General features: G+C 46.3%; 4 protein-coding genes across 14 annotated transcripts; 3 read left to right on the top strand and 1 right to left on the bottom strand.

Annotated features, from left to right (window-relative positions):
• NMB (neuromedin B) lies at window positions 7035-12869 on the top strand. Of its 3 annotated transcripts, XM_021097907.1 has the most exons (4): window positions 7035-8933; window positions 9353-9613; window positions 10222-10394; window positions 12599-12869. In XM_021097907.1, exons 1-4 carry the CDS (start codon window positions 8894-8896, stop codon window positions 12689-12691), a joined length of 567 nt encoding a protein of 188 aa, XP_020953566.1. In that variant the 5' UTR covers window positions 7035-8893; the 3' UTR covers window positions 12692-12869. The 3 variants fall into 3 exon arrangements, with proteins under 3 accessions (XP_020953566.1, XP_020953565.1, NP_001116617.1); XM_021097906.1 differs by having other exon boundaries at window positions 7035-9613; NM_001123145.1 differs by lacking the exon at window positions 7035-8933 and having other exon boundaries at window positions 9456-9613; window positions 12594-12829.
• WDR73 (WD repeat domain 73) lies at window positions 13686-30365 on the top strand. Its single transcript, XM_021098905.1, has 8 exons — window positions 13686-13794; window positions 14561-14628; window positions 15114-15202; window positions 17154-17242; window positions 17847-17911; window positions 26019-26183; window positions 26499-26858; window positions 28332-30365. Exons 1-8 carry the CDS (start codon window positions 13754-13756, stop codon window positions 28565-28567), a joined length of 1113 nt encoding a protein of 370 aa, XP_020954564.1. The 5' UTR covers window positions 13686-13753; the 3' UTR covers window positions 28568-30365.
• Window positions 37057-84225, bottom strand: ZSCAN2 (zinc finger and SCAN domain containing 2). Of its 8 annotated transcripts, XR_002345787.1 has the most exons (10): window positions 84071-84225; window positions 81547-82060; window positions 61848-63479; window positions 61318-61477; window positions 48023-48521; window positions 47189-47273; window positions 44116-44239; window positions 42567-43206; window positions 41161-41374; window positions 37057-39449 (listed from the first exon to the last, which is right to left on the bottom strand). XR_002345787.1 is itself a non-coding variant. In XM_021098907.1 (3 exons), the coding sequence occupies exons 2-3, from the start codon at window positions 81950-81952 to the stop codon at window positions 62038-62040; spliced, it is 1848 nt and encodes a 615-aa protein (XP_020954566.1). In that variant the 5' UTR covers window positions 81953-82060; window positions 84071-84225; the 3' UTR covers window positions 60712-62037. The 8 variants fall into 8 exon arrangements, 1 of the variants encoding a protein (XP_020954566.1); XR_002345788.1 differs by lacking the exon at window positions 44116-44239; XR_002345785.1 differs by having other exon boundaries at window positions 43070-43206; window positions 61318-63479.
• ZNF774 (zinc finger protein 774) lies at window positions 111887-121015 on the top strand. Of its 2 annotated transcripts, none has more exons than XM_021098908.1 (4): window positions 111887-112050; window positions 113748-113870; window positions 118193-118299; window positions 119272-121015. In XM_021098908.1, exons 2-4 carry the CDS (start codon window positions 113767-113769, stop codon window positions 120513-120515), a joined length of 1455 nt encoding a protein of 484 aa, XP_020954567.1. In that variant the 5' UTR covers window positions 111887-112050; window positions 113748-113766; the 3' UTR covers window positions 120516-121015. The 2 variants fall into 2 exon arrangements, with proteins under 2 accessions (XP_020954567.1, XP_020954568.1); XM_021098909.1 differs by lacking the exon at window positions 111887-112050 and adding an exon at window positions 112057-112202.

A 134520-nucleotide genomic window follows, 5' to 3' on the forward strand; every position in this document is an offset into this window, starting at 1 on the left:
ACTTGTATCCTAAGCTCTCCAGATTTCTCCTCCTTATATTATATACACTTATTGAAAGGAAAACATTATTTTCCTCCCTTGCGTATTTTCACACCCAGTTTTGTTGAAATGGCTGTTTTTCTTCCTTTGCTAGATGCTCTAGTTTGAAAGAACAGCTAAACTCTCTGAAAAGTAGTCAGATCATTTAAAAATATTTGACTCACTGTAGTAGCCAAAAATAACAAGATTATTTGTGGAAAGTGATACTATGTTCTTAGTTTTTATATTGTCTGCTTTAGTGCTATAACTTGAAACTAGAAGGTTTTATTAGTAAATACAATGTATTTTAACAGCTCTTTGGAAATGTAGGAAATGCCAGAGATGTTTAACTTGGTATTTTAATGGAATTATAAGCTCTTTGAGATTTGGCAGGGCAGGTGGGAAGCTAGGAGGGGCTCAACCTGGTGAGTGAAGAGAATCCAAGAGGATGCAAATTGATAAAACTTGAGATGAGAACATGATAATGGAATTATCTTTTGGATGTTACTCATCCACACTCGTTAGTATCTGCAAGTTATTTCCAAACGGCCTGTCCTTAGTTCTAGCCCCAAGTCTCGCTGTTCCCACTGGTCACTTCCATTTAATTGTCCTATCTTTAAGCTTCAGCTCATAGCAATCCCTGCAAACTTCCCCTCCAAATTTCAACTTTTCTTTGAACGAGTATTCACCTAGTTTTTCATTTCCTCACCCTATTTAGTCACTTAAAAGCCAACATCTACCCTGTCGTTCCATTTTCATTGCCGTCCCCTGAATCCAGAAACATACTCAGGGACCCCCTGTTGCTTGGGAGACTTTATGTCCCAGTTTCCCCTGTAATGGGCCAGTCTCTGCCTATTTTATTTTATTTTGCTTTTTAGCACCTGCAGCACATGTAGGTTCCCAGGTGGTATCAAAGCTGCAGCTGCCAGCCTATGCCAGAGCCACAGCCACGCCTAATCCAAGCCACGTCTGCCACCTACACCACAGCTCATGGCAACGCCTGATCCCCAACTTACTGAGCAAGGCCAGGGATGGAACCCACAACCTCATGGCTACTAGTTGGGAGCCACAACGGGAACTCTAATCTCTGCCTATTTTAGATCATTTCCACCTGTTCATTTTAGTACCCCTTTTATTTTTAAATAAAAGTCTCCTTTTGGGTCATAAATTGTATTTGCCCTACATATTACCTATGTGTGAAGTTCCAACTTATTCAGCTAACATGAAGCAGCCTGGAGCTATATACTCTGTTTTCACTTATAGTATCTCATGCTCTTTGCTTGTCACTTGCTTCTTCCTCTGTCACTCAGGGTGTACAGCCTTATGCTATTTGTGTATGTTTGTGGATTGGACTCCAGTTTCTCCATCAGATTGTAAGTTCCTCCAGTGCAGGAGCCCCGTTTTTATAGACACTGTACTCTGTTTTTCCAGTAGCTTCTAGCAGCATATACTAAAAGTTCAGTGTAATCGTACATTGGAACAAGAGGTAGTAACTAGGGTAGAAGCATAATTGTTGTGCTGTTATTCTGGGGCAGAGCATATGAATCATTAAAGTGATTTGTTCTTGCCTGTTATTAAGTACATTGTATCTGGGTCTTGCCAGATTTGAATCTAAAAACTTTATCTCCCTATGGTTCCACTTAAAACAGCATGTTCCCTTTCTAGAATTTTTGATGTTAATCTTATTTTCTTCTTTTGTGTGTGTATCCTTGGTCTTTTCCCATATTCTGTTTCTCAATGGGAAAAGTATTGGCATTTGTCACTTAGGGAGTCTTAGGCTTCTTAAAAAGCCTAGGCTTGAAATAAAGGCTCTGTTATCCTTGAGTACATTTCTTGGTCATTTGCATAAGTGTGTTAGCAAGTCTTCATAACCCTCTCAGGTGTGGGAGTTATCCCAAATTGTGAGGTCACCTTTCTTAAGACTTTTTTTTTAAGGGCTGCGCCTGTGGCATATGGACGTTCCGAGGGTAGGGGTCGAATAAGAGCTGCAGCTGCCAGCCTACGCCACAGCCAAGATCCGAACTGTGTCTGTGACCTAAACCATAGCTCATGGCGATGCCCAATCCTTTAACCCACTGAGTGGGGCCAGGGATCAAACCTGCATCCTCATGGATACTAGTCAGGCTCATCGCCGCTGAGCCACAAGGGTCACTCCTCTTATGATGTTTATCACTCTGTTGAACTTGAGAAATTCCAGCTGGCCAAATGGGTTGTCCACCTTCCTCACAATGCTCCTCGGTTGGGAAGACCTATTTAGGCTGTTTTCTAGCCAGGTATATCTTTGTCACTATTCTCCCTTGCTAAAACCGTAAGTAATACCAGAGAGGTTTTAGAAATAAAACAACAAATATGACCTTTCACACAAAATTGTGGTGAATTTAGATGTAGAAAGAATTCTGTGTAACCAGGAAGTGTTAAGACTAGAGTATGCAGGGATTATCAAAAAATAGCAAGGACATTGCCTTCTAAGTCACGTCGCATTCTAGGCCCTCAGGATTTTTCCAGCCTTAGCTCTCAGCAGACCCCATGTTCTTTTTTTTTTTTTTTTTTTTTTTTTTTTTGGCTTTTTGCCTTTTCTTGGGCTGCTCTTGCAGCATGTGGAGGTTCCCAGGCTAGGGGTTGAATTGGAGCTGTAGCCGCTGGCCTACACCAGAGCCACAGCAACGCGGGATCCGAGCCGCGTCTGCAACTTACACCACAGCTCACGGCAATGCCGGATCCTTAACCCACTGAACAAGGCCAGGGATCGAACCTGCAACCTCATGGTTCCTAGTTGGACTCGTTAACCACTGCGCCATGACGGGAACTCCCAGATCCCATATTCATTTACCCCTGACCTTGGTCCTACTCTACAGATGTCCAGTCTTTGCTTATGCTGGTCACTCTGCCTAGAGTACCTGCTCATTTCTGTATTTGCTAAAAGCTTTCTCATTCAGGAGACATTTATTGAGCATCCACTCTGTGCCAGATTTTGGGCTAGGCCCTGGGGACCCAAAGATGAGTGAGGCAAGGTCCCTCCTCTGCCAGGAACTCACTGCCTTAACAGGGACAACGTGTAAATAAATCTTTCCACATAGGATCATAAGTGTTAGAGATCCACAGGGAGCTCAAAAGAAAAACATTTTTTATTCCCAACTAAGCTCTCAAGTATATAGTGCTTCCTTCTCGGTGCTGCCTTCTCAGGACTTTGCTTATCGCCCTCAGAGTAGTCATGTGTGTTCTTCTTGCCTCCTGGCTCCTTGAAGGCATTAAGACAAGGCCAGCCTCTTAATTCATCCTTGTATATCCCCTAGTCCCTATCACAGTGCTTTGTACATTTTAGATTTATTTATACCTGGCTTTGTTCCAAAAAGGATTTGGAGTGGCTCATAAAGATAAATCTTGGGAGAAGAAAAGGATAAAATCAGAGGTGAGGTTAGTACCTACAAGACATATCAAAAGGAGTTCCCTTTGCGGCTCAGGGGTTAAGAACCCAACTGGTATCCAGAGGAACATGGGTTCAATCCCTGTCCTTGCCCAGTGCATTAACAATCTGGCCTTGCTGTGAGCTGTGGTGTAGGTCACAGACACGGCTCAGATCTGGCATTGTTGTGGCTGTGGTGTAGGCTGGCAGCTCTGATTGGACCCCTAGCCTGGAAACTTCCATATGCCATGGGTGTGGCCCTAAAAAGACAAAAAAAAAAAAAAAAAAAAAAGGCACTTCAAAAGATTCTACTATCTGCTAGAGGAAATCCATAGTGTTGGTTCTTAACTCCTTAGGGGCTGATGTGAAGAGGAAAATAATCATTTCTATGCTTCATGTAATGGGCATAAAATGGAAATTTTTAAAAGCTTGTAATGATACCTGAAGATCAAGCAATTTTGGAGTTTCCTGGTGGCCTAGTGGTTAAGGATCTGGTATTGTCACTTCTATGGCTTGGGTCACTGCTGTGGCATGGATTCGATCCCTGGCCTGGTAATTTCCGTGTGCTATGGACGTGGCCAAAAAGAGAAATTTCTCTTCAGCGACCTCACTGCAAGGGCTCTGTGTAATGTTATGCAGTAATCCCTATTTAATTAACCTAATGATTTTCATTGGGCTATTTCAGAGAATGTTCCTTTAGTATAGATATAGTTTGGTACTTCTTCAGAGAGCCACCTCTCAAAAGATCGGCCACCCATCTAAGCAGCCAGGAGCCTTCAATTAGTTTTCCTGTAGAATTGTGTTCCTTCATCTTTAAAAACTCACAGTCTTTTTTTTTTTTTTTTTTTTTTTTTTTTGTCTTTTGTTGTTGTTGCTATTTCTTGGGCCGCTCCCGCGGCATATGGAGGTTCCCAGGCCAGGGGTCGAATCAGAGCTGTAGCCACCGGCCTACCCCAGAGCCACAGCAACACGGGATCCGAGCCGCGTCTGCAACCTACACCACAGCTCACGGCAATGCCGGATCGTTAACCCACTGAGCAAGGGCAGGGACCGAACCCGCAACCTCATGGTTCCTAGTCGGATTCGTTAACCACTGCGCCACGACGGGAACTCGAGGTATGAAATTTTTGTTTCTTAAAAAAGACTGTGGAGTTCCCGTCGTGGCGCAGTGGTTAACGAATCCGACTAGGAACCATGAGGTTGCGGGTTCGGTCCCTGCCCTTGCTCAGTGGGTTAACGATCCGGCGTTGCCGTGAGCTGTGGTGTAGGTTGCAGACGCGGCTCGGATCCCGCGTTGCTGTGGCTCTGGCATAGGCCGGTGGCTACAGCTCTGATTCGACCCCTGGCCTGGAAACCTCCATATGCCGCGGGAGCGGCCCAAGAAATAGCAACAACAACAACAACAAAAGACAAAAAGACAAAAAAAAAAAAAAAAAAAAAAAAAGAATCATTTCTGTAGAACACTTACTTTAATTGGCTGGTTTATTTAGGTTGGTAAGCTGGATCCCAGCTTTAATTCATGGAATCAATCTAGTTAAAATAATTGGTACTCGGGACTTAGGTTTGGCAAGTAAATCAACTAGTATGAAGCTTTGATCAGGGTGTCAGCCTGACAATTTACTTAAGCAAGAAAAGAGAGAATACTGTATAGAATACATTTCTTGGAATTGGTCAAATTTGGGGTAGATTATGCTAGCATTTTAGTTTATCAACAAGTCACGATGTAATAGGCATTTTGCCAAGGCATTTTGTTGACTATTGTGTCAATACTACAGCCTTAGCTGCTATCCAGAGAATAGCCTGTAATGGGCTTCAGGTTTAAAATAGGCTTTGCTTTTTCCCAGGATCCAGATAACAATATTATATACTTAGAATTTTCCATGTGCTCTGCTAAGTGCTTTTGACTTTATAACAGATTTTTATTTTTTCTCCTTTAGTTCTCAGAATCCATTTTACAAAAGAGAGAAACCAGAAGCTAAGAGATTTGCCCAGGATCTTCTGGCCTGTGGCTGGCAGAGCCAGAACTTGAAGTCTCTGTTGCAATGCTGGGTGTCAAAACCCAGTTCTTCTACCTTTATAAAATCTGAGACTCTTTTATTTAGAATCACCCCCACAATTGCAAGGCCTTTGGGGATTCTTCTCTAGAAGTCCTAGGTTCTTCCCTGGATTTCCTCAGATTTGTAAATCTCCCTAGAAATAGTGAGGTTCTTGGGCAGATTTCAAGCATTTTAACCGCTTTGGAATTTAAAGAGTATTTATTTCAGCACCTGAAATGACCCCTGAAATACATGACTGTTACACCCAAATAATCTTGAGTCCTAGGCCTGGGCCTTCGTTAGGTTTTCCTAACTTCCCCGAGCATCTGAGCCATTTAGCTGAGTGGCAGCTGCTCGGCTTGCTCTGCCACTATTGGGCTCATCTTCACTTTCTCATTAGGTGTATCTTCTCTTTTTTCCAATGTTGCCTTAAAAAATTTTTTTTTTATTTTGGCCTTTTCAGTTTCTGAAATAGTTCCTTATCAGTGGCCAATGTTCTGATATTCTAGCTAATTCCTGTGTGTTCCCTCTGACTTTGGGAAATTGTGTCAAATATCCCTGATACTCCTTTTTTCTTCTCTTAGAGATTCTGCTCTTCTGAGTCTACAGCCCCTTCCCCATTCTGAAACTAAAGAACAGGACCTGAGCTAGCCCAGGATGTTTTTCTTTCTGCAGCTCACTCAGATGGAGGCCTGTGCCCAGAGCTTTGCTGGAAGAGTGATTTTACACCATCCTATTCTGGGCAACTCTGTGTTTGTCATCCTGCCTTTTCCTCAGGCTCATTTATGTCTAATTTAAGTTTACGTTTTTTTGCTTTCTCCTTTGTTCTCTGTCCCTTTCATGTGTTTGAAGTCCATATTCTGGTTTTCTCCATTTGTTTAGTTTCTCTGCAGCTAACTTGCTTTTACTTGAGTCAATTCATCTATTACATGGGCTTAAGACCAGTCTTTACTGCATCAGAATAGTGTGTTGGTGATTAAAGGAGTATGCATGAAAGTGCTTTTGGAAAACAATAACAAAGATTGAGTTGTGAAAAGGTGTTTTTGTAATCCCAGTTTAATGAACTATGGCAAATAATAATATATATGTCTTTTATTTCAAGTCGTCTTTGACTGAAAACATGGTGCCGTTGGAGTTACCATCGTGGCTCAGCGGAAACAAATCTGACTAGCATCCATGAGGATGCAGGTTCGATCTCTGGCCTCACTCAGTGGGTTAAAGATCCAGCATTGCTGTGGCTGTGGTGTAGGCTCACAGCTACAGCTCCGATTTGACCCCTAGCCTGGGAACCTCCATATGCTGCAGGTGCAGCCCTAAAAAGACAAAAGATAACAACAACCAAAAAAAACATGGTGGGAGTTCCCGTCATGGAGCAGTGGTTAAACGAATCTGACTAGGAACCATGAGGTTGCGGGTTCGATCCCTGATCTTGTTCAGTGGGTTGAGGATCTGACGTTGCCGTGAGCTATGGTGTAGGTTGCAGACGCGGCTCAGATCCCACGTTGCTGTGGCTCTGGCATAGGCCAGTGGCTATGGCTCCAATTAGACCCCTAGCCTGGGAACCTCCATATGCCTTGGAAGAGGTCCTAGAAAAGGCAAAAAAAAAAAAAAAAAAAAAAAAAATGCCTTTTAAATGTCTTGTTGATGTTGGTTGTAACAGGATTTGCCATGTATCTTTCACCCCTTAATCATCTTTTGGGTTGTCCTTTGAATCTCTACATTTTCTCTAAATGTCCTTGAATGTTAAGGAAGCCTCAAAGGGTCAAGAGTGAGCTCTGAGGAGCTCCCCTGTGCACCTCCATATGATTCACTGTCTGTCTTCCCAGTGGGAAAGTGGACTTGGGGAACAGGCAGTCTGCAGTTGAGGTCCTCATTCTAAACTCAGAGCCCAGCACTCCCTGGGGGTTCCGACTTGGAAGTGTAATCTTGGGCGCACTGCCCTCCGTGCTGTGCCTAATGCTTCACATTCCTGGGACAGTGATTTCTAACTGGCTGTGGAGCTGCTGCCCTGCTTTTTTCTCCAGGGTCCTTGGAGGCTCCTTTTTTCCTGTGCTAGGCTGACAGATAAAATGATCGCTGGGGCATCTGGGGTCATTTCCACTGCTGTGGTTGGAGCTGTGAACCCAGGCTGTGTCAGAGAAGACTTGCTTAAGTATAAATGAACCTGTCAGAGCTGAACCCAAGGTCCCAGGGTCATCTGCAGAGGAGAGGTGGAACTCCTCCATCAGTGCCTGCTCCCTCTCCCCCTTGAGAAATCTAAACCAACTTGACATTGAAATGGGGTGGTAAATCGGGAGTGGGTGTGGTTTAGGGGAAGCAGCATCTGTCCCTGGTGACATGGGAGGCCTGAGAGAGTGGTCTGAACAGACCTGAAGTCTGATTTCACTGTGACGTCTGGACAAGTGACTCAACCTCTGAGCCTGTTTCCAGCTATAAAATGAGGAGAGATAAACCTACCAAATAAGGTTCCTTCAGGCGTTTAAGTGAGGCAGCACTCAATCCCATCTCCTAATTTCTGTGACAGAGGACGCAAGAAGATAGGATGGGTGTGTGCTTGATGCAGGAGAGGGAGGAGATCGAAAAGAGAAGGTGATAAGAGCTATATCTGTACACCATGGCTAAGCAGTGACAAGAATACAGAGAGGTGTAAATGCCAAGGTGGGAGATGAGAAGAAGGAGATTGGGAAAAAAGCCTGGGCTGGAAATGAAGTATGCTTGTCCTGAGCTTCTGGGAGCTCAGCATGACAACCAGCTTCTCCAACACGCTTCCCCTTTTAAGATGGTGATCCACAGAGCTAGCAGGCCTTATTGAGCTGGATATGCAAGAGTAATAATAGTAATACCATTATCGAGCCAGACTGGGGAGTAGGTTCTGTCCCTGCCACACCAAAGTGTTTCTGAGAAGAGTCGAGAGCCCAGGAGTTGGTCCATATCCTTCCTCCACCATTCACTCCTTTTGTACTGTCTCTCCAATGAGATGGTAAACTCTTGTCTCCCCTAGCATAGTGCCCTGAACTTTGGTGTTTAGTAACCATTCAAGCAAAAGCAAGTGCATTATTCTGGAACATCAAGTGCATCTTCTCCTATTCATTAAGTGTTGCCACTGACCTAAAAGTTCTTTCCAAGACAAGTCTGGAGAGCTCCCTGGGAGGAGGAGGGTGCTGAATGTGAGAGAGTCCTATAGGTCTGTTGCTTCCTGCCACAAAATAATTGGGCTACAAAATGTCAATTTATTAAAAAATAGGACACTGTGGCTATTCCCATTTTACAATTGAAGAAGGTGAGGGTCAAAGAGGTCACAGATCTTTGTATACGGACTCCTGGCTTAGTGCTCTTCACTCCCCTGACCCAGAAATCTGCCTCCTGGCCAACTGATGGGCCGAGTTCCCCCGAGCAGGGCTTGGGTCGGGAGGACCCCCGCCATCCATCATTCTGCATGCGCATCCCGAGCACCTGCAGTGATTTGCAGAGACCTGGTGAGTGCTGGCTGTGAGAGAGCAGAGACCGGGTGAACACGGTCAGATTCCCCGGGAGGGAAAGCTGACAGGCATTTTATGGAGCTCCTTTGGTGCCTGGCACTTTGCTGGGCACCGTAACGCCTGTTACATGGGAGGAGGCGTCCTTACCCCTATTTCTACCCTGAGAGAGAGAAAGTAACCATTTTACTGAAAAGCCAAGAACCACTGGGAGTGGCGAGGAAGGGCGGGGCCAGCTCCTCAGTTTAAGGTGGTGGGCTTGGGTCGGAACGCCCGAGGCAGCAGTGCCCACATGGGGGCAGCGGTGCGGACCGGCGGGCGGTGGAGGGGCCCCAGACCTGCACCCCTGCCCAAGGGCTTCGGGGAGGGCGGGGAAGGGGCGGCATCCGGCGCTCCAGGGGCGGGTTCCTTCGGAGCAGGCTCCGCCTCCAGGAGCGCGGGTTTAAAAGGAGGGAAGGCGCGCACCAAGGACTGGAGCTGCGGCCAAGTGCACCTGAGCAGAGGTTGCGGCCGGGGCCCAGCCATGACCCTGCGGGCTAGGGGCGCTCGGCTGCTGGGCGGCCTCCTGTTCTTCACTCTGCTCGCTGCCGGCGCCGCCCCGCTCAGCTGGGATCTCCCGGAGCCTCGCAGCCGAGCCGGCAAGATCCGAGTGCACCCGCGAGGCAATCTCTGGGCCACCGGTAAGTCTTCGGGGACCAGGCAAGCGCATCCCATCCTGCCCTGACCCTATTTAAAAATCTCTGGCCTCTCCTCAGCTAGGGACACTAGTGCCCAGGCTAATGGGGACCCTGGAACTCATCTAGTCTAACAAGTGGGGAACTTGAGACTCAGACAGGTCAGTGACTTGGCTAAGATCACTCACTCATCCAGTTTAAAGCAGAGCTGGGGCTGGATCCTAGATCTGCCTGCCAGCCTGTGCCCCTTCTCTTAGACAAGTTTCCACTGAATCCTCTAGCCTCTGGTGGGTCCCCTCTGCATCTTCACCTCCCAGACCGCTCTTGTTCTCCACTTCTGCCGTCTCCCTGTCCCTCTTCTATGCAGGCAGCACAATTGGCAGAGTTTCTTCCGGCCCTGGGCCATTCCACCCTCCTTCCAGCTGTGCCATCTCCTCCACACCCCCTCCACCTGTTGCCACCACCCAGGGTCTCTGGCTTCTTGGTATCGTGGAGCAGGAAGGTTGTGTATCTTCCTGCCATGAGAACTGAAAGGTGGGAGAGATGGGGAACTTTCCCACTGCAGAAGGATCCTTGTTTTGTGACTTCCTTGTGTCTCGGTACCTACTTTCTAGGTCACTTCATGGGCAAGAAGAGTCTGGAGCCCCCCAATCCATCCCTACTGGGGACAACGCACCACATCTCTCTGAGGGACCAGAGACTGCAGCTGAGTCATGATCTGCTCAGGATCCTCCTGCAAAAGAAAGCTCTGGGCTTGAGCCTCAGCGGCCCAGCATCTCACACCCCGGTGAGCCAGCCACCCCACCCCACCCCACCCCCCGCGCGCCCCGCCCCACCTCAGGCCCAGGAGAGGCTCAGCCACTCATATCCAGCATTGGGCTTAGGGTTTGAGTGCCCAGCCTGGGTGTGATAGGCCCAGGAAAGTCAGGGATCCCAGGCTCTCCTTGTGATCCAGAGCTCAAAGGGAGAGGATTCCCAAGAAAGGAAGCTGACCTTCCCAGCAAACCCCACGGAACAAAAAGTAGGGGAAGATGTTTCCTCACCCATTGCCCAGTCTAAAGTCACAGCCTGGGATCATCCAGCTTCTTTGCAGCAGGATCCGCACCTCCCCCACAATCTACGCAGACTTGCCTCACCCCACCTGTCTATCTTTGCTGTGCCCTGTATGTGCTTGTATGGACCCTGAGGCCCAGAGAAGGGATGAAGAGAATTAGACAGCAGCCAAGATAGAGTCTAGACCTTCCCAGTCTCTCATCTGCCTCAGTGACCAATGGCAGGTCACTCAACCCTAGCACTCTTGACCTTCTGGGCTGGACAGTTCTTTGTTGCAGGGGTTGTCCTGTGCCTTGCAGGAGGTTCAGCAGCATCCTTGGTCTCTATGCATTAGAGTATCCTCTTTCTCCCTCCCCAGTTATGACAATGAAAAATGCCTCCAGGGGAGTTCCCGCTGTGGCGCAGCAGACAAGAATCTGACTAGGAACCATGAGGCTGTGGGTTCGATTCCTGGCCTCGCTCAGTGGGTTAAGGATCCAGCATTGCCATGAGCTGTGGTGTAGGTCGCAGATGCAACTCAGATCTGGTGTTGCTGTAGCTGTGGCATAGGCTGGCAGCTGTAGCTCCAATTCGACCCTTAGCCTGGGAACCTCAATGTACCGTGGGTGTGGCCTTAAAAAGAAAAAAAGAAAAGAAAAATGCCTCCGGACATTGCCAGAGGTTTTCTGGTGAAGGGACAGGGAAGGGAGGCAAAAATCACCCTTGGTTGTAAACCACTGACCTATGGGGCTCAAGGCCCCAAAGTTGGAGCCAAGCCAGCCTTAGTATCCATCCAAGTTCCTCTATTCTCTACTCCTGGTTCTCTCCCCATCCGTTTGCCGTGTGAAGAAGCCTGTGGTGTGGTAGAATGTGGGCTCTGGTGAAAGCATGCAGGCTCGTAATCTAGCTACTTAGTAGCTGTCTAACCTTAGAAATATTTAGCCTTTCAAAACCTCATCATCCTCATCCATAAAATGGAAACAACAGTGCCCATATCCCTTTAAATGAGACCGTTTATGTCACATGCTCAGCATGATGCCTAAGACATAGAAAGCGCTTTAGTAAGCAGGAGATATTACCAGTCTGTGAGCTCCCTGGCAGCACCTGTGACCGACTTAACTTTGTGTTCCCTACTGTGTGCCTAGCATACAGTATGTACATTTTGAAAGAAAGGAGGGGCATTCCCTAGAGAAGGTCCATCCCCAGCCCCGGTCAACCACCTGATGACCAGAACCATCAGCTCCTGGAGACCTCAGATGTAAGGGCCAGGAGCTTGGACTGGCCAAGTCTGAAGGAAGATCATGTTCCCTCTGGGACCACTGGTTTTGAAGGCCTGAAACAAGAAGTCTAACTGGAGAATCTCAGAGGAAGCAGTGCCTAGCCCTCAGGGATGAGACTTTAGCAGCAAGGTCCAGGGCAGAGCTGGAAGCAGGGGAGTCAAAACACTGAGACTGGCCCAGGGCCAGGCATGGTACTTGGACCTGACTTCTATGATCTTTGACTATCACGATCACTTGTGAGGTTGAGGGTTTTTGTTTGTTTGTTTGTCTTTTTCCCTTTTCTAGGGCCGCTCCCACGGCATAAGGAGGTTCCCAGGCTAGGGGTCTAATCGGAGCTGTAGCCACCGGCCTACGCCAGAGCCACAGCAGCAACTCGGGATCCAAGGTGCATCTTCGACCTACACCACAGCTCATGGCAACGCTGGATCCTTAACTCACTGAGCGAGGCCAGGGATAGAACCCGAGACCTCATGGTTCCTAGTCGGATTCGTTCACCACTGTGCCACAATGGGAACTCTGAAGTTGAGGTTCTTATACTCAGAAAACCACTTCCCTGACCCTTCCAAGAGCCTACCTCCGCCTACCTCCGTGGATGCCTAGATTTAGGAATGGCAGGATGCCCCTAACATTTTCCCCCTCTGCCCAGGTCAATTACTCTGTATGTTCCCCTTCAGTACAGGAGGCTGCTGGTGCAAACGCTGGAGAAGTGATGCCACGAATCAGGAAGACTCCACAACATGGCTTAGGCTGTGCACCCCAGAGAAGGCTCTGAATGGGACCCTGGTGGTCCCATCTGGATGTAAATCATGGGCTTAAATATCTGTAACTCCATTACTGTGATTTCTGGTTGAGTTGCCAGGAATATCACCAATGCAGATGCAAATGACGTCCCTGCTGTATGTCTTGCTTCCCTGTTGAAGTTGTGAATAAAATCCTGCTCTTTACATAGACTGTCTAGTCCTCTCCTTCTAGCCATGTTTGAGGGATCAGTAGGGGAGGGGGACTGGAGGACCCGGTGTTCCGTGGGATGGGGCTGACCCCAAAGAGCCCAGAACACCAAATGACACTAGCCTAACACTGACTCTGGACTCCTCCTCATTCACTCATTCAGCAGATACTCAAGGCCCGCTATAAGCTAGGACCTGTGCCAGGAGCTTTTCTGTTCTTGCGTCTGCCACCTACTGGCAGAGGTTAAGAGGCTTCTGTTTCCCTCCTGTGAAAGGAAGTTGCCTACACTACAGGATAGGGCTTTGCTTACCCCTTCTGATTTCACTCTCATGCTACGCTTTGACGGGAGTGCCCAGCGCACACTCAGGAGATCTGAGTTGGGATCCAGACTCCAATGTCCCCTTACTCTCTTCTCTGGCATTGTGGGGTTGCCAGTTAGTGATAAAAATACAGGACATCCAGTTATCGTCGAACTTCGTATATAATATCCTAAATATTGCAGGAGAATACTTAAAATATTATTCATTGTTTACCTAAAATTCGCATTTAACTGGGCGTCCTGTATTTTATCTGGCTTTTTCCAACGATCTGCACAACCCGGTCATAAAACGGGCGGGTATATGGTCCCTCAGACCCCGCCTGGAACTGACATCTTGGAAATCCCTGGCTTTATGTCACTTTTCTGGGAGATTTTACACGGAGAATCGCGGACCTAGCCTGGCAAGCGCACCCCCGCAAGCGCGCAGCAGCGCTAAGACATGTCTAGGGTCCCCTGGCATGAGACCCGCCCCCGATCAGAGCAAGCCGCGCCCACTTCTCGCGAGATGGCTGCCCCTGCCCAGGAAGGTTCAGAAGCGGAAGTGCGGTACCGGAAGCAACAGTTGCCATGGATCCCGCGGAGGACTGGCTGGTGGAATCTTTACGCTTGTAAGTCGTGTGGGCCTGGGGACGTGGAATCCGTGCCTGAAGCTGGCCTAGGGGCGGATGGGCGCGGGGTGGGGCGCGAAGAGAATCTTGGTGTGGGGCGGGACGGATGCGCATGGGCCTGGGCTCCCCCATCTGGGAAATGGCACCTTCTGGTGTGTGCAAATTTTGTGAAGTACTCGTAGGAGCAGTGCTTGTGAAGGATAATAACATAAGTGATTGTTTATTTTGCTCCAGACTCTGCGTTCAATCTTAAAAATTATCTCATTGGAGTTACCGTTGTGGCGCGGCGGAAACGAACCCGACTAGTATCCATGAGGATGCGGGTTCAATCCCAGGCCCGGCTCAGTGGGTTAAGGATCTGGCGTTGCCTTGACCTGTGGTGCAGGTCGAAGACAGGGCTCGGATTCCGCGTTGCTGTGGCTGTGGTGAAGGCCAGCAGCTGTAGCTCCGATTGGACCCCTAGCCTGGGAACTTCCATATGCAGCCTTTAAAAAAAGGAAAAAAAATTATCTCATTGATTCCTCATATCAACCCTGGGAAGCCTGGGTACTTTGGGAGTTGCATTTTACAGATGAGGACAAAGCCAGGGAAATTTGACTGGTCTGTTCCCATTCACACAGAGGGTAAAAAGTGTAACAAGACTCCATCCAGTTCTGCCTGATTCCAGAGCCAGGTCCCCAACCACCAAACCATGCTGCCATCTCGGAGTTCTTTAACAGTTGTAAAAGTGCCATGCATCGCGTGACCTTGTGTCCCTATCATGCAGGTACCAGGATTTCCATGAATTCGACCTCTCGGGAGCCACTCGAGTCCTTGAATGGATTGGTGACAAAGGTGATATGTCCTGCATGACCCTGAAAGAAAGAATCCCATTCCTCAAGTCTGAACTCAGGGGCTCAGCCCAGAAGGATCCAATCACTCTTCTGGGAGCTTGAGAGCCTCTCGGTCACTTGTAGCAATTTCATGCCCCATCAGCATTTAATATTCCTCCTTTCGTTGTTGTTGTTATGGTATCGCTTTACTTTTTTAATTAAAAAAGGCAATATAAGATTATTTTTTAAATTCTCTGCAAACTGCCCACAATCCCACTGCAAATGTTCTTACAGAACATTTTCCTCTTCCCTCCTTCAGATATATTTTGTTAATATTCCTCTTATTAATATAAGATCTAGATCTCGTCCATCCCCCAATACAAGGCTTCATACCAATAGCAAAGGAGTTTATGTTTTCTTTGGAGAATTTGGCAAAGAGTCTAGACCCAGTCATGGACCAGAATATTTCCAACAGTTTGTCACAGCTACTTCTGCTTCTTTTTCCAGGAATCTTGGTTGCTGGCTATGAAAGCCTGAAAAAAAATGAGATTCTTCATCTGATATTACCTCTCAGACTTTCTGTAAAAGAAAACCAGGTAACTTGAAATATATATGGGCCATACCCATGGCATATGGAAGTTCCCAGGCTAGGTGTCGAATGGGAGCTGTAGCTACCGGACCACATCATAGCCACAGCAACACAAGATCCTTAACTCACTGAGCAAGGCTCAGGATCGAACCCACAACCTCATGGTTCCTAGTCGGATTAATTTCCATTGCACCACGATGGGAATTCCTACTTCTACTTATTTATTAAACTTTTACAAAGCTCCTATTGTCTACTAAATATTGTCCTGGATACTAGCGAGAGACTAGAAGTACTGGACCTGCCCCTGTAATCCAATACAGGGAGGGAAATATGGATAGAAATAAGTGCTCCTGTGATTTGCAGAGGGCTACTAGAGCAAGAAGTCAATTATACTTTATCAAAAATAGACTTAGGGTGGAGTTCCCGTCGTGGTGCAGTGGTTAACGAATCAGACTAGGAACCATGAGGTTGCGGGTTCAATCCCTGGCCTTGCCCAGTGGGTTGGGGATCTGGTGTTGCCGTGAGCTGTGGGTAGGTTGCGGACTCGGCTTGGATCCTCTGTTGCTGTGGCTCTGGCATAGACCAGCAGCTATAGCTCCAATTAGACCCCTAGCCTGGGAACATCCATTTGCCGCAGGAGCAGCCCTAGAAAAGGCAAAAGACAAAAAAAAAAAAAAAAAAAAAAAAAATAGACTTAGGGAGCCATTAGGGTACAGAGAATGGTTGAAACCTTAGGATGGTTAAGATCACCTAGGATGAACGTGTAGTGTGTAAGGAGTAAGGAGAAGATGGCTAAAGACAGAACCTCAGAAAATACATTTAAGGAATGGGTAGAGAAGATGAACCTACAGGCAATACTAAGAAGGAACAGTCTTTTTTCTAAAAGTTTTTATTATAGTTGATTTACAATGTTCTTTCAGTTTCTGCTGTACAGTACTGTGCCCCAATTATACATATATATACACATTTTTTTCTCCTATTATTAAGAAGGAATAGTCTTTGAAGTAGGAGGAGTCTCAGAAAAGGCCAGAGTTTCAGAAGCCAAGAGAAAAGAATGTCAGGAAGAGAAGAGGGGAGTTCCCGTTGTGGTGCAGTGGAAATGAATCCGACTAGGAACCAAGAGGTTGTGGGTTCGATCCCTGGCCTCACTCAGTGGGTTAAGGATCTGGCATTGCTGTGGCTGTAGTGTAGCCCACAGCTGTAGCTCCGATTCGACTCCTAGCCTAGGAACTTCCATATGCCGAAAATGTGGCCCTAAAAAGCAAAAAAAAGAAGAGTTGGTGGTTCCTGTTGTGTTGCAGCAGAAATAAATCCAACTAGGATCCATGAGGATGCAGGTTTGATCCCTGGCCTTGCCCAGTGGGTTGGGGATCTGGCGTGAGCTGTGGTGTAGGTCGTAGTCGCGGCTCAGATCCCACGTGGCTGTGGCTGTGGCTGTGGTGTAGGCCAGCAGCTGTAGCTCCGATTAGACCCCTAGCCTGGGAACCTCCGTGTGCCGCAGGTGCGGCCCTAAGAAGACAAAAGACAAAAAAAAAAAAGGAGGAAGAAGAGTTGCCTAATGTTGCCTGTAATGGCGTAATGTTGCTATAAAGTCCCTCAGACTCCTCAGCTAGGTCAGTCTGGCCTTTGTTGCCTTGGGTAAATTTCCTTCCTAGTGCTCTTATCTCCCTCAACCCCATCACTCAAACTTGACCCAGGAGTTCACTCAAATTGGGCCTAGTGAAAGGTTAGGAGAGAGGTTTTGGATGTGCAGGACAGAAGGAAGCTGTCTACGTAGGTGGCCGAGACCAACATTTACAAACAGCACCCTGAGGCCCTGCCCAGAGAAGCATCTTTGCCATCTGAGCGGCTCCCATGGCTTCCTGCAGGGCTGGGGTGTCACTCCTTACTTAGAGCTCATCCAAAACATTCTTCTCGAGAGCAGCCCCTATCTGATTGGCCACCCCTTTGTATTTTAGGGTTTATTCCCTGAAAGAGATTTCAAGGTACGCCATGGAGGATTTTCAGACAGGTCTGTCTTTGATCTGAAGCACGTGCCAGACACCAGGTATGGTCAGCTCTGTGACCCAGACCTTCCACTCAGGATGGAGTGGCTAGAAATATCACAGCTATCCTTCCTCTTTATCACCACTCCTCCCCCAGCCCCCTCAGCCCGCGGCCACATGGGAGCACCCGCACACACGGAGATCTGGAAGGCAAAGACCCCATCGCTCAGTGGCTTCACGGCCCTCACGAACCTTTTTGTTATTGTAACCTACGGGTTGCTGAAGTTGTCCAGGGAATAGACACAGAGTAGAAGGGATGCTTTTAGTTTCTCAAAGAGCCGATGGCGGGTAGTTGGGATTAACAGCTCAGCTGGCAGAGGCTGAGAGCCTCTGGTCAGGGTTATGTGTTCAGGGTTTCTGCTGGGTCCTCTAGGTCACACCATGCCCCGTGGAAGCCAGGGCTCAGTCCCATGACCCTCTGTGAGCTGTGGGCCTGTCCCTAAAGGGGAGTGAGCTACTCCTCATCTGTTAAACAAGGGTGACTGGTCTTGATGATTCTTCCATTCAAGAAGCTCTCCTAATATGGGGAGATTCAGAATCCCAAGCTGAGTAGGCTGGAGAGGTTGAGGGGAATGTGGGTTGAGATTTCTTCTCCATCCTGACTAGGTTGCTGGTGACCAGTGGCCTTCCTGGTTGTTACCTGCAGGTGTGGCAAGTCGCTGAGGACAGTGGTGAGTGACTTTGACTTGGTGGGGGTTGGGGTTGTAGGAAAGCCTGTTACTCCCATACCCCCCAGTCCCAATCCAAGCCAGTTAAGATGTAGACTCAGAGCCAGGTGGGAATTAAAATGCAGTATCTACTTTTTTTTCAGGGCCACACCTGCAGCATATGGAGGTTCCCAGGCTGGGGGTCAGTCGGAGCTGCAGCTGCCGGCCTGCACCACAGCCACAGCAATGTGGGATCCAAGCCGCATCTGTGACCTACACCACAGTTCATGGCAACGCCAGATCCTTAACCCACTGAGCAAGGCCAGGGATCGAACCCGTGTCCTCGTGGATACTAGTCAGGTTGTTACTGCTGAACCGCAATGGGAACTCCTCACTATAAATCAGTTTTAGAACATTTTTATGACCCAGTAAGATCCCTCATGCCAGTTACTATTAATTCTCATGCCCACACCCTGCCCTAATCTATTTCTGTTGTATAATAGATTTGCCTTTTCTGGATATTTCGTGTCTTTGAAGTCATACAGTATGTGGTCTCTTGTATCTGGCTGCTTTCACTGAGCATAAAACTTATGAGGTCCCCATGTCATATAGTGTCGTAACATGTATTAGCGGTGTATTCCTTTTTGTGGCTGAGCGGTATTCATTCCATCGTGTGGATGTACCACATTTGTCTATCTGTTCACCAGGTGATGGATCTCATTTTGGTTGTTATGAATAATGCAGCTAAGAATACACGTGGACATAGGGTTTTATTTTGCTTGGATAGGCATTAGGAGTGAAATTGCTGGATCATCTGGTAAATTTAGGTTTGTTTATCTCGTTTTTAATTTTTATGGCTGCACCCATGGCGTATGGAAGTTCCCAAGCCAGGAATTGAATCCAGGCTATGCCACAGCTGTGGCAATGCCACATCCTTTAACCCACTGCACCAGGCTGGGGACCAAACCCACACCTCTGCAGCGACCCGAGCCACTGCAGTTGGATTCTTAACCTGTGAACCACAACGGGAACTCCATGTGTTTGATTTTTTTTTTTTTTAAATCCAAACTATTTTCCAGAATAGCTTCATCTTTTACATTCCTGCCAGTAATGTCTGAGAGTTCTTATTTCTCCATGTCCTCACCAACATTTGTTATTGTTTGTCTTTTTTATTAAAGCCGTCCTAATGGATGAAATTGTATATTACGTGGCTTTCATTTGCAGTTCCTTAATGAATAATAATGTCGAGCATCTTTGCTATTCCTATACCTTTGGTGAAATGCCTATTCAAATATCATGAGGGTTTTTGGTTGTTTTGTTTTTTTTCCCCTGTAGCAAGCTGAGATAACATGCTGTCACAAGCCCCTTGATAATGTAATTTCACTGCACTTTTTTTTTTTTTTTTTTTTGGTCTTTTTAGGGCCACTCCTGCAGCATATGAAGTTTCCAGGCTAGGGGTCGAATTGGAGCTGTAGCCACTGGCCTATACCACAGCTCACAGCAACGCCAGATCCTTAACCCACTGAGCAAGGCCAGGGATGGAACCTGCATCCTCACATAAGCTAGTCAGATTCGTTTCCCCTGAGCCATGACAGGAACTCCTCACTGTACATTTTCATGATACTTGTTCAGATTAAACAACAATCTGTAAGATGCAACAGTAATATTGAATGAATATTATATTCCAGTCACTGTACTAATGACTTTCTGTGTGTGATCTTGTTAAATTCTGAGGACAAACTGTCCAAGAGAGGCTAACCTGTTCAAAGTCACAAAGATGGTAACAGAACCAATACCGAAATCCGATCCTACCTCAGAGTCTGCTTATGACCATGCCTGGTGGTAACTATATAGTTGTTGGATAATAATAATTGCTCTTAGGAGTTCCCATCGTGACTCAGTGATTAACGAACCCGACTAGTATCCACGAGGACGTGAGTTCGATCCCCGGCCTTGCTCAGTGGGTTAAGAATCTGGTGTTGCTGTGGCTCTGCTATAGGCTGGCAGCTGCAGCTCCAATTCACCCCCTAGCCTGGGAACCTCCATATGCTGTGGGTGCAGCCCCAAAAACAAAATAATAATAATAATAATTGATCTCAGTATTGTATGTAGAGGCTCTGAAAAAAAAGGTGTTTTAGGGCATTTACTGACTGGCACATAGTCTCTGGCACCATTTTGCTTAGAGCTGGTTCCCGGAGATAAGCTCTACTTATGAAAGGACATATAATAGTTATTATTGCTATTATTATTACTAATATTTGTAGCAGTTGCTAGCATTTCAATCAACAAATATTCATTGAATGCTTCTGATATTTCAAGCATTGGGCAAGTGTTACAAATACATAAGTGTTCCTTGCTTTTGGTGCTTATATTTTATCAAATATTTTGCCTATTTATTTTTTGGCCATGCCCGCAGCATGTAGGAAGTTCCTGGGCCAGGGATTGAACCTGTGCCCTGTGCCACAGCATTGACCCAAGGCACAGTAGTGACAGCACCAGGTCCTTAGCCCTCTAGGCCACCAGGGAACTCTCTGCCCATTTTTTGATTGGCTATTTTGTCTTTAGAGTGATAAGTGTTCTTTATACATTCTGAATACAAGTTATTTGTTGGGTATGGGTTTTGCTAATATTTTCTCCTAGTCTCTTATTTTCTTTTCATTTTCTATATAGTGGCCTTTGAAGCAGAAAAGTTTTAAATTTTGTTAAGATGTTTTATTATTTCTTTTAGGAATTGTGCTTTTTGTGTCATATCTAAGAAGTCTACCTAATCCATAGATTTTCTCCTGTGTTTTTTTTTTTCTAAAAGTTATATTGTTTCAGCTCCAGCATTTAAGTGTATGGTCTCTTCAGAGGCAGCCTTTGTGTATGGTATGAGGGAAGGGCCTAAGGGCATCTTTTTTTTTTTTTTTTTTTTTGCTTTTTTAGGGCCGCACCTGCAGCATATGTAAGTTCCCAGGCTAGGGGTTGAATCAGAGCTGTAGCTGCTGACCTGTGCCACAGCTCATGGCAATGCCGGATCCTTAACCCATTGAGCAAAGCCAGGGATTGAACCCGCATCCTCATGGATGCCAGCTGGATTCATTTCTGTTGCATCACAACAGGAATTCCCCTAAGTTCATCTTTTTACAGATGATTATCTGGTTGCCCCAGCACCATTTTTCAAAAGGCCTAACCTTTCTTCACTAATCTGCCGTGGTGTCTTCATGAGAAATCAGTTGACCATGAATATAAGGATTTATTTCTGGACTCTGGGTTCTGTTCCCATGATCTCTGTGTCTGTCTTTAGGCAGGTAACTTATAATTGTTTTTTATCTTCCTCTAATAATAGGCTGTGTGGGGCAGCAATGGTTTAAAGATGAAGGGGCGCCCTGGAGCTGCCTTTTGTCCTGACAGTGCCTGGGGAACCAGCTGCCATACAGAACCTGTAGCCCCGGGTCTAGCAGAGCTGGTCCCAAGGAGACTTGCTCTGACACTCATGCGAATGTAGGAAATCAAATGGTTATCTTCTACATTATTAGCATAGAATGTTCCAGGGTCTGGGAAAGGCCGACCAGCTGTTTTTCTTAGGTGCCTAAAAGCATGGCCTTATCTTGGTGAATTTTCCAAGGTTCAAGTTTGACCCCCAGCTTTGGTGTTATAGAAAGCTGATTTTTGTCAGCACACCCAGAACAAATCTAATCTGCTTACAGGGGCAGGTGCTCACCAGATTCGCAGGACCGCCGTATAAACCAGAGTGCAGTTTTATTAGTTTATAATGAAAAAAATAAGTATTCCTAAAAGTGGAGTATTCCAGATGCTTATTCTTTCCCTGTAGAAGACCTAACAGAAGCAAAGGCTGCAGATAAACCTAACCACAGCAAGAAGAATCAGGTCAGAGGGTTCCCAGTTGTGTTTCCATTCTCTTGGGCAGTGAGCATGACTGGTGGAGGTGTGGCTCCTGAGCTTAGATGCCGTCCAGGGCCCTGGGGCAGGGTCTCTGGCCTCTCCTTTCAGCTCTGGGGCTGAGAAAGATCTCAGCTGAGTGTCACCTGAGGCTTCCTCTTTGAAGTTAGGCCTTCAGTCTGGAGTGGCTCTGCCCTGACAGTGTTTCCATTGCCTTTGGGGCTGAACAGCCCCCTCTTATTTGCTCAGTGCAGTGGGTCTGGAGCCTTATGACTCCTTTTTTTTTTTTTTTTTTTGTCTTTTTGTCTTTTCTAGGGCCGCTTCCCACAGCATATGGAGCTTCCCAGCCTAGGGGTCTAATCGGTGCTGTAGATGCTGGCCTACACCAGAGCCACAGCAACGTGGGATCCGAGCCGCATCTGCAACCTATACCACAGTTCATTGCAACGCCGGATCCTTAACCCACTGAGCGAGGCCACGGATCAAACCCACAACCTCATGGTTTCTAGTCAGATTCACTAACCACTGCGCCACGACGGGAACCCCAGGAGCCTTCTGACTCCTTAAAGGGTGTGCCTACCCCTGCTCTAACCCTGCTCTCGGTTTAATCTTCAAATAACCTTCTTTTACTGACCAGTTCTTGAAGTGCCTTCTAGTATCTTTTGCTCTGATTTCGTAGTATTACTCTTCAGTTGCAGGCTGGTTTGGTAAAGGTGTGTGGAGTCCCGAGAGGGGACATTTTACCACTGACAAGAGGGAGGAGGAAGAACCTGCATTTCTTGCCTGTTGTATCAATGGAGCAACTCCAGTCAGGAGCTCTGAAGTCTTTGGTTTCTACTGCATCTTTTTTCTTTTTTCTTTTTTTTTTTTTTTGGTCTTTTATCCTTTTAGGGCCACACCTGCAGCACATGGAGGTTCCCAGGCTAGGGGTCAAATGGGAGCTGTAGCCACCGGCCTATGCTAGAGTCACAGCAACGCAGGATTCAAGCTGCATCTGCAACCTACACCACAGCACACAGCAACGCCGGACCCTTAACCCAGTGAGCAAGGCCAGCGATCGAACCTTCAACCTCGTGGTTCCTATTTGGATTCATTAACCACTGAGCCATGACGGGAACTCCTGAAATAGGCCTTCTCTGGGACTCCTCCTTCCCCCTGTCAGAGGACTAATCGCATCTGAGAATCCCCCCTGTCTCAGGGTCCTCAGGGTCTTTGGAAGGGGAGGAGGGAGCCCCTGAGTGGGGCCCAGGAGAGTCAGGCAAGCTCTGACGGGTGGCTCCAATCCCAGCCTCATTGGCGCCCCCTGGGGACAGGCTGGTCCTGAGGCTCAGTTGTTGGGTCACCTCTGACCTCCGCAGCTCCTGGGGTAAAGCAGTTAAAAGTTCAGCAAGTCTGGAGTAAGTGCCCGTGAGAGCCTGTGGCTTTGGCAGCAGTACTCCAGGGGCCTCGGCAGCCGTCCTCTCTGCCTCCTTGTATGCAGTCTGTGTCCAGGGAACCAGCTGCCACAGGCTTGCTTGATAAGCCATGTTCGTCTTCCTTCCCTCATCCATCCCTTCCTCAGTCTGACATTTATCTCTCCATTAGAATTTAAAAATACATAGATTTGGAGTTCCCATCATGGCTCTGTGGAAATGAATCTGACTAGCATCCATGAGGATGCAGATTCGATCCCTGGCCTCGATCAGTGGGTTAAGGATCTCATGTTGCTGTGAGCTGTGGTGTAGGTCACAGACATGGCTTGGATCCCTCGTTTGTGGCTGTGGTGTAAGCTGACAGATGTAACTCTGATTTGACCCTTAGCCTGGGAACCTCCATATGCCCTGGGTGCAGCCCTGAAAAAGCAAAAAAAAAAAAAAAGAAAGAAAGAAAAACAAAAGAAAAATAGTGACTGGGAGGAACAGATCAATAGAAAGCAAGAATGTCATTTTTAAAAAAATATTTAGATTTCCATCTTCTTCCTTTTTTTTTTTTTTTTTTTGCCACATCTGAGGCATGCAGAAGTTCTTGGGTCAGGGATAGAACCCGCACCATAGCAGTGACTGGAGCTGCTGCAGTGACAATGCTGGATCCTTAACCCACTGAGCCACAAAGGAACTCCTCCTCCCCATTTTCTCTAGAGAGTATAGAAACCAAATAGGGACCCCCCTCTTGGAGCAAGAAAATACAAAGTGGAAAATATGCTTCTCCTTTAAGTTGTTTGTTCAGTAAACTACTTGAACTATGTTATAAATGTAGAATGCAGAGATGAGAACCTGCCTTCTCTCCAAGCAGGCTGAGAGAGAAAAAGCTAAAACCTCATTTAACTTAGTCAACTACATGCCAGTAAATTTTATTTTTAAAAAATAAAATAGGAGTTCCCCTCGTGGCTCAGCAGTAACAAACCTGACTAGTAACCATGAGAATGTGGGTTCGATCCCTGGCTTCATTCAGCAGGTTAAGGATCGCGTATTGCCATGAGCTGTGGTGTAGGCCGGTGGCTACAGCTCCAGATTTGACCCATAGTCTAGGAAGCTCTGTATGCCATGGATGTGGCCTAAAAAGACCAAAAGCGAAAGAGAGACATAATGGCTGATGCAAGACAGTGCTGATTTGTTAAATAAAATAAAATAATAATAAAATTTAAAAGTGAAGTTAATATATAATTGCAAAAATAAAATATAATTTGCTTTAACTTGAGGTCAAGTACATATAATCAGTATAAAAAAAGACATGGATTTCTTGCCCAAGTTATGTTTTTTTTTAAATTTTATAGCATTTTTTATTACTCAATTACATTTATAGTTGTACAATGATCATCACAACCCAATTTTACAGCATTTCCATCCCAAACCCTCAGCACATCCCCCTACCCCCTAACCTGTCTCATTTGGAAACTAAAAGTTTTTCAAAGTCTGTGAGTCAGTATCTGTTCTGCAAAGAAGTTCATTGTGTCCTTTATTTATTTATTTATTTACTTACTTACTTATTTATTTATTTATCTTTTTGCCTTTTCTAGGGCCTCTTGTGAGGCATGTGGAGGTTCCCAGGATAGGGGTCTAATCAGAGCTGTAGCCGTCAGCCTATGCCAGAGCCACGGCAACACGGAATCCGAGCTGCATCTGCAACCTACACCACAGCTCATGGCAACGCCAGATCCTTAACCCACTGAGCGAGGCCAGGGATGGAACCTGCAACTTCATGGTTCCTAGTCGGATTCATTAACCACTGAGCCATGAACGGGAACTCCATTGTGTCCTTTTTTTAGATTACACATGTAAGTGATAGCATTTGATGCTGGTCTCACTGTCTGACTGACTTCACTTAACATGATAATTTCTAGGTCCATTCATGTTGCTGCAAATGCAGTTACCTCTTTCCTTTTAATGGCTGAGTAATATTCCACTGTGTATATGTACCACTTCTTTTTGTGTGTGTGTGTGTTTGTCTTTTTAGGGCTGCACCTGTGGCATATGGAGGTTCCCTGGCTAGTGGTCTAATCGAAGCTACAGCTGCTGGCCTACACCACAGCTCACAGCAATGCCAGATTCTTAACCCACTGAGCGAGGCCAGGGATCAAACCTGCAACCTCATGGTTCCTAATCAAATTTGTTTCCACTGCACCACGACGGGAACTCCAGTACCACATCTTGATCCATTCCTCTGTTGGTGGACATTTAGGTTGTTTCCATGTCTTGGCTATTGTATATAGTGCTGCAGTGAACGCTGGAGTACACGTGTCTTTTCGAGTCATGGTTTTCTCTGGATAGATGCCCGGGAGTGGGCCAATTTATATTTGAAGACAAAGACATCTGTGTCGTAATCCTTACATGTTAGGCTTCAGCAAGTCGCTTGAGGTCATGGAACATGTTTTTGAGGAAATGATATTTGTTCATGAATAGATTCGTTCCTGTTATTTTCACTTAAGGCATAAACAACATCATCAGTGTGTTCTTTCCTTTTTCTCTGCCTTTGTTTGTTCTCCATGAAACTATAAAAAGCCAGGACTGCTTTCGGCTTTTTTGAAATGGCTGCAGTGATTCATTTTCTCCCATGTGCACGACAGTTCATCATAAGACAAATTATAAAGAAATTAGAGCACGTCTGACAGTTCCGCAAATGTGAACAGAATGCAGAGTGTTTGTGTCTCCACATCCTCTCCTGCCCGCTGTCAGCTCCTTTTCTCCCCTGGCCTTCTGGCCGGCCTCCCCCAGGTAAGGTTGCAAACCAGCATCAACATTCTAGACTTCAGCCTCTTCCACTTGCCCCCCAGATGTCATTAAAGCTGTCAGCACCATCGATGCACATGAGAAGGAGGGACATCCCTGGCCCAGGCTGGCCATCTTCTCGTCTCCGGCGCCTGGGGTCCTCCACGGGGCGAGGCTTAGCAGCCTGAAGGTGGTGGACCTGGAGTCGCACAAGAGCACATACACCTCAGGTACCATGGCCCCTTGGTGGCTCGTCCAGCCAGTGTCCACCTCCCAGCCCCACTCAGCCATGCTGGAAACAAAACCCCACCCTGTGTGCCAGAGGCTGGGGAAGCAGGATGAGGGAGGGCCAGGCCTGGACTCCAGGGCCCCTGTTCTGGCTTGGGGGTGGCAGGTCCTGGGACCAGCACACAGCCAGCTGAGTGGTTCATTTTGCCTGGGGCTAGGGGGGAGCTTCTCGGACGAAGGGACTTGTGACCCGCCAGCCCGACCAAATCACCAGCCCCATGTGACTGCAGCAGTTTCTCTTTTGCCCCATTGTCCAGGTATTAGCGAGGATGAGCTGCTGAGTAGCCTGCAGGTCCTGGATGCAAACACCTTTGCCTTCTGCTGCACCTCAGGCCGCCTGGGCCTTGTTGACACCCGCCAGAAGTGGGCCCCATCAGAGAACCTCAGGCCCAGCCCTGGGTCCGCTGGAGGGAGGTGGTATGCAGAAGTCGGCGGCCGGGGCCCTGGGCCTCGCATCGCCAGCCTTGGCTCGGACGGGCAGCTCTGTCTTCTTGACCTGCGGGATCTCAGCCAGCCTGTGAGCTCAGTCCAGTGCCCAGTGTCCACACCCAGCCCTGACCCAGAGCTGCTGCGAGTGACTTGGGCTCCAGGCCTAGACAACTGCTTGGCTATCTCAGGTACTGCTGAGCAGGATCTCGTGTCTGTCTTTGGATCTGTCTCTCCCAGGGTACTCTAGGGTGCTCAGGAAGGGGCCTGTAGCCCCACAATAAATCTGGCCTAAGAGGTTAAAGTAGCTTGGAAATGCTCCAGTGTAGCTCTCCAGGTCCTTCAGTGCTGGCTCTTCCCCATCCGGCTACCAAACTTCCATACCTTGGCGGCAGGCCTTTCTGTCCCAGCAGAAATTCAATTCTGAGGTTGGTCAAGAGGCCTAGAACAGCCATGGGGTGCAGCAGGCAGGGGTGATAGGACCTCAGGGGTGCGTCTCAGTCCACTCGCTTTCAAAAGTAGAGCAAGCCAGCTAAGTCAGCAGGCTTCTGGGTCTGGCCTGGCAGCATCTAGCTGAATGAGGGTATTGAATGAAGTATCAAAAAGCCAACGGAAGGATCCTCTGAGAGGGGGAGAGGTTTTTTTATTTTTTATTATTATTATTGGCCACCCCAAGGCATATGGAGTTCCCAGGCCAGGGATCAGACCCAAGCCGCAGTTGCAACCTACACCACAGCTGTGGCAATGCACTGTGCTGGGCCCGGAATCGAACCTGCATCACAGCGCTCCCAAGATACTGTTGATCCTGTTGGGCCACAGTGGGAACTCCTAGAGGGGGAGAGGTAGAAAGAATAGTTGAGAGAGCAGGAAAGATCATTAGTAATAGCAGGATCCAGATGAGAAGAACCAAGCTTGGCTATTCCTCCTTAAAGGTTCCTGCTTCCCCATCAAATAGGAGACACGGCCATCTGTTGAGAGGGACATCTGTTGAGAGGGACTCAGTACAGAGGGATTAGAAATTTGGGGGCAAGTGGAAAGGGTTTGAGATGTCCCTTAAGGGAGTTCTCATTGTGGCTCGGCGGTTTAAGAACCCAACTAGTATCCGTGAGGATGCAGGTTCCACCCCTGGCCTCACCCAGTGGGTTAAGGATCCAGCATTGCCATGAGCTGTGGTGTAAGTTGGCAGCTCTGATCTGGTGTTGCTGTGGCTTTGGTGGAGGCTGGCAGCTGCAGCTCTGATTCGACCCCAGCCCAGGAACCTCCATATGCCAGAAGTGTGGCCCTTAAGAAAAGGAAAAAAAGTCTCTTAAAGCTCAGTTTCTTGGGGAAAATAACAGTACCTGCTTCATGCAGCTGTGAGGACTAAAAGAGTGAATGCAGGATTAGCCTCGGGCCTGGCACATAGCAGATGGCTGACAGGTGCTCACCGTCCCCTGCCCCATAGTGTCATCAGCTGCCGACACTGAGGCTGGATGTTACATGCTCTGTCGTTGGCCTTTAAATATCTCATTACTATTTGATTTTTTTATCCTGTAGCCAGTTTGGGTTCCATAGAGCAAATTATGAAAATTACTCCAGGGATTCAGTGTCAGTGCTCCCTTTTCTTCTTTTTCCTCAGGTTTTTTTGTTTTGTTTTTAATGATTTTTATTTTTTCCTTCCTCAGGTTTTGATGGGACGGTCCAGGTCTATGATGTCACGTCTTGGAATGGAGTGGGGGGCCAAGTGGAACCTCTCTTCACTCACAGAGGTCACATCTTCCTAGATGACAGTGGCGTAGACACTGCTCCACTGGTCACCACCCATACCTGGCACCCCTGCAAACCAAGGACTTTGCTGTCGGCAGCAAGTGATGCCTCACTGCACGTGTGGGACTGGGTGGACCTCCGTGCTTCGCACTGACACGAGCATCTTTCCACCCGGGCCCTGGGAAGAGGAGGTGCTGCTGGATAGCAAGGATTCAAGTGACCACAGGGCCCTGTTCCAGCTGAGTGGCCATGGGCAAGTTAACCAGCCTCCTGGCCCCACTTTCTTTCTTTGTAAAATGAGATTGGTCATCAACTGTCTGGCAGGGTTGTTGGGAAAGTTAGAAGTAACATATTTAAAAATAATGGGTAGGGTGCATGGCACAATACATGTTTGGTGGCTACTGTTAGATCTGGGAGCCCCGTTTCCCTCAAGTTTTACCCCTGTCTGTATTCACAATATCATACAATCTAAAGAGTTAGTGAATGTAAACAGGTCCTGTGATTTTTTTTTTTTTTTTTTTTTTTTTTTTTTTTTGTCTTTTTGCCTTTTCTAGGGCCTCTCCTGTGGCATATGGAGGTTCCCAGAATAGGGGTCAACTCGGAGCTGTAGCCGCCGGCCTAAGCCAGAGCCACAGCAACGAGGGATCCGAGCCACGTCTGCGACCCACACCACAGCTCACGGCAACGCCGGATCGTTAACCTACTGAGCAAGGGCAGGGACCGAACCCGCAACCTCATGGTTCCTAGTCGGATTTGTTAACCACTGAGCCATGACGGGAACTCCTGTGAATTTTTTAAAGAACTAAAAATGGGCAAATGAACATGAAAAGTCAACCCCAGTGGCAGTAAAGGAAATAGTTAAGATTATGCCATTTTTGCCTACTAAATGTCAAATTTTAAAACATCTTTGGAGTTCTCTGGTGGTGCATCAGGTTAAGATCTGACATTGTCACTACTGTGGTGCAGGTTTGATCCCTGGCCTGGGAACTTCTGCATGCCACAGGCATGGCCGAAAAGAGAAAAATAAATAAATAAAACATTTTTGCTCTCAACAGCTGATAGAGGTTACAAGGTACACAGTTCAGAAGGCACAAAGGAACAGCATGGTTCTTTATCCCAGTTGTGTGATGAACTGTTGTGTAGTTGAAGCATAATTTATATATCCAGGCTCCTGTTAAATGGCAATTAAAATTTTCTAATCTTTTTCAGTAATATGTACAACTTTTGTATCCATGACATTTCTAAAAATAAAATTCTGGGAGTTCCCCTTGTGGCTCAGTGGTAATGAACTCAACTAGTATCGTGAGGATGCAGATCCAATCCCTGGCCTCACTCAGTGGGTTAAGGATCTAACATTGCTGCAAGGTGCAGCATGGGTAGAGAAGCAGATTGGATCCCATGTGGCTGTGGCTGTGGCTGTGGCACAGGCCAGGAGCTGTGTCTCTAATTTGACCCCTCCTTTGGGAACTTCCATATGCCGCAGGTGGGGCCCTAAAAAAAAAACTATATATATATATTTAAATAAATATATTGGAGTTCCTGTCATGACTCAGTGGTTAGTGAACCCAGCTAGCATCCATGAGGACACAGGTTCAATCCCTGGCCTCACTTGGTGGGTTAAGGATCTGGCGTTGCCATGAGCTGTGGTGTAGGTCGCAGATACAGCTCGGATCTGGTGTTGCTGTGGCTGTGGCACAGGCTGGTGGCTACAGTTCCGATTCGACCCCCTATATGTATAGTATGTGTGTGTGTAGATATAGATATATAAAATTGCTGAGGCAGAGGATGTGTGCATTTTTAGTGTTTATAAATACTGTCCAAATGCCCTCTGTGGAGATTGTGCCACATTATGACAGCAATAGTAATGATCTGTTTCTCTTACCTTAACAGCAGTCCCTTTAGTGGCTTTTTTACTTGTGCCAGTCTGATAAATAAAAAAATCATTATTTGTACTTTTAGTCTGCATTTCTCTTATGTGCGAAGTTGAGACTCTTCATATATTTAAAAGTTTGGGGCGGCTGTTTTTAAAGGTGCTAACAGCCAAGGTGGGGACATGGGCATCCTCACCAGTAACACCTGCGGCGCTGGGCCTTCAGGCAGAGACTGGCCTCCCTACCCCGGGCTCTCACTGGAACCCGACTCTCCCCAGGGTGGTACTTTCCCATCCCTGGGCCTGTAGCAAACATGAAAGTGAATCTGCATCCTGCTGCATAGAATTTCTTTCTTTTCCTTTTTTTTTTTTTTTTTTTTTTTTTGGCATCTTAGGGCTGCATTTGCGGCATGTGGATGTTCCCAGGCTAGGGGTCGAATTGGAGCTGTAGCCGCCAGCCTAGGTCACAGCCACAGCAACACAGGATCTGAGTTGTGTCTGCAACCTTCACCACAGCTCACAGCAACGCCAGATCCTTAACCCACTGAGCAAGGCCAGGGATCCAATCCACATCCTCACGGTTCCTAGTCAGATTCACTAACCACTGCGCCATGACAGGAACTCCCGGGAGGGATGTCATTATGTGGTGTCTGAAGGAGGAGGCAAGGGAAGGAAAGCCCTAAAGAAGGTGCTGGCTGGGTGTGACCAGAGCCCAGGAATGGGCCTCCTGGTGGGAAGTGAGCACAGTAATCCTGTCTGGCTGGGGCTGGGCTGTGGGCAGGGGCTGCCTAGCAGGTGCCGAGACAGTAGAGGAAACGGCTGCAGACTGCAGAAGTACAGAGGAAGAAACCCCAGACTTCTCTCCTTCAGATATCCTGCCTGTACCATGGACCAAACCTGTCAGGAGCTTGTCACTAAGAGAGCCTGGGAAACGCAGTGAGCAGGGGGCAGACCTGGGATGGATCTGGGGACACACAGGCAAATGACAGCCGAACTTCTATAAATTAAGCAAGAAAAAGGAAAAGAAATGATTAAAGAAAACAGAACAAGGCTGTCACAACAGATCTGGAAAACAAATATTAAAAGACTGTGCACAGGAGTTCCCTTGTGGTGCAGTGGGTTATGGATTTGTCACTGCAGTGGCTTGGGTTGCTGCTGTGGGGGTTCCACCCCTGGCCTGGGAACTTCCAAATGCTGCAGGTGAAACCGAAAAAAAAAGAAGAAAAACAATAGTGAGCACAATGATGTTGATTTGAAAATCTTAAGATAGTTAATTTTCTTGAAAATATACATTAATGATTGAACCTGCATTTTCATGGATAGTTGGGTTCTTAACCCACTGAACCATAATGGGTACTCCTCAAAATGCTTTTTTCAGAATTGACACCTTCTACAGGAAGGAAATCCTGGGGTTCTTTCAGCAATCCCAGGAAGATGTCCCAGAGAAACTCTAAAGAAGCCCAAAGAGAACCAGGTATTCACGTTGACATCTGCGCAGGAGCCGCTCTGGTTCAGCTGTGGGCAGGGAAAGTGGAAGCAGAGAACATTCAGGAACTGTTTCGGCCTCAATTCAAAATTCAAGAGAAAGATGAAGCAGCTATTTGGAGAGGAGGAAAGAAGAGGAAGCAAGAAACCCAGCAAATAGCAACATAGAGAACGGGAGTAATTTTTTTTTTTTTTTTCGGCTGCACCTGCGGCACATGGAAGTTCCTGAGCCAGGGGTTGAACCTGCTTCACAGCAACAACCCGAGCTGCTGCAGTGACGATACTGAAACCTTAACCCTCTGTGCCAAAGTGGGAACTCCCAAGAACATGAGTAACTCAATTTGGGGCAGCTCTTGCACGTGCGTGCTCAGAAGGGTGTGTTCCAGAACAGGACGTGTCCAGGTGAGAAAGGAGTCACTGGGCCAGAGGAGGAGACGTGTCTGGGGGGTGAAGGACCACCTTAAAGGCCGTGTCCTCAGGAGCTCAGCCCCTGTCCCTTCTCTGGAGCTGCCGGTCACTCTTCAATTCCTCTGAAAGGGTGAGTCAGCCACCCCCACCTGGCCACAGGTGGTTGCCCCAGGGAGAGACACGTGACCCAGGTGAACCCACACAACTCCATTTGGGACTCGAACCTGGTATCTTTTAATTAAAAGACACACCTGGTCTTGGGACTTCACAAAGCTCAGGGTGGAATTATTCAGAGCTACACACTCCACAGACAGAATGTGGTCTGTCACAAAAGGTGACAGTGGCCCTGAAACATGGGGTGGTTAGTTTTTAGGGGCTGGGTAATTTCACAGGCTAATAAGTGAGAGGATTATTCCACCACTTAGGGGGAAGGGGCAGGATTTCCAGGAATTGGGCTACCGCCAACTTTCCCCTTTTATGGTCCGCCTCGGAACTGTCACACGCTGGTGGCGTGTCACTTAGCTAATGCGTTACAATGAGCGTATAATGAGGCTCAGGGTCCTCTGGAAGCCAAATCTTCTGCCGTCTTGGGCCTAGTTGGTTCTAACCGGTTTCTGTCATGTCCTTAACAACCACCACCTGCTTCCTTCCCTCCTGTTTCACAGGGACCTGGATCCCTTCCCTGGGATGAGCCCGTCGGAACTGCTCTCAGAGAATTTGAACCACAGGCCAGCAAGGAGAAAGGAGTCAGCGCCAAGGTCAGCTCCATGGAGGTAGGGCTGGGTGTCTGGAGAGCAGAATAAGGGTCTGTGGAAGGAGTCATGCCACAGAGATGGGCACGAGTGGAAAAAAAGCAGAGGTGAGAAAGAAACTGGGTGGCCAGAGGGCACAGCACAGGCGGAATGAGGAATGAAACAAGAACAGGCCCTCCCATGTGTCTTTGTGGTTTGTGTGCTGCTCTGGATTCATTTCAGGGTAACCAGTCAGTGAGTGGCTTAGATCTTCTCTGCCTAGTGGTACCCTTAGACCTGGGCAAAATGGATGCCAAGAAGTAAACGAGACTCAAAAGGACAAATACATGATTCCACCTAAAATAAGCCAATTCAGAGAGACAGAAAACAAAATGGTGCTCGCCAGGGTTGGGGGAGGTGGGAGTGGGAAGTTACAGTTTAATGGGTACAGAGTTTAACTGGGATGATAAAAAAAAGTTCTGGGAGTTCCTGTTGAAGCTCAGTGGTAACAAATCCAACTGGTATCCATGAGGATGTGGATTCAATCCCTGGCCTCACTCAGTGGGTTAAGGATCCGGTGTTGCCATGAACTGTGGTGTAGATCACAGACACAGCTCAGATCTGGCATTGCTGTGGCTGTGGCGTAGGCCAGTAGCTGTACTCTGATTCAACCCCTAGCCTGGGAACCTCCATATGCCTCAGATGTGGCCCTAAAAAGAAAAAAAAAAAAAAAAAAAGCCCTGGAATTGGGCAGTGGTGATAGTTGCACAGAGTGTAAATGTACTTAATGTCCCTGAATTATAACACTTAAAAGTGGTTAAAATGGTAAATTTTTTTCTTTGGCAGCGCCTGAGACATGCTGATGTTCCCAGGCCAGGGATTGAACCCATGCTACAGCTGTAACCAGAACCACAGCAGTGACAGTCTGGATCCTCAACCTACTGAACCACAAGGGAACTCCCTAAAATGGTAACTTTTATGTAATGTGTATTTTATCACAACTCTTTTTAAAGCGGATGCCAGGACTCTGTGCTTAGAGGACCTTGCCCCACTCCAATCCTCCTCCTGCTGTGTGAGGAGAGGTAAAGGGAGCAGGTCATGCTCTCCGAGGGTGGAGGAAAGGTACCCAAGCAGGTAAGTGGCTCTACTCTGGGCTGGGTCGGCTGCGAGGCCTGGGCCGTGCTCACCAGGCAGGGGCCTTTGCAAGTCATATCCGACCTGTTATACTCTTTGCAGACATCAGTCTCACACAAGCATCACACAGTCTCACACAAGACATCAGTCTCCAGCCTGGGGTTTAGAGTCTAGTGATAAATTTGATTAAAATGTCTCTCCCTTTGACCATTCCGCTCACAGGACTCACTTAGGATACATTTATTTAATGGAATGATATATTAGCATCAGCTTTGGCTAAGCAGGATTGGTGCCCTGAAACCCAGCTGAGGTGTTTCTTGCTATTTGTAAAAGAATGAGGACCAATATTTTTGCTTGAGTGTCTCTGATAAAAATTTTGCAGTGCATAATGTGTGTCATCCATCTACTGAAACTTTCATAATAACATAAGTGAATTTCATGCCTTCCCACTTATAAATTTCATTATTATTTTTTTCTTGAGGGATTTCCAAGTAAACGGCTTCCAAAAGCCACTCTGCTTGTCTGGTTCAGACACTCTGGAGCCATAATTGTGAGTCTGAATTGAGTTAAAAGAGCCTCCAGAGTTAGTTCATGCTTAGGTCATGCTGAGTACAGTGGTAGACAAAAAGGTAAATCAAAATACTTTTCAGGGGTTCCCGTTCAACAGGACTGGTGGCTTAGGAGTGCTGGGGTGCGGGTGTGATTCTCAGCCCGGCACAGTGGGTTAAGGATCCAGCATTGCCACCACTGTGGCTTAGATTGCAGCTATGGTTTAGATCTGAAAACTGGCCTGGAAATTCCATATGCCAAAAACTAAAAATAAATAAATAAATAAATAAATAAATCACTTCTGAGCAAGAGAATGGATGACTCCAATTTCAAATCCAAAGTTAGAACACTGTAGGAGTTCCCGTTGCGGTGCAGCAGAAACGAATCTGACTAGGAACCATGAGGTTGCAGGTTTGGTCCCTGGCCTTGATCAGTGGGTTAAGGATCTGGCACTGCCATGAGCTGTGACATAGGTCGCAGCCACGGCTTGGATCCTATGTTGCTGTGGCTGTGGTGGAGGCTGGCAGCTGCAGCTCTGATTTGACCCCTAGCCTGGGAACTTTCATATGCCCCGAGTGTGGCCCTACAAAAAAAAAAAAAATTGAGGACACTGTAAATATTATCGTATTACATTTGGTTCACAGGGAAATATATCAATGTGACTTCTCTCCACATTTGACTCACTGTTGTGAGTGTTCCATGTAGGGGTACTGACAGCAAACCATCTAGCATGTCACATCTAAGGACAGTAAAATCCACAGGAAATATTTTCTTTTTTTTTTTTTTTGCTATTTCTTGGGCCGCTCCCATGGCATATGGAGGTTCCCAGGCTAGGGATCGAATCGGAGCTGTAGCCGCCGGCCTACGCCAGAGCTACAGCAACTCAGGATCTGAGCCGCGTCTGCAACCTACATCACAGCTCACAACACCGGATCGTTAACGCACTGAGCAAGGGCAGGGACCGAACTCGCCACCTCATGGTTCCTAGTCGGATTCGTTAACCACTGCACCACGACGGGAACTCCTACAGGAAATATTTTCAATCTCTAGCTCAATTTTCCATTACTTTGGTAAAATCCATAGGAAATATCTTTGATCTCCAACTCAATTTCCCATTACTTTGCTAAGAGGAAAAATACATGTGAGATGAAGTCATATGGATATTATATTTGAATCTTCTGGGTCCATTCCAAAGAAGGTATGGTGGCAAATACTCTAAAAGGGAAGCTGGTTATTTCTCAAGTCTTTTTATGATGCAGCGCCACATTACAGTGTGATGAATTTCCATTTAAGCCTTTCTCATTGAAAAGAGTGAAATGATTGAAAACAGTCCATATTGGATTTATTTCCTGGCTGTACAAAGAATGCTAAACTCAAATTTCTGGGCTGTCTCTTTGAAAACCATTCCTAAAAATGGGCTCTTTGAAAAGTCTCCTCAATGGCAGCAGACTGACATCCTTTGACGGGATTCTCTTTTGGGAAAGGAGCTAATGGGCAGAGCCACCTCTCTGTGGACAAGGGAGGCGACCAGGCCAGATAATAAGCAGGCTGTCTTTCTGTCAGTGTTTATCAAGGCTTCCCCACGTGCAAGAAGACACTGCTCTGTGTGCTGGAGATGCACGGACAGGAGGCTTGCTATGATGGCTCGACGGCAGTTCTTAAAAGAAAATGCAAAGTATGTCTTCAATAATGGCCACCACATGTAAAGTCCACAACCCAGTGAAATGACTCCTTTTGACAGACGCTTATTTTGATGAGTTCTTTTATGTTTTTGTTTTGTTTTGTCTTTTTGCCATTTCTTGGGCCGCTCCCGCGGCATATGGAGGTTCCAAGGCTAGGGGTCAAATCGGAGCTGGAGCCGCCAGCCTAAGCCAGAGCCATGGCAATGCGGGATCTGAGCCACATCTGCAACCTATACCACAATGCCAGATCCTTAACCACTGAGCAAGGCCAGGGACTGAACCCGCAACCTCATGGTTCTAGTCAGATTCGTTAACCACTGAGCCACCACGGGAACTCCTCTTTTATGTTTTGTTTTTTTTTTTAAACTCACTACTTCATATTTTATATATCTACTTAGATAAAACTGTACTATGTGCAGACAGTGCTTTGTTTTATAATTGATGGGTTTCTGGAAAATTGTGGGAAATACTTTATTTTTGTCTTTTTATGGCCACACTTGTGGTATATGGAAGGTCCTAGGCTAGGGGTCCAATTGGAGCTGTAGCCGCCAGCCTACACCACAACCATAGCAATGCCAGATCCGAGATGTGTCTTCGACCTACACCACAGCTCACGGCAACACTGGATCCTTAACCCACTGAGTGAGGCCAGGGATCGAACCCACAACCTCATTGTTCCTAGTTGGATTCGTTTCAGCTGTGCCATGATGGGAACTCCAGTTTTGTTTTGTTTTATTTTTTTGGTGAAATACTTTAAATCAATCATACAGATGACATCATTTCAAGAGGAAGAGACTGTGTTCCATTTATTTCCCAGCACCATTTGCTCTGTATGTCAGAGCTCCTTCAAGGACTCTGCTTCTGCAGAGATGCTGCTCATGGCCTCACCCATGAGGACATCTGAGCACAGACGGGAACCAGCACACTTGTCAGAGGCAGGTCATATAGGGAGAGGTAAGCCCTCCACCCTGGAGTCTTCTTGACAATGCCATGGTTCTCAGTAACTGAGCTGGACACAGTTACAAACAGAGAAGACTTTACCCACTTCACCATCTTGGTTCATGACCTCTAGACCTGCTCTCACATTTTTAGGATACGGTAGAAATCCTGCAAAGTCGGGGTTGGCAATCTAGAGAAATTCAGTTGTGCAAAAATTCACCTTCGGTTGAATCATGAGATTGCTAATTTGTTTGTTTCTTTTGCTGCCACACCCTTAGCAGGTGGAAGTTCCAGGGCCAGGGGTTGAATCCGAGCTGGAACTGTGACACCACAGCTGCTGCAACGCTGGATCCTTAACCTACGGAGCCCGGCCAGGGATTGAAGAGAGACAAGCCAGATCATTAATCTACTGTGCCACAGTGGGGACTCCTGAGCTTGCTAGTTTTACAGACCAAAAAAATGGCATCTCACACGGTTCAGTCTAACATGCTGAGAGGAAGAGAAGGTTATGGCTTAGAAAGTCAATTGCTAATATTGATCTCCCCTCTTTTTCTCTCCTCCAAATAACACAGTAGAATGCTTTCCTCTCAGGTAAGGCTGCATAAGTCTTAAGAAAGGCCATGTGAGGAAATGCAGACCATTTCTGGGCTCCGATCCTCCCATACGGAGAACAGGGAAAGACCTTTAAAGATGTATATAGTGAATAAATAATCCTCATCTAGCTGCACAGAGGACACAGCTCAGCAGCTGCTGGTTCTACAGCCGACCTGACCACCATTAATGCTGTCAGCACAGGAGCACAGGAGGGCAGAGCTTGCCAAGCCATGAAAATTAAGGCACAGAATCACAGCGAAGACACACTGACATGGTGACACAGTCAAATTCAGAAGTAGTCTCTGGGGAGTTCCCATTGTGGCTCAGCGGATTAAGAACCCGACTAGGATCCACAAGGATGCAGGTTCGATCCCTGGCCTCACTCAGTGGGTTGAGGATCCAGCATTGCCGTGAGCTGTGGTGTAGGGTGCAGACGCTGCTCAGATCCTGAGTTTCTGTGGCTGTGGTGTAGGCCAGTGGCTACAGCTCCAATTCCGCCCTTAGCCTGGGAACCTCCATATGCCCGGGGTGTGGCGCTAAAAAGACGAAAAACAGAAATCGTCATCTCTGAATCCCCTGGAAATTAGCTTCCATTTTAACGGCCTGGCCTAGAAAGCCCCGAGGAGTATTTCACAATCCGAATGTGTATTTATGAGAAATAAATTCAGCCTGTTGGGCAGAGACCTGAATTCTCTCTCCATCTCCTGTGGGGGTCATGGTACGGAACACAAACCCCTTTGGAGGAGGATTCCAGTGTTTTCAGACCTGATGCTTGAAAGACACGCGTGTTCTCCGACGTGCACTAAAACGTGAGCAGTTGTTGAGTTGCCTCCCGCATGCCGCACAGTCCCAGGGTTTCTCCCCACGTGGCTTCTCTGGTGAAGAATAAGACCTGAGCTCTGACCAAGGCCTTTCCCACACTCCCCGCACCTGCAGGGGCTCTCCCTTGGGGATTTGCCCCTGGGTACGAGGTGTGAGCAGTCACTGAAACTTGCCCACGCTCCAGACATCCACAGGGTTTCTCTCGTGATGGCCGGGGAGGGTGGAACTCTTATTTTTTTTTCCTGATGACTTTTATTTTTTCCATTATAGCTGGTTTACAGTGCTCTGAGGGTGGAACTCTTACTGAACCTTTTCCCACAGTCAGGGCACCGGCGGGGTGTTTGCCAGTGTGCGTTCACCAGTGTGCCCCGAAGTGCGAGCTGCTGGTGAAACGCTCTCCACACTCACCACACTTAGGGGGTTTCTCTCCCGTGTGGATTCTCTGATGCGTAATAAGGCTGGAGCTCTGGCTGAAGCTTCTCCAGCGCTCCCCACACTTACAGCGCGTCTCCCCAGTATGGAGGTGGGCTAATCTGAGGACAGCTAAGTGGGAACTCAGGCTGAAACGTTTCCCACAGGCACAGCAGATACTGGGTTTTTCGCCAACATGGGTTCCCTGAGGACAGGAGAGAGGGACTCTTGTCCATTGTCTAAGGCCATTTCCCATTGCGTCTCTGCCCCATATTCACTTCCCCCATCTTTCCTCCAGCAAAGGTATTGGGAAAGGTCCATTTTGGATCTTCCTAACAACACTCCGGGTAGCTCTGCTTCCTCCGAAATGTCCTGGCTTGAATTCTCCTCATTCTGTCCTTGCTTCAAGATCTGAAAGAATGAAATGAAACTGCAAATGTACATTTTTTTTTTTTGTCTTTTTAGGGCCACACCCAAGGCATATGGAAGTTCCAGGCTAGGGGTTGAATTGGAGCTGTAGCTGCTACCCTATACCACAGTTGCAGCAACGCCAGATCCAAGCCACATCTGCAACCTACACTATAGCTTGAGACCATGCCGGATCCTTAACCCACTGAGCGAGGCCAGGGATCAAATCTGCATCCTCAAGGATACTAGTCGTATTTGTAATCTGCTGAGCCCTAACAGGAACTTCCCCATTTTCTGGTTTCAGAAGGACACAGTGTGAAAGAGATCCTTACTGGACACTTAAAAACAGGTTATTGATGATGACAGACAGAACACAGTCAATTTTCCATTAACCAGGAACAAATAAGCTGGGATATGACTGAGCCATGGTTCAGGCCAGCAGACTCCCAGCCTCACTCACTCCACCAGCTTCTAAGTAGGAAGGTCAGGTGGAGAAAACCCATCGACAGGATCCAGGCCCCACTCCTCCCTCTTCAATCAGAGCAGCTCTGCCTCTGCGCTTGGCTCCCGTCTCCTCCCATCACCTATGCACTGGCAGTTGGTACTAAAAGCCACGTTTCTCTTCCTGATAGTGCTCTCTGGGCAGAGGGACGTGCCTTAGGATAATCTGCAGGGCTTTCTCCAACCCCTTCCTTATGAGTGGGAGGAACGCCTCTCTGATTAACACAGAGCTGGCCCACACGGCTCAGGAGATCAGCAGTATAGGCTCTGTCCCTGCAGGACAAGGCTGTGGTTGTCCAGTGCTGCTGGGGACTCAGCTCTGGAGGCTGGTATTAGGAAGCTTACTGTAGCCACACAGCCAGACATGTCCTCCAACAGCGCCAGCAATGAGAAAGCTGCCATTTCCATCTCAGCATCTGACTGTCTCCCTCCACCGGTCTAGAACCTGAGCGGGAGAACAATGCTATTTATCAGATCCCCTGAAATTCCAACAAAATGACTGAGCCCTGCCTTGGAGGGAAGCTCATCTTAACCATGAGAAAATTCATGCTTCCAATAATTTAAGGTTGACTGCAGGTCTAACTTGGGGTCATCCATGCTCCCTTTTTCTACTAACCTGTTCAGTGATGGCTAATGATAACTACAATTCAGATAGAACTTTAAGAAGGGGGAGTTCTCGTCACGGCTCAGTGGGTAATGAACCCGACCAGGATCCATGAGGACATGGGTTCAATTCCTGGCCTTGCTCAGTGGGTTAAGGATCAGGCACTGTCGTGAGCTGTGGTGTAGGTTGGAGACACAGCTTGGATCCCGTGTTGCTGTGGCTGTGGCTGTGGTGTAGGCCAGCAACTACAGCTCTGATTCGACCCCTAGTCTGGGAACCTCCCTGTGCCACAGGTGCGGCCCTAAAAAGCAAAAATAAAAATAAAAAAAGAGAGAAAAAAAAGAAATTTAAGAAGGGAATCGTAAACACTAGTACTCTCTATATCTATATGATCCAAGGTAACAAAGGGACCAGGCCTGCCTGAGTGTGACCTGCTTCTCTTCTTCTCTCAGCTCCTGTGGTTTTGGCACCACAGAACAATAGCCCAGGAAGGCCAAGTGCCTGGGTTCCCACCAAGCCTTGCTCAGTGCTCATCCACGTTCAGAATTCCAGGGCTGACTTCTCTATTGGGGGCATATTGGCTTTCACTTGCTTCCACTCATTTCCCACCTGCACAGGAAGTCTTCCAAATCTCCTCGGGATCCTGGAGACTGTCATTCCAGAGTTCTTTGCTTCTCCCCAGACTCGAAAGCCCATCTGGCAGGGGAACTGGGAGTCCTGCTCAAGGACGAGCGAGGAGAGACATGGGGTCCTTAGGTAATGCGCCTTCTGTCCTCATATCTGCACGTGGCAGGTGGGATGAGAAAGGAAGGTCCCAGAAGGTCTAGTTTTCAGAAGAAAAAGCTTAGTTATTAACTCCAAAAATTTGCCCCTTTAGAGAACAGGGCAATGTGCTTCTGTATTTTAACAATAACTGCAAACACTGTAACAGCCCAGGGAGCTAGACATGGTCACTGTGTGCATTTTGCAGAGGAGAAAGTGGAAGCTCAGGGTGTGTAACCAAAGTACCAGGAACAGACAAATCTTCAAAGCCACAGACTGTTGGATATGATACACACAAGAGTTCACATCTACAGGGACTTTTTTTTTTTTTTTTTTTTGCCACAGCATGCAGCAGCTTGATACGGGATCTCAGTTCCTAGACCAGGGATTGAACCCCAGGCCATAGTGGTGAAAGCGCCAAATCCTAACCACTAGGAGCTCCCATTGTGGCTCGGCAGAAAGGAATCTGACTAGCATGCATGAGAACGCAGGTTCCATCCCTGGCCTTGCTCTGTAGATTAAGGATCCTGCGTTGCCATGAGCTATGGTGTAGGTCACAGATGTGGCTTGGATCCTGTGTTGCTGTGGCTGTGGGGTAGGCTGGCAGCTACAGCTCTAATTTGATCCCTAGCCTGGGAACCTCCATTCACTGCAGGTGCAGTCCTAAAAAGCAAAAAAAAATTTTTAAATATAAATAGGAGTTCCCATCGTGGCGCAGTGGTTAAAGAATCTGACTAGGAACCATGAGGTTGCAGGTTCGATCCCTGGCCTTGCTCAGTGGGTTAACGATCTGGCGTTGCCGTGAGCTATGGTGTAGGCTGCAGACGTGGCTCAGATCCCACGTTGCTGTGGTTCTGGCGTAGGCCGGCAGCTACAGTTCCGATTGGACCCCTAGCCTGGGAACCTCCATATGCCGCAGGAGCGGCCCAAGAAATGGCAAAAAGACAAAAAATAATAAATAAATAAAAATATAAATAAATAAAAGCAGGCTGGGAGATTCCTTTGCTATCCAGCAGAGCTAGACCCTCAAAAAGTTGCCTTGGACTGTTGGTTTCTAACAATACTTGATGATAGGACATAACTAGTATTCCTCCACAGAAATCAACAATTTTCCTCCTGACAAGGCCATTCCAGGTACAGACCAGTGACAGCAGAGTGACGGCTCGTAAGCCTGTCTCCTGATTCCTGGTCCCCGTCTTCCCACAGGACTGCTTCCCCACTATTTCGAGGCACATGTGGGGAGGGGGGCTTACCACTGGGATTCTCCTCCAAGCCTGGGGGCCAAGACTCCTGGGCTCCCCTTGGGGTTCCATCATTTCACTACCATCCCTGTCCCTGCTTTCTGGTTCTCTCTGGAGACTCCTCTAATCCACAGAATGCCTCCTGCCACCTCCAAGATGTCAGGTGATGGCAAAGGTCCAGGGACTCATCAGGGCATCCACCTCATCACCGAAGGGGCAGGTGCCTGGGGTGTGGGTGCTCCTGACTTTGCGGTACTTGGTCTGGAGGATTTTGAACTGGTAGAGATACTGTTCCAGGGTCTGTAGGAAACCACGTTCCCGCAGCCGCACAGCCACAATCCGGTACACCCGGCAGTTCCAATGGCAGGTGCAGTTTTTCATGAATCCAGGAATCACTGAGAATTCCCAAAAAAGTTTTGGTTTCCTCATCGCCCCAGTGCACCCCTGCCATCTCTCATCCTCCGGGCCCTGCTCTCCAGCCCATCCTGGGTCTTGGCTTTTCTCAAGACAGGCACCTGGCCAGGCTCGACTCTCCCCTGACCCACCGGGGAGTCTCTCACACTCTCCTCTCCAGAGCACGGAAGATCTGGGCTCTGTGGTTTTGCCTCCTGCAACATGTGGAAGCTCACATCCGGTCTGTGGGTTGGAAAATCTGTTTGCAGGGAGACAAGACATAATGTTGGTGGTGAATCAGATCCCACCCACTCCATATGCCAGAAGGGGAGATACTAACTTTTTTAAAAGTCTAAGGGGGAAGTTCCCATTGTGGCTCAGTGGTAATGAACTTGACCAGTATCTATAAAGACTAGTATCTATCTCTGGCCTCGCTCAGTGGGTTAAGGATCCAGTGTTGCCATGAGCTGTGGTGTAGGTCACCGATGTGGCTTGGATCCCGTGTTGCTGTGGCTGTGGTGTAGGCCAGCAGCTGTAGCTCTGATTCCACCCCTAGCCTGGGAACTTCCATATGCCGTGGTAACGGCCCTAAAAATAAAAATTAAATTAAAAACAAAAGGTCTAAGGGGATTCTTGGGAAGGCTCAGTGAAAGTAATATTAAGGACTGTGAGGGAACAAAATGAAAAAAATCAGGGGAGCTCCTGTTGTGGCTCAGTGGTAATGGACCCAACTAGAATCCATGAGGATGCGGGTTCAATTCCTGGCCTTGCTCAGTGGGTTAAGGATCCCAAGTTGCCGTGGCTGAGGCATAGGTTGGCAGCTGCAGCTCCGACTCAACCCCTAGCTTGGGAACTTCCATATGCCACAGCCCTTTAAAAAAAAAGAAGAAGAAAAAATTCAGGCCCAAATTCATCTGTCCATGTTCATCCATCCTGTAACAGGTAAAATTCAGGCACCTGCCAAAGCTTTTACTGACCTTCCTGTAACACAATATCCTTTCTGGACTCTGGTAACTCATCCTTGACAGCACTGACTATGGTATTAGATTTTCAAGTGGGACTGAAGAAAGGAATGCACTTGAAAAATTAAAGCCCTAAGGATCTGGAGTGGTGAATACTATAAAAACGCAACAGCTAATTTTGATTCAAAGGAAAAGGCCATTCTTACCTAGTGAGGCCCCATCTGCAGATCTCTCCCAACTTATTTCCAGGTGGTTCCTCTAGCAAGGTTCCAGCTGCCTCTGTGCCTTCTGGGGGACATGCACAGCCACACTGCCAAGTGTCACCAACTCCTGAGAAAACATGCCACCCCTGCTCAAAACACAGTGCCTTAGGGCAAAATGCCACGGTACTGCACTAGTCAGAGGGCAGGTGACAAACCACACTTAGAAGAAACTAAAAAGTGAGTTTCTTTTGGCTTTTATTTATTTATTTATTTTTGTCTTTTGTTCTTTTAGGGCCTCGCCCGCAGCATATGGAGGTTCCCAGGCTAGGAGTCGAATCGGAGCTGTAGTCACCAGCCTACTCCAGAGCCACAGCAATGCCAAATCTGAGCTGTGTCTGCAACCTACACCACAGTTCACGGCAACGTTGGATCCTTAACCCACTGAGCAGGCCAGGGATCGAACCCACAACCTCATGGTTCCTAGTCAGATTCATTTCCACTGAGCCATGACAGGAACTCCTCTTTTGGCTTTTAAATGCAAGAAGCAAGGGAAGGGCGGGGAAGAGAAAGCAAAGGAAAAACTAAGCTACCAGTTATGGGAAACCCAGGCAGTGCACTGGAAACTTCACAGCTGCTCATAGCTACAGTTAGGATGTGGAAGTGCTGGGATTTGAACTCAGAACTCTTGAATCTGAAGCTTTTGTTTTTCTCCCACTACACAATCCTGCATACCACAAGGGCAAGATCCAGATACAGAAAAAGGAGTTCCCTTTGTGGCTCAGCAGCAAACAGTATCCATGAAGATGTGGGTTCAATCTCTGGCCCTGCTCAGTGGGTTAAGGATCTCGTGTTGCCGTGAGCTGTGGTGTAGGTCGGCAGCTGTAGCTCCGATTCAACTCCTAGCCTGGGAACTTCCATGTGCCGAGAATGCAGCCCTAAAAAGACAGGGGGAAAAAAAAAGAGGCAGATATGGAAAGGAATAATGATTACTTTTAAGACAAAACAACTCGAAGAAAAGAATGCCTTTAATACATCCAACTCCTCAATCCCTCAGCTGTGGCGCTGTCTTACACAAGGAAGGAGACCGGGTAACAATTCATAGGGTGGTGACATTTTGGAGCATGATGTATGAAGTTACTGGGCCTCCCTGCTGGGTAAAATTCCTTTGAAATTTCTGCTAGGCAAGAGAATTGGTTGCAGAGTGTCCCACTTGGTGATCTGAGTAAGAGCAAAGGCTGGCCCACCTGGGAGCTGCTCATGGGCCCCTGATCACCACTGTTCTTCACAGAAAGACCCAGAGCCTGAGGGTCAGGCAGGCCTGGGGAGAGAGAAAGGAGCCATGAGAGGCAAGGCTTCTCGACTCCTCTCAGGGACCAGCCCAGCTGGGTTTGGAAACAGAAGAGTCTTCCTTCTCTTCGGGTCTGCCTTGTTCCATTAAAAAATGGTTGGTGAAAAGCCAAATCAACACATTTCTATCTTTATTCTTTTTTTTTTTTTTTTTGCCTTTTCTAGGGCCACTCCATGGCATACGGAGGTTCCTAGGCTAGGGGTCTAATTGGAGCTGTAGCCGCCCGCCTACACCACAGCCACACCAACGCCAAATCCGAGCCGCATCTGTGACCTACATCACAGTGCACAGCAACGCCGGATCCTTAACCCACTGAGCAAGGCCAGGGATCAAACCTGTAACCTCATGGTTCCTAGTTGGATTCGTTAACCACTGCACCACAATGGGAACTCCTCAACACATTTCTTTTTTTTTTTTTTTTTTTTTTTTTTTTTGTCTTTTTGCTATTTCTTTGGGCCGCTCCTACGGCATATGGAGGTTCCCAGGCTAGGGGTCGAATCGGAGCTGTAGCCACCAGCCTACGCCAGAGCCACAGCAACGCAGGATCCGAGCTGCATCTGCAACCTACACCACAGCTCATGGCAACGCCAGATCGTTAACCCACTGAGCAAGGGCAGGGACCGAACCCTCAACCTCATGGTTCCTAGTCGGATTCGTTAACCACTGCGCCACGACGGGAACTCCTCAACACATTTCTAAAAGAAGAGTTCCAGGGAGTGCCTGTCGTGGCTCAGTGGTTAATGAACCCGACTAGTAACCATGAGGATGCGGGTTCCATCCCTGGCCTTGCTCAGTGGGTTAAGGATCTGGCGTTGCCGTGATCTGTGGTGTACGTCGCAGACGCAGCTCGGATTCCATGTTGCTGTGGCTGTGGTGTAGGCCAGTGGCTACAGCTCTGATTCAATCCCTAGAAGAGTTTCAGATTTTTCTCTTCCATATCCATCCAGGTTACTGACTGTCAGAGTTTTATGATTTCATTCTGCAGGGGTTTTTTGTTGTTGTTGTTTTTGTTTGTTTGTTTGGCCACCCCACAGCATATGGAGTTCCTGGGGCCAAGAATCAGATCTGAGCCGCAGTTGTGATTTACACTGCAGCTGCGGCAATGCTGGATCCTTTATTTCTTTATTTTTGTCTTTTGTCTTTTTAGGGCGGCACTCTCAGCATATGGAGGTTCTCAGGCTAGGGGTCAAGCCAGAGCCACAGCAATGCCAGATCTGAGCCATGTCTGCAACCTACACCACAGCTCATGGCAACGCCAGATCCTTAACCCACTGAGCGAGGCCAGGAATTGAACCCGCATCCTCATGGACACTAGTTAGGTTCGTATCCACTGTGCCACTGCGGGAACTCCTAATTTTGATAACACATGTGAATCATCTGAATTGGTCTGGGGACACCCACCTGTCTTGAGAATTACTCTGCTCCAGTGTAGCCCTACCTGTGCCTTTCCTACCAAGCAGGCTTAAAATTGTTACCCACACCTTGTGTACTAGGACTAGCAGTGCCTCATTCTCAACAGGAGCCACAGGCTCTGCTGCGTAGTTTTACAAAACATGCCAACCAAAGCCCTTCTTCCTTTTGGAGGGGCCTGTGGTCAGCCTCAGCTCATTACCACATCCTCCGAGGGGAAGGCGCTGTACCCTCTACCCCACTTCCTGCAGTCGGAAGGGGTTTCACATTCTCCCCACGGAAGGGTCCCTTCTCTCTCCCCACACTGTTGCTGCTTACTGATCTTGTGGAAGGGTCCGAGTTTCACTTTGGGATTGTGGATCATCTGGTCTTCTGGTTCTGACTGTGAGATCGCCACCACTGCCTGGAACAGACACATGGAAGAGATGCATGCTTCAGATGAAGGCTTAAGGGAACCCAGTACTGATCCTGAGGGTTCCTCCTCCTCTGATAGTACCTCCCGCCCCTGTTCAAGGACCGGAAGTGGTCAAAATTCTGTAGGCACTAAAAGTTAATCATCTCAAGCCACAAAGAAGCAAGAAGGGAACTCAGTCTTAGGTGACCCACAGAAGGGGCAGTAGAAGTGTGGAGGTGTGGAAGACTCCATAGAGGTTAAGATCTAAGAATTTAGGCCCACTTCAATCTGGCCACTCGGCTCTCCTAGGGCTGCTTTTGTCAACCCCTAGGAAAACTTACAACAGAGAGAGCAAGCAACGAAGCAGCTATTTTGCAACAGAACCCAGAGGTTCAACAATGTCAATAAAGACCAGTGAAGTCCCTTGCTTCAGGCTAGCTGCTGCTGATGAATGAGAGCTGTTCTCCAATGAGAAAATAGTTTGTATGGGCTCCTCCTGGATCAGAGTAGTGCTCAAGCTATTTTAAGCAAATCTCGTTTAATAATGGGGACCAACACTCAGAGCAACCAATGTTGCAGATTCTCTAAAGAGTGAGTCTGAAAAATGGACAGTTGCAGCTATTAGGCCCACGGAATAAGCAAATTCCACTTTGACTCAAACAGCAGTCTGCACATCACTCACTGCGGGCACCTTAAGGTAGCTCTGTCTCTCAGATTCCTCTGTTCTAACTACTCAGAACTAAGTTCCCATATCTCACCTGCCGCTCCTGTCTTCCAGGTTCTTCCTGCCAATCTTCCACCAGGGCAGATTCCTGCCTCCTCTCCACTCTGTGGATGCTTTTATCTAACCCAGATCTAGATCTCCTGGGGAAGGACAGGAACTGTTCCAGGACTAGCAAGTCCAGGAACTGCTCTTTCATACACTTCTCTGGTCTCAGCCATTGATGATAGAACTCCAGGTGTTGAGGGCCTCCCGGGGTCCAGATGCTTCTTGATAGTGAAAATACCAAAAGCGCTGGCACGTCTCAGGTCCAGGGTCATGCCTTTGAAGGAAAACTTTCTGTTCCCAGTGGGAATCTTCGGGCTTCACTCTTTGAAGCTCTTCTTGTACTTGAGGAGTCTGGATTTGGGGAGCCACAGCTATAGCCATTGTTCAGATCAGAAAAGACCTGTGCATTGTGCTCTTAAGTTCAAACCTCTTCTTTTACCTCAATGGGGAGCCGCCTTCAGATAGGAGTCTAAGTAGAACTTGAAATTCTAGAGCCAGAAACATACAGTACAGAGTGAACTCTAGTGACCATCCCAAGTGTTAGCCCAGTGGGATTGAGGTGAAGAAAAGAGCCTTCCTGTTCCTCTCTCCTTATGTCCTGATGCCCATGGAGTCTGGTCCTCTGTGACTAGGGAGGCAGCTCCAGAAATTTGACAGGAGGAGTCAAGGACTGGTGGTCTGGTTGGAGAGCAATGGAGCTTGGTGTGTTTGCCTATCAATTTCCTTAACACGGAGATAATACCAATTAACACGCACTGAAGAATGAAGATGGGCTGGCGGAGATAATAAGGGCAATAAACCCCCCACTGTCCCAAGCCACTGGTCTTCAGAGTGTTGCAAAGTGTGTGCAGTCCAAGAAGGACAGCGCACACAAGGTAGCAGCACCTTGGAGAGCAGCGCCTGGGTGGGTGCCCTGCTCTAAGGCTCAGAGATTCAATTGCTCCAACTCTTCTCTGGCTGGGTTTCAGATGTGGGCGGGCCCTCTCAGGATTCCTCAGCCCTGGCGTCAAAACTCTCTCCCAAACAGGGAGATTTACTCAGGTTAAAGTAAATTTTGTACTCAGTAAAGATTGTACTCAGATTTAAGTACAAGGATAATAAGATCACAGACGCACAGATGTCACAGTTGGAAGTAAAGAGATACTGAGGCTTCAGTTCCCTCAAAGCTGAGGCATTCACGGCTCAGAGACCCTCCACGACCTTGCCCAAGGTCACGAGGCTGGCAGGAAATGGGCAGTGGCTCAGTCTGGTGACACTGTTCTGGGTGTCTGGCACGAAGAGCATGACTTACACTGAAACGCTACTCTGCTCCGCGGACGACCTCCTCTGGAAGCTTTATGGGGGTAAACGCGGGCCCTGGGGACGGGGTCGTCCCCACCGGGCCGGGTGGGCTGTGAAATGGGCTCTACAAGCAGGAGGGGCGCATCCTGCCCCCGGGTCCGCTCGCGGGGAGGCGGGGCCTGGCTCGAAGTGGGGTCACAGCCACCTGGCGAGGGCGGCCCGGGCCCGAGGTGAGACCCACTCCCGCCCGCCGGGGCCCTGTGACCACTGGAGGCCCGACTCCGCGGTACCTTCTCTGTGACCACGCAAGGCCTCAACACTATACTCCCACCCGGAACCCAGACCCCGGGTCTGAGCCTTCGGATAGTCACCAAACAACGGAAGCGGAAACACAAGCCCCAGAAGGACTCTGGCTTGGACGGACTACATTTCCCATGGGCCTCCGCCAGCGCCTGCAGACTGACGGCAGCATTAACCAATAATATATGGGGAGGCTTCGGCGCCTGTTTTAGACGAATCATTGACGATGGGTGGGACTTTAGCACCAGCTGGTTGGGGGGGGTGGAGCCAAACTTATAATAGACCCAGGTGGAGTGATTGTAAGTGGTCCTGTCTCGCCTCTCCCATCCCTAAGGGAATTAGGGGAAGTGACCACCTCTCGCCCTATGTGGCCCCGGGGACCACTGAGAGAGAGGGCCCTTTTCCAAAGCGTTATCCCTTGCAGCTGAAAGAGGGTGTTTATCCCTGTTAAGCCCTGTTTATCCCTATTATACAGGTTAATAAACCCAGGCAGCTTGGACCTCAGGTCTTTCTTACAGTGGCACTGAGACTCCAGTTCAGATCTTTTGCCACTTAAAGTACTTTTCTAGCATAGTTGCCCACTGTGGTAATACTTCACCACTATCCTTCCCCTTGCCCAACATACACACGTGCTTCCTCACTTCCTGCGAGCACGGTCCTGGGTGATTCAAGATGAATGTCACTGAAATCAATTGTGGAGCATCGACTTTAGGCCAAGCAAAACAATCTCTCCTCTGAAGGAGTGCAATCTCTCAGAGGATGCATTTTCTAAAATGAGATGACGAGCAACTCAAATAACTCCAATGCAGGGTGATAAGTGCCAAGTGGAGGGGCCTTCAAAGTAAATGACACAGAGTAAGTACTGGGGAGCAACTGGGAGAGTCCAGGAGGGAAGGAGGTGAACCCTCAGTGAAAGGGAGCAGGAAACTACACTTTACCTTTGCATATTTTATCTGGCTTGGTTCTGATAACAAATTTTGCATAGAAGGTCTCACTCCCTATTTAGCAGACTAAAGGTCGAAAATTTAACGTAAAGTGGATTAAGCTGCAATCTCCTTCCCAGGAGAGGCAGCTGTGATGGGGAGAGGGAAGGACAGGACAAGAGGTGCTCTCTACAAAGTCCTAAATCCAGTTGCAAGTCTGAGCCATGGAGATTTCTTCTAGCTTCTTGTTCTTAAGAGTTCCGAGAGGGTTAATGAGGAAATCTCAGGTCAGCACTTTCAGCATGCACAAATATCTAGCTTTCAAACCAGCCCAGCCCAGAAGTTCCACAGAGCTGCCGCAGGAACCTGTGAAGTGGGGCAAAGACCCAGCTCAGGAGAGAGCCTTGTTTGGGTTCTCACCATTGAGTCACCAGAGCATCTGTTTTTTACATGTTTTCTATTGTAAGGTTTCACTTGAAAAAGTGGTTCCACTGTTAAAAAAGGAAAATTGAAAATTAATAATCCAAGCCCATGCCCCATTCCCTTAACTTGGGGATCTTCCGTGCCAATGGAACTTGCACTGGAAGCAAAATCAAGCCTGGAAAGTGTAGCCCCAACACAACTCATGTCACCTTCACCATCAACACCACATCCAGTACTCCAAAGAAGACCTGTATACGTTCCCTTGAGCTGTGAGCCGCACTCCCCAAGGACTGGGACTAGAGTCTACAAAGATGAGATGTTTTCTCAGTTGCAGCTTCCTGGGCCCTCAGAAGACAGTTGGTCTCAGAAACCTAAAAAGATCCATTTTGGGTGAAAATGAAGCAGGAGATAGATGGGTCTCAGACAACTGTAATCTGTTCCCTATGGACAGATAACTTCAAGATAAAAACTGCATCCTGCTTGGATAAAAGACAGAGACCATCTATTTCTCTTTCTTGAGATCAGGGAGACCTCTGGAACTACACACTCGCAAAAGTTTTCTCAGGGTCAGAGGGAGGGGCACCGGATCGCTGTAGCACATCCTGTCAACCTCCCAGAGACCCCTGTGCTAAAATACATCCTAAGGGCAGGGCCAGGTCAGGCCAAAGCCAAATGAAGGAAGACAACTGATTAGAGGAAGCCCGGGAGAACTGCCCCCATAGGAGTGATTTACTTATTTATTTTTAGGGCCACGCCACCATAAATGGAGGTTCCCAGGCTAACCGATCTGAGCCTCCGTCTGCGACCTACACCACAGCTCACTGCAACACTGGATCCTCAAGCCACTGAATGAGGCCAGGGATCGAACCTGCGTCCTCATGGATACTAGTAGGGTTCGTTTCTGCTTAGACACAAGGGGAACTCCCCCCACAGGAGTGATTTAAAGGACCTCTAAAGCATATGTGGCTCTCTTCCTCTTTTGCTCTCTTTCTCTCTCCCTTCCACCCCCCATGCCTGTGCCTGTTTCTTCTCCACACCGATCCTCTCTTTCTTCTTTCTTTAAACAAACACGTAATTGTCGCCTGTGGGACTTCAAGGCTTCTTCATGGACATAAAACTCAAAAAGCCTCCCGGTGAGATAATATCAGCCCACCTGTCCCACTGTAATTGTTACAATGTTCCTTAGGACCTCCTTACCCCAGCAACTTGGTCTACTCCTTCCTGTCCCCCACTAGAAAAGGTATAGGGGCAACATATTCCTCCAACCAACCAGCAAGTGTATCCAAAGACCCCACTCTTCCCCACTCAACCAGCAGGTCAACAGGTGTATGGCAAGACCACGCCTCACACTCCTTTGTCTTTGGGCTATAAAAACAGACATGACCACGAGCCCAGGGCTGGCTCTCCTGATTATCAGGAAGTCGGCCCACTATGTTACAGTGTCTCTTGCCTAATAAACTTGTCTTTTCTACACCTTGGATTAAATCCAGCAAATTCTTTTTCCACCTGCGTGCAGAGACCACAACACTACCCTGTCTCTTTGCCGAATTCTTTCTCCAAAGGGACAAAGTTCTGGGGACCTACATTAAGTGGTCAGAGTTCAGCATTCTCACCCGACAGCTACCTGAGAACAAAAGCAGGTTCCGTCTTAGGTCCAAGTTAGCAATATTACCATCGAGAACAGGAGTTCAGTGTCCACTGCCACACAGCGTGACGTCCCTCCTCTTCCCAGCAGCCTCTGGAAGGGGCAGAGCAAGCACCCCGGCCTCAGCTTAGCAGGTGAGGAAGAGGAGGCCTCCAGAAGCACTCTGCCCCAGTCTCGCTGCTAGGTAGCGGCACAGGTGTGTCTAGAACCAGCCTGGCAGGCCTCTTTGGCTCCCCACACCCTCTCCACTACTCCACACACTAGGACCAGGCGGGAAACAAGCAGGAGCTGGTGACATGGAAGGGCGGCACCACATGGGACAACTGAGAGGTAACAGTTAGGAGGGTGGTTACAGCAAGAGTGTGGTTTCTAGATCACCGATATGTTCTTAAAAACATGGCACAGGAGTTCCCATGCTGGCAGCAGAAAACAAATCTGACCAGCATCCATGAGGACACAGGTTCAATCCTTGGCCTCACTCAGTGGGTTAAGGATCCAGTGTTGCCGTGAGCTGTGGTGTAGGTCGCAGACATGGCTCGGATCTGGCACTGCCCTGGCTGTGGTGTAGGCCAGCAGATGCAGCTCCAATTCGACCCCTAGCCTGGGAACATCCATATGCTGCGGGTGTGGCCCTAAAAAGACAAAAATAAATAAATAAATAAAATAATAAAAAACATGGCACAGGGCAGTTTACAAGCTGTAAGGAGACAAGGGTTTTTGTTTTGTTTTGTTTTTAAATGGCTGCACCTGCAGCATATGGATGTTTCTGCGCCAGAGATCCAAGCTGCACCTGTGACCTACGCTGATCCTTTAACCCACTGCACCCGGCTGGGAATAGAACTCACACCTCTGCAGCGACCCAAACTGCTACAGTTGGATTCTTAACCCACTGTGCCACATCAGGAACTCCAGACACAAAGATTTTAAGATGAAGGAAATAAGCTTGTTCTCCAAGAATTCAACTAATTACAGCCACACATGCTGAGAGGAGACCAATGCCTCCTAAGCCCACTGGATTTAACTCCAACTTAACCAGTGATACTAACCTATCTGCAGAGGGGGCGTGTTCAGCAGGGAAACCCGAAAAGAGTTAAGGAAGCAATCTTGGGCTCTGAGTGGACACCACAGCGGGTGGGGAATAGAAAGGCACTTTTTTTGTTTTGTTTTGTTTTTGTCTTTTTAGGGTCGCACCTGCGGCATATAGAGGTTCCCAGGCTAGGAGTCAAATCGGAGCTGTAGCCACTGGCCTATGCCACAACCACACCAACGCCAGATCCGAGCCACGTCTGTGACCTACACCACAGCTCATGGTAACACTGGATCCTTAACCCACTGAGAGAGGCCAGGGATCAAACCCACGACCTCATGTTTCCTAGTCAGATCCATTTCCACTGTGCCACTACAGGAACTCCCACTTTGTTTATTTTGCTTTTTACGGCCGCACTGCGGCATATGGAAGTTCACAAGCTAGGGGTCAAATTGGAGCTGTAGCTGCCAGCCTACACCACAGCCACATCAATGCCAGATCCGAGGTCTGCGACCTACACCACAGCTCACGGCAATACCAGATCCCCGACCCACTGAGCGAGGCCAGGGATCAAACCCGCATCCTCATGGATACTAGTCAGATTCGTTTCTGCTGCACCACAATGGGACCTACCTAGAGGGGACTCTGAAGTGCAGCATTCGTCACCTGATGGGGATGTGCCACATGAACCCTTTATTTCACTCTGTGCTCGCCAGCCACCATCTGGCCACAAAGCCACCATTTCAGTCACTGGAGACCAGGAATAAGGGGTGCTCTGAAAGTGGCTTGGGATAGGAGATCCCCACTGTAAATGAATAATAATTGGGGTTCTGGGATATTGATCCCTTGGAAATTTAGTGACCAGGAATCTTCCACTCAGTGTCCAGTTATCTCTGGGTGTCTGCACCAGAAAACCTGGGGACTGGAACTCGTGTGTGATAAATCTGCCAAGAAGTGCTAGCCCCTGAAGCATTCTGGCAGGCTTCTGGCTGGACACAGTGTAAACAAACAGCAGAGACACCGTGCCTGCCAAGACCTGTGACCTGTGAGGGGCCCGGGCAAAGTGTTGCCTTGGAGCCAGACCCTCCTCCCAGCAGCCATTCTTCTACAGCTGCCCCAGGTCCGTGCACACGTGGAAAATTCTGAGTTGGGACACTGGCAAGAGCGAGCAGGAGAGAGGGAGGCAGGGGTGGGTAGGCCCTGGAGCCACAGCTTCTGCTATGCCAGAGGCATGAGCTCAGTTGCACCAGTGATTGGGTGGAAGGCCAAAGGGAACTAGCCATCAGGCCTTCCTCTCCACCAGGCTCTCAGTCTTCTATCTCAAAGTTTGACCTTCATCCATGCAATTCTACTTCCACTTCCTCTATGGCCATGGCTATTTCATCAAGCCAAGAGGATGAGAGAAAGTCTCTAATATTCTATGCAGACATTTGAAATGGCTTAACGGGGCCAGACAGCAGGAAGGTTAAAAAGACTTTGCATTTGACAAACTCCAGGTCTGTCTATGGGAGACTGCAGGTGAGGCAAGACCAGCACACACCTGCCCAACTCCCTGGTTATGAGACAGGGCTCCCATCGGGGGATAAAGGGTTGGGGAGGATGACCGCCAGGCACATGCAAGGAAGGACCATTTACAGTTGTGGACTGTGATGCTAGGTAGGGAGAAGACTAAAAGGAGTAACCAATATGCTGGGGGGTTTTCTTGAGGGGGAAGGGGGTTCAGGCTGTACTTGTGGCATGCAGAAGGTCTGGGGCCAGGGATCAAACCCGCACCACAGCAGTGACAACACCAAATCCTTAACCCGCTGAGCCACCAGAGAACTCCCCAATACGTCCTTTTTATTTGCATATTTTGTGTTTCTTTCCATGTTTTCCTTAGGTGTTTCTCATGCCTTTAATAAGGCAGTTGGGTTAACTGACTTCAGCAGTAGAGCTGCTAAGCATCAGGTACTGCCTACTTACTGAACTTCTAAGATTCCACTTCCTCAGTGGGATTCGTACCTACCTCAAAGGGCTGTTGTCAAGATTGAGACAGGAGTTCCCGTTGTGGCTCAGTGGAAATGAATCCAACTAGTATCCATGAGGATGCAGGTTTGATCCCCGGATTAAGTGGGTTAAGGATCTGGCATGGCCATGAGCTGTGGTGCGGGGCGCAGATGTGGCTCAGATCTCAAGTTGCTGTGGTTGTGGTGTAGGCTGGCAGCTGCAGCTCCAATTCGACCCCTGGCCTGGGAACTTCCATGTGCCACAGGTGCGGCCCTGAAAAGCAAAAAAAAAAAAGACAGGCATGTAGAGAGCCGAGCACAGTGCCTGTGCAGAGTAACAGTTCTATAAATTGTTACTCTAAGTGATCATAGCTTAGTGTCAACCAGAAACGCAACCCCAAAAGGAAGTAAAATTCCACGGGTAACAAGAGGAACACTCACTATGATCCGCCTCAAACTGCAAACTCTCTATTAAAAGAGAAGGTGTGTGGTTAGCAGCACGTGTGTATTGACCCACGATGGTCCAGCTTCCAACATTCCATCTGCCACAGCACAACCTGCAGAGCAGGGTCAGGTGGAGACAAAGTACTGACCAGGAGGGGACCTGACAGGGGACGTCTGGGGCGTTGCCACGTTGTTTTTTTTGACAAGGGTGCTGGTGACACAGGTGTGTACAGTTTGTAAAAACTTTACGAGCTGTACACTTTTGTGCTCTCATCTGTTATATTTCAACAAAGAGGTGAAAACGAGAGCAACCTTCTCAGGATACAGGCATATGGATACCCTGAGATTAAAAGGGTTAAGAGTGAGATAAATTCTCTACACTTCACTGCTTGCCCAGAGAAGAGAAATAGATGGTGCACTACAGACTCAGCTACAAGAAGGAAGATGCATGATCTTTCACCAGCTTTTGATAATCTGTGACATTTTGAAAGTAAAAGTTGGAGTTCCCGTCATGGCTCAGTAGTAACGCACCCAACTAGTATCCTTGAGGATGTGGGTTTGATCCCTGGCCCCGTTAGTCAGTTAAGGATCTGGTATTGCCGTTAGCTGTGGTGTAGGCCGGTCCTGGCCTGGAAACTTCTATCTGCTGCAGGTATGGCTCTAAAAAGACAAAATGAACAAAAAACAAACAAAAAAGAAAGTGAAAGCTTTTTCATTAGGATTCTGGCTGGTTGATTTTTGCTTTTTGGCTGTGCCTGCAGCATGTGGAAGTTTGGGCCAGGGATAGAACCCTTGCCACGGCAGTGAGCCGGGCCACAGCAGTGACAATGCTGGATTCTCAACCTGAGGCGTCACAAGAGAACGCCTGGTTGGTTGGTTTTTATAAACGTGTCTCCATTGACCAAGACCAATAAATTGTACCTGAGGTGAAAAGGAACTGAAGTTAAAACTAACAATCATCTTATCAAAAGGAAGCGTAAGAAACCTAACCCATTTTCCAGGTCAGAATTTCGGGCTCCAATACAATGAGACACCAAGGTCAAATGTTTTCACTGACATGTGGAATCTGAAAAAAAGGACAGACTGAACTTCTTTGCAGAACAGATGCTGACTCACAGACATTGAAAAGCTTATGGTCTCTGGAGGAGACAGTTTGGGGGGTGGGGGGATGTGCTTGGGCTGTGGGATGGAAATCCTGTGACAATGGATTGTGATGATCATTATACAACTACAGATGTGATAAATTCATTTGAGTAATAAAAAAAACAATAAAAAATTAAAAAATTAAAAAAAGAATTTCAGGCTCCATCTGCCTCTTGCATGCCTCTCTGGAGAGAACCCAATTGGCAAATATTTACTGAGTTCCTATCACATGCCAGGCCCTGCTCTGGGTGTAGAAGTTGGAGTTTGGAACCTCAGTATGGGTGTGAACCCAACAGCTCAAAGAGGGACAGGGCAGAATCATGTAACAGGTCAATGCCATGAGAGTGACAGGCAATGACGTCAGAGAGCTCACGTTGCGGCAGGCATGGTCATGTCCGCCAGGCAAGTGCAGGGAAGGCCTCGTGACAGGGGTGGTACCCACGCTGAGTCTTCCAAGATGTGCAGGTGTGTCCTAGGCAGGCAGGGAGGTACAGCATTCCAGAAGAGGAGCAGAGTGGACAGACAGATGGGGAAAGGCTCAGTGGGGCACACTGAGGGGAGCTGCCAGGGGGCAAGGATGGTCAAGGGCAAGGCCAGGTATGAATGTGAGGTTCCAGAGAGACCCCCCTCAGGAAGGCCTTATTTGTCCTCCAAGGAGTGTGGCCTTCTGTGGGTGATGGGAGATCCCCCAAGGGCTTAAGCTAGGACATGACAGGCTCAGTTCTGCGTTGTGGAAGAACGCTCACTCTGGCTACAACACAGAGGATGGAGTAGCTGGAAGCAGTGCCAGAGGGAGCTTGGGGCACCAGTAAGGGGGTTTTGCAGTTGTCGGGCAAGGGTTTGAACTATGCCAGGGGAGTTGGGGCTTGATTCCCGAATGGCTAAGAATCTGTAGGGCTTGGTTCCCAAATGGCCCTAGGGGATTTGAGGGAGGAAAGAATCTTGGATGACCCCAGGTTTTTCACTTGGGTGACACTGAGTGACATTGGTGGTGCTACTCACAAGGATGAAATACACCTGTCAACCAGCACCCTGATCAAGGGAGGCAGGTGGTGGCCTTAGGTTCTGGACATGCAAATTTGAGACACCAGGAACCAGAGTAGCAGGTGAGTAAGTTGCAAGAAGAAGTCAGTAGAGGAAATCAGGAGAGGAGATAGCTGATTAGCAAGGTCCTGAGTCCTGGAGGGAGGTGGAGGCAAGCAATAGGTAGAGATAGATTTACCCTTAAACTGAAAGCATGGAGTTCCTTGGTGACCTAATGGGTTAAAGACCCAGTGCTGTCACTGCTATGGCTTGGATCACTGCTCTGGTGCAGGTTCAATCCCTGACCCAGGAACTTCTCCATGCTGTGAGTATGGCCAAAAAACCAAAACCAAAAGCACAGCTCTAGGCTGAGCCCAGAGGCAAAGAAGTGAGTGGCTTTATATACAGGAGTTTGCTGGTCTGGGGTTGGGATGCTGAGGCCACATCTGGCAGGTTGAAGGTTCTTAGAGGTGAGCAGAGCCTGGGAGCGAGCATGGGTCTGAGGACCACAGGGTACCAGGTGGCCATAGTGGGACCTGGGAGAGGAAACTGACCAAAGTCACATAAAAGACTTGCTGAGGTGGGCCTGGGGGCCACGATAAGGATAAATTCTATTTTTTAAAAAAATTTACTGTAGGTTTTTAATTGTGCTACAGCTGTTTCCATCAACTTGGAAACAAATTGGTAACAAAAACTCAGTCCCTAAATACAGGTACCTTTAAGGGGAAATAGACTTTGTTACAGAGACACAGGTGTAATTCAGTTTGGTGCAAAGATGTGGCAGTAGTAGACCTGCCAGGAGTTCCCTCCGTGGCTTGGCAGTTAAAGAACCCGACTAGGACCCATGAGGATGTGGGTTCAATCCCTGGACTCGCTCAGTGGGTTAAGGATCTGGTGTTGCCATGAGCTCTGGTGTAGGTCACATACATGGCTGGCACCTGGTTGCTGTGGCTGTGGTATAGGCTGGCAGCTGTAGCTCTGATTCAACCCCCTAGCCTGGGAACTTCCACGTGCGGTGGGTGTGGCCCTAAAAAGAAAAAAAGAAGTAGATCTGCCAAGGAGGCTGGGGCTTCTTGATATTTTCTAGGGGAAGAAGGCAGTGCTCTTCCATCCAACACCATCCAACATATCCAGCGTGAGGACCCCTCCTTGCCTCTGCAGACCCACTCTAGGTGCAAGTGGGACAGAAAGTGATGAACTCTCAACCTTTCTAGAACCACCATTTGTTATTTTCCCAACCTGGTTCCAGCCTAATTCCGCAATTCCAGCTAATCTTATTTCCTTTTTTTAAGGATATTTTGTGTTTCTAGCAGGTAAGGAAGAATGAAAAAGAATTTAGTTAGAATGGTTTTAAGAGTTTAATATAAACTCCCCCCCCTTTTTTTTTCATCTTTTTAGGGCTGCACCCACAGCATATGGAGGTTCCCAGGCTAGGAGTTAAATCGGAGCTGCAGCTGCCGGCCTACACAACAGCCACAGCAACGTAGGATCTGAGCTGAGTCTGTGACCTACATCACAGCAATGCCGGATCCTTAACCCACTGAGTGAGGCCAGGGATCTAACCTGCATTCTCATGCTTACTAGTCAGATTCATTTTCACTGGGCCATAAGGGAACTCCTCAATTCCCCTTTCAAGTTGAGACTTAAAGAGAGGGCCAGTATCCTCTTTAACCCAAGTTCCAGAATTGGCAGTCACCTAGGAAACCAACCCATGTACTCTCCCTTATGGGCAGGACGGCTCTTGTATCCTCCCAGACAGATGGGAATCTGCCTCCTAGTAAAATGGCATGAAGTCGGGTCATGGGACTTCCTGTTCACAACCTTTCCCCAGTACCCAGGTCTTCAGTAAAGTCTTGCCAAGGAGTGAGGAATGCAATCAGTGATGGAGATTTCGTAGCCTGTGTGGTTTGGTATAACAACTGCCACTTCCTTATGTCAGTTGATTTTGGATACAGACGATCCTCCTTGGGAGACCATTTGGCACCTTAGCCAAAGCTGCCGCTCCAAGTGCCGTTTGACACATAGGATGCAGAGTTAGCAAAGGGCAGTGGAGAGGCATGTACACTGGTCATGCACACAAGACAGGGTTCACCCGAGGGTGTGCTCTGTGAAGCATGTGGTTTTCTTTTCCTGTATGTCTTGGATCACTTCCAGCCTGGGGCAGGAGGTGGATGGGGTGGGGAAATGAAATGTGGGTTGACTAATAATCAAGTTCAAGTTTTGTTTGTTTTTTGTGTGTGTGTTGCTTGTTTGTTTTTAATGGTTGCACCCACAGCATATGGAAGTTCCAGGGCCAGGGACTGAATCCAAGTGGCGGCTGCAGCCTACCCTGCAGCTGTAGCAATGCCAGATCCTTTAGCCCACCGTGCCAGGTGGGGGATCAAACCTCTGCAGCCACCCGAGCCACTGCAGTTGGATTCTTAACTCACTGTGCCACAGCGGGAACTCCAAGTTCAGGTTTTTAACACATGTGAAAAGACAGACTGAAGAGAAGAATGGGACTCTACTTTATTAGGCAAAATGGAGCATCCACCTGTAAGAACCAAGGTGCCTTCTGAGGGCAGGCCCCATGCATAGGAGAGAAAAGCCTTATTTACCCTCCTCTTCCCTCCTAACCCCTTCACCTGCTATCATCCCCCGTCTTTACTGTTTCACGGCTCAAAGACTCAAGAACAAAGCCCTGGTGGCATCACAAGATCAAGTGCAATGTGTATAGGATAACTCTGAAGCCCAAATCTCTCCAGGGGACAGATGATGTGTCCTGCTTAAAAACAATGTTCTCTGTATACAAATGCTACCAGAATTCTAGATGTGCACATAGAAGATAAAAATCTAAGAACAGGGGAATGACAAGTGAACAGAACAAAGAATATGGGCTGTGTATTGGCGGGGTGGGGGGTAAAGACACAAGGCCACCCTGAAGAGTGTGGAACTGTTTCACCTTTGATGAGACAGAAATACAGTCCATTGGGGGGAGGCAGCTTGGTGGGGGATGGGGGGTGGGGGCTCTGACTTCATCTGATACTCACAATAGGAAACCCTGAAAGAATAAGTGGGACACCCCTCCCCGTCCCCCCACAGCCAACTTACCCCAGGATGGTAAGCAGAGGCAAGATCAAACACATACAGCTCCTCCGTTTATGCCTTTCCTGGCAGGCCCTGCACAACCCATATCAATGGAAAGGTTCCGGGACACTGGTTCCGGGCCAGACTCCCTCGTGTCTCTCGGTGTTCCTGATGCTTTCTAGAACTAGAAAAGGGCTTTACCGTCACGTGGATGACTCAGAACTGGAAAAGCCCCTCCACTTTCCCCCGAAATCAAAGCCCCGGACAGGAGGGCAGGAAGAGCCGTTTCTGCCATGGCAGGGGACAGGGGAGGCAGCAGCTCGGGTAAAGGCATCTTAGCCCAGTGAGTGGCCGTGGAACCACCCCACCACCACACCAGCAGATTTCTGGTATTTCTCGGAAATGTGGGCCATGCTGTCTTCTATTCCACATGAGGAAACAGTTCCCCCTGGGTTCTACCAAAGAGGAAAGGAGGCACAGAGGGTCAGGAGAGAGGGAGCCAGTCAGCTTGAGAAATGTCAAGAGTCAAAGAGTGAAAGCCCCAGCTTTCCCACCTTCCACTCCTATGCTCTGTCCTCGGGGTCTGCCTCTGACCACTATGATGACCACGATGGGATCCTAGAAGTGAGGATGAACAGGGGTAGGATTCTGGAAAAAAAAACCCCACAAGCCTTTGGGAAGAATGCGGGCACTGTGGCAAGTCCCTCTCTCAGGCCAGTCCCCTAGCTTTCCCTCTCCGCCCCTTCAGTAAAGCTTCTCCTTCATGTGAGTCCTCTGATGGGTAATGAAATTGGAGCTGTTGCTGAAGCCTTTGCCGCACTCGGGGCATTTGTAGGGCTTCTCCCCCGTGTGGATTCGCTGGTGTATGATGAGGACTGAGTTCCAGCTGAAGCCCTTCCCACACTCGGGACACCTGTACGGCTTGTCCCCCAAGTGGGCCCTCTGGTGCATGACCAGGATGGAGCCCCGGCTGAAGCTCTTGCCGCACATGAGGCATTTGTAGGGCTTCTCGCCCGTGTGGGTCCGCTGGTGCACCACCAGCTGCGAGCGCTGGCTGAAGCCCTTCCCGCACTCGCTGCATTTGTAGGGCTTCTCGCCCGTGTGGATCCGCTGGTGCTTGATGAGGTTGGAGCTCCAGCTAAAGCTCTCCCCGCACGTCAGGCACTCGTAGGGCTTCTCCCCCGTGTGCATCCCCTGGTGCGCGATCAGGCTGGAGCTCTGGCTGAAGCTCTTGCCGCACTCGCCGCACTTGTAGGGCTTTTCCACCAGGTGCGTCCGCCGGTGCGTGGCCAGGTTGGAGCTGCGGCTGAAGCTCTTGCCGCACTCACCGCACTGGTAGGGTTTCTCTCCCGTGTGAGTTCTCCGGTGGGTGATGAGCGCCGAGCTCTGGCTGAACCTCTGCCCGCAGTCGGGACACTTGTAGGGCTTCTCCCCTGTGTGGATCCTCTGATGCCTGATGAGGTTGGAGTTGTAACTGAAGCTTTCGCCACATTCTTTGCACTCGTAGGGCTTTTCGCCCGTGTGGATGCCCTGATGCGTGTTGAGGCTGGACCGGTTCCCGAAGCTCTTCCCGCACTCGGGGCACGAGTAGGGCTTCTCCCCTGTGTGAGTCCGCTGGTGGGCGATGAGGTTGGGGCTCCGGCTGAAACTCTTGCCGCACTCCGCGCACTGAAAGGGCTTCTCCCCCGTGTGGATCCTCTGGTGGGTGATGAGGTTGGCGCTCCGGCTGAAGCTCTTCCCGCAGTCCCGGCACTTGTACGGCTTCTCCCCCGTGTGAGTAGTCTGGTGTCTACTGAAGTTGGAACCATCGCTAAAGCTCTTTCCGCACTCGTCGCATTTGTAGTATTTCTCTCCCGTGTGGGTCCGCTCGTGCGTGATGAGGTGGGACTTCCGGCTGAAGGTTTTCCCACACTGGGGACATTCATAGGGCTTCTCACCCAGGTAGGTGCCCTGAAGGCCTATGAGCTGCCCAGCCTCCCTGCCCTGGGGTGGCACCTCCCCACGGGCCCCCCGGGGGGCACGTCCCCGGGCCCCCCGGGAGCCACAGTGTCTCTCCAGGTCACTTTCCCAGTCAGCCTGTGGGATGCCTCCCCCATCAGGCAATTCTGAGAACACCACATGTGATTCCACATCCTCAAAGATATCTTGGTTAGAGTTCTCCCCGTTTTCACTCTGGATCTCAAAATCTGGAACAATGAAGACAAACGTGCAGTTTATACTCAACTTTCTACAATGACGAGAAAAGGAAGCCAAAGGGGAAATTAAAAAAAAAAATTAAACTTCTAGGGAAAATAAGGAGGCTAGAGAACCCTGAAAACTTTTTTTTTTTTAAAGAGAGGTTTGTTTCCTTCTAATCTGTTACCCAATTGGTTAGGCCTCCCCTCTTTGTGGTGATCACCCAAAATTTCTAAGTCTTAGAGATATAGGTTCTGTGTCTCTACCTGTTTCTCCACTGGGAAATGAGGTCAAGTGGAAATGTGAAAATCCTCATCAAAGGAAAGCCACAGGCTATATAATCTCCAGTACTCACCAAGCTGCCTGATACTTAGCATGTGCTCAGTTAAATTTTTTTAAATTGAAGTGTAGTTGATTTACAGTATTGTGTCAGTTTCAGGTGTATTGAATAGTGATTATTTTTTTTTTTTAAAGATTCTACACAAGCGATTATCATATATTGGTCTTTGGCTGGCACCATTTAGCATGATAATATCTAGGTCCATCTATGTTGCTGGGAATGGCATTATTTCATTCTTTTTTTAATAGCTAAATAATATTCCATTGCTTGTGTGTGTGTGTGTATCTCATCTTTATCCATGATCGGTCAATGGGCACTTAGGTTGCTTCCATGTCTTGGCTATTGTAAACAATGCTGTGATGAACACCAGGGTGCATGTAGCTTTTCAGATTATAGTTTTCTCTGGTGCTCAACTAAATTTGATGAATGAATGAATGAGTTTCTTATTGGTGCCACAGAATCTTCCCTAAAGCTCAGTCTCCTTTCAAATAGAGCTTATACAATAATTTTGTGCATTAAAATACATCTTGGAGTTCCCACTGTGGCACAGTGGGTTGACAGTCTGACTGCAGTGGCTCAGGTCACGAGTTCGATACCTGGACCTTGTGCAGTGAGTTAAAGGATGGTGTTGCTGCAGCTGTGGCGCAGGTCACAACTGTGGCTCAAATTCAATCCCTGGCCCAGAAACTTCCATGTGTCTTGAATATTGCCATAGAAAGGTCTAGTGTTTATAATCATATTCGCTTTTAAGTAAGACAGACAAGGTGACAAGGCACCTGCCATAAGGACTCCATCTGCAGTGGGAACCTACAGATAGACCTCTTGTCAGTAAGACAAAATACCTACCTTCCAGAGACTTGTCAAACTTTCTACCTAGCAAACATTTGGGTGAAACAAATCATGAGAGAGGACTACTGGAAGAATATGCATTCCCTTCCTTAAATGAGAGACTCTGAAGTCTATCCCAGGGAGTTCCCATTGTGGCTCAGTGGTAAAGAACCTGACTAGGATTCATGAGGATGTGGGTTCGATCCCCGGCCTTGCTCAGTGGGTTAAGGATCCGGCACTGCCGTGAGCTGTGGTGTAGGTTGTAGACATGGCTTGAATCCAGCGTTACTGTGGCTGTGGCCTAGGCCAGCAGCTACAGCTCCAATTCGACCTCTAGCCTGGGAACTTCCATATGCTATGGGCGTGCCTAAAAAAATAAAGTCTACCCTGGGATTAAGCCAGAACATCGGAGAGCTGTGAGCCTGGATCACACTATTCTGATGCCAGCAGAACTGTGTTCACTGAACTGCCTGTTGGTTTAATGGCCCTGGCTCACATGGATGAACATCTAAGAAGTGTCATTAGAACTTAATGGCTGTCAGGAACATTAATGCTACCAGGAAATTGTTGATGACATTGTTTATACCTTGTAATGTCCTCTTGATCAGCCAGAGGAGGGAATTTCACTCTGATGGAAATACCAAAAGGAACTGTTCTCCTGAATAATCTGTGTCTGCATCAGGCCCTGAGTGTGGCTCCCTTGTTGCCTTGCCTGCTTGGAAGCTTGGAGTCAAAAGCTCAGAGTAGGATTGGTGTAGGCCGGAAGCAACAGCTCCGATTAGACCCCTAGCCTGGGAACCTCTGTATGCCTTGGGTGCAGCCCTAAAAGGACAAAAGACAAAAGACAAAAAAAAAAAAAAAGGGTCAGAGCAGGAATACTGGATATTTTTACAGCATGCTATTTGTGTGTGTGTGTTTTTTTTTCTTTTAGGGCCATAACCACAGCACATGGAGGTTTCCAGGCTAGGGGTCAAATCAGAGGTATAGCTGCCAGCCTATACCACAGGAACACAGGATCTGAACTACGTTTGTGACCCACACTGCAGCTCACAGCAATGTTAGATCCTTAACCCACTGAGCAAGGCCAGGGATCAAACCTGCCACCTCATGGTTACTAATCAGATTCATTTCCGCTGTGCCACAACAGGAACTCCAATTTGTGTTCTTTCATTTCATTTTTTTCCCCCCAAGATTTTCTTCTTTTCTATAATTTCTTTGTGTTCTATTTCTGTAAGGTATCTTCAACCCTTTTTTAAAACTGTAGCATATACAGAAGTCAATGCTTTCATTAATAAAGATGATAGCCTTATTATTATAAGACCTAACATCAGATATCAGACCTCCTGAGAAAGTAGTTCCATCCATAATAATAATTAGCAGAGTTATTACAAAGTCCTAGTGACATTTCCATGGTTAATGCTGATTAACTATTTGAGGTTAGGTGCTCAATTCACTGATTATTAGTCTCTATAAGTTAAAGTAAATTTCCATGTATACACAGGATAAAACGTGGCATGTGTCTCTCAGGTAGGACTTAGGTTCTGCTCATGCCTTTAATCAATATAAGATCGTATTTAAACTTGCAAATAAGCAAATTTACATTTCATGCTCACACTAACATATATGCTGCTGGGAATCTGCGGTCCTCCGGCCCCCCTCCCATAGATCTCCAGGGGATGGAGGTCAGCATGAGGGGCACCAGCAAGCTCCAGCTTGGCTAGGGCCAGGGATTCTGTGCTTCCTTCATGCCCTACAAGGCTGTTCTTTTGCAAATTTCTAGCATAGAGCTCTGCAGTCGTATCTCTTCTTTTTTTTTTTTTTTTTTTTTGGTCTTTTCTAGGGCCGCACCCGCAGCATGTGGAGGTTCCCAGGCTAGGGGTCTAATTGGAGCTGTAGCTGCCCAGCCTACGCCACAGCCACAGCAACGCAGGATCCGAGCCAAGTCTACAACCTACACCACAGCTCAACACCAGATCCTTAGCCCACTGAGTGAGGCCAGGGATCGAACCCGCAACCTCAATGTTCCTAGTCGGATTTGTTAACCACCGAGCCCCGACAGGAACTCCCATATCTCTTCTATAAGGACCTCCAGACTGAGGCCCTGATTCATTTTCTTCAGGCTAACATGACTCCAAACCCTTTTGTGATGACTTCAATAGTTGTTCTCTTCTGAATAGGGACAACAGTTAATGAGATTTTTCACCTTAAATCAGAAGAACTGCTATGTTCCTGGCTGAGCTCAGAAGGAGCAGAAAGAAAACAACAACAAAAAGTCAAATTTTGTTTTCAGTGAGATTAGAAGGAGATGAATTTGCAGGCAACAAAATACACATAAGGACTTCCAAAACTAGCAGAGACTGGCAGAAGCCAATGAGGGAAAAAGTGAAGAGAACAGCTTGGAAAGTAGGAGGCGGGGGTGGGGGTGGGGTGCTGGGATGGGGGCATGCAGGCAGTGTATCTCAAAAAGCTCAGGCAGAAAATAAGTTCCTGCGGGTCAGGGGCTCACCCTCAAGGGCACGGGTGCATTTGGGGACCGGGGTAAGTCTGTGGTTTAGAGAAGCAAGGGAGGTAAGGCTACAATTAGAATCATAAGGATGAGCCATGTACGCAGGAAGCTTTCTGTTTTCTTTTCTTTCTTTTTTTTTTTTTTTTTTTTTTTTGTCTTTTTGCCTTTTCTAGGGCCGCACTCGCAGCTCATGGAGGTTCCCAGGCTAGGGGTCCAATCAGAGCTGCAGCCGCTGGCCTACACCAGAGCCACAGCAACGCGGGATCCGAGCCGCGTCTGCGACCTACACCACAGCTCATGGCAACACTGGATCCTTAACCCACTAAGCAAGGCCAGGGATCGAACCCACAACCCCATGGCTCCCAGTCGGATTCGTCAACCACTGTGCCACGATGGGAACTCCCACTTTCTGTTTCTATAAAGCAGAGGAGAGACCCTTGACTCCCACACACGAATAATGGGAAGTACTGCTATTGAGAACTGTGACCACTTTTCATCCCTACAAAATGTTAAGTGAAGCAACCACTTCTATGAGGGAAGACCCAAAGTAGTTGATGAAGAGACAATAGAAAGAGAGGAAATTCGAGCTGGGAAGAAGGGAACAAATCCAGAGAAACGAGGACAAGATGGGGAGGAACACAAACGAAAACAGGCGCCTTGGAAACACAGGAAGAGGAAAGGAGAACGCGAGAAAAGCAATGACGGGAGATGGAAACAAAGATGGACTATGGATTTTCCATTGTGGCTCAGTAGTAATGAACCCAGCTAGCATCAATGAGGATGTGGGTTTGATCCCTGGCCTTACTCAGTGGGTTAAGGATCCGGTGCTGCTGCGAGCTGTGGTGCAGGTTGCAGATGTGGCTCGGATCTGGTGTTGCTGTGGCTGTGGCATAGGCCAGCAGCTCTGGCTCTGATTCGACCCCTAGCCTGGGAAACTCCATATGCCACAGGTGCAGCCATAAAAAGAAAAAAAAAAAGTGGAAAAAAAAAAAGAATGAAGGACTAAAGAGGATGATAGAGGAGTTTCCTTGTGGCACAGCAGCTTAAGAATCCAGCGTTGTCACTGCTGTGGCGAGGATTCAATCCCTGGCCTAGGAACTTCCACGTGCTGTAGGCACAGCCAAAAAAAAAAAAAAAAAAAAAAAAAAAAAAAAGGAAAAAAGACAGAGAGACAGAGGGAATGACAGAAATCAAAGTGAGACAAAAGGAGAATCAATACATATACAACTAGAGTTGTCAAAAAAGGACACTAAACCAAAGGAGTAGAACAAATCCTTGAAATACAAAATAGACACTGTACACAGAAAGGTACACTGTGTGCCAAGGAATACTAACCCAGGGTGGTTAATAATGAGAAGGTACAAAGCAAAAAGCTGGCATCACTTATATGAGGGAGGAGAAGCAAATGGTTTCAGATTTCTCTCCAGTAACATTCAACACCCACAGAGAGTGCAGCAGGAGCTACCAGACATGCAAGAAGAGAATAAGCATGCCAAGGGTTTTATGTTCAGCAAAGCTGTCCTTCAAGTATAAAGTTTACAGGCCAAGAGCTTTGAAGATACACAAATTTGCAGAATATTGTTCCTATGGTCCTTCCTGAGAAAACTATTAGGAGAGGAATTTCAGTCAACTACGAGATAAGGCAAATTCTAGAGCAAAAGGACTGGAGCTGAACACTTGATAAATTCAACTTTAGAACGTCTAGAACCGCTGTGATGAACATATAAGGGAAAAGAATCTGAAAAAGGATACATATTTAAAGAATACATATTTATATATAAAAAGCTGAATCACTACTTGCCCACCTGAAACTAACATGACATGGTAAATCAACTATACTTCAATAAAAAATAAAAAATAGAACAACTGTAGCGATTAGGGTGATATAAGAATGTAGATGTAGAATTTCTACAGCGATGTAGAAATGACATCCTAACCGAGATTGGGGTTGCAGGAAAGAAGGTGGGATGTAGGATATATTTGTTGACTGTCTCATCTGTATACCTGGGAATTCAAAGAACTGCCATTCAAAATTGGCAGTTCCTGTCGTGGCTTAGTGGGTTAAGGACCCAGCATTGCCATGAGCTGTGGTGTAGGTCAAAGATGTGGCTTGGATCCAGTGTGGCTGTGCCTGTGGCGGAGGCCTGCAGGGGCAGCTCTGATTCGACCCCTAGCCTGAGAACATCCATATGCCATGGATGTGGCCATAAAAAGAAAACATTTTTAAATAAAAAACAAAATTGGCAAGTTATACTCATATAACTGAAGTATAGGAGTCTTAAATGGTATAAGATAAACATTAGTGTAGATAAGATTACTGATGGAACTAGGGGAGTAGGGAGGCAGGCAACTACTTCTGTCCGATGTTAAAGCAAATTGTAAAATCTCAATCAGTAAAACATTAATAGATAATCAGACCAATGAAACAAAACCAAAACTCCAGACTCAATACACAGGCGAACTCAGAATGTTATACATGTGAATTCCAAATTTAATACAAGTGGCACATGAATAGACAGATCGGTGGAACAGAACAAATAATCTATATGACCATGGGAATTTAATGTTAATGTGTGATAAGGGTGGCCTCTCATATCCATGGAAAAAAGACACCACATTCCATAAATGATGCTAGACCTAGAAAATTTCAGGTGGACCCCTACTAGGACAAAGCTCAAAGAGATCAAAAGTTTTAAAGGGAAAAAAATCAGTATTGAACTATTAGACAAAAATACAATAGAGGCACTCCCACTGTGGCTCAGCAGTAATGAACCCAACTAGTATCTATGAGGATGTGGGTTTGATCTCTGGCCTTACTCAGTGGGTTAAGGATCCGGCGTTGCTGTGAGCTGTGGTGTAGGTCACAGATGTGGCTCCGATCTGGCGTTGCTGTGGCTGTGGCGTAGGCCGGCAGCTGTAGCTCTGATTTGACCCCTAGCCTTCGAACTTCCATATGCCGTGGGTGTGGCCCTAAAAAGACAAAAAACAAAGAGAATTTCTGTCATTTGGGGGCCTTTAAATGTGATACGTCATAATTTGTGTGACTATCTTCTATTATCTCATTGCAGAGGCCCCTCTGGGCAGAATCCAGACCCAATAATGCCCTCACTGTCTGCTGCTTAAGGACCAGTCCTATCCTCCTTTATGTAGACAAAGATGCCAAGACTTACACTCCAAAGACCAAATGGAGGCCGAAAGTTCTTTTAAGGTTGACCTCTGACAACACAGAGGCACAGGAGCCATTCTAAAGGACAGGAAAGAGTACCCATCAGGCTTTCTCCCTTAACAACGACCTCCAAAAGAAGTCACTGAATGGGGAAGGATGAAGAAGCCTGGCCCCTTCCAAGCTCCTCCTCAAGAAAGGCTGACACTGGTGAAATCAAGAGTACAGAGTACACTCAACCGCAGCCAATTTCCTCCTTTTTTGTTTTTTTTTGTTTTGTTTTGGGTTTTTTTTTTTTTTTTTTTTTTTTTTTTTTTTGCTATTTCTTGGGCCACTCCCACGGCATATGGAGGGTCCCAGGCTAGGGGTTGAATCGGAGCTGTAGCCACCGGCCTACGCCAGAGCCACAGCAACACTGGATCCAAGCCGCGTCTGCAACCTACACTACAGCTCACAGCAACGCCAGATCGTTAACCCACTGAGCAAGGGCAGGGACCGAACCCGCAATCTCATGTTTCCTAGTCGGATTCGTTAACCACTGCGCCACGATGGGAACTCCTCCCTCCTTTTTTTGGTGGGTAGTCAATTAAGAAAGTGAAAACTCAGAAGCTGGTGTGGCCAGATACAAGAGGAATATCTTCATCAGTATGCAATGAGTAGAGATAGGATAAGAAGGTAGGAACTGGGAATTTTCTTTAGAAAGGAACTTCACCAGGAGTTCCCTGGTGGCTCAGTGGGTTAAGGACCCAGTGTTGTCAATGCTGTGGCACGGGTTTGATCCCTGGCCTGGGAACTACTACATACTGAGGGTGTGCCAAAAAAAAAAAAAAAAAAAAGAACTTCATCTGTAGAAATAGTGTTTGCTACATCAAGATAAGTATATTTTGTCACTGAATGCAGGGAGACAGGCTTCTGAGGAAGCCAGCTTGTGCAAGTGGTAAGAAGGCTCAGATCTCTGGTAGAGGAAACTCAGAGATGAGTCAGGCATTAAGGAAATAGAGAAAGAAGGGGTCTCATTTTCTAAATGTCTTGATCACCTCCAAGACTCTGTGGCAGGGAAAAAGTTCCCTTATCTACACAGAGACTTCAATTTTTTTTTAAACTTTTTTTAAGGGCCGTACCCACAGCACATGGAAGTTCCCAGGCTAGGGGTCAAATCAGAGCTACAGCTACCAGCATACACCACAGCCACAGTAATGCGGGATCTGAGCTCCGACTGCAACCTACACCATAGCTCATAGAAACGCCGGATCCTGAACCCACTGAACGAAGCCAGGGATCGAACCCGCGTCCTCATGGATACTAGTCTGGTTCGTTACCATTGAGCCACAGGGGAACTCCTACACAGAGACTTTGAGCCAAGGGTTTTGCACTGTGCAGTATAGTTTAAAAGATGATGACATATACTCATCTTATGTGTATACATATATTATAAGTATACATAATATATACTCTTTATTCAGATTGTTATTTTCAGACAGTGTAAGTATTGTGAAGGAAGTAAAATAGGGTGAAGAGCGAGCAAGCAGGGGTGCCGTCAGAGTCTACAAAGACAGCTCTTCTCAGAAGGTAACACTGGGTGAAGATGGGAATGCTGTTCTAACTGATTGTGCAATTGTCTATATGATACCAATCTACTTTATTCATTCACATGCTCCACTGTAAGCTCAATTAACAAGCTTGTTCCTTTTGGGTAGAAGACTTAATTATCCACTTACTCATAGAAAGAGCCATCTATACTTGACTGAGATTAACTTCAGGTTTTAGAAAGTATAAACAGATTGTCAACAGATTGTTTACATTTTTGTTTGCCACAGGATTTTTTTTTTTTTTTTTTTTGTCTTTTTGCCTTTTCTGGGGCCCCTTCCGCGGCATATGGAGGTTCCCAGGCTAGGGGTCTAATCCCAGCTGTAGCCACCGGCCTACGCCAGAGCCAGGGCAACGCGGGATCCGAGCCGCATCTGCAACCTATACCACAGCTCACGGCAACGCCAGATCCTTAACCCACTGAGCAAGGCCAGGGATCGAATCCACATCCTCTTGGTTCCTAGTCGGATTCGTTAACCACTGCGCCACGACGAGAAATCCTATAGATCAGGATTTTGACTCTTCTGCTACACTGCAATACTTCCTCCCAGACTGTACAGTATCTTTGAACTTTGTTCACAGTATCTTTTTTATATAAAACACTTTTTTCCCCTGTTTCCTTGAGTTCGATTTAGCTTTGAAGATTTCTTATTTAAAATTAAGAAGTCCTAGATATATTTCCCTGTGCTGTCTAGTCACTTATGATAGAACATGATGGAGGATAATGTGAGAAAAAGAATGTATATACATGTGTGACTGGGTCACTTTGCTGTACGGTAGAATTGACAGAACACTGTAAACCAACTATCAGGGAAAAAATAAAAATCATTTAAAAAAATTAAGAAGGTCTATCCCACTGCAAGATTGCAACAATATTCTTATAGGTGACTCCAGATTTTTCACAGTAGAGTTCTATAATTTATCTGGAATTTATTTCTGTGTAACTTAGGAAGCATGGATCTATTTCTGTGTAAGTTACAAGGTAGGGATCCAATTTTAGTTTTTCCAAAATGGTTAAGCCCGCTGACCAAATACCATTCACTGAGTGGTTCCTAACTGCCAGAGGACCCTTACTGGTTAGTAGACAATTGTGGCTTAGTCTAAACCAACGGTTTCTGTATTTCCTGCCCTCGACATGGACTCTAGACTCCTGTGCACAGCACAGTCCCGTGGATTTCACAGGGCACACGTGTCCCCCTGCCTGGCCCTTCTCTCCCATGCTAGAAAGCATATCAGAATAAGTGTGAGGAAGATTCATGTCAATATGGGGATAAAACCTGAGTCTGCTGTAATTTATTTATAATGATGAGATAACTGGTCACAAACTTTGGCACTTTTTTTTTTTTTTTGACTTTCTGCCATTTCTTGGGCCGCTCCCGTAGCATATGGAGGTTCCCAGGCTAGGGGTCGAATCGGAGCTGGAGCCACCGGCCTACGCCAGAGCCACAGCAATGCCAGATCCAAGCCGCATCTGTAGCCTACACCACAGCTCACGGCAACACCGGATCCTTAACCCACTGAGCAAGGCCAGGGATCGAACCCACAACCTCATGGTTCCTAGTCAGATTCATTAACCACTGTGCCACGACGGGAACTCCAACTTTGGCACTTTAATGTGCATTAGACTCAGAATTCTTATAAGGCTCCTCCCACCTGATTGTGACATAACGCTGTGTCTCAACACCACAGTCAGACCACTGGTCTACAATGTAGAAGTGGAGTTCCCACTGTAGCTCAGTGGTAATGAACCTGACTAGTATCCATAAGGACACAGGTTTGATTCCTGACCTCGCTCCGTGGTATTGCCGTGTGCTATGGTGTAGGTCACAGATGCAGCTTGGATCCCAAGTTTCTGTGGCTGTGGCAGAGGCTGGCAGCTGCAGCTCCGATTCAACCCCTAGTCTGGGAACCTCCATGTGCTGCAAATACAGCCCTAAAAAAAAATAAAATAAAATGCAGAAATGATTCTGTAATTCTGATACAGCTGATGCCCAAGTGGGATTCTCCCCATCTGGCTGCTGCCCTGGCAAGCCTGGTGGGAACCTGATAGCACCTGAGTGACTGGCAGAACTCTGACTTCTTGAAAGATGAACTGGTGATGAAAACAGCAAGGAGCTGTTATCACTTTAAATGAATGACCGCCAAACATTTTACAATTCTAATGTTCCATCTCTCTCAGCGTTATGTATGGTATACACCACAAATATTTTTTTTTTTTTTTTTTGCCTTTTTGTCTTTTTGTTGTTGTTGTTGTTGTTGTTGCTATTTCTTGGGCCGCTCCCGCGGCATATGGAGGTTCCCAGGCTAGGGGTCGAATCGGAGCTGTAGCCACCGGCCTATGCCAGAGCCACAGCAACGCAGGATCCGAGCCGCGTCTGCAACCTACACCACAGCTCACGGCAACGCCGGATCGTTAACCCACTGAGCAAGGGCAGGGACCGAACCCGCAACCTCATGGTTCCTAGTCAGATTCGTTAACCACTGCGCCACCACGGGAACTCCCACCACAAATATTTAAGCGAATTAAAAGGGATTGTTTTGAACTTGACAATTGTAGCTTTAAAGACATATGCCTTTACAAGCCTGCAACACTCTCCAATCCCATTCTCATTAAGAAAAAGGACTGTTATTTGTTATCTGTCATTGAGGGAGCACTTTGCTGAGGCAGCAAGGTCAAGATAGGTAAGCTGCTGCTTATGTCCACCAAGAACCAGATGTGTCACTGGGGATGGCGGGACAGCTCAGCTGTGACTCTTCACCTCACCTGTTGGACAAGAGTGGGTTTGAAGTCACTTGGTGTTTGAAGGAGATCTTGTTAAATTCTGCTACGGTTTTTTTTTTTTTTTTTTTTTTGCTTTTTAGGAAGGCATATGGAAGTTCTCAGGCTAGGGGTTGAATCAGAGCTACAGCTGGGGGCCTACACCACAGCCACGGCAATGCCAGATCCGAGCTGAGTCTGTGACCTACAATACAGCTCATGGCAATACCAGATCCTTAACCCACTGAGCGAGGCCAGGTATTGAACCCACAACCTCATGGTTTCTAGTCGGATTTGTTTCCACTGTGCCATGACGGGAACTCTGAGCCATGGTGCTGCATCTTAGAACCACCAGCTTTCAAAACTCCCTCACTGGGCCACACCCCAAGCCAAGTAAATCAGAAAATCAGAGTCTCTGGGAATAGGATCCAAGACCCCCTTGATTCTGATGTGTGGCCAAGTCTGAGAACCAGAGGTCTAGTGCTATGGTTCTCAAAGTGGAGACGGAATCAGGATTGGCTGCAGGGCTTGTTAACCCCACTGGCTGGACCCTGCCCCCAGAGTTTCTGGTTCAGTAGGTCTGAAGGGGGACCCAGGAATTTCATTCTTAACACAGTTCCACATGAGACTGACAATGCTGGCACAGGGACCCCACAATGCACTAATGGTTAAGGACTTACATGTCAGGAATTTATCGATTTTAAGCCCCATGATTTTCCCTATGCTCCCCCTTGATGGCCAGTTTTTCTTCTTTTTTTTTTTTTTTTGCTTTTTAGGGCTGCACCTGCGGCATATGGAAGTTCCCAGGCTAAGGGTCAAGTCAGAGCTATAGCTGCCAGCCTACACCACAGCCACAGCAACGCCAGATTCAAGCCATGTCTGTGACCTACACCACAGCTCACGGGCAACATCGGATCCTTAATCCACTGGGCGAGGCCAGGAATTGAACCCACATCCTCATGAATCCTAGTTGGGTTTGTTAACTACTGAGCCACGAAGGGAATTCCCGGCAGCAGTTTCTTTCTCAGGTGATGGGGCTTCTATGAGATAAAATCAATCTGTTGGGAGAGGAATATTTCCCTTTTCACCCTGACGCTGCAACCACACTGGTCTGGGATTATCTGGCAGATGCCACTGTAGCATGAGCCCCCTGGTCTCCAAGTTCTAAGGGTATTTTTCTGCTTGCTTCTTACAGAAAGTTAGTTAAATCAGAGAACAGTTTTGGGGAAAAGCTGTCTCAACTCTAATGACTACACTTTCTGAACCAAAAATTGGGTCACATAACTTGAGAAATGACTCTTGGCCCCAGGGTCCAGGCCTCTTAGGGAAAAGATATGAGACATTCTGAGAGGTATGGCTTGGCTGCCAGCTATTGGCATTTTGAGATACTTTGATGCTTTACAAGGACAAAGTTTTGTTTTGTTCTTTTTTTTTAGGGCTGCACCCACAGCGTATGGGAGGGTACCAGGTCAATTCGGGGTGGCAGCTGCCAGCCTACACCACAGCCACAGCAATACAGGATTCAAGCCATGTCTTTGACCTACACCACAGCTCACGGCAACACTGGATCCTTAATTCACTGAGCAAGGCCAGGGATCAAACCCGAGTCCTCATGGATACTAGCCAGGTTCGTTACAGCTGAGCCACAATGGGAACTCCTAGGACAAAGATTTTTATATCCAGGATTGCCCTGGAAAATTTGGGTTGCCATTTCCCAAATCACCAGGAAAAAATGGAAGTGTATGGAGTTTTTCATGAGTAATTTGTAACAAGAAACAGAGATAACTGGTGCTCTTCATGAGTGGTCTTTCAATAGGCCTGTGAGATGCAGGCTGAAAACACAGCTGCCAGACATGAACTCTGTGGGCCAATCTCATCTAAGCGAAAGAGCGCATCACTGGACGGATGATCTCTACCGGACCAGTAATGCCCTACTGAGGCTTCCAAGTCCAGCCTGCAACAAGTCCATTTTCTCTGGCGTTTGCACCCTGGGGTGCTTCCAAGACCAGCTCCTCAGGGCAGATGCGGCTTGAATCTGGCATTGCTGTGGCTATGGTGTAGGTTGGCAGCTACAGCTCTGATTTGACGCCTAGCCTGGGAACCTCTATATGTTGAGGGGGCAGCCCTAAAAAGACAAAAAAAAAAACAACAACAACAACATTATTATTATTAATGCATAATAATAATAATTAAAAGCATAAGTATGATAATATTCATCGAGTTTGCTAAATATAAGCAAAGGATTAACATGGAGCTTCCAAGAGTGAAAACCTAAGAGTAGGTGCTCTTTTGCTGGACTAAGCTGCCTGGCTCACCTACTGGTCTGAGAATTCTCCCAGGTCTAAGCTGCAATCTTATCTCTTCTTCCTTTCTAGATTTTGAAGTGCCCCTGGCTGTGTTCTGCCAAATTTGGGCTTGACCCACTATTTTGTTTTAAAATGAAAGCTTGGGAGTTCCCGTTGTGGCTCAGCGGTTAACGAATCTGACTAGGAACCATGAGGTTGCGGGTTCGATCCCTGGCCTTGCTCAGTGGGTTAAAGATCCGGCGTTGCCATGAGCTGTGGTGTAGGTTGCAGACACGGCTCGGATCCCGCACTGCTGTGACTGTGGCGTAGGCTGGTGGCTACAGCTCCGATTCAACCCCTAGCCTGGGAACCTCATATGCCGTAGGAGCAGCCCAAGAAATGGCAAAAAGACAAAAAAACAAGAAACAAAAATGAAAGCTTAGGAGTTTCTGCTATGGCACAATGGGATCAGCAGCATCTCTGCAGGTTTGATCCCTAGCCTGGCACAATGGGTTAAAGAATCTGGCATTGATGCCGCTTTGGCATAGGTCACAACTGTGGCTTGGATCTGATCCCTGGCCCGGGAACTCCATATGCTGTGAGGTGGCCAAAAAAGAAAAAAAGGGGGGGGGCAGTTTAGCTTGGCTTTCTCAAGGAAAGGCAGATAAGTCTGGCATGAAGCAGCTGTCTGCCTCCTTCATGTACCCAGCAGATGAACTGCTCCGCACCTGCACGGAGGCAGGAAGGATTCATTTCCTCATCCCAACAATACTTACTGGGTCCACTATGTGCAGGGCATTGTGCCAGGTGCTGTGAGAGGTTTAAAGAGAAGAAAGAAAAAAAAAAAAGACAGGTTCTTTGACTTTGGGGATATTATAGGTTCCTAAAAGAAAGAAGACAAGTCTTCATATAAATAGAAAACAAGATGCAGTATGATAAAAAGTCAAAACAAGAAGGAGAATCCGAATGTTCTCGGGGAGATGACTTCTGGCAGAGGTCGTCAGAGATGCTCTTAGGTGGAAGAGGAGACAGGAAAGAGGAGCTGGCAGTAAGGACAGCTTTATGGAGCAGGACTCCAAAGTCAGGAACTCAAAGACAACCAAGATTTTATCACATAGGGATGCACAAGGCCATTCCACATCAAAATTCAGGAGCACAGGTGGCTGCTGGAAAGTACAGGCTGTGTTCAAAAAAACAGCAAGATCTGGTCTGAATGGAACAAAGAGCTGTGGCAAGTGGTGAGTCAGGGGAGGACCAGCCAGGGGCTGTCTGGGCCACAGGCTGCAAGCAGAACAAACCAATCCTGCTTGATGTGGAGACACTGGGAAACTCAAGAAAACATTTGAGCAGGACAGTGCCTGACCACTAGGGGAGGAGTGGAACAGCTGCAATGAAGGGGAAGGGGCTGAAGGCAGGTTCCCTTTGCAGGCTGCTGCAAGACATCAGGTGAAATACAGAGAGCCTGAGTGAAGGCGGGGTATGGGGATGAAAACGTCCATGGGAAATGCAAAGAGAGATGAGCTTTACCACGTTAACCCATTAATTCATATCCCATCTCAACTGGAATCACAAGATATTTTAACTGTGAGCACCTAGAGGTGCCTGCTAGTCAAATATTAAACAACTGCTGTCTAACCAGGCCTTGAAATGCCCTGTGGTGGAAAAGTGCGGCCAAAGGTCCTGAGCTGGACAAACAGACTAGAGGTCAAGCGGTCTTATGTTGAGTAAACGTTTTGAGAAGGGATGGAGTTAACTGCAGAGGTTTCTCTTGAGCAATCACAAGGAAGGTCGGGAGCATGGGTTAAACAAATGCAAACCAACAAAGACAGCAATCAGGGCCCTGACAAACCCACTCAGTCTGGGACATTCCTCATCTGAGATGTCCCATGGAAGATGAATGGCACAAGGCCCCTCCAGCAAGCCAGACAGGGAGGGCTGGCACGGTGGGGAGCCTGTCATTGCCTCAGAGACACCAGATGAGACCTGCAGCCCTCCAGGCCTCTGCCCTCTCTTTGGTGTCTGATCCTGAGGTTCACTACAAACTCGCTACATCCATCAGGAGAAAAGTAAAGGTTTTTAATAGGTTGAGAGGTTTTTGCTTTTTTAAGTAGGAAGAATAAAAGTAAAAGTTATTTTTCAGGGTGAAGAAAATCGGGTACTTTGCTTAAAACAAAACCTGGGATCTACCAAACACAAACTCAGCAAACAGGCTGAGTTTGAATCCCGGCTCCATCACTAACCAGCTGTGTGACCTCAAGGAGGAGCTTGAACTTCCATTTCCACATCTGTAAAATGATGGATCCTTGCTAGCTCATGGGATTGTCAGTGAGATGGACATGGAGGTGCTCAGGGCAGTGCTGGGCTCACAGCAGGCCCCCCAAGACCCTTTATTCACATCTCACAAGTCCCTGGGCATTGTCACAATTCTGCCCCCAAACTACCTGCCCTTTCCAGCCTCTGAAACCTCCAGACTAGATGCCTCTGAGTTTGTCATCTTAGTCCTCATCAACATCCCCCCCCTTTTTTTTGCTTTGCTTTGTAGGGCCATATCCACGGCACATGGACATTCCCAGGCTAGGGGTCCAATCAGAGCTGCAGCTGCTGGCCTACACCACAGTCACAGCAATGCCAGATCCTTAACCCACTGAGCGAGGCCAGGGATCAAACCCATGTCCTCATAGATACTAGCTGGGTCTGTTACCGCTGAGCCATCATGGGAACTCCAGTATCAGTCCTATCTCACACGTGCCCAATCTCCGCCCCTGCCATCCCCAACTCAGCTCCACCCCCATCACTGCCCGCCCAGCGCCCAGCGTATAGGCGGCTTCCTGGCTGCTCTCCTACCTCCAGCCTCTTCCTACTCTAATCAAACCTGCATCCTGTTGCTAAACCCAGCTTCCTCTCATGCCCTTCGGGTTCTAATTTAGAACCTGCTGAGGCCAAAGACATTCAGTCCAAAACTCCACCCACCTTTCCCCTAGACTTTACTTCCGCCACCTCCTAAAGACACACTCTGCTAGAGTTCCCTGGTGGCCTGGTGGTTAAGGATCTGGTGTTGTCACTGCTGCAGGCATGGGTTCAGTCCCTGGCCCGGGAACTTCCCCATGCTGCAGGCACAGCCAAACACAACAACGACAACAAAAAAAGGCCAAACCAAAACAAAAAACACTTTCCACTCCCATCAGCTAGGCTCCCTTACTGTTACCCAAACCATCCTACGCTGGCCCACCCTTCCGAGCCTCTGCTTAGCATAGCTCCGCTGGGGTGCCACACCCTTCCCTGCCCTGCGCCCTCCCAAAACCTGCTCCAGCTTCGACACCTGCTCAGGCTTCACGTCCTCCAAGAAGCCTTCTCTGACTTCTCCTCTCCTCTCCCCACTCCTTTCCCTGATCTTCACAGTTCTCATCAGCAAAAAGGTAGCCATCACTTCCCACGAGTCCTGAAACAGTCCTAGGGACCCAGGTAGGTCCCAATATCTGGTGATAGGGAGTCCAATTGACAAGTGAAGACCAGAATGGAGGCAGAGCAGTCAAGTGGCATGTGTGGACCCCACAACGTATTAATAACACAAGAGATGTTATATTTTGTATATATGTATATGTATATATGTATAAATATAAATATATGTATATATTTTTAGGACCGCACCCTTGGCATATGCAAGTTCCTAGGCTAGGGGTCAAATTAGAGCTACAGCCGCCAGCCTATACCACAGCCACATCAACATGGGATCCGAGCCGCATCCGCAACCTACACTGCAGCTCACAGCAATGCCAGATCCTTAACCCACAGGGTGACGCCAGGAACTAAACCTGTGCCCTCATCGATACTAGTTGGGTTTGTTTCCACTATACCACAATGAGAACTCCAAGAGACAAATACATCAACTGTTGCAAAAAGAGCACTCAAGTTTGGAATTAATCTTTTTTTTTTTTTTTTTTTTTTGTCTTTTTAGGACCGCACCCACAGCATATGGAGGTTCCCAAGCTAGGGGTCTAATTAGAGCTATAGCTGCCGGCCTACACCACAGCAACTCAGGATTCGAGCCACGTCTGCAACCCACACCACAGCTCACGGCAATGCCAGATCCTTAATCCACTGAGCGAGACCAAGGATCGAACCTGCAACCTCGTGGTTCCTAGCTGGATTTGTTTTCGCTACACCACTATGGGAACTCCAAAAATAATCACTTTTTTAAGAAAAAAGGACTTTTTTTTTTTTAACTGCTAGAATGTAAATATTTAGATGTTTATTGTACAACAGGGTGAAAGTGCCAAGGAGTGATTTTTGGGGTCTTCAGCCCCTGCCCCTACAAAACTCCATCACTTTCCCAACCATTCTAAAGAAACACAGAAGTAAAAAGTGTGTTAACTAAATGCAGCTTCATGAGTAGACCTCTTAAGCCACTCTTATCCTGAGATCCTGGGACTGTCACTGCACATAACCAGGGCACTGTGGGATGACAATGTGCTGACTGCCTGCAGACAGAGTAGAGGGGTGGGGCTGACCCAAACTCAGTCCTGGTATCACCTTCTCCTCCTCCGCAAACACCACACTCCTCCATCTCAGAGGGGCGCTCCCACTCCCTCCCTATGAGGTTCCGCATCTCACCACTGTCCCGAAGAGTCTGGGTCAGGTCTTCCACCAGGGCCACCGCCTCCTCGCTGCTTTCGGGGCGGTGCTCTTGCAGCCAGGCCTGAATCTCCTTTGGCAGCATGGTCAGCATTTGCTCCTTGGTGTGGACTTCTGGCCTCAGCCAGCGCCGACAGAGCTCTCGAAGACGGCCAAGGGCACCCTGAGGCCCTCCGGCCCCCTCCTCGTGGGGGCTGCCCTTGCCAGCACTCTGGGCGAAGGGCTCGGAATCAGGGCCGTCCTCCTGCAGCACAGCTTCCTGCACCCAGGAGTCATCCTCCAGGATCATGGTAGCAACCTCCTCTTCCTGCTCGTCTTCCTCTTGAGGCACCTGGACTAAGGGGCTCAGAGGATTGGTTACTCTCGGTACCTCTGAGGCCATCATCCACGTTCTCTGGGGAATCACTCAGGCTTCTAACCTTGACCTTCAGTCTTCTCCAGCCCAGCTCTCTGAGAAGATAGATCCCTCCTCAAATTTCAATAAGGTGTCTGGCTAAGAATGAGAAAGAGAACTAGAATCAATACGCAATCTGTCCTAAAGCAATCTAACTCATAGCGGCCCAGAACAGGTCACCAAGTGATTCATACATCCGCAAGTCAATAGAAGTTTCCTGACCTTCTAAAAGGAAAAATGGCTTATTCCTGAGAATACCTCTATAACACAGGAAGTTAAGAAGAATCACAAGCACAAAAAATACAGTATTTTTCTTTCCCAAAGATGAAAGCATGAGCATCAGAAATTCACAGTCCTCCCACGAACCCAGGACTGACTTATCTTGCCCTAAGTCAGTTCAGACTTACTGCAGAGAGGGTGACCTTGCCCTAACATACAACTCAATCACACAACCTCACTGACCACCTAATAAGTTGAGATAATAACACCCAGCCTTCTTATCTGAAGGGGTCATCTGAAGGATTAGCAATGGTTCAAATGTCAAGGCACTTTGAGCCTCACTGGAAGGAAGGCAATTATCTCAATTGCTTTATTACCATATTTTATTTTATTTTTTATTACCATATTTTAAACCATGAAGTTTTAAAATGGTCATACTCTTAGATCCGGCCTTGGCCCTTCAGGAATTTATTTTTTTTAATCATCTTTGCAAACAGAAATTTGTTTGAAGGATGCACAACCATAACATTGTTTCTAAAAACAAACCCCAAAGAAAACACCTGACACCTTAAGAATCCAGCAACAGGAGAAGAGTTAATAAATTATGACACATGCATACAGTAAAATGTATTAAAAACTATGCTGGAGTTCCCGTCGTGGCGCAGTGGTTAACGAATCCGACTAGGAACAATGAGGTTGTGGGTTCGATCCCTGCCCTTGCTCAGTGGGTTAACGATCCGGCGTTGCCAGTGAGCTGTGGTGTAGGTTGCAGACGCGGCTCGGATCCAGCGTTGCTGTGGCTCTGGCATAGGCCGGTGGCTACAGCTCCGATTCAACCCCTAGCCTGGGAACCTCCATATGCCACGGGAGCGGCCCAAGAAATAGCAACAACGACAAAAAGACAAAAAAAAAAAAAAAAAAAAAAAAAAAAAACTATGCTGATGTAATAATGACTACTTTTAGGGCTTTGGGAGGGTAACTGAGAGGGGTGTTTCAAAGAAGCTAGAAATGTTCCAGATCTTGATTTGACAATGGTTGCATAAGCGTGTACATATTAAAGATCTGTGCACTCTGCTGTATGTATTTTAAAATATTTTTAAAATTATGCTCCACAAGAATTATTAATCATTAATGATTTAAGATAATCCTCATAATATAAAATAAATGGATTAAAAACAAACCTGGCAAGGCAGAAAAACCAGACACAGTATGACCCCAATTCCTTTTAGAAAAGAACATATATACACAAGGAAAAAAATATGTATAGAAATTCTACAAAACGTTGACAGCAGTGAAACTACAAATTCTTTAAAATAAAGACTAAAAGGCAAAAGTTATTTTTAAAAATCATCACATCATAAATATTCAGATAACGCTCCTCCTCCCCCAAGAAAAGAAAATAGGGAAGGAAAAAGTTTTTTAAAAGAAAAAGAAAAGCTAGTGGAAACACCGAAGATCTCAATGTGCATTTACCAACTGGCGAGAAGAAACACAGGTATAACACCACTCTTTAATCTGGGAGCCCGGGAAACCGTTTTTAATCAGTTTAATTCGCTGCTTGACCCGGAGCAAGACACGCCCCCTCTGAAGCTCAGTTTCCCCATCCGTAAAATGAGGGGCTGCGCGGGATCGCGTCCAATGTGCCTTCCAAACCCTGCGACCAAGGCTGGACGTTCAAAGAGCTCACTGATAGGGAGAAGAGTCCACATCTCGTCGGTCTCTCAGCGGACCCCGCGCCTAAACCGGGACAGCTGGGCGCGCGGGACGCGGACAGCGCCCCCAACGCCCCTCCCCCAGCAGGGCTGCCCGCACTGGCTCCAGGCCCGTTATTCCCTCGCCTCGGGCTACTTCCTCGGCCGCGTGGCTCCAGCCCTGTCTCTCCGGGCTCACCTCTCCAGAGACCAGATCCTGCTCCTGCAGTCCCTCCGCGCGCAAAAGCGCCCCCGGGCACTGCCCGGCCCCTCCGGAGTTGCGGCGGCTCAAGCCCGAGGGGCACCGAGAACAATGGACGGGAGAGGCCTGCCCCCCACCGCGCTCATTGGCCACCGAGAACGGCCCCTGGAAACTCTCCTTTTCTACTGGCGGATCCGGGCCCAGCCGGGTGGCGGGAGGGAGACTGGGCCGAAGGCATTGTGGGAGATGTAGTCCACCTGGCAGACGCCCGACCCCGCCAAGGAACGGAGTTTGGGCTTGATAGCCTGCGCTGTGCGGGAGGGCCAGTGGCGGGACAAGCGGTTGACTGCAAGTCAGGCAACCTAGTGTGGACCAGAGCTGTGACCCGGGACAGGTCATTTCACTTCTTTAAGTCTTCCAGTTGTCTGCAAAAAAGGAAAGTTGGATGGAAGAGAACTGTGAACTGTGAACTGTGTGGCAAGTAGTATTGTAAGGCCCCTCGACGGCCGAAAGCAGTGCTTGAGCTGGAAAGGAATCTTCACCAGAGAAACCCCTTCTTGTGAGGCCGGCGCCCCTCCCCCAACTTGCAGATCTACTCTCGCACCTGGCTGTTGCACACCCCTTTGTTCCTGCGTCTGGAGGAAAGCCCTGTCTCGCCTCTTCTGCCGCGCACCTCCGATTCTTTCTTCATCTCCTTTTGTGTGGAACCTGCTTAGGCAGAGACACCGCCCGTGGCACACCTGCTCCATGTCTCCATTTTAGTACCTATCCCAGTGTTACTTATTGTTAATCTCAGCACTGGGAGGTGAGAATGGGAGATTAGCCTCTATTGTGATGTTCCCACGGTTGGCGCTCTTGAAGAATGGCTGCTCCATCACCATATGACAACAGGTGAGTAACTAACTGCCTGGAAACCCAAGGGGAAAATATAAGAATGAAGAGAAAGACAGTAATGGTTTGTGATAGAACAATCTGGTGTTTTTGTACAGAACAATTTTTGGGGGCACCCACAATCAAGTGACTGCATTTAATTTTCATTTAAATTTCACGTTCATGAAAATTTAATGTTCATTTCATGAGTGTTTGAGAAATGTTTCATGATTATTAGTGGGTTTTTTTTTTTTTTTTTTTTGTCTTTTTTCTATTTCTTTGGGCCGCTCCCTCGGCATATGGAGGTTCCCAGGCTAGGGGTTGAATCGGAGCTGTAGCCACCGGCCTACGCCAGAGCCACAGCAACGCAGGATCCGAGCCGCGTCTGCAACCTACACCACAGCTCACGGCAACGCCAGATCGTTAACCCACTGAGCAAGGGCAGGGACCGAACCCACAACCTCATTGTTCCTAGTCGGATTCGTTAACCACTGCGCCAGGACGGGAACTCCTATCTTCCAATTTTTTTAATGGAATATACTCATAAACGCTCTTAGTATATTAAGAAAATGGTTTTTTGTCACAAAAGTTGCTATTATTTTTCTCAGTTTACTGTTCCCTTTTTGCTGTTTTTTTACATGTCTATGCTCTCCAAATTGTCAGTCTTGTCTTTTCATAGCTTCTGAATTTTTTGTCACTCTTAGAAAGTTTTTTGCACTACTCCGAAGATTATTTGAATTTCACGAATTTTTCACTAACTAACCTCTTGAACTAATTTAAGTATAAAGATGCAAAGCGAGGTTCAGCAGTTGAGTGCTGCATACTTGGTAGGATAGCATCTTAATTAGCCCAAAGTGACTACATGCAAACAGCACCACCTCCAGGCTGGCCTGAGAAGTCTGCACTGAGATCCTGGATGCAGAATTCCCAGCCACGATCTCTCCAATGACTAGCATTCCTAGACAACAAGATCTCCAAAATGATTGAGGATGATAATTCTTGGACACGATCCTGTATTAACAAAAATTTGTTTTTCCACTTTTCCATTCGCACTGGGAATGGAATTTACACAAAAGGGAAAATATTTGTTTGGTTGGGGTGGGAGGTTAGGGGGTCGGATATAGCCGAAAGCTCCCAGCAGCCTAAGAGTTCCTTTTCCTCTGCTCCTATCCCAAGCCAACCCATGACCACAAGAAACTGGCACTATGTTGTCACAGGAGAATCCTGGAACTGGCCATGTCTGTCCTCTGCCTTATTCTCTGAGAAGTCGGCCCTGGCCAATGTCAGCTTCCCCCTTATTGAGATAGAGAGCAAATCACATTTAAAACAAATTCCTTGTTGCCATTGTGGTTCAGAGGGTTAAGGACCTGACATTGTCTCTGTGAGATTTCAGGTTCGACCCCCAGCCTTGCTCAGTGGGTTAAGGATCCAGCATTGCCATAAACTGTGGCATAGGTCACAGATGCAGCTTGGATCTGGTGTTGCTGTGGCTGTGATGTAGGCCGGCAACTGCAGCTCCAATTCCACCTCTAGCCTGGGAACTTCCATATGCCTTAGGTTCGGCCCTAAAAGAAAAAAGAAAAAAAAAAAAAAAAAAAAGACCAATCCCTGGCATAATGGTCCTGGTACCCAAGCCAGTGCCCTAAGACCAGCTTGGGACAGTGAGCGAGCCCAGACACAGCCCAGTTCAGCGAATAGGGTTGCTCCTCCAAATGATGACAGAGGCTCTGATCTACTAGTGAGCACTCTTGGTTCGAAGCGTCAAAGGACTATTCCAGTTAATTTAAAAGGAACTTATTGAAAGAATGTCAGGGAGCTTACAGAGTACATGGGAGCTGAACCATCAAGCTTGAAAATAGTTAAGGACTAGAGTTCCCTGGTGGTTCATCGTTAAGAAGCGGTATTGTCACTGCTGTGGCTCAGGTTGCTACTATGGCTTGGGTTTAACCCCTGGCCTGGGAACTTCCATATGCCATGGATGTGGCCAAAAAAAAGAGGAAATAGTTAAGGACCAAGAAAAAGAGTAAGGCCCCCTAAAACCACAGCAGCAATCTCTTAGCAGAAACAACCGGGTCTGCCCACCCCAGAAGCCCTGGTGATGCTCCAGCCATCTCTGTTTGTCTGCCTTCTTCTCAAGGTTCCAAGACAAGGGAAAGTGCTTTTGGTTGAGTCTATCAAGCCTGCTCCCTGGACCCACCAGGATGAGGGGGGATTGGATAGAGCTCCTAGATTTCCCTACTAATAACCCCCACAAAGGTAAGTTCTCCAATCTGGAGATTGAAGGCCTCCGGGAAAAACTGGACAGAAACCGCATGTGTCACTACTTGTCTTTAGATGCTGAGCAAGAAGGAAACGCCCCAAGGAATGCTCAGCCTCAGGCCTTTGGGGAGCTCCCAGCTGATCTCAAGGTGATGGGGATGATAAAGATGGGGACGGGCAGATCCTGCTTTCCAGTCACCTCATCACCGTCAGGGCCCACAGCATCTGAGCAGATGAGCCCCCGCATTGAGGCAGGGGGGCCTTTGGGCCTTGAGGATGCAGGAAGGAACTCCCCCTCGCCAAGACCCCCATCATTGCTTAATCCAATCTACTTCCTCAATGACAGAACACGGTTGTACGAAAGGTGTGTCCCATTTTTGCTAATTATACCCCAGAGCCTGGCCACTGAGTGTGATTAGGAAAAGGGACAGTGTTGTAGGCATACCCGTCATGGCTCAGCTGCTAAAGAACCTGACGAGTATCCATGAGGACAAGTGTTGGATCCTTGGTCTCGCTCAGTGGGTTACAGATCTGGCGTTGCCGTGAGCTGTGGTGTAGGTTGCAGACAAGGCTCGGATTTGGCATTGCTGTGGCTATGGCCTAGGCTGGTGGCTACAGCTCCAGTTGGATCCCTAGCCTGGGAACCTCCATTTGCCTAAAAAAAATAAAATAAAATAAAAAAGGGACGGTGTTGTAGGATGCTGTAAGACCAGCCTAAAGAGAAGCGAAGGACTAAAGAGGGGCTTCATCATAGGAGTGACCAGACAGCAAGAGAAGCTGGAGAACAGGGTCAGGGAGATGTTTATTTTACAGAAGGAAGAGTGAACTGGCCCAGGAAGTGTCACTGAACAATTATGAAATTAAGCAAGTACATGACACATACCCTTGTGAAAAGAAGAGCTAGAGTGGGATTTCTTTTTAGAATGGAATTTTTTTTTATCCCCCAAGATCAGTATCATTTCCTGTTTTGTTGTTGTTGTTGTTTGTTTATTTGTTTTTAATAAATAGTTTGCATTTAGTGTGGCAGAGGGACACCCTTTGAACCTCATGTTGTCCCTTGGGGATTCGGGCTTTTCTCCTTCTCTGCTGGCCTGTGCTGGTCTGAGCTCCTCTGGCCCCCTTTGTGCCAAGGAGGAAAAATTTACAACCTCCGGCCAGTTCCCATGCCCTGTTCTGAACTGCTCTATTCAAGGATATTTCTGGGAAGACCAAGTGTGCTCTGGGCTGGACCAAATGACTCTGGAGGCAGCCTTAGTGTGGGAAGTGCTTGCCAAGACACAGAGGCACGCGTCACGCCAGGGGTGGCTTGAGAGGGAGGGGTGTTTTCGAGATCTAGCTCCATAATCTTCAGTGTCTCCCAAGCTAATACAAGTAAAGACTAATTATAAAAATAGAAAGAGGCGTTCCTGTTGTGGCTTAGCGGGTTAAGAACCCAACATAGTGTCCATAAGGATGCGGGTTTGATCCTTAGCCTCGCTCAGTGGGTTAAGGATGGGGCCTTGACACAAACTGTGGCGTAAGTTGCAGATGCCGCTTGGATCTGGGGTGATGCCGTGGCTGGGATGTAGGCTGGCAGCTGCAGCTCTGATTCCATCCCTAGCTGGGGAATTTCCATATGCCACAGGTGTGGCCATAAAAAGAGAGAAAAAAAAAAAAAAAAGGAATAAAATGTGGCTTAGGATCCAGCATTGTCACTGTTGTGGCACAGGTTCAATCCCTGGTCCAGAAACATGCTGTGGACACAGCCAAACAAACAAAAAAGAAGTAGGTCAGAGTTCCTATTGTGGCTCAGGATTGAGAACCTGAGTAATATCCATGAGGATGGCAAGCCATGGCCTCACTCAGTGGGTTAAGGACCTAGCGTTGCCATGAGCTGTGGCATAGGTTGCAGATGTGGCTTGGATCCAGTGCTGCTGTGGCTGCGGTATAGGCTGGCAGCTGCAGCTCCTATTTGACCCATAGTCTGGGAACTTCCATATACCTCAGGTGGGGTTGTGAAAAGAAAAAAAAAAAAGAAAAAGAAAAAATTTAAATATGTGCATGTTTGTACACACCACACACACACACAGTCCCTAGGCTGCTTAGTTCTTAGGCAAAAAAATTATCCCTAGAATATTTAGTTGACTATTGGAAACAGATAAAAAAAGGTTTTTTTTTGGAAGCCTCTAGTAAAAGGCATGCAAAAGAGGCTATAGAGCCTAATTTGCCTGTCAAATCAGATTACTGCTTCTAAAATAGTCCTTTACAAAATGATCAAAGTCGCTAACTATGAAATTTACTGAGCCCCATGACCTGGGAGGTAGAGACATCCCCAGGGAGTGATTTGGTGCCATAGACTTTCCCCTAACGGGCTTTTTTTTTTTTTTTTTGTCTTTTTGTCTTTTGCCTTTTCTAGGGCCGCTCCTTCGGCATATGGAGGTTCCCAGGCTAGGGGTCTAATCAGAGCTGTAGCCGCCGGCCTACACCAGAGCCACAGCAACACGGGATCTGAGCCGCATCTGTGACCTACACTACAGCTCACGGCAACGCCAGATCCTTAACCCACTGAGCAAGGCCAGGGACCGAACCGGCAACCTCATGGTTCCTAGTCGGACTCGTTAACCACTGCGCCATGACAGGAACTCCTCCCCTAATGGGCTTTTACTATAGCATTTCACATGATTTACACACATACACACACACACACACACACACACACCTTGAATTTTTTTAAATTCTAAAACTAATGCATTCAGAAGTCAGAAGGAAAAATAAAGATGTATTTGAACACACAAAATTAAAAACATCTGCAAAGCGTAATAGGCCATAAATGAAGTCAAAAAAGAAATGGCAAAGTGGAGGAAATGTTTCTAACATGTGTGACAAACCAAGGGTTAAAGGTTAATTTCTCTTTTCTTTTTTTTGGCAGTGCCCACGGCATGTGGAAGCTCCCAGGCCAGGAATGGAACCTGCACTAAAACAGCAACCTGAGTCACTGCAATAACAATGCTGGATCCTTAACTCACTGTGCCACAAGGGAACTCCAAGGGTTAATTTCTAATTTACTATGGGTTTATACAAATGAGTATGAAAAAGACTGAGAACTCAATAGGAAAGTGGGTAAAGGATAAGGATAAAAATAGGCAGGTCACAGAGAGAGAGAGAGAGAGGGAGGGAATTCCCCTTGCGGCTCAGCAGTAACAAACCCAGCATATATCCATGAAGACTCAGGTTTAATCCCTGGCCTTGCTCAGTGGGTTAAGGATCTGGCATTGCTGTGAGCTTCGGTGTAGGTTGCAGATGCAGCTCGAATCCTCCATTGCTGTGGCTGTGGTGTAGGCCGGCGACTACAGCTCTGATTGGACCTCTAGCCTGGGAACTTCCATATGCCACATGTGGCCCTAAAAAAACCAAAAAAAAAAAAAGGGGGGGGGAGAGGAAACTCTCAACCCCACCAATAATTTTTCAAATGCAAATCAAATATAAATGCCATTTTCTGCTATGGTATTGGCAATTTAAGATTTTTTAAAATCAAATAGTTGATTTACAGTGTTCTGTCACTTTCTGCTATATAGCAAAGTGGCCCAGGGCAAAAAAAAATTAAGTGTCATAATACACAGTAGTGTTGACAGTGAGGAAAATAATTCACTCTCCTACTGTTCGTGGTAGTATAAATTGGTGCAGTCATTTTGGAAGGATAACCAGTAATTTCTGTTGCTAGGAATATAGCCTATAGATATTTTAAAATGTCAAGATATTTATAAGAAATATTTATAACAAAAATGTGAGATAATTTCAATTTTTTTGGCACGTGGAAGTTCCTGGACTAGGGATCAAACCCATGCCACAGCAGTGACCCTAGCCACAGTAGTGACAATGCTGGATCCTTTAACTGCTAAGCCACCAGGGAACTCTGAAGTAATTTAAATTTTTATAGATAGACACCTAGATAAATAATGTATGGAACATATTTCCTTGGAATTCTATTCGCTTTTTAAAAATGAGGTTGATCTCTATCTGCTAATATAGAAAGATCTCCAGGTGGGTGAAAAAGCAAGGTGTAAAATGGTATGCATATAGTATGATGTATTTTGTGAAAAGAAATTTAATATATATGCCAAGAGATAACCTAATAAATTTTTCTTTTTGCCTACATGAGAAAGTGTGAATGGTGATTAGATTTACCAAGAGGTACTAAAAAATAGGATCGAGATTTTTTTACTTTTAATGTTATACTTTCCTAAAATGTTTAACATTTTACCACGTGTGTGCCTTTATTTTTTAATAATAATAATGTTGAGGAATTTTTTGCTGTTTCCTCTTAAAACTTTTTGTATTAAAAAAAAAAAAAAGGGACTTCCCGTTGTGGCTAGGTGGTTAATGAGTCTGACTAGGAACCATGAGGTTGCGGGTTCAATCCCTGGCCTTGTCCAGTGGGTTAAGGATCTGGTATTGCTGTGAGCTGTGGTGTAGGTCACAGACAAGGCTTGGATCTGGCGTGGTTGTGGCTCTGGCGTAGGCTGGCAGCAACAGCTCTGATTTGACCCCTAGCCTGGGAACCTCCATATGCCATGGGAGCAGCTCTAGAAAAGGCAAAAAGACCAAAGGAAAAAAAAAAAAAGATTGAACAAGGAGTTCCCGTCGTGGTGTACTGGAAACAAATCCAACTAGGAACAATGAGATTGCGGGTTCGATCCCTGGCCTCGCTCAGCGGGTTAAGGATCCGGTGTAGGTCACAGACGTGGCTTGGATTTGGCTTTGCTGTGGCTGGCAGCAACAGCTCTGATTAGACCCCTACCCTGGGAACCTCCATATGCCACAGGTTCAGCCCTAAAAAGGACAAAAAGACAAAAAAAAAAAAAAAAAAAAAAGGCAATAGGAATTTTCATTCATTCTGGTGGGAATGCAAAATAGTAGAGCTATTTTGGAAGATGGTTTGGTGGTTTCTTAAAAAACTAAACATAGTCTAGGAGTTCCCATCATGGCTCAGTGATTAACAAACTTGACTAGTATCCATGAGGATTTGGGTTCAATCCCTGGCCTTGCTCAGTGGGTTAAGGATCCAGTATTACCATGACATGGGGTATAGGTTGCAGATGTGGCTCGGATCTGGCATTGCTGTGGCTATGGCTTAGGTCAGCAGCTACAGCTCCAATTCAACCCCTAGCCTGGGAACCTCCATATGCCTCGAGTGCAGCCCTAAAAAGACAAAAGACAAAAAAACAAAAAACAAAAAAAAAAAAAAAAACCCTGAACTTAGTTTTACCATATGATCCATCAATCACACTCTTTGGTATTTACCCAAAGGAGTTGAAAACTTAGGTCCACCATAAAAACCTGCCCAGAGATGTTTATAGCAACTTCATTCATAATTGCCCAAACTTGGAAGCAACCAAGATGTCCTTCAGTAAGTGGGTGGATAAATAAGCTGTGGTCCATCCAGACAATGGGATCTGATTCAACACGAAAAAGAAATGAGCTATCGAGCCAGGGAAAGAAACAGAGGAGCCTTAAGTGCATATTATTAAGTGAAAGAAGCCAATTTGAAAAGGTTACATACTGTGTTATTCCAACTATATGACAGTCTGGAAAAGGCAAAACTATGGAGAGAGTAAAAAAGATCAGTGGTTGCCTGAGCCTGGGGCCAGGGAGGACAGGAAGGGATGACTAGGTGGCGCACGGAAGATTTTTAGGGCAGTGAAAAGCCTCTATATGGTATTATAATGAGGGACACATGTCATTAAACATTTCTCCAAACTCCTAGGACATGCAGCACCATGAGTGAACTTGAAGGTAAATTTTGGGCTTTGGTGATTATGATGTGTCCTTTCGCTACTTATAACAAATGTACCACTTTAGTGGGGGGATGTTGATAATGGGAGAGGTTGTGCACATGGCGGGGTAGAGGATGTACAGGAAATCTTTGTACCTTCCTTTTAATTTTGCTGTGAACTTAAAACTGCTCTTAAAAAAATTGTCTTCAAAAACAAAAATAATTTAAAAGTCATAGTAGCTCATTGTACAACTACAGGTGTGATAAATTCATTGAGTAATAAAAAAAGAAAAATAAATAAATAAAAGTCATAGTAGTATACCATTGTACACCCTTTAGGAGAAAAAGATATTTCTATCAGAACAGAACAAAAAAACAGTAAAGGGATATATGCTTACTGTTGAAATTTGGAAAATACAGAAAAATTTTAAAAGGTAATAAAAACATGTATAATCTCAGCCTCAGTGTAACCTGTTATCACTGTGGTGGATTTCCTTTCATTCTTTTTTCTGTGCATATGAATGTGGCCAATAGGAAGTGTCCACAACAATCAGGATGCTTTTAAATTTTTCCGAAGTAAATGAAACTAAAACTAGTTCTAGCTTCTAACTACTGAATTAACCAATTCCCTACTTCTTGGAGCTTCCCCTTCTCCTGGACTGCTCAGGACCCTGGGGTTTGTGTAAACCCACAAAGGAATCCTATGGACACCTTCCTTCATCAGTGGGAGAAAAGCCTAAAGAGCCCAGAGTCCGGATGGTGGCTGTTTCTGCAATTGCTCTTCATCACCACAAGGTGTCACTCTCCGACGCCCCTGCACCGAAAAATTGCGGTAACATTGTAGGCCAGTCCTTCAGACTTAGGCCTGTTAGGTGCTTCCACTCCCTTAGCACCAGGAGGCTTTTACTATTTCCCAAGGCCTCATGCTTGGTGCCCAACCTTTTCAGGCCCCACCAGTTTCAGTGTATTGCTTAATTTTTAATTTTATTCATAATATTTTTGATGTCTACAAGTTTTCTCAAGTTGTAATTATTTTAAGATTAAAAGAATATTTTTAACTGAGGTAAAATTTATATGCAATGAAATACACAGATCTTTTTCTTTATCTTTTTAGGGATGCACTCACAGCATATGGAGGTTCCCAGGCTAGGGGTGAAATTGGAGCTGTAGCTGCTGGCCTACACCACAGCTCACAGCAATGCCGAATCGTTAACCCACTGAGTAAGGCCAGGGATCGAACCTGCGTTCTCATGTATGCTATCCAGATTCATTTCCACTGAGCCACGATGTTGCTGTGGCTCTGGCATAGGCTGGCAGCTCTAGCTCCGATTAGACCCCTAACCTGGGAACCTCCATATACTGAGGATAAGGCCCTCAAAAGACTATATATATATATATATATATATGTTGTTCAGTAACAGAATGATTAGGAGTTCCCTTGTGGCTCAGCAGGTTAAGGATCCAGCCTTGTCATTGCAGTGGCCCAGGTTGCTATTGTGGCCCAGGTTCAGCCCCTGGCCTGGGAACTTCCACATGCCACAGGCATAGCCAAAAAAAAAAAAAAGGTGATTAAATTCATTATGGCGGAGGCATATTGTTTAATTCTAAGTACAGTCCATTCTTATTACTTACAGTATTTTAAAAAGAGACCATAGGATCTCTCTGGTAGCTCATCAGGTTAAACATCCAGTGTTGTCATTGCAGCGGCTCAGGTTACTGCTGTGGTGTGACTTCCATCCCTGTCCCAGGAACTTCACAGCCCATGCGTGTGGCCAAAAAAAAAAAAAAAAAGACAGAGAGAGAGAGAAAGAGAGACCATAGGCCCAAAATTGAGTCACTTGTGCTAAGCCCACATCACCAACCAAAACTTCATACTTAACCTAATTGCAATTTCAATCTCCCACAGGAATGTCAGCTTAACCAGTCAGGTTTAAGAATTTCATTAATTCTTGGAATTTCCTGGTCAACAGTAGTGAGCTAATCCGCCTGATAGACCTTTTCCATCCCCCAGAGAAAGATGATTCATCCACTTTTTTTCTTTTTCTCTGCCCCACTTTTGTCTACAAAAACTTTTCTTTTTTTGCAGCTCTTTGGTGCTCTTTTCTCTCTGCAGGACGGGATGCTGCTTGATTCACAAAACGTTAAATAAAACCAATGTGATGATCTCTCTCTCTTTTTTTTTTTCCCTCGTACAACTGCACCCGCAGGATATGGAGGTTCCTAGACTAACAGTCTAATCGGAGCTGTAGCTACTGGCCTACACCACAGCCACAGCAGCTCCAGATCCGAGCCACGTCTGCAATCTACACCACAGCTCATGGCAATGCCGGATCCTTAACCCACTGAGCGAGGCCAGGGATTGAACCTGCAACCTCATGGTTCCTAGTCAGATTCGTTTCCACTGCCCCATGACGAGAACTCCGTGATCATCTCTTAACAACATTTATTGTGTTCTGTAAAGTCATCACAAACCTGAATTAGAAAAACCAGAACCATTACTCCGAGAGCAAATAGAGAGTTAGGTTCCTAGGAGCCTCTAGTCACATTTTCGACAACGAATCCGCATATACCTTTGTTTTACATGTGTTTCTATTTAAAGACACTTTGTTTAACATATATCTCTTACAAATAAATTGATTGCGTAGTCTTTCAATGATTTAAAGACAGGGCTTTGGAAGCTCTTTGTGTTCTATGGGTTTATTTGCCACTGTCCTTATAAAAACAAGCCAGCTTCATCAGCATTGTGAACCTGCTCTTCCACATAACCCTTTTCCAGTATAACATTTAGCAGGTATTTTTAAAATTCTTCCATAGCCTCTTGATCTGCAAAACCAGCCTTGCCTGGAAATTTAACATTTTTCATTCCCTTAGTGCTTTTTGAAATGTTTCAGTCGGTCAGCACTCACTGAAAGGATTTTTCTCTTGACTCAGTGTGACTGTAAATTTGCCTTTCGAGCCTCACAACAATGCTGTCAGCTGTGCCTGTCATCTCACGAATCTACAAATTTAGCCACTTGTCTATCTTTTCCATAGCTTCATCACACACCGTAATTGTTATTTTGGCACTTTCCGGGGCAGCCTCAGTACAGATCAGCCGATTTCCTCTTCCTTTTTCTAGGTACAAGGCTTTGTTGACTCATTAACACAGAACTCACAGCCAAGGGCACCATGACTCATGCCTGAAGGAAGCTTATCTAACTTACTTGTTTTCTCCATAAGGCACATTCCAGCCTTCTTGACCCTATGAACACTAGGAAGCACTACTGCACTACTCTTGGGAGCCATTTAAAAAGCGAAATTGGAGTTCCCATTGTGGCTGAGTGGTTAACGAATCTGACTAGGAACCACGAGGTTGAGGGTTCCATCCCTGGCCTCAACCAGTGGGTTAAGGATCCGACATTGCCATGAGCTGTGGTGTAGGTTGCAGACGAGGCTTGGATCCCGCATTGCTGTGGCTGTGGTGTAGGCCAGCAGCTTCCGCTTGGATTAGACCCCTAGCCTGGGGGACCTCCATATGCCATGGGTGTGGCCCTAGAAAAGACAAAAAGATTAAAAAAAAAAAAAATCAACAACAAAAATCACAAAAATACAAAAAATGTGGCATTAAATAGACCACACAGACACTCATTTGCAGTATGAGAGCTAAAGCAGGAAGGCAGAGAATGGCCTTGTTCAACCTCAGCTGGGAACATGTTTGTTAAGCACGTTAAGTGTGTTAAGCATGTGCTTTGTTAAGCAACTCAATTTTTTTGCAGCTCTGTACGTGTCCACAAATGACCCCAGAAGTGCCATGAATATTGATTTGGGGGTTAGAAATTTTCAAGAGTAGGCAAATTCACAAATATGGCATCCGCAGCTGAGGATGGATTGTGCCTAGTAAAAAGAATATGACAGGTGTTCCCTGGTGGTTCTGTGGGTTAAGAATCTAACATTGTCACTGCTGTGGCTCCAGTCACTGCTGTGGCGTGGGTTCAAACCTTAACCCGGGAGCTTCCGCATGCCATTGGCATGGCCAAAAAATAAAATAAAAAATAAAAAAAAAAGAGAGATTAGTATGTATTTGCACACCAGGATGCCTGCGATTCATTTTTAAGTGGAAAAAAGAGAGTTACAGAATACCACGTATAAAGGTGAAAAAAGAGAATGCTTCTAAGGGCCATGTAGGTAGCTAAAATAGTGAGGTGGGCTGGGGGAAGGCATCTGAGAAGAGCGGGGAGTAGAGAGCTCATCCCACCTGCAGGGGGCAGCCCGCTGCTCAGCGCTGGTCAACTGTTTCCAGGCAGAAGTGTGGGTCCAGTGATGCCTTATCGTCCAGGTTTTTAAGATTCTCAGGAAATATCCCAATTTAAGATGTTGGCAACTAATTCAAAAGTTTAAAAATTCTATGTGGGTCAAACAAAACCCAGTACGTCCTCCAGTGTGTGGTAGTATTTATGAGAAAAGCACACATGTAAATAGGAAAAAGTCTGAATGAATACACATCCACCAGGCCATTCACGGAAAAGAATAGTGTTGAAGGCAGGGGTTAGGTCTTCATCTTTTCTGTATTGTTTGAGACCTTGGTCATGAAAGGATAGTTATGTATTATCTACCTTTTTTTTTTTTTTTTTTTTTTTGCTTTTTATGGCTGCACTTGCAGCCTATGGAGGTTCCCCGGCTAGGGGTCACATTGGAGCTGCAGCTGCCAAGGTCACATTGGAGCTGCAGCTGCCAGCCTACACCACAGCCACAGCAACGTGTGATCTAAGCCGCTTTTGCAATCTACACCACAGCTCCTGGCAATGCCAGATACTTAACCTACTGCTCAAGACCAGGAATTGAACCTGCATCCTCATGGATACTAGTCAGGTTTGTTACTACTGAGCCACAGTGGGAACTCCCTGTATTATCTGCTTTAAAAGGGAAAAAAGAGCCCTATGGATTGAAAGAGTGAAGGGTATTATTTGTAGGGCCCCCAAGGTTGGGCAATATTAATGTCCTCTGCCATGAATTGCAAAGATTATATTTCTAACTTGTTTTTTAAGTTACCATTGTTTTGCTTTTGTTGTTGTTGTTGTCTTTTTAGGGCCACACCCATGGCATATGGAAGTTCCCAGGCTAGGAGTTAAATCAAAGCCACAGCTGCTGGCCTACGACACAGCCACAGCAATGTGGGATCTGAGCTGCGTCTGTAACCAACACCACAGCTCATGACAATGCCAAATCCTTAAGCCACTGAGTGAGGCCAAGTATCAAACCTGAGTCCTCATGGATTCTAGTCAGGTTCGTTACTGCTGAGCCATGATGGGAACTTCCAGAGTAGTTTTTAGGGGTTTTCCAGGATGTGGGATATTCACTGCTAAAACTGGGAAAAATCCAGGCAAATCAGAATGAGTTGTGCCCCCCCCAGATTTTAGAGTTAGATTTGGTTTTGAATCCTGGCTCAGCTGCTATAGCTGTGTGACCCTGGGCAAGTCACTTTATCTCTTACACTTCAGTTTCCTCCTTGTAAAATGAGAATAATAGTTCCCACCTCATAGACTGAGATAACTACTTCGCACTCAGAGAATTAGGCAATTAAGTAATAATACATATGGTTAAGAAACAGAAATAAAATGAACAGTGAAAAATTGTCTCATTCCTCCCTCTGTCCCTCAGGATGCAGGCCACCAGTGCTCCCCAGAAGTAACCACTCATCACAGTCTCTTTTTTTTTTTTTTTTTTTCGTCTTTTTGCCTTTTCTAGGGTCCCACCCACGGCATATGGAGGTTCCCAGGCTAGGGGTCTAATTGGAGCTGTAGCCGTCCGCCTACACCACAGCCACAGCAACTCAGGATCCAAGCCACATCTGTGACCTACACCACAGCTCACGGCAACGCCGGATCCTTAACCCACTGAGCAAGGCCAGGGATCGAACCCACAACCTCATGGTTCCTAGTCGGATTTGTTAACCACTGAGCCACGACGGGAACTCCTCATCACAGTTTCTTGTGTATCAATCCAGAAGTAGTCTGTGAATTACATGAGGATGTATACAGATCCTTTTTTAAAAATATAAATATTAGTAGAGTACACATTCTGTTCTGCTGAGAGCTATTTTTTTCTTTTTTTATTTTTTTTGTCTTTTGTCTTTTTAGGGCCACACTTAAAAAGGGATCAAACCCTTGTCCTTGTGCATAGTAGTCAGGTCCATTAACCACTGAGCCACAACAGGAACTCCCTTTTCCCTTTTTTTTTTTTTTTCATGTAATACTATATCTCGGAAGACATTCCACATCAGGACATTGAGATCTATCTTGTTATTTTTAATGATTACATAGTATTTCCTGGCCCAAGGATTGATTTATTTGTTTATTTATTTTGCTTTTTTTTAGGGCCTCACCCGTTGCATATGGAGGTTCCCAGGCTAGGGGTCAAATCAGAGCTACAGCTGCCAGCCTGCACCACAGCCACAGCAACACAGGATTCAAGCCACAACTCATGGCAATGCCAGACCTTTAACCCACTGAGTGAGGCCAGGGATCAAACCTGAAACCTCATGGTTCTTAGTCGGATTCGTTTCTGCTGTGCCACACAGGAACTCCTATTTATTTGTTTTTAAATAATTTTTTTTTTCTGTTTGCTAGGGCTGTACCCTCAGCATATGGAGCTTCCCAGGCTAGGGGTCAAATCAGAGCTGTAGCTGCCGGCCTACACCACAGCCACAGCAATGCCAGATCTGAGCCACATCTGCGACCTACACCACAGCTCACAGCTACGCCGGATCCTTAACCCACTGAGCAAGGCCAGGGATCGAACCCACATCCTCATGGATCCTAGTCGGGTTAGTTAACTGCTGAGCCATGATGGGAACTCCCTGGGGATTTATAATTCATTTAGCTGGTCTTCTATTGATTAACATTAAGGTTGTTTCTGATCTTTTATTAATATAAACATTATGACAAACAATATGGGTACATCTTTGTGCACATTCATAAAGGTGTCTGTAGGATAAATTCCTGGATATAGAATTGCTGAGTCAACAGAGCCATTATCATTAATTATTATTGCTATTATTAATTTCTAAGTCAGATGTTGGATCCACTCTTCCATTCTAAAGGCAGATAGTAGCTGTACCTAAGCATAGAGATCTATGTCTAGTGCCTTTTGTAAGAAGTCATTAAGTCCTTGGAGTTCGAGTCATGGCACAGAGGAAACAAATCCAACTAGGAACCATGAGGACCTGGGTTTGACCCCTGGCCTCACTCAGTGGGTTGAGGATCCGGTGTTGCCGCGAGCTGTGGTGTAGGTTGCAGACGAAGCTTGGATCTGGTGTGGCTGTGGCTGTGGCGAAGGCTGGCAGCTGTAGCTCCGATTGGACCCCTAGCCTGGGAATCTCCATCTGCCGAGGAACCATTAAGTCCTGGTGCTGATGCCTTGGAAAATTCTAGAATGCCTCTGCTACTTCTCCTCTCCTTTCACACCCCGCTTCTTTCCCTGTTCACATTGGCACATGACTCCATTCCCACAGAATTCCTCAGCTCCATCACTCAACTCATGTTGAGATGGTCTCTCCGCCTTAGTTCCTTAGAAAAACAGAGCTTGAGGCAATGTTTATATACTAGCACTTTATGGGCATCTAAATGCCAAGGAAGCAGGAGTGAAGGGAAAAGGGAGTAAAGGAATGAGGAAGAGCTAATATAAGAGCACACATTACTGTGCTGGCTACTGCTTTTGCTTCCTGGGAATCACAGGACATCTTTGAGAAGCCAGATAAAGCGTCTGCATCTCTGATCGGTTTGTGGGACGGGGGCAGGGGACACGTGTAAGGGAGGGCAAGGACGAGGGATGAATTTATCTATCGGTTGCCATCTCCCACTGGTCAAAGTTTGCCCCTCATTGTGTCAATTCCTCCTCTTTTATGAGTTGAGCAGCCCTACCTGAGTAGGCAGCCACAGAGAAAGCTAGAACCCAAGACAGCAGTGGCAGCCTCTGTGGTCAATGCCAGCCTGCAGGGTGAGTCAGTGTGCATCCATGGACTTTGCGGTGGTCCACTGAGTCCCTTACATCAGCAGCAATAGGGAACCCACATGGCAGAGGATAGAAGCATAGATGCTGGTACAAGGCCAGGGCGCTGTTGCTTTATGACCTCATGTCACATGAGGGAACTTGGGGCAGCCACCGCAAAGGAGTTAATTGCTAGCCTTCCGGCCAGAAACCAAGGCAAGTGCCAGACCTGTGACTGCATGTAACCTGAGAGTGGTACCCATGGGGACATTGCTATATTTCACTGACTCTGAGAAGCACATTTATTCCCTTTTAGCATCATTGAAATCAGGATGCATCTTTCAACTGACCACACGTCAGAGTATAATTTGGAGGTGTTTGTTTGTTTCTTTGGCCTCACCCATGGCATGTGTAATTTCCCAGGCCAGGGATCAAACCAACACCCCAGTTGTGGTCTGCACGACACAGCTGCGGCAACACCAGATCCTTAACCCACTGCACCACAAGGGAATTTCCCGTAATTGGCAGTTTTATTCCCTTTCTGGGTGGCACATAAGTGGCAGGTTAGATGAAATATATTAATTTCTTTAGGCTGATGTGTAGCAACATGTCCCTTGATATCTCGGGCCCAGAAATGTTCTCACAAAAGAGGCATTCTCATCTCTTATGGGAAAGACCCATAACAAGGAAGAGCAATTAGTGAATTCATATTTCCACTGTTGATAATAAACATTCCTTACAGTTAATATGACCATTTGTAGTTTATAAGTATAAGTGCCTGAAAATGTTTGCTAAGGTCAAGTTCAGGCTGTGAAACAAAAGTTCTTTCATGTGTTCATGATGAGTAATGGCTTTAATGAAGGCAGAACTCCATGCTAAAGATTAATGAATACTTCACTAGCCTTGACAAAACAAGTGTAACAGCATGATTCCACTCTTTTTTTTTTTTAAAGTGTGTATGTGTATGAGTGTGTTTAACCAGTGTGTTTATACTAATATCCTAAATTGTGATGCTTTAAAGTGTGGTCTTTAGCATCTAAATCCTCAGTACTCAAAGTACGGTCCTTAAACCAGCAGTGTTGGGCAATATCCGGGAACTTGCTAGAAGTGCCAAATTTCAGGTCCTATCTAGACCTGCTGAATCAGAATATGTTTTTAAAATGCAAGCTCCCAGGAGTTCCCTGTTGGTGCAACAGGTTAAAGATCCAGTGTTGTCTCTGCTGTGGCATAGGTTGCTGCTGTGGTGTGGGTTCAATCCCTAGGCTGGGAACTTCTGCCTGGGAACCTCGGGCACAGTCAAAAAATAAAAAATAAAAATAAAATAAAATGCAAACTGCCACACCAGCTGCTGTGTGGATAAACAAAATATGGTAAATCCACACAATGGAATATTATTCAGCCATAGAAAGCAATGAAGTATTGATACATGCTATGATGTGGATAAACTTTGAAAACATTATGCTAAGGGAAAGAAACCAGACACAAAAGGCCATGTAGGCCACATATTGTATGATCCCATTCATATTAAATGTCCAGGATAGGCAAATCCATAAGACAGAAGGTAGATTAGTGTTTGCTTAGGGAATGGGAGAGGGGAGGCATTGGGGGTCCCTGCTAATGGGTAAGGTGTTTTTTTTCTTTTTCTTTTCTTTTCTTTTTTTTGTTTCTTTTTTCTTTTCCTTTTTTTTTTTTTTTTTTTGCTTTTTAGGGCCACAGCCACAGCACATAGAAGTTCCCAGGCTAGGGGTCCAATTGGAGCTATAGGGGCTGACCTACGCCACAGCCACAGCAACGTGAGATCCGAGCCTCATCTGCAACCTACAGCACATCTCGTGGCAACACCAGATCCTTAACCCACTGAGAAAGGCCAGAGATCAAACCCGAATCCTCATGGATACTGGTCAGGTTCATTAACACTGAGCTACGACAGGAACTCCCTAAGGGGTTTCTTTTTGAGGTGGTGGAAATGTTCTGAAATTAGGTTGCTCAACATTGTGAATATACTAAAAACCACTGTGTTGTACACTTAAATCTGTGAACATTATGTTACATGAACTTTATCCCCAAAAAGTTTTTCAAATGAAGCCTAGGGAGTTCCCATCATGGCTCAGTGGTTAGCAAACCCGACTAGTATCCATGAGGATGTGGGTTCAATTCCTGGCCCTGCTCAGTGGGTTAAGGATCCAGCATTGCCTTGAACTGTGGTGTAGGTCGAAGATGAGGCTTGGATCCTGCGATGCTATGGCTGTGGTGTTAGGCTGGCAGCTACAGCCCTGATTCAACCCCTAGCCTGGGAACCTCCATATGCCACGAGTGCAGCCCTAAAAAGACAAAAGACCAAAAAAAAAAAAAAAAAAAAAAGAAGAAGAAGAAGAAGAAGAAAAAGCCAAATATAGCACATTGCCTGAAACCTTTTAAAAAAAAAAAAAAACTATGGAGTTCCCATTGTGGCTCAGTTGTAACGAGTCCGACTAATATCCTTGAAGATGAGGGTTTGACACCTGGCCTAGCTCAGTGGGTTATGAATCCAGCATTGCCTTGAGCTGTGGTGTAGGTCACAGATATGGCTTGGAACCTGCGTTGCTGTGGTTGTGTCATAGGCTGGCAGCTGAAGCTCCAATTAGACCCCTAGCCTGGGAACTTCCATATGCCTCAGGTGTGGCCCTAAAAAAAAAAAAAAAAAAAAAAATCATGTATTTTTTAAAAGGAGTTCTCTGGTGGCCTAGCAATTAAGGATCTGGCAGTGTCACTGCTATGGCATGGGTTCCTGTGCTGGGACCTTACACACGCTGCAGGCACAGTCAAAAAAAAAAAAAAGAAAAAAGAAAAATCATATATTGCTTTCTTTTTTCCTCCCTGCAGTCTGGGAAAAGAAAATGCTGCTTCAATCCTTAGAAATGCCATCCCATACTTATTGTTCCACAAATAATGCAACTTAAAAATCTTTGAGGGTTTTTGTTTTGTTTTTGTTTTTGTTTTTGTCTTTTTAGGTCTTCACCCTTGGCATATGGAAGTTCTCAGGCTAGAGGTTGAATCAGAGCTGCAACTGCCAGCCTACACCACAACCACAGCACCTCAGGATCTGAGCTGCATCTGCAACCCACACCACAGCCCACGGCAATGCCAGATCCTTAACCCACTGAGCAAGGCCAGGGATCGAACCCACGTCCTCATGGATACTGGTCAGGTTCATTACCACTGAGCCACAGTGGGAACACCTGAGATTTATTTTGGATCATCCACATAAGTGAATGTAAAGTTCACTTACATGTAAATTGAATGCTGGCATTAATGTCATGGAAGGAAAAATGATCAAAACATTAAAGATGTTTAAAAGTGGAAAATATAAAAAACAAACAAACAAAAAAAAAAAACCCTTGCTCCCCAGGTTATTCATATGAGTGCTCAAGTTTGAGAGTGTTGCTCTAAATCCCATCTCCTTGACTACAAGACCTCAGTGTCCTTCCCCACCCTCACCCAGAAAACTCTTCCTTTTTTTCCCTTGGAATCCCCAGATGTGGCACTATTTCATTTGTTTTGCTCAATCCACATCCTCCTCACTGCTCCTGGACTGTCCGAAGCGGCCCTGAGTCAGATGGCTGCTCCACCAGGCAGCATCACTGTCACCACGGGTTAGGAGAGGACTCTCACCCCCCGCCCCCCAGGTCTTGGTTGCGTGTGTCCTGAAGAGCCCTGCCAGTGGCCAAGGTCAGGATCAGCCTCTGTTGAACACACTTCTCTCACTCTGCTGTCATGTGGTGGCAGAAGAAATAAGGCAGATGCCAGACACTTCCCTAAATTGTCTTCTTCTCTTCTCCTCCCCCAGCACCACTACATCAAAAATCTCCTCTTTCCTCCTTTGAATAAAAAAGGAAAAGACATCAGATACCCACATACTTAAGAAGAAATGGAGTAGGGAAAGGAAGGAAGGAGTTTCCTCTTCTCCCCAGAAATGTCTGAACTCTAGCTACGGCCCAGCCAAAATTTTCTATCACACATCACACCACACACACACACACACACACACACACAAACACACGTAAATATGCCGTAATAAATTAACAGTGGTTTTTTTAAGTGGGTGGTAGGATTTCTATTTCTAGTTTTTCAAAAATGAACGAATGCCTATTACTTAGATACTCATTAAAATAAATAAAAGCATTTTGTTAGAGGAAATAAGAAACTCCCCATGGTGATAGAATATGTGATTTCAACATGCATATTTATTTATTTATTTATTTTATTTTTTTAGGTATTTCTTTTTTAATTACTCAATGAATTTTTTTACATTTATAGTTGTACAACAATCATCACAACCAAATTTTATAGCATTTCCATCCCAAACCCTCAGTGCGCCCCTCCCCCCCATCCTGTCTCATTTGGAAACCATAAGTTTTTCAAAGTCTGTGAGTCAGTATCTTCAACATGCATAGTTAAATAGAGAATTTCTGTCTTGCAAAACTAGCCTCTGAGGGTCACAAAGACTTCCTCATATGGTTCACAGCACACAGAAAAGTCTTTTATAAGGGATGTTGGATTACCAGAGCCAGGAAATGAAATTGGTTCCCAGATCTTGGCAGGAGGTGGTGGGGAGGCCCTCTAGAAATCTCAGGCCTCATTCCAAGTGGGGACATGCTGAACTCCATCTTCTGTAAAGACAGGTTCTTAAAGAACCACCTCATTGTTATACCAATTGGTGATAATCCCCACCTGATCCTTTTTATCACGTAGACCTAAGCATTAGATGCTTTGTTTTGAATCTCTAACAAGAAGTTGAAATGGTTAATTATCCTGGAAATGATTCAGCCTAAAAGGACTTAAAATAATTTTGCTATTTGTTATTATTAACAAGCATGGAAGTTGCTCATCTTGCTTCTCATTTTATTGCCTTTTATGTGAGTTATCCAAACTTTTTTCACTAAGTTTAGATGGGTTATTCTAAAATATGGCATTAAAACTGGAGTTCCTGTCATGGCTCAGGGGAAATGAATCCGACTAGGAACCATGAGGTTGCAGGTTCGGATCCTGGCCTCGCTCATGGAATGCCAGAGCATTGCCATGAGCTGTGGTGTAGGCCACAGACGCAGCTCAGATCTGGCATTGCTGTGGCTGTGGTATAAGCTGGCAGCTGTGGCTCCGATTAGACTCCTAACCTGGGAACCTCCATATGCCATGGGTGTGGCCCTGAAAAGCAAGAAATAAAAATAAAAATAAATGATAAAAATAATGTGTTCATTAAGGGATATTTAAAATACAGATCGGCAAAATGTATTTCTGTGTGTGTGTGTGTGTGTGTGTGTCTGTGTATGTATGTTATGATTAGGTACTTTTTAAAAATAGAAATGAGGAGATCCCATCGTGCGGCAGTGGTTAACGAATCCGACTAGGAACCACGAGGTTGCGGGTTCGGTCCCTGCCCTTGCTCAGTGGGTTAAGGATCCGGCGTTGCCGTGAGCTGTGGTGTAGGTTGCAGACGCAGCTCGGATCCCGCATTGCTGTGGCTCTGGCGTAGGCTGGTGGCTACAGCTCCGATTCGACCCCTAGCCTGGGAACCTCCACATGCCGCAGGAGTGGCCCAAAGAAATAGCAAAAAGACCAAAAAAAATAAAAATAAAAATAGAAATGATTCATTAATGGGGAATTTTAAATTTTTGAGTGCCTGAACTTTACCTCTCCAGCTAACTTACTCTGGAATATTTGGAGTTTCCGTCGTGTTTCATTGGTATCGAACCTGACTGATATCCACGAGGATGTGGGTTCGATCCCTGGCCTCACTCAGTGGGTTAAGGATCCAGCATTGCCATGAGTTGTGGTGTAGGTCACAGACGTGGCTTGGATCCCACGTTCCTGTGGCTGCGGCGTAGGCCAGCAGATATAGCTCTGATTTGACCCCCAGCCTGGGAACTTCCATATGTCGCGGGTGCAGCCCTAAAAAAGCAAAGAGAGAGGGAGAGAGAAAGGAATATTTATTGACTCATAAAACAAGCCTAAGAAAAGTCAAGGTTATTTCTGGCCTCAGTGACCAAAGACCCAAATATTCTCAGGACCGTCTCCGGGCTTCTGCTCTCTGCTTCCCTCTCTCTGTGTTTACCTCATTCTCTCAGACTACAGAGCGGCTGGTGGGAAACAGCTGCTGGTAGCCTGCAACTCCTCATCTTATTTTCATCTCCAGGGAGGAAAACGTCTTTTCCCTTTGGTTCCAGCTTAAAACGTCCTAGGGAAAGTCCGTGTCAGGCGTAGCTTGGGTTACCCACACACTTCCTGACAAATTGTCACACGCAAGGTGGCCTTGTTCTGCGATGGCCTCAGTGTTGGTCAATTGCCACCTCTAATCCAAACCCTGGGACCGAGGGAGGGCCACATAATCAGATGACAGTTCCCATCTGAGCCCCTGGGAGCTGTTTTCTAAAGAAAGATCATGTGTCATTTCCCATGGAAGGACACTGTGCTGGTAGACAGATGACACCTAGTCTCTATGTACGAATGGGATTGTATTTCAGTAATTGTTTCACCACTCAAAAAAAATTTATTTTTCCATGTTCTGCAACATAATTTCAGTGATAATCGCATTTAATGGCAGAATAGTATTCTATTCTGGAACACAGACGTGATGATTGGAAGTGACCAGGAAGGCAAGAGGCTCACACTAGGGACCACAGAACAGGAAGGCAGAGGACCCCTGGGCCCTTGATGTCATCCCAGAGTTACTGCACAGCCCAGTTCTGCCTGCTTCTATACTTCTCCATACATGAGAAAAATAATCCCTGATTTGGCTGAACCACAGTGATTCTCTTACACATGGCCAAGTGCAGTTCCTTATTGAGGTAATTTATACCCATTAAAAGTAGGTCAAATGGCTGTGGTGTAGGCTGGCAGCTGTAGCTCCGATTGGACCCCTAGCCTGGGAACTTCCATATACTGCAGGTTCAGCCGTAAAAAGAAAAAAAAAAAAAAAAAGTAAGTCAGGAAATTTATCATCACTAAGGGGGATGGGGAGTGATGATAAGAACCCCTGGGAGGTTGAAAGGGAAGCTAAAATAAAGGAAATTGTAGCCTGTTTATTTTCCCAAATGTTAAGGGAAAGTGACCCTAGGGCATCCCTGAGTCAATAGCAGGGTGGAAATGGCAGCTACAGCTGAAAAGAGCAGGCGGAGGGTTAGAGGTGTACCCAAGGCTTCCTTGATGCTATGTAGCGTGAAGGGTTCCAGAAGTCCCTAAAAGCTCCCAGTGACGGAGTAGGGGCAGCAGAAGTTGCAGCTAGGAAGCCCCCCCAAAGAGTCACTGTGTGGCCAAGGCTTCTGAGTAGTAGCTAAAGAAGCCACTAGACAAAGACCACCCAGCTTGGGTGGGTCAGGAGGGAAAATGACAGGTACAGAGGATAAAGCAGAGATCTGGTAAGGTGAGCTGCACCTCGAGTGGAGTGAGCTGGAGCCCCTGGAGACGGTCAGCTTCGCTTGCACCTAAATAACGTCTTGGAGGAAGTTCCCTTGTGGTGCAGCAGTTTAAGGATCCAGCGTTGCCGCACTTGTGGCTCAGGTTGCAACTGTAGTATGATGGGTTCAATCCCTGGCCTGGGAACTTCCACACGCCACAGGTGGGGCCAATAAATAAATAAACAGGAGTTCCTATTGTGGCTCAGGGGTAATGAACCCGACTGGTATCCATGAGGATTAGAGTTCAATCCCTGGCCCCACTCAGTGGGTCAAGGATCCAGTGTTGCTGTGAGCTGTAGTGTATGTGGCAAATGCGGCTTGGATCTGGTATTGCTATGGCTGTGGTGTAGGCTGGCAGCTGTAGCTCCGATTTGACTCCTGGCCAGGGAACTTCCATATGACATGGTTGCAGCCCTAAAGAGACAATAAATAAATAAATAAATAAACAAACAAATAAATAAAATCTTGGAAGGAGTGAGTGGAGGAAAGACCTTTGCAAGAGACAGCTCTTACAGGGAGTCTGAACTCCAAATTGAGGAAGATTTACCCAAAGTAGATTGTTTTTTAAACCCAAAGAGACTTGTTATTTTTATCTAGTAAGTTGAAGAACTGCTCAGTGAAGAGGATCTCCTGAGGAATCTAAGTTGGTTATGGAGACTTTTTTTTTTTTTAATTTTGTACATCTGGCTCATAGTATATGCACCGTGACTGCCCCCCTCCCAGTTTCCCATACATATAGATCCCCACTGTAAGTCTCCTTAACGAGGTGTCACAGGAGTTTGACAGAATATCTCCCAAGGAACATGTCCTAAAATCTGCTTTAGATCTGGGAGAGCCAGCCACAATGATTCCTGCCTCCTCCTGGTCATGTCCTGTGTAGTCCTCACCCTGTTCCAGGGTTGGTCTGGGTGACCACGAGCCTGTGGCAAAGGGGGTGGTGGATCACTTCCAAGATTAGGGTAGTTTCTGTTCCTATCTCTCTTAGATCACTCACTCTGGGGAAACCAGCCCCATGCTAGGAAGAGAGGCCTCCATATGAGGAAACAGCCATATGAGTGATTTTGGAAGCAGATCCAGCTCCAGGCGAGCCTTCAGATAATTGCAACCTCAAACAAGATCTAGACTGAAGGAGAGACCTTCAATTAGAGACACTCCACTAAGGTTGTTCTACATTCCTAACTCACAGGAACTGTGAGATAATAATGTTTGCTGTTTTAAACTACTAGGTTTGAGGATAATTTGTTAAGTAGCAGTAGTTAACCAATATACTCCCTCTCCTAAAAATTTCCATTACAGCACCTGCCGAAAATCTTTCTCTCTTTTCATTACCCATGAAGTCCTTACACAATTTCTCTCCCGTTCTCCACTTTTTCCTCTCTGCCAAACTCTCAAGCACCCAAATTCCAACAGGTCATGGTCCTCTCTCCACGTGGCCACCTAAGGTACATGGTCTTATTTCCTCTACTGACTTCTCCTGCAGAGGCCAAGCTTCTCTGCTCCCAATACCCACCTTCTCTCCACACACCTGATGATGGTGAATAAAAGACTGGGGCAGACACGGGAACAACCTAAATGTTCATCAACAAATGAATAGATAAAGATGTGGTACATATATACAATGGAATACTACTCAGCCATAAAAAAGAACAAATTAGAATCAATGCCATTTACAGCAACTTGGATACAACTAGAGACTCTCATATTAAGTGAAGTAAGTCAGAAAGAGAAAGACATATACATATGATATCACTTATATGAGAAATCTAAAATAGGACACAAATGAACTTATCTACAAACCAGAAACAGACTCACAGATATGGAGAACAGACCTGTGGCTTCCAAGGGGGAGAGGAAAGGAAGTGGGATGGATAGTAGATGCAAACTATTATATTTAGAATGCATAAGCAATGAGGTCCAACTATATAGCACAGGGAACTATATTCAATATCCTGAGATAAACCATAATGGAAAAGAATATGAAAAAGAATATATGTATGTATAACTGAATCACTTTGTTGTACAGCAGAAATTGACACATCATAAATCAACTTTGCTTAAAAAAAAAAAAGGCCAGGGCAAAAGAAACAAGCGGTGTGGGGGTGGGGAGGGGCGGCAGGAGATAACTGTCAGCCAAATTCTGTGATTCTTCATTCATCCTCCCTCCACTCTTCCTGCTTATTGGTTGAAGAGCTACAGAACTCCCACCCATGGCAGAACACCGGAAAGACTCCTAAGAGGACTTGAGATGCCTTTGACTCCCTAGGGCCTGCTAAACTATGTTCTGGTCACATGAGGCCTGGAAACCTCAAGCTTTTCTGGATGTTCCTTGCTCTTCCTGCTAAGCAAAACCAGATATTAGTCTATAGGAGACAGAATTCCCCAAACTGCTGTTGTGGTTATCTTGCAGATGTCTAAATTATGTAGTAAATGCTAACCAAGATGCCCCTGGTTATATGAGCAAAAGGAGAAAAGACAAAATATTACTTCGTATTTTAGTCTTTTGTAGATTATCTCCTCTGTTGGACTGTGAACGTCATGAAAGCAAGAATCATGTGGAATTCATGTGGGTAACCACAGTGCCAGAACAGTCTTGAGTACAGAACATTACTGATGAAAATTCGTTAGAAGATGCACCATACATGTTTGTTGAAGAAATGGTTGAATTAGCATCAGAGTCTTCCGCATTAGCCCATTGGCTGGTAATTCTAAGCTTTTTACAGTCCATCACAAAATATACTTTCCTTTTTTAAATTGCAGTAAATCAACAGAGTAGACAGGCATATTTTTTTGATGGTAAGGAAAGTCTTCCATTATTGGCTAGACATCCCCCACCCCCTCAAAGTGAATACGGGCTCTCAGGTGAGATCCAGGAGTCTCCACAGTTTGGAACCTAATACCACATTTCCTAGAATACTTGACACTCTCGCTGGCCTCCTCTGGCCATTAACAGGTGTACTGACCAATGGAAAGGGGATATGCCTGGCAACTGTGCTAAGAGAAGGAAGCTGATGGTCTGTTTTCCACTAACGGTTCCTGATGGGGTTTGTTATGCCCAGTCCGAGTTGGCCTGGAACTTGTAAAGAGGCAGACACCATTCAGGCCATGGCCGCCGCGGGGTAGGGGGAGAGAGGGACCCGGCGGAGGAGGCTGCACAGCAAGGCCGAATCGACGAGCTGCTCCGCGCTCTGGAAGGTCTAGGTGCCAGAGCGCGGGCGATGCAGAAATTGGTACAAGGCTGCTCTGCGATAGTCAGGTGAGGCCCGGAGGTTCGAATCTCAGATCCCTCTCTGGATGTACGGTCTTTGGATCCCCTTCTTAGCTCTGAAGAGGCGGTTCCAGCGGCCGGGCAGCTCGGGAACTGGGTGTTAACACTTGTCACCGCAGGGAATTGGGCGTCCCGGTACTCGCAGTTCTTTGGGACTACGTCTCCCAAAAGACTCAGCTGTGATTGACAGCTCTAACAGCCTATGGACGAGGAATACCTCTCGTCCCAGAAACCGAGAAGCCAATGGAAAAAGGACAGGGGCGGTGTTTTCCGGCTGCTGGCTGTCCAGCCCAGAGTCCCACCTGTGTCCCCACAGCCCTGTCACGAGTCCCGGTCGGGTTCTGGGCGGCACCGCCACGGCGTTGCTGACCAGTTTGGCTTGGCGGTGGAGGACCCTCCCTTCGTGCTCCATCCTCGGCTGGGTCTCTGGGTGGTGAGTGAGCCGGGGAAGGAGATCACTGCGGCTGCCGCTCGTGCGATGCTGAGGGACGTGGATAGGGCTTGCCCGCCGCCCCGCCAACGCCCCTGCGGGATCCCCCCGGTTGCCTTTCGGAGCCCGCGGGTCTTGCTGAGGACTGGGGAGAGGTAGCCGCGGTTTTCTCCGCCTGCATCTGGAGAGCTCATACTCTTAATTTTTTGCTCCTTGTGGCTGGTCCCCTGGTTTCAGCTTAGTTTTGCGACCCTCTGACCGCTGCACCCAGATTGGGGCCTGCAGCACGGAGGGAGGAGAATGGGTGTCAGCCCTACCCATGTGGTCATGTTCCTATTAATAAACCCAGTGAACAAACTGGTGCTTCTCACAATGGCACTTAGTCACCGCACCTCCGAGCTCTAGGTCCTTGAGGTCACTCTCAAAAGGGGGCAGGGGCAAGAGACTGGGTGGGAAATCGGGTTTCTCTAGCTCTGGCTAAGAACTCTCACCCGCTCAATCCTGCTGTCTCCTGCAGGTGGGCCCTTCTGTTGGGTTTTATAATGGATATAGAAATAAAATTTCAAAACTCATAACAGTTTTCACTTCCTAATGACTTTATTTTAATTTGTTAAGGTTTTAAGCCAGAGAGATGAAAGGTATTACCTAAGGTTTTTAGGTTGTTAAAAATCCAGTACTTGATAAGTGACCAATAATAAATGCATAAATGTTTCCATGAAAAGTGGTTTTGTGTGTACCCGAGTAGTAGCCAGGTTCTTTGGTGAGACAAAGATGTGAAACTTCTTCATACCATTCTGGTCCATCCTCCACTGAAATGCAGAATTCTTTGTAGCAGGTTCAGCTGGATGACTTGTATTTGTTTCTATTGGAAACTCTTTTTTAAGTGGGAAAACAAACAAGTATTATCACATGTCTTTGTCACCCCTAATCTTACAACATATTAGCTACTCAATAAATTACTGATTTGTCCAGTAACCTGACCATCTCCCCCCAAATAATTTTTTCATAATACTTATGATCATTTTATTAGTGTGTTAATGGTTGTTTTTAGCCCCCAAGTATTTTGTTTTGTCCTTATCCTCATTGAATTTCACTTAATTTTACAGCTTGTCCATATTGTTTTTTTCATTTTAAATACATGTCCTTTTAAGTTCCATTTCTGACTGCATTAAACCTTGAAATAGAGTGGTACCTAGGGCAATTCCCTTTGAGCTTCTGCATAGTCTGTTCCCTGAGGTTGACATCAAATCTACAAGCCACGAAAAGTCAGCTATTCTAACTGATATAAGTATAATTAAAACCGCAGTTTCCTACTTAGACGAGGAAAATGTAGTTGGAGAGAGTTCAAAACTTTCCAGAAATCAAGTTATACCTGCACATTCTCTCCTCTGTTTATCTTGTCCATCATGGACAATTTATTCCTCAAAAAATTAATGTCTCCAAAGACTGAAGTTTCCATAGATGTGTTTGGGAGGCTCAGGCTTCACTTGGCGATGAGCAAGTTGGTTAAGGGAAAGATGATGTAAAAACAGAGAAAGAAAAGCAACACTTCTGTGGTTGACAGCACACAGAGCTATTCTGGCCTGGGGAGGGGGGTTGGTTGGATATGTTGCATGGCTGTAGTGTCTGTCTTATGATTTTGAGACAGTGGTGAGAATATCTAAAGAGCTACTGATACATACTGAGGTCTCTTGCTTTAGGAACTGATGACGCTCAGTGATGTGGCTGGGAACTTCAGGGAAGAGTGGGTTACCTGGCCACTGCTTAGAGAGTCCTCTTCGGGGATACTACCCTGCACAGTTAGAAGAATGGGCTCTCAATGGGTAAGAATACTACTCTCCTTTAGACTTAGATATCTTGAGCAGGCCCAGATCTGAGTGGTCTCTAGGGATGCTGGTCTCTTAGAGTTCCAGATCTCTGTAAGAGTAATTGTTGCCTCCCTGGCAGAAAAGGAATGACTTCCATTTTTATGGCACTTAGTAATTTGCAGATCTCTTTGATATTTATTGTTTTATTGATATTTTGCCATTCCCCCTTTGATATATATGTTTTCATCCTCCTTTTCCAGCTTAGGACCCTGAGACTCATAAGTGGCAGAGATGAGAGTCCAATCCAGGTCTTTGTGGAAAGGGGGGAGCTCTCCTCATAGGTTTTTTTTTTTCCCCTGTCACTTAAAAACAAAACAAAACAAAACGAAAACAGGAGTTCCCACCGTGGCTTAATGGTTAACGAACCTGACTAGTATCCATGAAGACAAGAGTTTGATTCCTGGCCTCGCTCAGTGGGTTAAGGATCTAGCATTGCCATGAGCTGTGGTGTAGGTCGAAGACACTGCTCGGATCTGGCGTTGCTGTGGCTGTGGCAACCCCTGGTAGTTGACCCCTAGCCTGGGAACCTCTATAAAGACAAAAAAAAAAACAAAAACAAAACCAAAAAACCGCCAGAGCTCTTTCTAAAATACCATGGCTTCCCCTTCTCCCTGCTTTACTTCATGTCTATTACACAAGTAACATTTTGTAATTGACACGTTTTCTTCATACTCATTGAAGAAAAAGACAAGCAAAATGAAAACCAAAGTCATTCATCCTACTGCTGAAGGATTATGATCCTTCCAGTCATTTTCTTAAGCATATACGCAATTAAGAAAATAAAAATAAATAAATTTAAAAAAGGAGTTCCTGTCATGGTGTAGTGGAAATGAATCCGACTAGGAACCATGAGGTTTCAGGTTTGATCCCTGGCCTTGCTAGTGGGTTAACGATCCCGCGTTGCGGTGAGCTGTGGTGTAGGTTTGCAGATGTGGCTCGGATCTGGTGTGGCTGTGGCTGTGGCAAAGGCCTGCGGCTGTAGTTTCCTTTAGACCCCACCTCCGTATGCCGGGGGTACGGCCCTAAAGGAAAAGAAGAAACCTGGGATCATACCAAATTTTTCAATTGCACATTTTATTTTCTTAAACATTGTATTATGAATATATTTGACAACAATAAATATCTTTCTGGGAGTTCCCGTCGTGGCACAGTGGTTAATGAATCCGACTAGGAACCATGAGGTTGCGGGTTTGATCCCTGGCCTTGCTCAGTATGTTAAGGATCTGGTGTTGCCATGAGCTGTGGTGTAGGTTGCAGACGTGGCTCGGATCCCGTGTTGCTGTAGCTCTAGTGTAGGCCGGTGGCTACAGCTCTGATTAGACCCCTAGCCTGGGAACCTCCATATGCTGCGGGAGCGGCCCAAGAAATGGCAGAAAAACAAAAAAAAATTTTTTTTAATTAAAAAAATAAAAAATGAACCATCTTTCTGTATATTACTTAAAATGACAACTTAGTATTTTGTTGTATAGAATACAGTAATTTACATTAAATTGAACCATATATGTGGGGTTTTTTTTGCCACATCCTTGGCATGCAGAAGTTCCTGAGCCAGGGGTGGAGCCCATGCTACAGTAGCAACTCCAGCCATTACAGTGACAATGCTGGATCCTTGACCTGCTGCATAGGTGGCCATTTTTTGACAATTTTTTACCTATAAAATGGCAATTTCATATGGCTCGATCAAAAGTAATTATTTTTTGAGGGACATGTAGGTCATTTCAAATTTTTACCGGTATTGTGATGAACATCTCTTAGCTAATTGTCTTTTTAAAAGTCTTGTTTATTTTATTTTATTTTATTTTTTTTCAGGGCCGTACCTGTGGTATATGGAGGTTCCCAGACTAGGGGTCGAATTGGAGCTATAGGTGCCAGCCTACTCCACAGCCACAGCAACAGAGGATCTAAGCCGAGTCTGCAACCTACACCACAGCTCATGGCAATGCCGGATCCTTAACCCACTGAGCAAGGCTGGGGATCCAACCTGAGTCCTTATGGATGCTAGTTGGATTCGTCTCCACCGAGCCACAATGGGTACTCCAGAAGTCTTGTTTATTGAAGTGTAATTAGTTAATAATTAGCTAATACACCTTTTGCATAACTTTCTTCTCCTTCTTCTTTTTTAACTTTTTTCATTTCCTTTGAATTCCCAGAATTAGAATTGCTGGGCCAGAGAATAGATACATTTCTAAGGTCTTTGGTGTTTTTGTTAAATATCTTCCAAAATGATTGAATCAATTTATTTAGTTATGTGAGCATTATATGAAAGTGTCCATTTCTTCATATTCTATCTATCATGTGGGTATTATAATCTATGAGTCCGGGTAAAATAATAGTGATAGCTAACATTTATTGAGGGCTTATCACTTAATCCTTACAACTCTCACAACAACTCTGTAAGGTAAGTCTTATCATTATCCCTATTTTATACATGAAGACACTGACAGAAACACAGAGAGTTTAAGTAACTTTCCTGAGGTCACACAGCTAGTAAGAGGAAGGGTTAGGATTCAAACTCAGGCAATATGACTCTTTTTTGTTGTTGTTGTTAATTTTTATTGTTACCAAGTTACTGCCCCCCACCACACACGCACACCACAGGGAGACAAGCCAAGCCAATGATAGCACCTGATGGCAACAAAAAAGACATCAGATAACAGTCCATCACGGTGACAGGGGAAACTTCAAGGATGGTCAGAGTGATGGAAAGTGTTGGTTATCACTATTTTAAATTCATCTTTGAACAAGATTTGTCATGCATACAAAAGTTGCATCAAATAAATCATTTGTTTCAAAGAAATACATCTATTTTCCCCTTTCAGCACTGAATTTAAAAAATAAATAAAAACAGTAGATATTTTTACCCACATCTGGTTCCTATATTAACCACATGTAATCAAATCAATTATTTAGTGGTTCATTAGCAAAGAGTGTTTTTTCCCTTCCACAATGAAACATCTCCACATGTTCAGATCAGCAAGCAGATATCACAAGAATATAATAATTCTACCCAGGAAAGACATCCCCCTTACTCAAAGGGATCCGGTTCTGCCCCCACAGTCTGCAGTTTGCCACTGGAAAATCTCACTATCAGCCTTTTGGGGGAGGCTGGGGGTACTGACTCCTGGGAACTAGGTCTCCTGATGCTCTTGGACCTACAGTGAAAAAATGTGTGCTGGGGACTGGAGTGTAAGGACCCCATCCTGCTGGGCTGGAGAGTGCGGAGGCGGGGCCATGTGTGTGGTCAGGCAATATGACTCTTGAGTTTGCATTCTTCTTCACTATATTGTCTGTGTCTCATTGTTGTAATTTGAATTTCTTGGCATAATGGTGAGGTTAGGCTGCTTTTATTTTTTTATTTTTGTGAACCTGTTCATGTCCTTTTCCTTTTTTTGCTTTCCCTAAGGCAGTGTTTATCTTTTTTCTCATGACTGTATTGACTGCTGCCCTTCTGGGAAAATGTAAAAACCAAACATTATAGTTAACTTCCTTGATTCTTTCCAAGGGTGAGGTCATGACAGCTTTGTTTCTGATAAAATTATCTCTCCACATGGGTTTAGCCTTGTGCCTTCAGAAATGAGTTATTGTGCTTATTCTAGAGTTTCTATCACTCAATCTAAATGTTTTTTTTGGCCTCACGCGTGGCATGTGGAAGTTCCTGAGCCAGGGATTGAACCCGTGCCACAGCAGTAACCCAAGCTGCTGTGGTAACAATGCCAGATCCTTTAACCCACTGTGCCATGGGAGAATATATACATATATATATATATATATATATATATATATATATATATATTTTTTTTTTTTTTTTAAATGGGAGGAAAATAGCTTTTTCTCAGCCTCCTGGGAAGATCACCCTGTTTATCGATTCATTGTGGCTGCTGCCCCCTTTTCTTTACTTTTTAGGACCACACCCATGGTACATGGAGGTTCCCAGGCTGGGGGTCACATAGGAGCTGTAGCTGCTGGCCTACACCACAACCACAGCAACACCAGATCCAAGCCATATCTGCAACCTACACCATAGCTCACAGCAATGCCAGATCCTCAACCCACTGAGCAAGGCCAGGGATTGAACCTGCGTCCTCATGGATACTAGTCATGTTCATTCACTGCTGAGCCATGAAGGGAACTCCATGGCTGCCCTTTTAACGAGACCAAACACATGTTAGAGTTTTGCTGGGTGTTCTCCTCTACCCAGGGAAGAAGGAGGGCTTGCATTTTGATCAGGCCTTGTGTGATTGGCTCAAATTAACATCCTGTGTTCGCTTTCCTTGTAGGATTTCTAGACCAAGTGTAATTTCCCATCTGGAGCAGAAAGAAGAGCCATGGATTTTACCACTCCAAAATTTTGAGGCGAGCAAGATCCAAAGGGAAAGTCACACAGGTGAGATGTGTTACCTGATGGGCAGAAATCTAGCATTTCAGCCCTTGCCTATCTTCTTCTTTTTTTTTTTTTTTTTGTCTTTTTGCCATTTATTGGGCTGCTCTCGCGGCATATGGAGGTTCCCAGGCTAGGGGTCTAACCAGAGCTGTAGCCACCGGCCTACGTCAGAGCCACAGCAACGCGGGATCCGAGCCACGTCTGCAACCTACACCACAGCTCACGGCAACGCCGGATCTTTAACCCACTGAGCAAGGCCAGCGATCGAACCCGCAACCTCATGGTTCCTAGTCGTACTCGTTAACCACTGCCACGACGGGAACTCCCCTTTGTTTATCTTTTTTAGATTTTTTTACTTTTTAGGGCCACACCCCCGGCATATGGAAGTTCCCAGGCTAGGGGTCAAATCGGAGCCGCAGCTGCCAGCCTACACCACGGCTCACAGCAATGCCAGATCCTTAACCCACTGAGCGAGGCCAGGGATTGAACCCAAAACCTTGGGGTTCCTAGTCAGATTCGTTTCCACTGTGACACGGCAGGAACTCCTCAGCCCTTGTTTAAATGAGGAATTTGGAATGCTGCCCTAGACTTCGGCTCTTACTAATGGAAGTTTAAATTTGAGTTTTTGGCAAGTTAGTAACTGACCAAATATAGCTTTCATCCTAAGTAAATATTTCATAGTCTAGAACATCTTTGAAAGAAGTTGCCCAATTTCAATAATATGTGGTATACTCTTGAAGGATAGCCAGGTCACTCAAGATTCATCTGACCATCTCAAAATAAAAGGGCTGCGAAATTTACGTGTTCCATACGCTCAATGATCTTCAATGAACTTTTCACAAAGTCAAAATGAGAGTCATCAAATTCACTGTGGTCTGTTGCCAGAACACAAATTTTAATCTTTCTCGCTGCTTTCGGATGATCTTTCCTGATAAGCGATAACTTTATTCTCTGTTACTGCTGTTAATTTTTCAGACTTTAAGAATCAGGTCGTAAAACTCAATCAGGACATCATCTCTGAAACGGCAGAACCAGGTGGAACATCCACGGAAAGGGCCAATAAAGATATTTCTCATATGCCTATTTGGGGAGGCAATTGGGAGAGGGGTCTTAAATTCGAAGGGCAGCATGGAACCCTTCCAGGAGAGGGCCGGCAGGAGCCCTTTTCACAGGAGAAGGAATTAAACAACCTCCTGGAAGGATATATAGGAAAGAAGCCCATGTGTACAGAATGTGGAAAGAGCTTTAACCAGAGCTCCTATCTCATAAGACACCTAAGAACTCATACTGGCGAGAGGCCTTATACATGCATGGAGTGTGGGAAAAGCTTCAAGCAGAGTTCAGACCTTGTCACTCACCGCAGAACACACACGGGAGAGAAACCCTACCAGTGCAATGGATGTGAGAAAAAATTCAGCGACAGCTCAACCCTCATCAAACATCAGAGAACCCACACAGGGGAGAGACCCCATGAGTGCCCTGAGTGTGGGAAGACTTTTGGACGGAAGCCACACCTCACAATGCACCGACGAACCCATACAGGAGAGAAGCCCTACACGTGCCTCGAGTGTCATAAGAGCTTTAGTCGTAGCTCAAATTTCATCACCCATCAGAGGACCCACACGGGAGTGAAGCCTTATCGGTGCAAGGACTGTGGTGAGCATTTCAGCCAGAGCTCGGATTTGATTAAACACCAGCGAACCCACACGGGGGAAAGGCCCTTTCAATGCCCGGAGTGCGGGAAGGGCTTTAGAGATAGTTCTCATTTTGGAGCTCACATGAGCACGCACTCGGGAGAAAGGCCTTTCAGTTGTCCTTACTGCCACAAAAGTTTCAATCAGAGCTCGCATCTGGTCACGCACCAGAGGACACACACCGGTGAGAGGCCTTTTAAGTGTGACGGCTGTGGGAAAGGATTTGCCGACAGCTCTGCCCTCATTAAGCACCAGCGGATCCACACGGGAGAAAGACCCTATAAATGTGATGAGTGTGGGAAGAGCTTCAGTCAGAGCTCTCACTTCATTACCCACCAACGAATCCACTTAGGAGACAGACCATACTGCTGTCCTGAGTGTGGCAAAACCTTCAACCAGCACTCCCACTTTCTCACACACCAGAGAACACACACAGGAGAAAAACCATTTCGCTGTAGTCAGTGTGACAAGAGCTTCCGACAGAAAGCACATCTTTTATGCCATCAAAACACCCACTTGATCTAATAAATAGTCTTTAGTGGCTCTGCTGCTCCCTTCCAGATTTCCATCAATATTACCTTCAAGTTTTCCAGAGAGAGAAAATCTGCACTTAGGCATCAGAGGCTCGAGGGGGGCCTGATCTGTTTGCTTTTTTCCATGCTTTAATGGTAAGGGTAAACCTTTAGGGTCCAAATAATATTCTGAACCTAAAAGGCATTCCTTCAGGATTTTTGACTGACTCTTAGGGAAATGTGAGTTTACTGGTTGATGCCTTGTTACTGAAAAAGAAGGGAGATAAATGTAGTTGCATTACCATCCTTCATGTCAATCCTGAGTCTTATTTACTATAATGCCTGGCCCTTAAAAGATATTCATTATAGGGTTGGTTGCTTTTATCATCTTTATTATTCAACAAGGAATTTATTAGTGCATCCCCACAAGCCCGGAACTTGCAAGCAATCAGACTGGAGGTAGGAGATTTGGGGTGTGAATGCATAGATTTAAAAAAACAGAAGGAGTTCCCATTGTGGCTCAGTGGAAATGAATCTGACTAGGAACCATGAGGTTGCGGGTTCAATCCCTGGCCTCCCTCAATGGGTTGAGGATCTGGCATTGCCATGAGCTGTGGTGCAGGTCACAGACGTGGCTTGGATCTGGCATTGCTGTGGCTGTGGGGTAGGCCGGCGGCTACAGCTCCGATTGGACCCGCTAGCCTGGGAAACTCCATGTGCTTTGGGTGCAGCCCTAAAAAGACAAAAGACAAAAAAAACCCCAAAACAGAAAATGCTCTCCTAATCCAGTTCTATGCAGGCATTAGTCACCAGATGTCTCATTGCCATGACAAGACAGAATTATTGTAGGGGATGTCTGCAGTCCTGTGACTTCGAGGCTGAAGGAATTTCAGGAGCTCTTTGTACAGCAGTGTACGGGGGCACTGCCTCTGGAGGTTCTGAGGCACAGAACATACCCAGTGATGAACAAGCCACGGGGACCTGGAAAAGGACTGTAGGACTATATAAGCAAAATTTCTGACAATGTTAAATGATATCGCAGGGATCCTTCCTGGCGTTTAGCTGAGGGAAATAATTCTTGTTTTCTCAGGTGCTGGATCATTGGACCTTTAGATTTAAGTTACTGCCATTCTCTGATCCTTTTAGTGTCATTTGTTTTACTCACTCGTACAGTCCTCTATTTGATTGAAAGAAACTGAGGGAAAGCTGCGTGTTGGAAGGAATACCTACCTCATTGAGAAGGTGAGATGTTTTGAGTCTTGGTCCTGACCCCTCATTTGGCCAGACGTTCACCTTCTCACAGGCCCTACCTTACCTGCCTCACAAGGTTGTGAGGATCTAATACACATATGTGAAGACACGAACACACGCAAGCACTTTGTTGTTAAACTATAACATGTAATATCTCTAAAGTTAAATGTTAGACTGTTGTTGCTAATGCCTTTTTTTCCAGAGAACTCTGGCTAATATTTCTCCAGGTGTCCTGTTCTCTCTCATATTGAGGGACATCTTTTTTACCTACCGAAAACCTAAGGCCTTTGGAGTTCCCGTCATGGCACAGCGGAAAGGAATCCAACTAGGAACCATGAGGTTTCGGGTTCAATTCCTGGCCTTGCTCAGTGGGTTGAGGATCCGGCGTTGCTGTGAGCCGTGGTGTAGGCTGGCAACTGTAGCTCTGATTAGGCCTCTAGCCTGGGAACCTCTATATGCTTCAGGTGTGGCCCTAAAAAAGCCAAAAAAAAAAAGGAAAAGAAAACCTAAGGCCTTCAAATGCTAAACCACTTGTTTGTGGGTCACAGAGTTAATGGTGTGTCTGGGGTGTGTTGGAGCATCTCTGAGACATCAAAGGACTGAAAGACCTGTATAATGTCCATCAGATCACTCTGAATTTGGAAATGGTGGAGGGATGTAGCCTAAGTTCCTGAGAGTTTATGGGGTCCTGTGCTGGGAGTCCTTGATCCTCATGGAGTAAGAGGCAAGGGCTAAGGACAGATGTAAGTGGTTAGGGAAGCAGCAGGGAGTTTAACACTCTGGAGAGAAAAGTGTGGACTGAAGGCTTTTTCTTTCAAGCCTTCCTATGTCAATACAGACTTAATACATTGGCCTTGGAACGCTAGTTCTCTTCTATTATGTGGAATCCCATCTGAGGGCTGTAGCTCGTGGGGAATAGAACTCAGCTGATAACCTAAATTCCCTCTTTAATAAGATGATGAAGGAAAAAAAAATTATCTAGTGCTGTGAGTTCTCTTTTTTTTTTTTTTTTTGCTTTTTTTAGAGCCACTCTGGTGGCATATGGAAGTTCCCAGGCTATGGGTCCGCCAGCCTACTCCAGAGCCACATCTGCAACCTACACCACAGCTCACGGCAATGCTGGATCCTTAACCCACTGAGTGAGGCCAGGGATCAAACCTGCATCCTCATGGATACTAGTCAGGTTGGTTTCCACTGAGCCACAAAAGGAACTCCAGTGCTGTGAGTTCTTACAATATGAGCCCAGACTGGTTGCATTGTCATTACCTGGGAACTTGTTAGAAATGCAAATTCTAAGCCCCTACCTGAGACTTATTGAAATGGAAACTCTGGGGCAGGGGACGAGGTGGCAATATGTGTTTCTTTTTTCCTTTTTTTTTTTTTTTTTTGCCACACAACCCAGGGCATGTGGAAGTTCCCGGGCCAGGGATTGAACCCAAGACACAGCAGCGACTTGAGCTGATGCAGTGACAATGCTGGATCTTTAACTTGCTGCTCCACAAGAGAACTCCTGCAGATTTTTTTTTTTAAAGGAATGGTATATGTATGTCTGTTTGAATCGTACCAGTGGTCCTGAGGGAATCAGTCCAAAACAAAACCCCTCACGTATTGCATTGTTCTAAATTAAATATGATCAGTATGTTAAATGACAAATCATGTGTAAAAATCAGATGAGATGATAAGGGAAAGGCTGACAGGCAGAGCTACGGGGTAATTCATGTGAAATCCAGGGGTACCATCTCTGCAGGAGTGGAAGTGTTTTGGCTGGAGGGGGAGGGGGAGGATGTGGAACGTGAAAGATAGGGGTTGATGCTGATCTTCCTCAGAAGTGACATTTTGAGAATTTTGCCCTGGATTAATGTGAAATGTCCTAGAAGAGCGTCCCATGAGAAGGAGCCAGTTAGAGAACAGAAAGACACAAAACGGCATTATTAGCACAGGCAGACATAATCCTCATCCCAGCTAGGAATGTGATGTGTGCTCATTGAGAGCGACCCCTGATTCAGGAGGCAGAGTGTGGAGGCAGCACAGAACCAGGGGTCAGAAGAGCCAGCCTCTGCTTTGGGTATGGTTACTTACTAGCCAACTGTTTTTGGACAGGTCAGTTGATCCCTCTAGGCATCAGTCTACCCGAGAAATCAGAAAAAAAATCTGTCTGCACTTCACGAACTGGGGGCTCTCACAGGCCTCAGGACTGTCCACATTGTGAGCAGACTCTTCCACGTGGGCAGCTTCACGCTCTGAGCAGATGAAGCCGGTAGTCTACAGCCTGGATCCCTCAGAGATCCCAAGGCTCCAGCCCCCTGCCATCTCAACTTCCTACTAGCATTTAACAGACACAGGTCCCTGGCTTGTAACATCTATTGTGTCTTTTTCTATCACCTTGTTTCTCATGTTGTACAGATATGTCTACCTTATAAGATGTGAGCTCTTTTTTTTTTTTTTTTTTTTTTTTTTTTTCCTTTAGGGCCACACATGCAGTATATGGAGGTTCCCAGGCTAGGAGTCGAGTCAGAGCTACAGCTGCCAGCCTACACCACCGACACAGGAACGTGGGATCTGAGCCAAGTTTGTGAACTACACCGCAGCTCACGGCAATGCCGGGTCCTTACTCCACTGATCGAGGCCAGGGATCAAACCCACATTCTCATGGGTATCCATGAGGGTTTGTTACCACTGAGCTACAATGGGGATGCCGTGAGCTCTGGACAGGTGATGTGTGACTCGCTTTGTGGCACTGACACCTGCTTCCTACCCCACCCTCCGCCATGAGCAGGGAATACTTAAATGGTATTAGTAAGAGCTGAGGTCACTGACTTTCCGCAGTTTCCTCTATTTCTACCCTATGGTGGGCCATTAGCTTCTTGCACATTCTCCACACTTCCTCTCTCCCTCACTTCAAAATCCACGTCACCACCAAGCCCTGTCCACTTTACCCCTCAGATTGCTCTCAACCCTGTATATCAACCACTCCATCTCCACCATCACTCGCTAGTCCCAAATGACCCCACCTCCCTGAATTCCTGCAGTGGCCTCCTAACTGATCTCCTAGATTTTATTTTTGCTCTAATTTTTCCTTGCAGAAGGCAGTGATTTTTTAAAACCCTAAATTTAATCACATCACCTATATGCTTAAAAATGGCAGTTCCCCATTGCTGTAGGATAAGACTCTAATCTTTATCCAGACCGTACAAGGCTGCTCACTTCAGTTTGAGCCACCTTCCAGCAGCTTCCTTTTTTTTTTTTTTTGTCTTTTTTGTCTTTTCTAGGGCCACACCCACAGCATATGAGGTTCCCGGGCTAGGGGTCGAATCGGAGCTATAGCCGCCGGCCTTTGTGGGCAGATCCTTAACCCACTGAGTGAGGCCAGGGATCGAACCTGCAACCTCATGGTTCCTAGTTGGATTCGTTAACCACTGAACCACAATGGGAACTCCCCAGCATCTTCTGATATCACCTTCCCTCTCACTCCCTGTGCTTCAGCCCACTTGCATTCTCTCTGTTCCTTGATCCCACCAAGGTCCTTCACACCTTAGAGCCTTGGTACTGTTGGCTCTGTTCAGAATGTCCCTCATCCTGATCTTTGCTTAGGCTCCTATTTGACAACCAGGTTTCGGCCTAAATCTCACCTCTTAAGAGAGACTTTCCCATCTAAATTAATTCTTGGGAGTTCCTGTTATGGCTCAGTGTTAACAAACCCAACTAGTATCCATGAGGACTCGGGTTTGGTCTCTGGCCCCGATCAGTTGGTTAAGGATCTGGTGTTTCCATGAGGTCACACAATCTCCAATTTGACTGCTAGCTTGGGAACTTTCATATGCCTAGGATTCAGCCCTAAAAAAGAAAAAAAAATAAAAATAAAATAAATAAATAAATAAATAGGAGTTCCCATCATGGTGCAGCGGAAATGAATCCGACCAGGAACCATGAGATTTCAGGTTTGATCCCTGGTCTTTCTCATTGGATTAGGGATCCAGCGTTGCCAGGAACTGTGGTGTAGTTCACAGATGCAGCTCGGATCTGGCATTGCTATGGCTGTGGCGTAGACTGGCAGCTGTGGTTAACAAATCTGACTAGGAACCATGGGGTTGCGGGTTCGATCCCTGGCCTTGCTCAGTGGGTTGAGGATCTGGTGTTACCGTGAGCTGTGGTGTAGGTCAAAGATGTGGCTCAGATCCTGTGTTGCTGTGGCTGCGGTGTAGGCCTGCGGCTTCAGCTCTGATTAGACCCCTAGCCTGGGAACCTCCATATGCCATGGATGTGGCCCTAGAAAAGACAAAAGGACAAAATAAATAAATAAATTAGTTCTTCTCCCCAACAGTCACTCTCTATCACATTATCCTCTTTTATTTTCATCAAAGTCCTTACAGCAGTCTGATATTTTCTCGTTTACTTATTTGTTTGGGTAAACTTCATGGTGGGGGGACGAGGGGCTATTTCTCCTGTTTATCATTCTTTACCTGACACCTAAAACAGTGCCTGGCAGGTAGCAGATGCTCAGTCAGTGTTCACTGGATGAATCAATGAATGCACACCCACAGGCAAGGAACTCATGCTGAAAAAGCCACAGTGTGAGGTGAAGCTGGACAGGTAAGTGAGAGTCACAGCAAGGAAGCTCTTAGTTGCGAGACCAAATTTGGATATTATTCTCTGGAGAGTGGAGGGTCTGTCACTGATGGTTTTCTAGTAGAGGAGAGACACCATCAGCATCTCAGGAAGTTTGATTTAGCAGCCATGTGTATTCCAGAGAGAAATTAAAGGCACTGATTCAATACATGTCATAAAGGGCTTAGCACAGTGTCTGGCACACAGTAAGTCTCCAATAATTGATGTCATCAGCAAATGCCATAACAGGCCTGGGGAGATACAGAAAAAAATACAGGAAAATAAAACCTTTCTGCTTCAAAATAATTCTTCCTAAAGCCTATTGTCACATTCCTTTCCTCCCCCTTTTGTCAAACTTCTATTAATATGTGTTGTGTTCTCAGGCTATCATGTCGAGGCTCTTTTAATTGGGCTTCCCACCTCCAGCCTGCCTCCAGCTTAGATCTCTCTTTCCCCCTTGTTTCCTGTATTTTGCTGCTGCCAAGTCACATAGCTTCTGCCCCCACACTGTATCTCTCTCTCCCTCTTTTTAATTGTAAAAGTACCACATGCTTTCTGTAAAATGTTCCAAAAAACACAAAAGCACCCAAAGGAGAGGAAAAAAAAAAAAAAAAAGGAAACATCTTGTCTGTCTTTTGCTCATTTCTTCCCCTCACTCCCCAGATTTCAACTCTGTAATAGTCTGGTATGCCATTTTTTTTTTTCTCTTTAGGGCTGCACCTGCAGCACATGGAGCTTCCCAGGCTCGGGGTCTAATCAGAGCTACAGCTGCCAGCCTACACCACAGCCACAGCAATGCAGGATCCGAGCCGTGTCTTCGACCTACACCACGGCTCATGGCAACACCAGATCCTTAACCCGCTGAGCAAGGCCAGGGATCAAACCCGAAATATCATGGTTCCTAGTTGGATTCGTTTCCACTGTGCTAAGATGGGAACTCCCTGGCATGCCAAATCTTGTACCTAGCCCCTCTTTTCCATCCCCACTCCATCACATGAACTAAAGGGATGGTTTTCCATCTCATCTCTTTGACTTTTCCCTTCAGTTCAGCTCAACAAACATTTATTGAGCGCCATACAAGTCCTACGCCAGACGCCTGAGGTATAAAGACAAAACAGTGAAAGAGGGCCACATTTAAAAGCTGTTGGACTTCAGGCAAGTTACCTACTCTCTCTGACCCTTATTTCCTTATCTGTAAAATAAGAATAAGCCCAGTACCCTCTTCATTGGGTTTGGTGAGGATTAATGAGATGATACATAGAAAACTCTTTTCATAGTAGCTGGTACATTGTATCTGTTCTGTAAATGTCAATGACAACAATAATAATGATGATAATCTTTGCTTTGGAGTTTATAGTTTTTGTTTTTGTGGGTTTTTTTTCCCTGTCTTTTTGTCTTTTTAGGGCTGCACTCATGGCATATGGAGGTTCCCAGGCTAGGGGTGTAATCGGAGCTGTAGCCACCAGCCTACACCACAGCCACAGCAATGCCAGATCCTTGACCCACTGAGCAAGGCCAGGGATCAAACCACAACCTCATGGTTTCTAGTTGGATTTGTTTCCACTGTGCCACGATGGGACCTCCAAAGAGTTTATAGTTTAATGAGGAAACTTGAAGAATAAGAATTATCTAGGTGAAGATAGATGGGAAAATATTTTTGAAAAAGGGCTTAAATGAAATTAGCAGGTAGAAGTAGAGAGTTGAAAGACCAAAAAGAGCTTGGACTTGTCTAAGAAGTTCTCAAAGTGAGCCAAGGACAACCTGCATTAGTCCTACCTGGGGTCTTTCTTTTTTGGCTGCCCTGCAGCCTATGGAGTTCCTGGGCCAGCAGTTTGCTACCTATGCCAGAGCTGCAGCAATGAGGGCTCCTTAACCCACTATGCCAGGCCAGGATTGAACGTGTGTCCCAATGCTCCAGAGTGGGAACTCCTGGGGTGCTTGTTTAAAATGCAGATTTAGGAGTTCCCATGTGGCTCAGTGGAAATGAATCTGACTAGCATCCATGAGGTCGCAGCTTCGATCCCTGTCCTTGCTCAGTGGGATAAAGATCTGGCATTGCCGTGAACTATGGTGTAGGCTGCAGATGTGGCTCAGATCTAGAATAGCTGTGGCTATGGTGTAGACCAGTGGCTACAGCTCTGATTGGATCCCTAGCATGGGAACCTCAATATGCTGCGGGTGTGGCCCTAAAAAGACAAAAAAAAAAAGTGCAGATTTAGTGGCCCCACCTCTAGAAAATTTGGTAAATTCACAGTGGAATTGAATACATCAGGAAAAATGAACAAACAACAGTTATATGCATTAACACAGATAAGCCTCAAAAACTCAATACTGAATGCAAAAATGACACAAAACAAATACAGTAAGAGTGAAAATACGATAAAGATTAAAACAGGCAAAACCAAACTTTTTTTGGTTTTTGCTTAAGCAATAAGGACACAAACTGTAATGAAAAGCAAAGGATTTGTCAATATAAAATTCAGGGTAGAGGTTAACTGAAGAAGGATGCTAAGTTTTCTGAAGCTGGTACTGAGTGCACAGATTTTTTTAATTTATTTTTTTGGTCTTTTTTTAAGGCCGCACCAGAAGCATATGGAGGTTCCCAGGCTAGGGGCTGAATCAGAGCTGTAGACGATGGCCACAGCCACGGCAACACCAGATCCAACAGCAACAGCTCATGGAAATACTGGATCCTTAACCCACTGATGAGGCCAGGGATCAAACCTGTGTCCTCATGGATACTAGTCAGATTTGTTTCTGCTAAGCCATGACAGGAACTCTGGGATTTTCTTTTTATTATAATTCTTTAAATTCATATGGATCACTTATTAATTTAAATTATTTGAGGGGGGCAATACCCACAGCATGTGGAAATTCCCTGGCCAGGAACTGAAACTGAGCTACAGCAGCAACCCCAGCCACAGCAGCGACAATGCCAAGTCCTTAACTACTGGGGGACTCCTACATATTTTTTTCTTATAGGATATTTTGCAAGAAAAAAAGAAAATAGGAAAACAGAATACTCTTTCAGAAACTGACTTTCTCCACTTTTTATTTATTTATTTATTTATTTATTTATTTATTTATTTATTTTTGTCTTTTTGCTATTTCTTGGGCCGCTCCCACGGCATATGGAGGTTCCCAGGCTAAGGGTCTAATCGGAGCTGTAGTCTCTGGCCTACGCCAGAGCCACAGCAACTCGGGATCCGAGCCGCGTCTGCAACCTACACCACAGCTCACGGCAACGCCGGATCATTAACCCACTGAGCAAGCGCAGGGACCGAACCCACAACCTCATGGTTCCTAGTCAGATTCATTAACTACTGCACCACGACAGGAACTCCCCACTTTCTCCACTTTAATCTCATAGAGTTGAATTATACTAAAAAAGGAAAAAAAAAAAAAAAAAAAAGATGATTCAAATGCCTGGGTCTGAACAGACACCAGGCCAAACCTCTCTATTCCTTCTCAGTCAGGTACTCACACTGTCTCATTTTTCCTTCAGCTAAAAAATACCCCCTCCCTTTATGAATGTCAATTAGTACAAACAAGTGTCCAGAAGATTACAAGCCTACCTCCTATAAACAACCAAACTGCGACCCCCTCTCTGAATGGAGGATGCCTTGGTACCCTAATAGTGCCTCTTTTTTCTCTCTCAGAAGAAAAGTTTCCACATTTTAGATTATTTCCACAGGGTGTGAACATTTTGACAGCTCTTGTTACTTGCTGCCCAATCGTTTTCCAAGAGAACTGTACCAGTTTACAAGGCTACTAAGCCATAAATGACTGCCAGGTTCACCACGCCCGCATCCTTAAAAAACACGTTTTTGCTAATTTAATAGAGGTGATTCTTATATATTGTTTTAATTTGCATTTCTTTATCAGTGAAGCGGAACTTTTTTTTCATATGTTAGTGTCTTTATTTCTTCTGTCGTTTGTCTCTGTGTACTTAGGGTATAGGATCAGAATCAAAGAACTTCAACTACCTAACTTTGAGGAAGTCATTGACTTTTTTCCAGCTTCTTTCCCTTCCCCTCCCTGCTTTATTACTTTTTCGCTTCATGAGTTATACGTGTTCATTTGAGAAATATCAGAAAATATAATTATGCCAACAAGAAAGGTAAAATCACCAATTATCCCACCTTCCAGAGACAAGCACTGCTGTTTACTGTACAGCCTTCTTTACTTTTTTTACTAACAAAATTATTCATAAACATGTCACCTCACTTTTCTGAGCTTGTTTCCTCATCTATAAAAAGGGAATACTTGTCTCTCAAGTTGATAATTAAATGAGCTGGTGTATGTAAAAGTGATTTATAAGGTGCAGGATGGTATACAAATACAAGTCGCTGTACTCATGACATAAAATATCCTTTACTCTACCAAATAGAATGATGACGCTTTGTTCCCTGAATGTAGCCTGCCCTCTCCAGTACATTCTTCTCTCTAGAATGCCTTTCTGCCCCAATTCTTCTGACTAAACAAGTATCCACTACATTAAAAAAAATTCAATATGTAAGATATACGAATGGTATAAAGAGTAGAGCAAAGAACAACCATGTACCTACCGTACAGCTTAAGAAATTTAGAATAAAATAAAAGGAGTTCCTGCTGTGGTGCAACAGGATCTGCAGAGTCTTGGGAGCGCTGGGATGCAGGTTTAATCCCCTACCTGGCACAGTGGGTTAAGGATCCTGCATTGCCACAGCTGCAGCTTAGATCACAGCTGTGGCTGGGATCAGATCCCTGGCCTGGGAACTCCATATGCCAAGGGTACAGCCAAAAAAGAATAAATACATAAAATAAAATAAAACAAAAATCTATCTTTACCCTTTAAAAAAAAAGAGAGATCTGGTGTTGTCACTGTAGCAGCCAGCTTGCAGCTGTGGCGATGGGTTAGATCCCTGGCCTGGGAACTTCCACATGCCTTAGGGTGCAGCCAAAAATAAGTAAGTTAATTAATTGATTAACATCTGGAATCTGATAACTGAAAAAAGTGTAGTTGATTTTCAATGTTGTGCTAAGTTCTGCTGTACAGCAAAGTGGCTTGGCTATACACATATATACACTTCTAAAAATGCTTCTTTCTTTTATGATTTAGCCCAGGCAACTGGATGTACCTCCCTTTGCTATAGTAGAACCTTGTTGTCTATCCATCCTAAATGTACTTGTTTGCATCTACTAACCCCAAACTCCCAGTCCCTTCTCCCTCCCCTCTTTATATGTATTCATATGGAAATAATGATATATATCCCTAAGCAATGTATAATATCAGTTTGCATAAACTTGTTTAAATTGTATATGAGTGAGTATTCAAGACAAGCATTCTACAGTCCCCCTGCCCATGTTATGTTTGTGATATTCATCCATGTTATTATGTATTTGTAATTGATTTCCTTGCTTTAATATTCAGTATATAATCACACCACAATTCATCTGTTTTCCTGATGACGGCCATTAGGTCATTTCTGGGTTTTGCTGTCACAGGTGTTTCTGAGTATTTTGGCACATCCCCTTGGGTGCATGTGTAGGAGTGTTTCTGGGTATACGTACCTAGAAGTGGAATTCTGAGGTCACAGGGTGAGTACATCTTTAGCTAGATAGTGCCAAATTATTCTCCAAAGTGGTTGTGCTAATTTCCATTCTCACGAAGTGCCTAAATATTTCCTTTACTCTTCTTTATTGTCAACCCTTTGTTTTATTAGTCTCTTGGATTTTTCCAATCTAATGGGTATTAAAGAACATCTCATCATGGTTTTAACATGAGTTTCCCTGATTAGGGAAGTTGAACAACTTTTACGAGTTTATATGCCGATTGTACTGCCATTTCAGTGAATTCTATGTTCATAAAGTATCCATCTTTAAATCCACTTTTAAAATGCTCTCTCTCCAGGAAATAATTCCAGGTCTCCCTTATCAAGCAGATGGGATCTCCTTTGGATCTCTATAATCCCTTGCATATCTTGGATTTCACTCACTTTTGACTTTTTTTTTTTTTTTTTTTTTTTTTTTGCGTTTTAGAGCCACACCAGGCATATGGAAGTTCCCAGGCTAAGGGCTGAATCATAGCTGCAGCTGCCGGCCTATACCACAGCCATAGCAATGCAGGATTGAGCGTCACCTGCAATCTTTTTTTTTTTTTTTTTTGTCTTTTTGCCTTTTCTAGGGCCGCTCCCGAGGCATAAGGAGATTCCCAAGCTATGGGTCTAATCGGAGCTGTAGCCGCCAGCCTACGTCAGAGCCACAGCAATGCGAGATCTGAGCTGCATTTGCAACCTACACCACAGCTCACGGCAACACCAGATCCTTAACCCACTGAGCAAGGCCAGGGATGGAACCCACACCCTCATGGATACTAGGTGGGTTTGTTACTGCTGAGACACAAAACTCCACTTTTTTACTTCATCTCGTACTGTCATTTGTGTCCTTGTCTAAAGGGCAGGGAATATGTTTCATTCAACTTTATGACCTCATCAGTACCTAGTAAAAAGTAAACATTTCATAAATCTTTGTTCAATCAAATCATACTCCTTCCCTGCTTATAAAATCTTAAACAGTTTCCTGTTGTCTACGGGGAGAGTCGAATCTCCTTAGTGTAGAACTTAAGTCCCTCACAGACTTTGGCCACAACTTTCCTTTCCTCACTCTTCTCCTGGTGTGACCCTGCCTTCTGCCCCAGATACTAGATTCTTTGTCCACAATGAAGTCCCAGAAGCTAACTCAAATGGTTAGCTTCTCTCCTTGCACTCAGCATGACAGGTTTGATCCCACCTCTTTTAGCTGCCCATCAGATTATTTAAGAGAAAATCTAGGGATCCTTAAGTTAGAAGTTTGCCTTTTTTCCTGAGCAGGGAGTTTTCCCTGAATCTGTCATATGTATACCAAGAGTACATACATTTCTTTATCCTGGTGACTTGTTTCAGTGGAAGAAAACCCAGAGCACTTAACTTCAGCACCTTAGCCTTGAGTCTAGGCCCAGACACAGCCTGTCCTACCTCTTCAGAGTCAGAGGCATATCACGAACAGAATATACGTAGACATGCCCAACCCACATTGTATCTCCCCAACTGATTCAATTTAATTCAGTAAACATGTATTATATACCTATTACATCCATGCTTAGTCCAAGGTGCTAGGGATACAGGTATAAACACAACAATTCTCTCAAGGAGCACATAGAGTAGTTGAGAGAGACAGACAAACAGATACATAGTTTCAGTACAAAGAAGAATATGGGGGCCACAGAAGGTCTAAGCTTGAGAGTCAAGGAAGACTCCCTGGAGGTGTTGTCTATTGGGCAGTTGGTGCATAAACGAGTAGATGACCACAAGGCAGGACCTTGAAATTAACCTTTCTTTACGTTCACATGTGAATTCTGCCATACAAGACATTCTGATACATGGGAATGATTCCACTGAACTGAACATGATTGATACTTATGATTTAGAAAGCCCATCTCTGTATTGCGAGGAAGGAATTTGAACCTGGCCATCTTCCTACCAGACTGGATATGGGTCTGACCCATGAGGAACATGGCTGCATATGTGTGTGTCTCTCCCATTTTTGGGTGATAGTTTACATATCTTTGGATTCTTCACATTCTTCTCCATTGCCCTGTTCTGTAAATACAAATGGTAGTAGAAATGCCCCTAGTTTGTCTGTAATCTCATGAGATACCCAGGAATATCTTCCACACTCTCCTTCTGGAGGTGCCCATAGGAAAGTGCCATGCCACAAAAGACGTGAGCATTCTGCCAAGTGCATGCCAATCTTTTTTTTTTTTTTTTAATTTTTTTTTTTTTTGTGTGTGTGTTTCGTCTTTTTGTTGTTGTTGTTGTTGTTGTTGTTGCTATTTCTTGGGCCGCTCCCGCGGCATATGGAGGTTCCCAGGCCAGGGGTTGAATCGGAGCTGTAGCCACCGGCCTACGCCAGAGCCACAGCAACGCGGGATCCGAGCCGCGTCTGCAACCTACACCACAGCTCACGGCAACGCCGGATCGTTAACCCACTGAGCAAGGGCAGCGATCGAACCCGCAACCTCATGGTTCCTAGTCGGATTCGTTAACCACTGCGCCATGACGGGAACTCCTTTTTTTTTTTTATTTTTATTTTTTTGTCTTTTGTCTTTTTTTTTGTTGTTGTTGCATACCAATCTTAAAATG

Source organism: Sus scrofa, chromosome 7, assembly GCF_000003025.6.
Source record: "Sus scrofa isolate TJ Tabasco breed Duroc chromosome 7, Sscrofa11.1, whole genome shotgun sequence".
NCBI classification, from domain to species: Eukaryota; Metazoa; Chordata; class Mammalia; order Artiodactyla; family Suidae; genus Sus; species Sus scrofa.

Bases quoted from the DNA above. Each gene is read 5' to 3' on its own strand.
- NMB (XM_021097906.1), top strand. From the start codon at position 9,226: ATGGGGGCAGCGGTGCGGACCGGCGGGCGGTGGAGGGGCCCCAGACCT. The intron at 9,614-10,221 runs GTAAGTCTTCGG...CCTACTTTCTAG, and splicing joins AGGCAATCTCTGGGCCACCG to GTCACTTCATGGGCAAGAAG. The intron at 10,395-12,598 runs GTGAGCCAGCCA...CCTTCAGTACAG, and splicing joins GCCCAGCATCTCACACCCCG to GAGGCTGCTGGTGCAAACGC.
- WDR73 (XM_021098905.1), top strand. From the start codon at position 13,754: ATGGATCCCGCGGAGGACTGGCTGGTGGAATCTTTACGCTT. The intron at 15,203-17,153 runs GTAACTTGAAAT...TTTGTATTTTAG, and splicing joins TTTCTGTAAAAGAAAACCAG to GGTTTATTCCCTGAAAGAGA. The intron at 26,184-26,498 runs GTACCATGGCCC...CCCATTGTCCAG, and splicing joins CAAGAGCACATACACCTCAG to GTATTAGCGAGGATGAGCTG.
- ZSCAN2 (XM_021098907.1), bottom strand. From the start codon at position 81,952: ATGATGGCCTCAGAGGTACCGAGAGTAACCAATCCTCTGAGCCCCTTA. The intron at 63,480-81,546 runs GTGAGATGCGGA...TCATTGTTCCAG, and splicing joins CCAGACTCTTCGGGACAGTG to ATTTTGAGATCCAGAGTGAA.
- ZNF774 (XM_021098908.1), top strand. From the start codon at position 113,767: ATGTGGCTGGGAACTTCAGGGAAGAGTGGGTTACCTGGCCACTGCTTA. The intron at 113,871-118,192 runs GTAAGAATACTA...CTTTCCTTGTAG, and splicing joins GAAGAATGGGCTCTCAATGG to GATTTCTAGACCAAGTGTAA. The intron at 118,300-119,271 runs GTGAGATGTGTT...TTAATTTTTCAG, and splicing joins CCAAAGGGAAAGTCACACAG to ACTTTAAGAATCAGGTCGTA.